The sequence below is a fragment of the Zootermopsis nevadensis genome, unplaced genomic scaffold (genome assembly GCF_977971745.1).
Source record: "Zootermopsis nevadensis isolate Lab colony 2312 unplaced genomic scaffold, Znev_1.0 Znev_ptg000058l, whole genome shotgun sequence".
NCBI classification, from domain to species: Eukaryota; Metazoa; Arthropoda; class Insecta; order Blattodea; family Termopsidae; genus Zootermopsis; species Zootermopsis nevadensis.
Genome location: NW_028259189.1, coordinates 470,945 through 593,703, shown reverse-complemented (window position 1 = coordinate 593,703; position 122,759 = coordinate 470,945). Strand labels below are relative to the sequence as shown.

Genomic DNA, 122,759 nt, shown 5'->3' with positions numbered 1-122,759 from the left:
AAAACCTATTTGCTTAATATTGGCAAAATGAAAGAAATTTCAGAGGCATAGAAGATTGGGATAAAAAGTGCATAAATACAGGTGATTGTACCTCATAGAAACAATGATAAAACGCAATGATCGAAAACTGACCTAAGACAGTCACTACCTGAATGGCAGTCCGTTGTTTTCACCATTAAGATATGAATACAACAATCTTAAAACTTTGCATTTTGATTAAATTAATTAATTTCCCTGTTGCCGCTGATGATGACCTCTTGAGGTTGAAACGTGTATAGCACTAGTGTCATTTTTATATTGTTAATAGTTTGTTTGCTTATTTTATATGAATACAACAGTATGGTACAATGTTTATATTCCATAGATCCTTCATAGTACAAGCCAAGGATGTGGAAAACATCTTAATATTAATACCAACACTTTGTACAAATATGACTGTTTAGTCGTAGCAACTATTTACTACACACACACACACATATATCATAAGTTTCAATTGAAATAAATTCTAGTGTGCAAGGAGTGACAAAAAAGATAATCTTTCAGTGCTGCCTTAAACACTGAAATTAATGTTACATTAATTTAACTTTTAATGCCAAATGGAAGAGTAATGGTTACTTAATCCTAACAAGCACAATCCTCTTAAATCCTTGCAGTGTTGAATATTTATCTAAAATAAATTGTATTCATGAATTTATATATTTTAGATAAGCACACTTCTGGTAACAACAGCTTTGCATTTGGCATATAAAAGTCATCTGTGTGCCTTATGTTTATAACTTATCCATATATTCTCATCGCCCTGATGATGGAGGCAACAGGGACCTCAGAAACGTTGGTAAACTTCTACCAGACAACGCAGCGATAAAACCTATAACAATGCCTTCTTCATATGTTCAAAACGTAAGACAGTGATGCAAGTACAAATTTACTTCCAAGGAGAAGTTTATTAAACTTCTTAAATAGTTATTAAAATTCTTTTCTTTTGAATCTTAATTTAACCTTGCCACAGAAAATACTAACACTCTATGCTGTCTGTTGGATTTTCCCAAAGGGTGTATAACTTTCGGTGAGAGCCGGGTCGAAAGACGAAGGTGTATAATGTACCCCAACCGCGAAACCTTACGGACAAAAATTTCCCCAGAGGGTAATTATATATGACGTGACCGTGACCACAGCATGGTGCCGGCTCTCGTAGCCACAACCCTTAGTCCAAATTTTCTTGCCAGTTCTCTGATGGCCCTTCTCGATATTATTAGTCTTTCTTGTATTGTGGTAATATTGTTTACAAGTGTAAGACTGTAATCATGCGAGGATTGAAGTGGGGTGAAGGAGGAAAGATAGCGTCAGCCTTTAACGCTTCGGACGTCCTGTATTCCTTGCAAGTCGAAGATTACAGTCGCGTACTATACCCAAGGTTTCCGTTGGTCACAATCGCTTTCCCGCCAAGCGTAACGCGTTCAGTGTGGCGCTACCATTAGCGCTGTGTTGGATTGAAAGTAATACAAAAAAGTATTCCTTGCTCATCTTTCATCCAGATCAGCTTGTATGAAGGTACAATAGAATAGAAATATTTTCTGTGACTCGTACACTGTGCACTGTAGACGAAAGCAGTCATTTCTAATCGACGCGATTGCCACAACTCCACAGTTGTACAATGTATTCGTGAATTACAGTTGGAGATATCAGGATAATGTGAATAAATTAATTTGGTTTTCTGTGTGTTGTTCGAAACTGAACAAGTTAATTCTACTGTTTCTAAATGTTTGATAGTTTTCATTTCAAGTACGACAGACATTCAATAAGAATACTGCGGTAACCTGACTTTTTTGTGATAATCTTAATACCATAGAATGTATTAATTACAGCATATGAATGCCCAAATTACTGTATTTGTTCTCCTGGATTCCATTTTTTACGTTTCCTAAGTTTGATAGGAGACACGCATCTTTATGCTATGCAATGTAAGTACAAGATAGAATTATAACCTTCATGTGCCAAACACTAATCTCAGTAAATATCAGCAAGAAGTTTACTGTACTGTAATTAAACTATGCAGAAATCTTCCTCCCATTATAAAAAGTCCAGATTGCAATATAAAGAAGTTTAAGCAAGCAAGCACTAAAAGATTCTCCTATCACTTGTACTCCATTGAATAATTTACCAAAAATTCTCAGCTATTATAAATATATGTAAGCATGTGTATTTTTGCTGTAAAACTGTAGTTGACTAAATCATTGTCATAACTATGTAATTTATAAATGTATTAGAAACAAATATTGTATTTGTGCTGTAACATGTTCTACATCCCCAGCTTAGGCCTATGAAGGATCTATGGGATATAAATAAATTCTGTTTGTCTTGTGTTATGACTATGATTTGGTGTAACGTTACTGTTTGTATGTTGCCATTTGTGATGGAGTTTTTATATAAATTTGCAAATATGTGTTTCGTCTGCATCATTTGTAATTTGTCATCTGATTGAGCTGGTGCATAATAACTTGTAAACTTTTGTGTTAAGTTTTAGCTTTCTACACCATAGTTAAGATTGTTAAATAATACTGATATGTGTGTAAAATCATAAGGGTTAAAGTATAAAAATACTGTTATATGTCTTGTTTTATGTGAATGTGTCTTTGAATATCACCCTAAGGGAAAAAAATTGGATTCATAGTATTGACTTGGGCTTTTAGGTTATGATGCTGTGTAGTGGCACAGGTGATTAAACACGTTCTTGATGACATTTTCACTGCTGTAAAAACCTCAAATGTCACATAGTTTCAGAGTGTTTGAGGACAAAGTCCTGAGGAATACATTGGCACATGTCAGATGGTAACAGGAGAGTGGAGCAAATTGCATAATGTAGAACTTTATATTATTCTAATATTTTATTTGGATATTATTCATTGTCTATCACCTTATTTTATTCAGTTCATCAAATGTTACTGTGATAAACATTTCAGGGTCATGTATCACAGATAGGGGAGAAAAAAAATGCACAGAATATTGTAGTTATAAAATTTGAAAGGAAGAGAGAATTAGCAAAACTAGTCACAGATATGTCCTTTAAGTTGTGTTGGGATGGGTGTTGTGAAAGTGAGTGCTGTGTGTAGGCACATTAGTTGTGGCTGCTTTGATTACTTATCTCCCAGACTAATGTTAACCATGCATCAGATTAATATAACTGTGAAAAGTGTTATTAGTGGGGTATTTTTGATCAGCAATATCCAGAAAATTAAGACATTACTTTATTAATGAATGTTTGTGATAAAGGTATGTCAGTTTTGATATCATGGACATTATTCTAGAAGGTGGAAAAAGTTAATGGCTTTTAATACTTATAATGATGTTACTGTTTTGTAATGAAGTTAGTTTTTCCTGTTTCCTCTAGATTGACAAGTTTTCAGATGATAAGAAGTCATATTGTTCATTCTTACTTTTCCACTTCTGCACGTGCATTAGCACAGCCTTCAAATAACTGAAATATCTCTTAGCTGTATCCACGTTTTGACCCAAAAATGTAAGGAGCAAGTGCCTTTAGAGTGTGTGATGTTACTAATCTTAGTATTATGCAGTTTGGTCGCCTTAGATCATATTTTCTGTCACTTCTCATTGTGATTTTGTAAACTTTTAAGAATTCCTTTTCAGGCATGATCTTTCTGATAATTATTATTATAAATATTAAATTATGTCTTTTTTTCCCGATCCATTAGACATGTCAGTCTCTGTTGTATTATTAAAGAAGTCTGATAAGTGATGGTCTAGGGTCAAGTTATTGAAGTTGCAGTATGTCTGAATGAAGGGTGAATGCCTATTAGAAATAAATCAATTTTACCATTAAACTTTGTATCTTTAAACACCTCATGTAATCAGTATGTTTCCTTTCAGAACATGGAGAGATATTCCAGGTTAACAAGAGTACCAAAAATTATACTGCAGAGAGTTGAAATATTTCCATCTCTGAAGGAGACCTTCGTGAGTGTTTATGTATGAAAATTAATGTGATCGATCAAATTATTCACTGAACTGTTTTCTGTGTTGTAGCACTGTGTAGTCTGGTAGAAGTGTACTAACATTTCGTAGGACTTGCTTCACCCATTATCAGGGCAATGGTGATATAGGCAGCAAGTATCTTTGAAACATTAGTAAACTTCTTTCAGACTGGATGGCACTACAGCCCAGAAGACAGCCGTGTAAGTACTCGTTGCTGTGAGAACTTCAAAAAATCTAACTCACTCACTGAATTTACATGACGAGAAAGCTAATTATTTTGTGAGAAGAATGTGTTATTTTTAATTTCTGTATCTTTAAGTCTACAGGAATATTTGTACATTAGAAGGGTTTAGTGTATTCATATTGTGAATTTCAAGTAATATATTTCAGTGAGATTAAGTATGCCCTTATAACTTTCTTCTCATGCATGTGTCACTCTGATGAAGTTCACATAATCATAACTTAATAAGTTTTTCTATTACAATAGGTGAAACTAACTCATAGGAACATTAAGAAATTCCATATTGTGATTATTAAGTAGAGTTTGTCACATTTCTCAATTATTCAGAACAGGAATCTCCTCCTAGTTTCTTGGCATAAATAAGCAAAGTTTCGGTTAAATTAGCATAATCCTCGAGATATAATGGAACATAGTACAGCCAAAATTTCAATTTTATTTGAAAGATTAATTAGTCTATTTATTTATTTGTACACATGTTAATTCTTCTGAATGTCTTAGTTTCCTAAATAATTTAACTGTGTATCAGTTATGTATACCAGTCCAAAACCCCTGTAACTGTTTGATTTGAAACTTGAACTGGCCAGCCGATCATGGGTGAAGATTCCCACGCTTGCAATTCATGTGTGGAGGTTCCCACGCCAGCAAGGGATCTGGGAAGTCAGGTCAAAACAGATGGCAGTACTCGAGTGGACACAGTCGACAGCGGGCGTTCAGCCTGTGTACAAAACTTTTGTACCAGTTATGGAAAATAGTGTATAAGATTATCCTTAATTTCAAAAGTAAAATTATTCGGTGTTATTAAATTTGTTGTTCCTGTGTTTATTTATATAAAAAAAAATTACCACGTCAACCCTGAGGCGATCCTTGTTCCCCACTGACTCTAGTTCGGGAAATAACTATCTCTTGCCGCAAGAACAAAGAAGGTGACAGGGAGTGAGAAAGTATAGTTATAGTTATGTATACCAGTTGGGCGTATGCTTCTCATGTGAAATCAACGGGTGGTTGCTTTTTAAGTCACTTCGGTTGCTTGTATTTCACTGTGGTTAAGCATTCTCAAATCGTCGGCCCGGATAGGTTCTGTAACCTTGCTGTAATTCACGAGGTTTATCTAAGAAAGCTTAGAAAGTTGGAAAATAAAATCAATATACAGACTTTGCACGAGAATGATGGAATTTTATAAGGCGATTAGCAAAAATAGTTTTCCACTGTAAATTGCAGTCTACTTTTGCGTGTTTCATTTGCCAACTCGAGAGTTTCTTTACACCTGGTACTGTAATTTCATTTATTTATCTCGGAAATTTCAAGACACTATTGATTATTAAAAAATCGATCCTGAAATTTTGTTTGGTAATAGATTTTCGAAAAATATGCATCTCTTATTAAGATCAGCTATTGTAGAACGTAACAAGGTGAAGTTGTAGCGACGTGAAGTCTGGTGGATGTTTACTGACGTTTCAGAGGTCCTTGCTACTTCTTAAAAACGTAACTTGACGGTCACAGGAGATTTGCGTGCAGCTTTCGGCTTTAGCAGCTTGTTGCAAAGTAACGCACAGTGATTATGTTTCAGATATTCCGATAGGGAGTCTGCAGTGGGTTCATCCCTCAAACCCGACACTATTCGAGAGGATGCGGATGTGTATTTCGACTGCCTCATACAGACTCAGCCATCGGTTTACAAAGTGGAATGGCGTCACAATGTGAGTTTTTGAAGAGCATCACAGCGAATTATTTTCACGTCTCTGCAAGGAACGCCAAATTAGGTCTCCAGGATGTAATTTGGAAGAAATTGGGTCTAACGTGAAAATAGCGTGATCGATAGAATGAAGTAACACACTTTTAAGAAAAATAATCTTCGTGAACAATTCAATATTTGCGGAGATTGGTGACTCATTATTCGAACATAATGGTGGACATTATTAACATTGTTTGAGGTATAACTGAGCATAAACGACGTTTAGGGAGTTGAGTAGAATCCAACATAATATGCAGATGTCGAGGTATTTGAAGTTGGCCTTCTGGGTTGTAACGCCGTGTGGACTTGTAGGCAGATACCAACGTTTTGATGAACATACTGACTCCATTCTCAGGAGGTACGGTCTAGCACAAAATCTTGTTAATAATGGCGTTAGTGTTTTGTTACAAACAGAAAATTCACTACTTAATTAATACATATATGTTTATATGACTACCTTATTGGGCTAGATACATTTTGGTAGATCTTACAGCGTGTGCCACTACATTCTGACCAATAAATGCGTATTTAAATAAATACGTGCGCTCTTAACGTTGCAGATATAACATAAAATATAAACACGTGTGTCATATTAATAGTAGCTTTCTGTGTACGTATCAACACGTGGTGATGACGACAACGTTCTACACTTGTAGTAGATTTGTAAGAGCGCGTTGTGTTAAACGTATTTCGTTTTATATAAACTAACCCGGGCTCATTACGGCATACGCTGTTGTGCTGCATTCTTTAAGGCAGGCGAAACGGCTAATATACGGTGATACGAGGTGCGATCGGAAAGTTTCTAGACTGCGCGTATAAAAACCCGTACACTTATCTCAGGTATTAAATTCATCCATCACCCTCGAAGTAGTTCCCCTGGGAGTGAACACAACGATCCCAGCGCCGCTGCCAAGCCTGGAAGCATCCCTGGAAATCTTTCTTTGTCAGCCTGTCAAGCACCATCTGCGATTCTGCCTGAATCTCTTCTATCGTCTCAAATCTCCTTCCCTTTAGCTGAATTTTCATCTTTGGGAAGAGGAAGAAGTCACACGGAGCTAAGGAGGGTGCGGGATGACGGCCATGGTGTTTGAGGCCAAAAACTGCGGAACTTTGAGGGCAGTGTGCGCTGGCGCGTTGTCATGATGCAGCAGCCAGTTGTGGTTGCGCCACTTTCACGGCCGCTTCCGTCCTTTAGAATCAGCTGACAGGTCCCATAGCCTATCCCAACAATGTCGCACAAGTCGTTGATGGTACGATGTCGATCTTCGTGAATGGCCTGCCGAATCTTCGTAACATTTTCGGGCGTTGTGCTCGAAGATGGTCGTCCAGAACGCTCGTCATCATCGACAGAGGTTCGGCCATTTTTAAAACGTGAATGCCACACAAAAGTTTGCGGACTCCCCAAATGCTTGCTTTAGCATTTCATAGGTTTCCGTAGTCGTTTTGGCGAGTCTTTGGCAAGAGTTTCAGGCAGAATCGCAGATGGTGCTTGACAGGCTGACAAAGAAAGATTTCCAGGGATGCTTCCAGGCTTGGCAGCGGCGCTGGGATCGTTGTGTTCACTCCCAGGGGAACTACTTCGAGGGTGATGGATGAATTTAATACCTGAGATAAGTGTACGGGTTTTTATACGCGCAGTCTTGAAACTTTCCGATCGCACATCGTAGTAGCAAAGAAACGAAGTAACCTTGAGGACCAACGTGTAGCATTTCTCTCTCCTCGTCATTAACCAAGTTCACACGCAGCGTCTGTCGCCGTGGCGACATGACACCCAATAAATTGAAGGCAGATAAATTCGCGGGACGGACGCGTTTTAGATTGGCAGTTAATTTCAAGAGGCTTTAGTTTCAAAGAATCCTTCTAACCAGGTTATTAGTCGTTCGCTCAGACATGAGCTGTGGATATGCGCGTAAGGGAGGGTACTGACGCTGTCTGCTAGTGATAGTGGGGCGAGTAGGGGAACAGATTTCTCTGTACTACTGAACACAAAAATATCAGTGCAGATTGAATTACTTACAGCGGCTGACGAACATTTTACAAAGCTTCTATTCCACTTAATTCCCCATCATCTTCTTCTGCATCTTCTTCCTCCCTCTCGTTTTCCTCACTACTGCTACAACTGTTGGTATCACTGCCATCTTGTAAATTAACTGTAATTTGTTCCGAAATGTCGTCAAGAACAGGTTCCAACCGCAAGTAATTCTGTTCGCACTGACGGGATTTGTTGCACCTCGAGGTCCATTCTTCCTTTGTGATGCTACTAAACTTTTCCTCAGCTAGTTTCATAGCATCATCTAGACGGAAACTGACATTCTTTCTGGCGACATATTCTTTGACCAATCCCCATATCAGTTCAATCGGATTCAGATCTGGATGATATGGCGGCAAGCGAAGGGCAGAGTGGCCATGTTCAGACAGTAGAGCGTCAATTTTGAATGTTTTGAATCGTGGCTTACGCAGTTTAATTAGAGAATATAATTCGGGCTTACACATTCCGTCACTGAAAGGAATGCTACGATCTGAAAGCCAGTCGATCATAGCACTTTTTCGAGATGAAGAAGTTGGAGCCGGATTAAGTTGTACGTTATGGTAAGCTGCATTGTCCACTACTAATACCGAATTTGGTGGAAGGTTTGGAATTAACTTCGTTTTGAGCCATCTTTCATAGTTGTCAAAATTCATATCATGATGATAATCTCCAGATTTTGTCCCCGATTTAAACATTAACAAAGCATTTGGAATGAAGCCATTTTCATTGCCAGCGTGTACGATGATGACTCGCTGTCCTTTGGAGACGGGTGCAAGTAGACCTGCATTTGTACCATCACCCCAGGCATGTCCTTTCGTGTGTGAGGAGTGAATGTACGTTTCGTCCATTTAGATAATAGGTCGCCCCTCATTTCTGTAACGACTTATATTTCTCAAATAAGACAGTCTTGCTGCACGAATATCATCCTTTTCGATGAGAACTTTCCTATTACTTTCCGATTTCCTCCACCTGAAGCCTAAATTTCTAATTATTTTCCAAAGAGCCCACTTCCCGCCACTGAAGTTAATCTTTTTCTTAATTACTGCCAACAACGATTTTAAAGTAGGACGCTCGCCTTGTGTAGTGTGAAATTCGTTAATCGTTCTTCGAATTACACACTTGTCAAAATCATCTACATCTGTTTTAATTTTCCTTCTTGGCCGTTTCTTGTGAGGTGTGCTGAATTCTTTTCCCACTCGTTTATTATGTTCGTACTCTTTCAGAATGCGTTTCAGAGTACTTATAGACACACCAGTAGCTTCAGAAACACGATTTTGTATTTGATTAACGTTAATCACATTGCCGCTGTCCGCTTCTTTCTTCATAAAACTGTAAACACTTATCACCATTTCTCTACTTTGGCTGTGTATTACTTTACGTCCCCCTATTTTCTTTACACCTCTGCCCACGCTTTGCATTCTGTTCGTGCTGAGTAGAAACAGCGATGAATATGAAATGCCTATTAAAAATGGGTCAATGTTTTTAAAATGGAATTTACCACACGAAGTGAACTCGGCCGCTTCTGCCTTGGAACTGAGCTCTGAGTTCACCCCATCCACTGTTCGGGGTGGAAATGCACTGCACATCTCAAGGCCATAGCTCATGTCCTAGCAAACAGCCTATAACAAGCTTTGGGAATGAACACTCTTGGTTGAGAGATTTCAATTTTCTACTACGATTGATATTATGGCAGTCCAGAGCCCAAGCAGTCAAGAGCACCCGGATCGAACCCGAGCTCCGTTAAGTTAATGTCACTGCATTAGTCCGATGGTACCCCATTTCGAATTTCGTCCAAGTGGCTGTTGATTGACTCCAGGTGGATGGCAGAGGTAGGGTCGACGTCCCACAGGGGCAATAATTTAGAAGTTTCCAGCTTTGTGGGCGGTCAGGCTACTTGACGTTTTTTTTGTCTGTCTGCACTAAAAGTTTCAGGACGAAACTCAAGAGAGTGAAACAGAGGCACGCAGGTCACGACCCTCAGTCCACGTTCCTCCATAAAAAACTATGGGCAAAATCAGGGTTTTGTATATTCTTAATTGTACAATTTTAGATAGAGAAAAGGTTCTGAACTGAAAGGAATCTACTTTTAGGTTATGTTATGGTCCAACCGTCAGTCCGCACTACCTCGGCTGGAAAGGGAACAATGATCCAAGATAGCTTCCTGCAGAATGGCCAACTTCGCAATATCAAATCACCGAAAAACCGTAAATGATTATCTACGTTGTGCCTTATGTATTAATGGCCTCATAGCAACCACCAGAGTTTGGGAGTTCCATAAAATTAATTCTAGACTCTACGGAAACACACTGACACACCTATCAATCAATTTAAGTACTACTACGACCACCACAGCTACCTGAAAGCTAAATAGATACGCCATCTGTTGAACCATTTTACAGCCTGCACGGTTTTTCGGTGATTTGATATTGCGAAGTTGGCCACTTTGCAGGAAGCCATCTTGGATCATTGTTCCGTTTTCAGCCGAGGTAGTGCGGACTGATGGTTGGACCATAACATAACCTAAAAGTAGATTCCTTTCAGTTCAGAACCTTTTCTCTATATAAAATTGTACAATTAAGAATATACAAAACCCTGATTTTGCCCATAGTTTTTTATGGAGGAACGTGGACTGAGGGTGTTTGAGAACAGTGAGATGAAATGCTAGGAGGCTGGAGAAAGTTACACAATGAGAAGAGATGGGCAGGGCATGTAGCCCCCATTTAAAAGACACACGGGGTTTTGGTAGGCAAACCAACTGGAAAGAGACAACCAGAAGATCTAGACGAGAATGGAATGGCATGTACTGGATTCATCTGGCTCAAGATTGGGGCCAGTGGCAGGCCCTTGTGAACATGGTAATGAACCTTAAGGTTCTATAAAATGTTTGGAATTTCTTGAGTGACTGGATAAATGTTGTCTTCTCAGGAAGGACTCATCTTTTTGGAAGAGGAGGGCTATGTGACATGTCCAAAGTTGCTGCCAAAAGTACCTAATGGAGAAGTCCAGGAAGATTTTAAGGAGAAATGTAAGTAAATTATTTATTGATGTATTTGGATTTATAAAAGAGAACCATGAGAGTGGCAGAACTTTTTTTTACAACATTATTGCCTCTGTAAGTGAATGATTCATAAAAACATGAAAATATTTAGTGCTTTTCACAAAAGTGAATGAAGCAGCTCTCCATCATCCAATGTTCATGTAGTGTATCAATCAGACTACAAATGTAACAGTGAATTATGTGGCACTCTTGGTTAAGGTCGATATTTAAGTTATTATACAAAAGCTGTTCCTTTTAAGGTTCATCCTCCCCCTGCTCAGGGTGCTCTGTACTCTCGAAATGTCGGTGTTTACTCCAGTAAACTACCTTACACGGCTGGTAGCCCTAGAAGAATTCATTATAGGCCATAGTCAATAAAATCATGAAAATAAGTACCTAATTTATATTCATGATATCTTTTCAATTATCTTAACTTTTAAAATTGTTTTCCTGTGATAGCATAATAGCATAGCAATTCAAGTAAAAGATTTTGTGAAATAATGTTGGCATCTATCACCACAAAAGCAAAAGCTAAACCCACACCACATTAGAAACTTCAAATAATAGATCCACTGAATTTGAAATGGCTTTGAAGACAATTTATCATTCTTGAATAACACAGTTTTAAAACTATAAGAATCAGAATATGGGAAACAGTATAAAAAACATGCCTGTTTCCAAACTTTTTTCTTTTCTGAAGAATTACAGACATCTTAAGCAACTATAATGGATATGTAAGATTTGAGGTTTTCACAGCGGTGAGTATGAAGATTTCTGTCTTCTGGGTTGTTGCACTGTATAGTCTGGTCGATGTTAACCAACGTTTCAGAGGTTATGCTGCTTCCGTCATCAGGGCGATGAATATGCCAATAGGGTGTGTGGGGCTAGGTTTATAGGTGCCGGAATGTGAATGGTGTAGCCTGCCCCGAGCCAATGGGATATAATGGATATTTTACAGGATCAAAAGTGTTTTTCATGCAGCAAGTTGAACACAAATTGCCAAGTAGACATTCATTGATGCAAGAATATTATTAGCAGAAATTGCAGAGATAAATGGAGTACAAGGTTGACTCATGCTGTCATTTTATGACTTGAAAATCAATGGACTGATTTTGATCAACTTTTGTACTGAAGGCACAAATTTGTCGAAGAATCCAAAATGTCCTAAAGATGAGTTTGAATAATAAAACCATTTTGATTAATTGCTATTTATAACAGAGGAAACATGCCAAAATCATTGCTCTTTCTAACCTGGAGAAGCAAATACAAAGGAATGTTTCCTGGTGTCACTTTCCTTGCCGCCTTCTTCCGGAATAACTAACCAGAAGGACACGTCGACTTCAGATGTAGATTCAGTTACACACGAGGTAATGGTAATGAGTAATAAAGGACCTCGACAAAGTTTTTGTATTTCAGTATTTTTCTGAATTATCTGATAAGTTATTTCCAAAAGCAACTAACATATTAGTTTTGCTGTATTTGGTGCAAGTAATAGTGCCCCAACAACAGAAATAACTAATTTTTTTCATCCATCTTGTTTTAGTTTCTTGGGAGAAATTTGGCCTACGAGATAAATAAAATTTTATGTAATAACTTATGAATCAACCTTTCTATCAGACAATGATATTTTTCTTTTTACCCAATTGGCATTGGTAACCCATTCCATTAGGTAAAGGTAAATGTAAAATTGTCTCTTTGCATAAGAATCATGGTTTGAAGGTGTCTAGAAGAAGGGATGTAACACTCAATGCACCCTATCTCAGCAGTGGATGGAAGTGAGTGATCAGCTTCATGCTCCAGCTGATTTATACTGTGAAAAGAATTCCTGCTGTTTTCATGAATGGAATCCCAGTTACCTTTCTTGCCCAGCGTAATTTTATCCAGGCTCCTACTTTGAGATATGGGGGTCGGTGTATATAGTTGCTTTACTGTATTATTCAGTAGCTTTCAAGGAGCTTTATCACAGCATCTTCACGACAATGTTGCATTGGAACATAGATCTCTTTGTCATGACCTACCCTTCTGTTCTGCAATTGTATTATAATGACGAAATTTCAGTGTTTTAATTTAATTTGCATTTAAGGTGGCTTTCCTGTTGAATACATGTTTTTTTTTAAATATACAAAGTTAGGAGTTGTGGATTCTTAACCTTAAAACTTCCTACTATTCATCAAGCATGTCTGTTTCTTCCTGATGCTTTCAATGAATCTGGACAAATCTTTACACTTTGGTGACTAATTGCATGTGGTAAGTTCAAATGGTGTGTGTTACTAGTAAGTAAATACAAGTAAAAATCCAACTTCGTGGCAGGTTAGGTGAGTTAGTTCAATTGAAATAGTTTCACAGGCTTAGTAAAAGTAAATAAACCCCCAAAAACAACAACAGGTAAATGTGGTCATCAACTGCAAGAATATTTCCGATATTTCTTTCATACCCTTTATGATATTTACAAGTTATCTTGGGCTAGGAATTCAATAGCAATGTTTGACAAAGAAAGAAAAAAATTATGGTCATTACCCATACAAGACCTTAAATTCGTGGCAAGGCTGTTTAACCGCGCTAATGAGTTGTAAAGAGAAGGACACATCTTTACATGGTCCGCGGCAATGCTCTGGTGAGTAATTCATAGTGACATAACTAATGGTCTGAAACAGAAAATGTGCTATTATGGTACAAAAATTAGGTTAAAGTTTTTTAATTTTTGTTTTTAAATATAATTTGATGTCTTGATTGTTCCGAACATTATCTGGGGATGAACCAACTTTAAACCAGCCAATCAAGCAACTAATCGTTCAAATATTAGGGGTGAGAAGGATGTTTTTTAGCATGAATTATCCTAGAAAATGTTTAATTGTTCTGGACCCAAATCATGTAGGCAGGTAACTTTAAGCTTTAGATTCTTGGTTAATATACAGACACTTTAAAATGTGAAGTCATTAACATTTTATGTGTGTCACCATATACAAAGATGTGATTTGACATACCACTGCTGTGTGCTGCATCTGTGAAATCTGAAAGACATTAAAGCCATTTAATGTTAGTTGTGTAGCATATACAGGTCATAAAACTGCAGCAAATTATCTTTGTTGGGTATGGTGACAGTTCTACAAACCTTTGAAAAACATCGTTTTTACCATTATGTGTCTAGTTTTGAAGGAACATCCAATTTCAAATTGTTGTTTTTATTCCTGTTAGTGTATACAGTGACTAGATTCTTCACCGTTTTTGTTAACCATAAAACAGGCTTTATTTGGCATGCAGAAGATTTCCATTCATTTATACACACATTGAAGACGGTTATTCCTGCCAGCATCTGTGCAAATAATCTTGCTGACCCTTGTGTCCTGCATTAAACATACTGTTCACGGTATGTGGAACACTGCGGTAATGAAGAATTAGTTATTAAGAGTTAATTTTTTCTGCATCATGCAGTTCACCAGTTGTCTTCAAATGTATTCTCTGACAGTATACAGGTAGCATCCTTAACTAGAAACAATGAACTGTGATAATTTATTGGATTAGTGTGTAAGCTTGGAGCCATTTTTGCTGGAAATCTGAGAATGAGTGGTCTCATTTTAAACATTTTTATTGAGAAAATAAACAGAACTAGGGGAGTACAGTTCTCACCACATGAAACAGCAAATTAGGAAGTTTTTTTCCACTTCACTGTACTTCAACTTTGAGCTCTCTTTGTTACTCGCACAATATAAATCTGGTATTCAAAAGACTGGAAAGTGTTGGCACAAATTTCAACATAATGGATGATGCAGTTTTTCACATCTTGCAAACAAGTGATTTGTGTGCAGTACACCTGGTCATTTGTATGCCCCTAAAGGAAGAAATCCATCGATGTTAATTCCGGCGAACTTGCAGGTCATGCACCTCTTCTATTCTATCTTGCAGGAAATGTTGTGAGTTGCTGTTTCATGCCGTGAAGACTGAATGCTCCTAGCTCTGTTTATTTTCTCAATAAAAATGTTATAATTGTGTGCACTCTTTCTTGGACAACCTATATATTGACTAACACCTCTGTTGCTGATAATTTTATCAAAAGATAGATTTCATATTATTGGTGCATTTATATATTTTGTTGACATGTCATTTGTACAGTGAAGATCCTCATCTCAAACATAAGGACCTGTTACATGACCAGACAGTTGGTCTGTGATGTGTTAAAATTATGAGAAGAAAAATATTTTATGATGCAGTCAATTAAGAGCAGTATGTGAATATTATTTCACAATCCTTCCATCAGAAATTAAATGAAGGTACATCCAGCAGACCTACTTCTGAGTAATAACACCTTTTCACTTGTCTCATATTCTGACTCCTCCCTCATTTGACATTGTCATTACTTTGTGATTGATGAGAGTGTGATGTGTTGATGTGTTGCAAAGTCTGATCTAACATGTAAACGATCTGTTTTCATTTAAGATGCCAGCATCTTAGTGTAGAATACATTCACAAAGACGTCAGAGCTCACATATTGTTAAAAACGTTTATGAAGTTAGGATGAGGGAAGCAGAAAGGGAAATTAATGAAGTGACTGTCAAAATTTTATAATTAATTACAGCAAATGCAAACAAGAGTCCAAACAATGGAGATCCATAGAAGGTCCCTTAGAAGGATTATAAAATGAGCAGAACATAAGAAACAATGAAATTCATTTGGGCTCCTATAAATAAGCATAATGTCCCAAAGATAAAGATAAACAAAAAAATGTCCATCTACAGGTTTGCAGTAGGATTTTGATAAGCTGTTTAAATGTGTTACTAATTGAGGAGATTTCAAGTTCCGTACTTTTGTTGCAGTGTGTATAGGCATCTCTATAAGAATTAAGCTTCAATAACTCTCACCTCAATAAGAGTGGGAAGTCAACAGAATCATCAGAACAGTAGTCCTTTTTCTGGTTATGAATTCAATTACTTAAATTTTTCTATGACTTTTTGTTTTGTCTTCTCAGTATTTCTGACTTCTTTGCCTGAAAACAAATATTCTGATAATATTTCTTGTTTGTCAGCTCATACCATAAATTGGAAAGTTTTATGCAAATTCAAAACCCAAGGAGAGGGGAATGTCCCTCTACCACTCATTTAATTATGAGTATAAGACAATATAGTGATGAAAACCAGCAAAGAAATGTACTTTTTGCAAATTATATGATTATAATACCTATGGCATGCATTAGTTTTTGCTTTGATGTAGTGTGTCATAGACCACATCTATCTACCGGCATCTCTATGTGTTTGAGTTATTTGGAGATGGAAGGTCTAATAGGATTAACTGAATGAATGTGTACCTCGAGGATAATGACTAAAGAAGAACGATTTGAATTCAGCGCGCTCTGTTCGCACTGACATCTCTGGTGAGCGCATACTAACCGTCCAGAGCTATTATGGCGGTCTGAGTGGAATCGTTTGTGTATGGTGAAGAAAAATTTCGTTGTAGGCGCATGTTTTCTAAGTTTTAAAGTTAGAAGATTGCACGGTAAGTGTAACTGAGTGTTCGTTATTCATAATAAAAGTGATTAGATTTAAAAGTACAAATATATATGTCTATCCTGAATCTGCTGTCTTGTAACATATATTTTGTGGTTATGTTTTGTGATTACACATTAAAATACTTAAAATTAACATACAAAATACGGTGAATAAGTAAATTCACCTGTTAAGTAAAAGCGTTAACTTGTCTTGGGTTTTGTATAAGGTGGTATTACCCCAGGCACATGGCAGAATTACTCTGTATGCCGGGGGAATTCCGTCAAATGTGTTTTCGCAAAATTCTGTCAAATAATCAAACGTATAGCAGAAATGATGCTGACCACTCACCCCCGTCTATTGCCGATATCTTCCCCTCCCCCAAACGCCTATATGGTGCATAGTGGAACTACTTTAATTCTACATTTTAGAGCAGAAATTATTACAAAATTCTCTATGTGTTGTCTTCATGATGAATTACTCTCTAAAATTAAGCGTTTACCTAATGTAAACAATGTTCATAAAGAAAGTGAATTAAATTTTCCTTTAAGGTGATGTGATTCCCCCACTCTGACTAACCTTCTGTATGTAGGTGGTAAGTACAATTAGCATTTCCAGCTTATAAAACACCTGATTTCTGAGCCGTTAAGCAGTGGCTGTTACTGAAGCAAGATGATAGCAGCCCAACACGAGTTCACTATCATTTTCTTCTTATTCTTATTCTTGACTGTATACAAACCTTAACAATTATGAATAGCTGAATCTAACTATAAATTCATAAACCCAGCCAAGTCTTTGTTGATGTTGCATAAGATTCTTTTATCAGAATTATTGGAGATCTTTTCTTTTTTTCAAGAATTCATAACAAATGGCTGAAGAAAATTATAAAAGGCACAGATTTTCTTATCCTTAAACTAAGGCAATCAAAAATGTTTTTTCCAACAGTATCGATCTTTCTGTGACGGTTCGCTGCATTCTTGAAGCCTTCTCAGAACAGTGGTCTGGCAAAAGCAAAGTGTTTCCGATTCTTAATCATTACCCTGTTATTTTATCACTAATCCTGTGCATAACGTTATGAATGATTCATGACTAATTACAGGGGGCGTAAATCAAGATCCTGAGTGACACTCTTCAGCATCATGGATGTTTTCAAGGACATAATCACTAAGACCTAGAAAGAGACAGGAATACACATTAAGCTGGATGTTAGAGAAAGAGGTTGTGAGGGTAGGTGATGGACTGAACTGGCTCTGTGCTGCTTCCGTTGACAATCTTGAGTGCTAGCAATCCTCAGTGTTCCTCTTCTAGTACCACAGCTAGTGAGTAGCATCTCTGTGTCTCAAGCCCTGTCACACGTAACTCATGTAAAATGTTATGTCAGCAGGGTAAACTAACATACTCCATCTGCGGTTTTCCACAGTACTTGGCCCCTGAAGCAATGAGGGGACAGGGCTCAGGGCAAAGCATGGTAATTATTTCATTCCACGAGGATGTAAAATTAATGATACAGTTTAATTTAACTGAACCACCAGTGGTTTCTGTATCTGGTGTAGTTGCCTGTTTGATATCTGGTGGATTGGCTAATGCATATTTGTCTGTCCGTCCAGATTGAAGAACCTGAGATCAGATTTTCATTATATTTGTTAATAATGCGGACTCATTTGCTGAGGGCATCAATGCCAAATGTAAATACAGAATGATTTTGTAATATCAATATAAGAGTAAAGTTAAGAAAGTGACTTTTAATGTACGAATAAGAAATATACAAGAAAAACCAAGGAAAACTCAGCGTAGTTTATGTCAGGCTACAATACTTGATTTACAAAGAAAGCAACTGTTTGCTCTTAGAAATGTTCAAGTTAACATCGGATGCAAGAAATAAACAACTCTGCTTGATTTTATTCTTAATTTTTCTGTTTCCGGAGGTCGTTGTGAGCGTCTGTGATGGAAGGTGTGAAGAAATGAAACTGGCTCGTTTCAGACGTCCTAATTTGGATTAGTTTGCCCCTAACGAAGACCCAGTTAATATATGTCTGTTTTAATGCCAGTGAAGTAGGTGCATTTACATGTGGAGAGTTAACTTTAGGAAAGAAAACAAAATGCAGGCGGAAAACTACCTGATAGCCAACAGGAAATGAGTAATTATGGTTATACAGGGAATAAGCAATGTGTGGGACAGGGAAGGAAATGGTTCCCAAAGTGAAAAACACTAAAAACAATATTTGCTTCTTTGGAAACCTAAATTAAAATAGCCAATTATCATGAAAGTGAGAAAACTGAGAAACTCTCTTTGGAATGTAATTTGAGATGAATCTTTCTAATGGGAGAGAAATGAATTAAGTCTTCTTTTGCAGTCAAAATCTGAAAACAGATGTGGTTGTGCTTGAACACTTTGTACTGGGAGTGGCAAATCTCGTAGTGAGTGACACCAAATTACGTTCATTTGAGGGAAAAACAAGTGCCGAGGAAAATGAAGAGGCGTCCATTCAACACTAAGTTTTTTTCCACCCACAACTGTTACCATAAAATATAGATGTTTCAGTTCTAAACTGCCTTCTTCATGGATCTAATACATTAGAGTCCTGATTATCAAATCTAAACAGGATGTAAGGATGATTATATAATTAAAAATGTCAAATAATCCAGAAGCTTGAAGAAAGAGATGAGGGTAGCGCTGCTAACGCCATATTCTTTTGAAATCCAATAATGAAGGCACTCTGAAGAAACTGATTTCACAAAATGTAGAAGGGGCTTGCTCAGGAAGTGTGATTTATTCTGCTACGTACTGAGTTGGCAGCTGGTAAAATGAAACATTCTGAGATGGTACTTGGATAAAATGGAATGTCAGGTAACCGAAGGTCAGATAATTGGGACCGTACTGTATTAATAAGTAAACCCAGTGTGCAGTTTTAAGGCTTTCAGCAATGTTTCTAGGTATTATTTTTTTGAACTTCAGTAAATAAATGAAGAGTGTGGTTTATGTTCCCAGCAGCGGGCTATCCATAGGGTGGGGTGAGTGAAGCATGATATATTTCATGCTGAATAAATTAAGCACTCTGTAGATACAAAATAAACACAGGGCATATTAGTTTAATTGTAGTTATAGGATAGAGACAAGAGTACATGTACAGTTTAAGTAAACTAAAATTTACAGATGCTGATATTATGGAATGGACTCACATAGACTGCTTTACCCAGGCTCTGTGCCCCTCTGGGAATGGCTCCTCCTAATGAAACATCTCGTGTGCAATAATTCTGGAAATACTGGCAGTTACACAGTGGAATTACATTAACAGGCTTAGGAAGAAACTGCAGTACTTGCTGGGAGGTCAGAATTTCAGAAGAAACCTCTCAATATGTGACCAGACAACTTGAAACTTCCCTCCCAGTAAATGTGACATTACAAAGCACAGTTTATATTTACACAGAAGATTTCATTTCATGGTCTTTGTACATACTCTCTTGACAATTGAAGGGTGTTTTTAACTGAGGTGTTCTCGTGTCTGCTTTTCCAGGCTTCAGTTTGCATTAAGCACGCTGTTCCATACCATTAAAGCTTGTGATTTTTACTACAGGACACCACGTGGGATGACATCAGGGCAAAGACGGTACTTCTGCCGTACTTCCTGCTTCTCGATGACAACATTGTCGATGATGATGAAGACCAGTTTGGCGTGGATCCTCACCTTCAGTTAACAGGCGCTCAGTCTCACTTTCAGTGTCAGCACAAGTATTTTGCAACATTTTAGTTTGTGTTGCATGAGAATAAAGTTTATATCTGGTCCTTCTATTACTTTTAGAAAAGGTGCTGAACCTGAGGGCCATGTTGCCTTCATGTTACATAATAATGTAAATGTTGCTGTTCTTATTAGGCCTTGGCTGATATTTGTGCACTGTAACTCTGGTATGGTGCACAAAGTGAGATTCAACATTCACACTGCCTTATTTATTAACTTGCTTAATGCATGAAGGTGGCGGGCATTAGCAAAATAATGGTCATGACTGTGAACTGTAGACTGATATCAGTAACACCTTGAAGTAGAGTCTTTTTTAGAAGCTCAGAATTTACTCAAGTAGTCCAGACATTAGCCACGTCTGACATTTTGTAACATACTAGAACTTTTCCAGTGAGATGCTTCTAGCACCCACCTGCGCTCCAATATATCTGGGCGTCATCTCATTCCCCAGTGATGGGCCACTCAACGTCTTGAAAATGTTTAAACGTACCTTTTAAGAAGGTAGCTGTCCTGTAGGTTATAATGCTGTTATATGGTAGAAGATTACAGACGTTTCAGAGGTGAATTCTACCTCCATCATCAGGGAGATTATGATGGAGGCAGCAAGCACCTCCAAAATGTGGGTAAACTTCCACCACATGATGGCATTACAACCCACAAGAAACACATCTCCATAGTCATTGCTGTGAGAACCTGAAATTATATGTTATTAAATTTATGATGATATATCGGAGTATTAGCGATGTTGATGACTGCAAACTGTTGCAGGACGACATCCATTCAGTGCAAAATTGGTGTCTTCTGAATGGGATGCAACTTAATTTAAGTAAAACGACTGTTATATCATTCACCCGGAAGACAAACAGTATTTATTTTAATTACAAATTGTGTAACAACCTGGTGGCACGCTCCCATTGTGTTAAAGATCTCGGTGTTCTACTGGACTGTAAGCTCTATTTTCACCAGCATATCAACTATATATTCTCACAGAGCTTGAAAATGCTAGGTTTGATTCGGTACATTACTTCTTCCTTCTCCACTGTTGATAGCCTTTTGGTCTTGTACAGTACCTTAGTCCGTTCCAAAATTGAGTATGCTTCCGTTGTTTGGAACTCTATTACTAATACTGATTCCTTTAAATTGGAAAGGATTCAAAGGAAATTTGTAGATCTGTGTTACGCTAGATTCTTTAATGGCGTTTGTGCCTATAATTATGATGAAATATTAGTTAGATTAAATTTCTTATCGTTACATTTAAGGAGGAGGCTTTTGGATGCTCTTTTCCTCGTGAATGTTTTGAAAGGCAAAATTAGTTGCTCATCTGTTGTTGATACAGTTAGTCTCTGCATACCTACTAGGTCTATCAGAGACTATTCTACCTTTACTGTACAACATAATTTCAAGGCCAGTCCCTCTGCCAGATGTGTTTCTGGTGCCAATGCAGTCTGCAGGAGCATCGACATCTTTAACAAAGATCGTGTTTTGCTTACTGAGGTCAGTCAGCTTTTTAAACAATAATCATGGTTTTTTATTGTTTACCTAGTATGACATTTTATTGTGTGTGTTTTTGTCCAATATTAAACTGTTTTTAGTATAATTATTATTTTACTTATCTATAACATTTAGTTTTTTGCTTATGAGTTATTTTGCAATAAATCAATATTGTACAGTTATGTTTTCAGTTCTTTGTTTGTTTGCTTTTGTATTGTAATGTCTGTATTGTTGTTAGTGCTTGGCTGTTATTGGCCTTTTTGGCTGTTGTCAAGCACTTTAATAAATGAATTGAATTGAATAATGTGGACTACGCTGAAGCGAGTGAGGTCTGATGATGGACACTGAGATAGGCTGTATTGAACATTCAGAGTCAGACTCAACACAGAGAGTTGTTTAATTTCCATGAGCTTGGTCTTTGTTTTACAGTGAAGGTACAATTTTTTCATCATGTTTTCAGAGACTTAACATTTGTCTTGTATTATAAACACTGCAGTAAGGACATTTCGGTACATATTAATTTGCCTGCTTGCATTTGACTTCTGTAATATGTATTGCAGAGTTTCTCATTTGTGTCACTGCCTCTGGACGAAATCCACAAGCAGCACCCAACCACAGTGATAACAACCTCCATTAGTTTTTAAGCTTGTATCTGATATATGCGTTGCAAATTATAAAGTTAGGGAATGGAAACTAACAAGCTACTTAGAAGATAAATGGCTACAGGCTTCAACCATATTTAACCAGTATTAGGCTCTACTAAACATTATTATGGAATGGATTATGTGTTGTCTGTCACAGTAACATACATGAATGAACAAAATTATATGATGTTAATTACATTTACAGATTAAGATTAAAGATGCACTTAGGTCATATTTGCAACCTTGAATTTATTCCCAAAAGTATAATTCCATCATGGCAGGCTGTATACATCAACTGACCTTGCACAAAGTTCACAGCTCATGTGGTTAGTTGCCGAGTTCCCAATTTGGGAGCCCGGGTTGAAACCCAAGGCAGTCCATGTAGGATTTATGGTGGGCAAAGTGACACTGGGACACACTCATCTCAGAGATCTTTGGTTCGCTTAGACACTAGATTATTATTGTCCGTTGCTCCGCATTATTTGTGGGCTGTAATATCAGGTTTCTATCGGACACATTTCCAGACAGGCAGTTGCCTTCCTTCACGATAATAACAGTAATGCAGAATGTTGCAGTATTAAAATAAAAATGTTACGCAATTGAAATCAATAATTTAAAATACAGAATGGTCTGTGGATTATATAAAATGTATTGTCATGTGAAATGTGGTTCTGATGTTTCTCCTTTATCAATGCTAAAAGAAAATTTGGGACCAGCTTTACATGGAGCATTAAACGTTTATTATTATGCGGTGACCATTTATTATCGTAATTTATCTTTAATGTTTGCTTATATAAAGTTGTTCCACTGGCCCAGTGTGTGTTGTGATCATCAGCGTTGTACCGATATCCTAGTTCTGTTTTAACTGTGGTGGTATTCTGTGATAATGGGCCAGTTCCTGGTTTCCTGACTCGTGTTCTACCTTAATCCTATAAAATTTTTGCAATAATCATTTGATAGTGCCCATAACAGCCATGTGGAGGGTCACACCCATGCACTGATATATGCAATTCTGCAAGCCCTCCCTCACTGGTAGAGCATGCAGTTTGAATGCACCAGGAAGATGTCGAGCAGTTTACCCAAAGTCTTATAAAGTATTGTCATAAACTACAGTGAATTAAGGGAGTGAATAAAAGACCAGGGAACAGCTGTGTTGCCACGTATATTTTGTTAGATTCTTGTTTTCCATTCTCTTTCTTGAAAGTAACTTCTGATTGGTGTTTAGTATCTAGGGAGTGTTCACACTGAAGCAATTGAAACTCAACCAAAACAGGTCACACCAGACTTGAAATTTCCTGGTAGTCTCACTGAACCAAATCTTCGTTGCTGAGTTCATCATTAAATTATATTCCAGATCGACTACTGAAGCAGGTGAAATGGCCACAGGTGTTGGTAGCAGTGAGTTGAAAAAGACTCTAGTTGCAAGACTTAACAGCAGGCTGCGAGAGCCTCAAATTTCACGCAGTTAAACTCTGTTCCTCTAATTTGTGTACATCATTTCAAACTAATGCGCCTTTGCAGTGTTGCATAAAAGTGCACTGCAGTATGTAATCTCACATTCAGAAACGTGAAACATCATTCCAGTCTCTTCCTTACTGTGTCAGATGTCCTTCCAAGGGCATCTTCGCTGTTTCAGAGGCCTCTCATTTGTTTAAGTTCCAATTATCTTAGAAGTTTATATGGCTTTTCATTAGTTTCATCTTCTTAAAACCTTCTGTTCTTAATATTTTTCATTCTCCGTTAATTTCAACCCCCTGTATAACTACTTACAGTTATGCCGACAAACACAGTTGCAATACGCATGGTTTCAACAGTCTCAGTATCCGTTGGTGAATGTAGTGACTCAAAACACAACGTTTGTGCCGTCATGCGCTGGTATGACAGAGAAGATTGGGCTGTTTACTTCTCAGTGCTCTGAGTTTTTACCCAGCAATGATATTTTGTGCTTTTTCAATTGGTTTGCCCCATTCAGTGCTCTGAGTTTATTTTCAACAATATCAGTAGCTCGGACTACGTTTGTTTCAAGGTTTTAATGAAGAAGAGAATGTAAGAAGTACACGGCAACTTTTTGTATATCCTGTTCAGGAAAGGCAGCCTTAAACTTATGTATCTTTAATTTCTCACTTACGTGGTAGCAGCAAAATTCATGTTTCTGTACTTTAGAGACAAGCTGATGGATGAATGATTTGGTTATCAATAATTTTGTAGAAAAGTTTTCTGTACTTCGCTTCTGCAGAATTTCCTATGTCATGTTCAATTTGCACGTGACTTTGAATTTCTCTTATTTTGTGAATAAAATCTATACCCAGACCTTCTGTCTGTAATATATGAAACAAAATACAAGAATTTGTGAACACAGAAAGAAAGGATTCTAGAAGTAAGGTCTGTTACTATCATGAATGTACATCACGACAAAATGAAAGTCAGAAGTTTCATCCAATCTTAGGTGGTTCTTGAATTTGTCTTGAAATGCCACCTAGCATCACTTCATGGAGGGCTTTTAACAAATCCTTTTGAATGGCCAGTGATGTGCCTTTGAAAACAGTGCTCATTCAGCAGAGGATCATTATGTTCTAGCGGTTTGAAAGATTCTGTCAAGGGGCAACTCAGATTATTCATGACCTCTAAATGGCAGTTCTTGATCTGGCAGCAGGGAAGTCGTGTCACCCATTTCAATATTTCTCAGTTTTTACAAACTCTAAACTTCTAAATGTAAGTTGAATCTCCAGAAGCTCGTAATTTCTTTGGAGACTTAAATAAAGAATGACCAGCGTGTACTGTAAATGTTTTACGGAAAATTCATGCTTTTCTTTTCATGAAGCATGTAAGTCATAAGTTTGTTAAAGGCCCCTGATATTAAAAACATTCAACTTTTTTTAAACATGAAGCATTGCCAGCAAATCAGTTTTTCTCAGATTTTTGTAAGCTGTAAACCATGGATAAAAATGATTTTGCAAAACAAAAGTTCCCAGTGTACGTATTGTTTTCCTTATATTCACTCTTAGGGTTGTATATAGGTTGGTAGTGTCTCCCATATTTTAAAGTTTTTAGTTTCTCCATGAATGTTCTTCTTGCCAATAGTTTTTTCTAAAAAACATTGAATTGCGTTTTTATCTAGTTTCCGCGAACTCACAAACTTCAAATGGTCTTCCACCGTTTATAAACACATAAACTTACGTCACTGCAATTGTGCTTATGAAAATTGCAGTTTGTGAGTGATTTTGTTACAGTTCACCTCTTCTTCAGTTTGTGTTGAGGTCAACCATTTTTATATTTCTTATGCATTTCTTATATTCACAATGTTTTAATATTTTTATTTGCATTTTTCTCGTGCAAGTGTTTTCTAGCCACATCAGCATCAAGAAGATATTCACCTTTTATAGCTTAAAGTCGCCTGAATAATATTTGAACATTCATTGGCAAATCAAAGAAGACAACTCAGCCATTACAAGGGTTAATATTTTTGAAGTAAATAGTCGCTGTTTACACTTGTGTCTTTAATGTTCGCACGGAATAATTAGTCTGTAGTACCATGATGATACTGTAAGTGTAAGTGAAATATTTATTAGTGTTGTGATTTTAGATCTTGTGATTCAAAGTGGCAAGCCAGATAATCATTATTTTATTACGGTTATTAAATGGGACTAATTGTTTATATTTATACACACGCAAGCCAACTCCAGTCAGAAGTTGGCAGAACACTGAGCTAGGTTTTCATACTTGTAAAAATTGCTTGCATCATCACAACCTCAAATCCTACATAGAACGAAAGATGACTGGTAATAAGACAAATGCAGAGGAGTGCGTTGTTAAACTGTGGTCCAAATTAAGCATGTTGTACATAACCAAAAAGTGATTACAATTTTGAGCCTTCTGGGTTGTTTTGGATCTCCTATTCACTGGCCGAAGTTTCAGTCATGTCGCGTAAGTAGCAGCGATCATTTGTTATCTTGAGAATGTTGAAATAAAAAATGTTTCAGCGCACATACTCGTGTATTGCGATACCAAGTTAAAATATTCTCTCTTCCTGGTCCTTTCGAAGTGTGCATTTGTCAGTAGTGAGCGACCAGCCCACTGCCTCCGCACAATTTCTACTCTGTCCTTATTTTTGTCTGCTAGAGCCATCTAGTAGGAATCAGGAGAGACTTGTGTGAGAAATGGCCGGCGAGTTTTGCTTACGAAACATCTCGTTCATTATTTTTCGTGCCGTAAATCTACGGCATGAGACCGCCGGCTTTACTTCCCCTCCGAAGGAAGTTGTGCTATGGATTTTTATCACCCCTTAAAAATCCATCGACCTCGGCCGGGTTTGAACCCACGTACCTTGGGTCCAGTGGCGACCACATTAACCACTAGTGCACTGAGGGCGACATGTTCATTAAAATATTACTTTGCCAAATTAACAAGAGGAAAGTTTGTGAACATGTTTTTTATTTAATATTCTTAAATATATAAATCATATTTAATTAGAAACTATTTAAAAATTGAAATATTTATTTTTTGTTATGTAGCTAAATTGCTTACATTTTGTTAATTAGTTAAATATAAGCAATTTAGCTACTTAACAAAAAATAAATAATTTAAATAATTTTCTAAAACAATTTGACTATTTAAGCACTTAACTATTCTAAATTGGCTTTGTCATGATATTTCACAAAGTAGATGTAAATTGAATATCGTCCATTCCTGGAATCTGGAAAAGAAATAAACATTTGGATCAGAACAAGAACTGGAATTATTGGTAACAAGTATGGAAACTGATGCAGCGAATGTCTTGCGTTAGGCGATCTCTATGGATGCAGGTTTTGAAGGAATTTGTGACGAAACTCAAGGTGAGAGACACTGGACTTATTCTATTTACGTGGACCTGATTCAGCAGTTTTTGGGGTGACCTCTGTTTGATCCTCTGTTTCATCTACGTGTCATAACCTGACCTGGTGTTGTAACTTTTATGTCATGCGATTTTGAACGCATGAAACGTACGAGTCGGATGGAAGGCTGGAAATAGTTCAAATGTTTTCACGAATCGGCGTTGGGCCCACGTAATTGTTGTAATCCAAAGGAGAGTTGACACTAACCTCATTGTTAATAAACTGCTGAATGTCGGCTTCTTCAGTGGCGTCCAGAAATACTTGTTGACAATTAGGGCCAAATTCTGCCGAACCAAAATCTTTCTCAAAAGCTGGAATAGGAACATTTGCGTCTTCTGCACCTCTGGTGACGTCACAAAAGAAATTCAGTGAGCCCGTAATTTCTGCTGTGCTCGACTGGGTCTTAGAAGGCGGTGAATTTTCCCCGATTTGGTTTTGTCCCTCAAATTCAGAAAATGTTGGATTAGTGGGCTGCAAGCAATGAAAAAAACTTCTCATAGTATTGATACGACGTGCGATATAATAGTACGATGGAAATTAACTGGTGGATATTAAGCAGATGCACGCTTTCCAATCGGGATCTGATTGAAATGTGACAGAGGATTTTGATGTAAACCCAACAGAAATGGTTAACAGGAATAAACGTTTAATTATAGGAGATTTCTGTGCTCAAGTAGGAAATGACGTAATTCTCGTAGGTCAAGAAAAATGGACAAGTGTGAATATTTAATGTCCTTATAAATATAAACTATTTGTAAAATATCTTTGCTTTCAACAGCCAGTTTATTTTTAAAGAAATTGAAGGGCAGATAAATTAATGTTTAAAACTTAGAGTAGAGTTTTAGTGATTTAAATAGTGAAATCCGCTAAATAAGTTCAACTGCAATGCGTTCTTACAAACAGAGGAAGATAAACTTCACGACCAACGCCAATAATCGAGAGTTTACTCTAGTCATCTTTCGCCACTGACTTTCCACACTTGTTTGTTTTCCATGTGCAAGCGACAGATGGCAGGCGAGTGACTTCGTCCAGAGAGTATGACGACGACTTACCTCTGACAAAGCGACAACTTGTGTGCCTCGGAATCTTCCTTCTCTTTGATGTTCTTCGGCAGGCATCGGACGGGCGCTGCTGGTCTGCGCCGTCGTGAGGCGTCTCAATTTTTTACCACGGGCCTGCTCTCGAAGGCGCTTTTGTCTGCGGACCTCTTTTGGGTTGTAGACATAATCTGAAAACGGAAAGACTGACATTCAGGTCACAGCATTCCGTAAACGGTTGTTTCTGATCGCGTGATTTGGCGTCTTTTATTACCGAAAGACAGGAACAATACAATGTCTTTGATCGTGTCTAATTGCAAAATTAAATGTTTAAGTTCCTCCCATTTTAATATTATAATATCTGCTGCATTGACTCGTAAGTAGATGAAAAGGTTTTGGAGAAAATAAATACTCGTCAAAAGTTCTCTTACTTAAAATCGCTAGCAGTCAATCCCAAATAAATCAAAATCGCTGATGTTTCTCAGAATTCTCGGGTGCATTTTTTGGAATCTTTCTGCTGCTTGTTGACATTGAAAGAGAATTAATTACTTACCGGGATATTTCTTCTTGTGCTCGGCGTCCGCCTGGCGGGCGAGGGCAAAATACTCGATCTTCTGCACTCCTTCCATTGCCTTCCACATTAAGCCAAGTCTGCAAACAGAAGAAGCATAACTTGTAAGGTTGTAGGACGAACCGGAGGAAGAACGTCCAAGGGTTGCAGGTGGGTAAAGGCAAAGACAGTGCCGTACGAGAGCGCACGAAATTTTTCACCTGTTCTCGACGATCAGAACATTTTCAGCAAATGGAAGTGAGATATCCAATTACGAACTCACCTCATGCATTCTCTGCCAATTTTGGAGCCTTTTCAATTTTACAGTGGAAGAATAGTTTTGGGCGGACTCATAAATTCTACTTCTCTACCGTGGGCTAGACTTCTGTCCTACATATCATGTGTTCAGTTTATAATTAGGTAGATATAGGTTTATAATCCAGCAATGAAAATCAAACTAGTTTTTAACTTAATGTGTTGAATTTTACAAGAGTCAACCTTTTTTTTTTCAATTATTAGGGCTCATAGTTTATAATAACCACAATCATCAGCGTCACCACGAAATATGTTGTTTGCCTTTTCCTCTCTTTGGGTTCTGAACACGGGAAATCTCACACGTAATTTTACAGGTTCGCACCGGCGCCATGTTTGTAATCGTTAACTTGCGTACAATGGTCTTGCATGTCCGCTGAACTCGAATGCCTTTGAAGACAATTTGTCGTGCACATTAAATTGTTAACAATTAATTGTCCTGAAGTACACTTTGTATTGCAACTTACCTCACGCTGATCTGTCTGTTGCTCTCTCCTTGATGTTTGATCGCCATCTTCTTCCTCCATTCATTCGAGAAGAGCATGAAGGCGTTCGGCGGTCGTCGTATTTTCGCAACAGGATGTTTGCACTTTTTCTCTCCGCCCTTAAGTTGACGGCATCTCTTCGGCCGAACTTCTAATTTCAGATCAGGTTGGTCGATGAGGCTGTTATTATTACCTGAAAGAATAATAGAATCCATTTATAACATAGTTTTCAAATTATAAGGATCAGAATATGGCCAACAGTATAAAGAAACATGGCTGTCTCCAATGTACCTCAAGAGTTACAGACATACGAAGCTTGAGTAATAAAAACGCTGTGTCGACGTTTCTGAAAATGGGTGTGCATTGAAGGGGCGAGGTTCCAGTAACATCATTGTAACAGAGAAAATACGAATTGTGAGTGACAGTCAAACAGTTTTGTGTTTCAAATTTCACTACGAATAAAAATGTCTGACACCGCGGAACAGCATTAGATGCATCAGCTTTTCTGTCAGAGTCGTGTGTACGTCATAATCGGTAATTTATTATGCCAAAGCAATCTCAACTTACTTTATTTTGAGGCCACATTAAGGAGGTGAGAGCCCCAAATATATTTTGGATATTATGTATATATGATTAGAAACAGTCTTCAGTGTAATTGTAGCTCATCCCAAGTCGTAAAGTTGTGTCAAGGTCGAAGGTGGCGATTTTGAATATTTCAGAAAAAAAATAATTTATTCCATGTACGCTCATAAAGATGTTTGTAAGGACAGATATGAAAATTCATTAATTTCAATAAGTTTTCATGTCAGTGCACCTGCAATGACCATTTCTACTGATGTCTACGAGATTTGCAACATATTTCATACACGTACAAGTCACATTCCTTGCATAAACGAAACCATTTTAATTAAATATTCTTTGAGTACTTCTGCCATTTTGTTTAGAGCAGTGTTACGCAAGCTTTCTACACTCGCGGCACACTAAATATCGTGGCAACCAAACCCATTTTGCATATCACGGGGGGACACAGTCTATGGCATTGATTGGCCGCGACAACTTCTTATAAATCGATGTTTATAATTATACCTACTTATTATTACGCCATTTATTTTAATTATATTCATTAGTTTAAATAAATTCGAATATAATATTTCCTACTGTTTGATCCAAAATGTATTAACTAAACTTAAATATACTTTTTTAATATTGTATAATGTAGATCGAAGAAAAGTACACAGACTGGCAATAAATTCTTACAATTATAAAATGAGGTGGAAATTTCGCGGCACACAGGTTGCGCATCACTGTTCTGAGCTATTGACAGCGTCGTTAAATAAGCAACAGATAAATAAAAACACCAACCATGCATGCCTGTGTACCAGCAGAAGGGAACAAGTTACGGTAATCAGACGAAGGAGAGATCTTTACGGAACACTGAAAGAAACAGCGAAGAATTTTCATACAAATACCCGGTCGAGATTCGAACACCGAACCTCCGGAGTACGTGGAAGGAATACCAACCCTCTACGAAGTAACGTTTGTTCGCTTTACTTTCGAAAAAAAATTTGTCAGACGAAAGCCTTAGTATTTTACGATAAGAATAAAATAATTTATTTCATACATAAACACGTGTTGGATCTCTTCCGTTATATATTATTAATAACTAATATTAATGCTGTTTGTCTTTGCAGAAAAATGTAATGAAGTTATGAGCTGGACCTCACGGGGTGTAATTGGAAGGCGGTAATTATTAGGCACACGTAAAACCGGGAAATGTGGGAAAATCTCATTTGCACAAAGGAGACTCAGCTCTTTAGGAAAATCTGATACAGAACGCAAGGAACAAAGGGCAGTCCACATACCAGAGGACGCGATTTCTTCCTCTTTTCCTCCTCCGCTTTTGTGGCCGTCCTCGACTTCAGCGGCGTTAGACGACGCGTCGGTTAAAAAATTCATTAGCCCCGAAAGATCATCTTCACCGAAGTCGCCGGGGTCATTTTTGTCTTGGAATTCTGCCACTGGATGCTCCGTTTGTGAAATGGATTCAGAAAAGTCTGCATTGGAATCCGTGCAACTATCAGAAAGCTGCTTTAAAATACTGTCCACATCCAGAAGAGAAATTTCAACTCCTCCATTTTCATTTCCGAGAGTACAAGCCTCGTTCAAGTCAATTTCCTGCGTTGTCGCCCAATGCAAATCGGCAGTGGCTAAAGGAACAGTTTGTCCATTTGAAGTCAAAACTTCGATTGTGGTCGGAAGGCCACAGTTTTCTGTGCCCACACAATCTTCGTTCTTCGAGTTCTTCGCGCGCGTTGAATTAATTTCTTCGAGTAATTTCCTTTTCGTCCCAGAGCCAGCCTGGTGTTCTGCCTGCGTACTGAAGGTCGACATGTCTACGGACGTTTCGGTGTTGATTACATTCTTCGTCGAAGTCCTCCGTCAAGATAGAATGAACAGAGCGAAATTTGCACAAGAAAAGTACTTGAGTTATTCCGAAAGTTTTCACTAAATACGTCAACACAAAAGTATCTCCTACAACCGGTTCACAGCAAAATTGGTTCCAGACTGACGAAAGTCGATTGTCGCCTGCTGTTTATTCGAGTACAACAATGCTGACGTAACCTATGACGCAACAATGAGTAAAGGAATGGAGTGCAATACGGTTCATTCAGGCGTGCATAAGAAATGAGAAATGAACCTTATGGCATGTCAGCCGAGATTGTAGCAGGTGTTCGTGTTTTATATGAACACCTGCGTTTTTTTATTTACACATTTTTTGTAGTTAAAGAAATACAAATTGAATTACTCCAAGTTATAATTTGGTTACATTCCATCATAAATGGAAGAAGTCAATAATTAATATTAAATATTTTCTGTGTAATAGCAAATGAATTTAAAAGCAATGAGAAGAGGCTTGAAGTAAATTCTGAATTAAATTTGCCCTTGTTTAAAAATAACTTCGTGTTTTTTTAAACTTGTTTCATTTCAAATTCGGTTTTTGAGGGGCCCGGGCAGTGTTGAGCCCATCGCTCCTGGGCGAGGGAAAATGTTTTTCCCTTCGAATCCCGAATATTCATTTTGATCAGTGAGAGAACACAGGAAAGTCATACCTCTGGGAAAAGTGTCCTGAGTTCGATTTCCTTCAAGGGCGTTTCCTTTTGCTCCGAAACTAAGCGAGACAGAAAAAGGGCCCCAGGATCAGAGATTTTTGCTTCGAAGAGGAGATTACGGAAACGAAGGCCTCGACACTGAGTTCGAGTCCCGACAAGGATGGTTTCTGTTGACTGGAACGTAACCGCGAAAACAGATCGACGCCAAGGCAAAATTCTTTCGTTTCGGAGAGGAAATTACGGGGTCTAAGGTCACAGACTCGAATACACAGTCCTCGGTTCGAGTTTCTGTTAGGATGTTGGTTTCTGGGGTAATTTTTACGGGTGTATTAAACGATACACGTTTACTGATTAGGCCGTTAAGCTACCGGGTGTCTCCAAATTAAGATGCTGATATTTTGTTATAATAAACCATGTTTCTTATTTATTCATAGTTTATTTGACGTCGCATTTTCAGTAGCACAGGAGCCTTAAATCCATTGATAAATCCTTGTACGTAAATAATTTTATTGTTTGGAAAAAACTAGCTTCATTCTGTATTACTGTCGACCAACACGGATGCCACCAGATGTCTCAAAAGTAAAGTGCTGTACAATTTGTAATGTTACCCAAATATCGGAAAAGTTTTTGTGGTAATATAATGTACCGCATTCGACCGGCGGCTGAATAAAGCGCGTAGTTTGGCAGATAGAAATAAACAGTCTCTGAAAATGTGCCCCATTGATAAGTTCTTGTGCACAGGAATGTTTCTAAAGCACTAGACTGACCACCAACTCCCGACAATTGGTTTTCCACCTCAAGCGTGACCTATAAATGCAAAATCGAGGAATTAGGCTGACAGGAGGCCTTGATCTCTGGGGTGACGTCAGAGCCCTGAAGCTGAGGCCAGCTGCTGGTCCAGGCGGAGATAAGGCCTTCAGAGGGAGGACTTCGAAGTTTTTATCCCCATGGCCTCTTTCGCTGTTTTGAGGCATTTGCGGACAATAGACACGAGGGCTGAGATACACGTAATTTGATGGGTAAACCCGTTAGAAGGCGTTCACTGTGACCTGTAAGGTAGTGTTTTGTTGTTGTTTCTACAACACTCTGTCAACTGATAATGTTGCCTATCCATTAATTAAATATGACGGGATGGTTATGAATGATAAAGTAACTGAGAAGAACCAGGAAACTGGGGTTAGCCGATGCCAACATGTTAGTCTACTGCGATTGGATGAAGCTGATATTTTGGGCGTGTTTTAAGAGGGGGCACGAATTGGATCGATTTCTTCTTTTAGATTTTGGTGCCACAGAGTTTCTTTAATCTCACAGGCGGCTTCAAATGGCGGATGCAAAGTTTGTTATGAATTGTTGATGGGACAGGGTGAATGTGTAAATGGATTTGAGGAACTGCTAAGGAATTTGCCTTCGACAAGATGGGGATTGTGTCGTTGTACAAGATTCGAACTGAATATCGCTTGGATAACCTGTCAGCTTTGTCTTGAGTACTTCGTGTTTTTACTTTCGTTAAGTTAGAGAATTTTCTGGAGTTGATTCCGATTCTGCGTCAGATAATTCGTTGATACGATAATTGTTCCTGTGCTCAGGCGTCATCTTCACGCTGCGGCCTGCTTTACCCTCGGTGGTCAGGGAATACGAGGCTAGCTGAGCCCCAGAAACAGACTGGCCGCAGAGAGGGAGGGAACTTTGCCCCGTAGTCCACACAAAACCAGGATCGCGATCGACTATGGCCGCCAGATACAGAGTTTTTCGAACAAGCATTGGCGGATAGCCGACAAGCGGTGATTCTCCGACCTGTGGATTGTCGCGGGGCTAACATTTCCTGACCGTGAGAATAATAAGTTGATCCAAAATGTTGCGCGTGGCCTCTGATTAGGACTGATTATTTGCAACGACCGAAGGGAGGGGAATTGGCTCGTGGAATGCGTGGAGTTTCTCGCTGGGATCAGTTGCGAGAGGTTTAATAAGGTGCAAGTTGTGTTTAGAGGGAATACAGGAGCTCATAGGCGATTACACTTTCTTCTGCGGAAAGAGGAATGAATGAGCATCACGAATTGTCAAAGAGGATTTTTGTGCATGAGAGAATCGTATCAGCAGTTAGGAGGGTGTAGTTTGTAATATCAAGAAGTTGCTGTTATGAATGTGCATGCACCGACGGAGCACAGAAATTATTATACAACGGAACATTTCTACGAGGAACTAGATCACGTGTTCAACCAATTTCCGAAGTAACACATGAAAAATTTGGTAGGAAATTTCAGTGCCAGAGAAGGTGGAGAAAATATTTTTAAAGCAACATTCTGGAACAGGAATTTTCGCGCAATCAGTAAAGGCAGTGGATTTAGGGTAGGAACTTTTGCCACGTCGAAGGAGAATCTCATTTTCAGGAGTACGTTGCGTAGCGTTCACAATATTGTGAACAGCCGAAAAGAATTACTTGTCTCAGCCATTAAATGATCGTAGGGTTAGTGATGTCGGACAGAGGATGCAACATTCGGCTGAGCCCTTAGTACCTGAGACTAGTGTTTTTGAGGCTGAAACGTCCGCTGCAAATTTTGAAAAGTTTAAGCCGCCTGGCACTGATTAAATTCCGACAGAAGTGATTCAAGCACGAGGTGACACATTACGTTCTGAGATTCTAAAACTCTTTAATTGCGCTTGGAATAAGCATAAATCGCTTCAGCAGTGGTAGGAGTCTACCATTGTACCAACTTACAAGAAGGGCAATGAAACTGACTGCGGTAATTTTAGAGGCCTATCATGCAAACTTCCCTGGGGGTTAAAGCCATGAGGAGACAATTATCGGGGATGATCAGTGTATGTTTTCAAGTAACGTATTGTAACGTGGGTCGGCGTTGCGACCTGGATTGTCAACCCTAATTGATTCACGTCACATTAAATCAGTTACAGTGGTCTGCACATACAGTCAACTCTCTACAACAACACACTTCGTGTCTCTGTTCTCTGCACACACACACACACACACACACACACTGTCCTCCGAGTCTATCTGGTCCCTCGAGTTCGGCGCTCTTCACACTCTTCGCTTACACATCGGCCCGTAGCACCCCACTGGACACACGCTGGCTCCTCGGCCGCCACGGTCCACGTACCCGGTGCTTGCTCACGCAGCCGACCTGTCCTTTCTCAGCGCCACACCAGACCTCTCGTTGGCTCCACTCTCTCGATTCTACCACACTTCTGTTCGCATTCTCTCACGCCCGATTCACAGCTCTGTTCTTTCCACACTCATCGCTTATCGCTTGCCACCAATGTCCGCAACAGCATATCGCTTGCAACTCACTTCTACATCCTGACTCACACCTCAGCTCTTTCCACACTCTTCCACACTCTCCCTTTCCAAACCACACTAAAGCAACCAAACCAACCAACCAACCAAAAAAGCTAACTGAGGGCGGAGTCCTGCGCAAGCGCAAGCATCGTCCCTACCTAGGTGACACCATATCTGCGCACGAGATAAACATTTGCCTGACACATTTCGTTTTAAAAGTGCTCTGAAACAAGGAGATGCTTTATCGCCGCTGCTTTTCAACTGAACTACAGAACACACAATTAGGAATGTCCAACGAAACCAGGAGGGACTGGAATTGAATGGGACACGTCAGCTTCTGTTCTTTGCTGACGAGGTAAATCTATTGGGGGCTAAGACGAATAGTATAAAGAGAAGACGAAGAAGGTCTAATTGGCGCTAGGAAGGAGGTTGGTCCGGGAGTAAACGCAGAGAGAACTGTGTTGATGTCTCACCACCAAATTCGTTTCATAAAGACAGGTAATGGTTACTTTGAAAATGTGGCAAATATAGATATTTGGGAGTGACAGAAACAAATCAAAATGTTAATCGAAAAGAAACTAGAAGCAGATTAAATCTAGATAATGCTCGCTACACTTCAGTACAGAACATTTATTCTTTTCGTTTGCTGTCTAAAAACGTAAAGATTAAAATATACAAATCTGTAGTTCTTCCTGTAGCTCTGTATGGGTGTGAAACTTAGTTTCTGTGACAGAGGGAGGAACGTAGATTGAGGGTGTATAAGAGCAGGACGCTGAGAAGAATATTCGGACCCAAGAGGGATGAAATAGTCAGAGGGTGGAGAAAGATGTATAATGAGGTACCTCATGAGTTGAAGTTACATAATTCGACTTATCAATTAAAGGAGGAAGAGATGGGCAGGGCATGTAGCCTGCATGGGAGAGAAGAGTAATACGCAGGGTTTTGGTGAGCAAACCAGAAGAAAAGAGACCACAAGGAAGAACTAAACTTACAAGGGAATGGTTAGGTTGGTCATGCCGAAACCTCACCTGAAATTTTGCTCATCTACAGAGTCCATCCAGTAATGCTTGTACACAAAATTTCAGCTACTGATGCGTTGTGCAAGGGTGCGAAAAAATTGCTCAAAGTTAGTATGTATATATTTAAAATTGGCGCCACTGCGCATGCGCGTGACAACAGCGCAGCATACACCGGTGCATTACAGAGGAGGGCGTGGGCCAGGCGCTGAGAGGGCATTGAAAGATTAGTCTCCGAGGAGCTAGAAGCTTAACTATTGTTGTTTGCGCGTAGTAGAGGAGGTGATTTAGTGACATTGTGATTACCAGATATTTCACTGCAATGTGGAAGGCTGTCAACGTTTTGCGACTTGCAATGCAGGTCTATGAAGGACGCAATATTACAGCCAAACTGAATATTTGTTTCAAACATTCCATTGATGCTTCACATTTCTGTCACAATTATAGTGCATAATTTTGTACATTATTTTTTGTACGCATTCTGCGAGCGCTGCTTGATTCCTAATGTAAAATATACTGGAGAAATACCCGTCAAAAGTAGCAATAGCAACAATCTTTTGAAATCCATTCCCATTCATTGCACATTACACCCCAGACTCAGTGAAATTTTATAAAGTTAATTCCATTAATTTTTCCTTCCCCGTCACAAAAAGAAAATCCCGTTTCTGTTAACAAAGATTGAACTCAAATGCAAGCGCAGTGCTAGTGGAGTTAAAACTGTATCTGCAATTTCGGAGTTCAGTGGAGGGTTCAAAGAAAGAATAACGAAACACCTTAATTGCATTTCAACGATGGGTTCACGTCTCTTACCCCCTAAACCAGGGGTCGTCAACCTGGTCCCTACCGCCCAGTAGTGGGCGATTCAAGCGTTCATGGTGGGCGGTGGGGTTTTTGTCCGTTGTTACAAATTTTGTTCTTCCTCCATATATCGAATACATTGCTAACAACTTTGCGAGTTTGACTTCTTAGAATATGCTTTTGCAATTTACTTTTGAATTCCATCTCTAAACTTTGAATATAAATAATAATTCACCGGACACTTCTCGAAGTATACTCGTGGACGAGGCAGCAACGAATGAGCTTCGTAGCCAAAGGCATGACGAGGGGTCTTACCACCGGCCATCACTCTGTCTTCGAGCTATACCTTTTTCATGGTGGTGGGCAGTACGTGCGGCACCTGTGGGCGGTAAGGAAATTTTACCATCAACAAAGATACAAAAGTGGGCGGTAGGTATAAAAAGGTTGACGACCCCTGCCCTAAACCATAGGCTAATCCTCCAGACAGAACACATTCATCAGTCAATAATTCAAAATAACAAATTGTGTAACTGAAAAAGTTTCCTCGAAAAGCATCGAAGTTAAGTGCACGAACCTGTCCAACTTACAACAAAAGGGGTGTTCAAGATATAGGGTATTGTGGACATATAAAATTATAGGATATTCGCCGGTTCCAATTAAAAGTGTCCAATATATAGGGTTGTCCAACTTGAGAAGTTCTTCCTTGACATCGAGAACTCTCTCTGAAATTATTCTCATAACTCCGATGGCATCTCTGGTTCCTCTTCCTCTCCTGAATCCAAATTGGTCGTCTCCCATCACTTCCTCTATCTTATTTTCTAGTCTTTTAGTCAGTATTCTAGTCATTATCTTCGCCGCATGTGAGATTAGGCTGATGGTCCTGTAATCGCCGCACTTCTTGGAATTCTTTTTCTTCTGTAATGGAATCATTGTTACTTCCAGAAAGTCCTTGGGCCACTCACCGGAGGTGTATATCTTGTTAGCGAGTCTAGTAAGAACCTGATCAGAGGCCAACAGTTCTTTGTTAGTCAACTATCTACTTCCAACCCCACCCTTGGAAATCTTTTTTTTCTCTTCTGTTTTTGTTGAATAGTTCTGATGTTTTAGTTCTTTACGTCGCTATTCAGAGGCCAACTGTTCTTGATCAGTCAACTTTCTACGTCCAGCAACACCATTGCTAATCTTCGTCTGTTTTTACTTTTTTTTTCTCTCTTCTGTTCTTGTTGTATACGTTTTTCTATGTTTATCAATGTAACTCTCCCTTCGTTTTTCTTTATTTGTTAAATAGGTCTGATGGATTAGTTCTTTACGTCGCTGTTCAGAGGTCACCTGTTCATGGTTAGTCAACTATCTACTTCCAACCCCACCCTTGCAAATCTTTGTCTGTTTTTCTACGTGTGTTGTTAATATGGTCTCGTTTAACAATGTAAGTCTTCTTTCGCTTATCCTTATTTGTTAAATAGATCTGATGTCTTAGTTCTTTACATCGATGTTCAGAGGCCAACTGTTTTTGGTCAGACAACTTTTTACGTCCAACCCCACCCTTGCAAGTCTTCGTTTGTTTTCTTCTGCTCTTCTGTTCTTGTTGAATAAGATTTTATGCGTTTATCAGTGTAGACCTCCCTTCACTTTTCTTTACTTGTTAAGTAGGTCTGATGTTTTAGCTCTTTACGTCGCTGTTTAGAGGCCAACTGTTTTTAGTCAGACAACTTTTTACGTCCAACCCCACCCTTGCAAGTCTTCGTTTGTTTTCTTCTGATCTTCTGTTCTTGTTGAATAAGATTTTATGCGTTTATCAGTGTAGATCTCCCTTCACTTTTCTTTACTTGTTAAGTAGGTCTGATGTTTTAGCTCTTTACGTCGCTGTTCAGAGGCCAACTGTTTTTGGTCAGACAACTTTTTACGTCCAACCCCACCCTTGCAAGTCTTCGTTTGTTTTCTTCTGATCTTCTGTTCTTGTTCAATACGTTTTTCGCTTTTCTTCATTTGTTAAGTATGTCTGATGTTTTAGCTCTTTACGTCGCTGTTTAGAGGCCAACTGTTTTTAGTCAGACAACTTTTTACGTCCAACCCCACCCTTGCAAGTCTTCGTTTGTTTTCTTCTGATCTTCTGTTCTTGTTGAATAAGATTTTCTGCGTTTATCAGTGTAGATCTCCCTTCACTTTTCTTTACTTGTTAAGTAGGTCTGATGTTTTAGCTCTTTACGTCGCTGTTCAGAGGCCAACTGTTTTTAGTCAGACAACTTTTTACGTCCAACCCCACCCTTGCAAGTCTTCGTTTGTTTTCTTCTGCTCTTCTGTTCTTTTTCAATAAGTTTTTCGCTTTTCTTCATTTGTTAAGTAGGTCTGATGTTTTAGTTCTTTACATCGATGTTCAGAGGCTAACTGTTTTTGGTCAGATAGCTTTCTAAGTCCAATCCCACCCTTTCAAGTCTTTGTTTGTTTTCTTCTGCTCTTCTGTTCTTGTTTAATACGTTTTTCTACGTTTATCAATGTAAATCTTCCTTCGCTTTTCTTTATTTGTTAAATATATCTGATGTTTTAGTTCTTTACGTCGCTGATCAGAGGCCAACAGTTCTTGGTTAGTCAACTATCTACTTCCAACCCCACCCTTGCAAATCTTCGTCTGTTTCTCTACATGTGTCGTTAATATGGTGTCGTTTATCAATGTAAGTCTTCTTTCGCTCTTCTTTATTTCTTAAATACGTCTGATATTTCAGTTTCTTACGTCGCTGTTCAGAGGCCAATTGTTCTAGGTCAGTCAACCTTTTACGTCCAGCCCCACCCTTGCAAATCTTCGTCTCAAAATCGATCATAAAGTCAGTTTTTATAATAGTTTTCATAATCGTAATGAGTATCAGTTTACCTTGTTGGAGTTGGTACTTCAAATACTTGATAACTTCTTCTTTCACTTTCCTGATGTTTTAGGCCAACTGTCAGTCAATATTCAAGAATGCGGTCTGCTGCTTCTGGAGCAGTGATAATGCGACTGACTTGATATTATTTAATTTCCTTGTTGTGAATCGTTATTTGTTTACTCGGCATTGTTGTGTCGACATCAACAATGCCAACAGATATTTGTTTACACGGCATTGTTGTGTCCACAACAATGCGGTGTAAACAGATATCTGTTGACATTGTTGATGACGTCATTTTTTGATGACAAATTGGTTGACGACAACGGGGAATTAGAAATTTTTATAGTAGATAGATTAATTATTGACTTCTTCCATTTATGATGGAATGTAACCAAATTATAACTTGAACTAATTCAATTTGTATTTCTTTAACTACAAAAAATGTGTTCATATAAAACACGAACACCTGCAACAATCTCGGCTGACATGCCATAAGGTTCATTTCTCATTTCTTATGCACGCCTGAATGAACCGTATTGCACTCCATTCCTTTACTCATTGTTGCGTCATAGGTTACGTCAGCATTGTTGTACTCGAATAAACAGCAGGCGACAATCGACTTTTGTCAGTCTGGAACCAATTTTGCTGTGAACCGGTTGTAGGAGATACTTTTGTGTTGACGTATTTAGTGAAAACTTTCGGAATAACTCAAGTACTTTTCTTGTGCAAATTTCGCTCTGTTCATTCTATCTTGACGGAGGACTTCGACGAAGAAAGTAATCAACACCGAAACGTCCGTAGACATGTCGACCTTCAGTACGCAGGCAGAACACCAGGCTGGCTCTGGGACGAAAAGGAAATTACTCGAAGAAATTAATTCAACGCGCGCGAAGAACTCGAAGAACGAAGATTGTGTGGGCACAGAAAACTGTGGCCTTCCGACCACAATCGAAGTTTTGACTTCAAATGGACAAACTGTTCCTTTAGCCACTGCCGATTTGCATTGGGCGACAACGCAGGAAATTGACTTGAACGAGGCTTGTACTCTCGGAAATAAAAATGGAGGAGTTGAAATTTCTCTTTTGGATGTGGACAGTATTTTAAAGCAGCTTTCTGGTAGTTGCACGGATTCCAATGCAGACTTTTCTGAATCCATTTCACAAACGGAGCATCCAGTGTCAGAATTCCAAGACAAAAATGACCCCGGCGACTTCGGTGAAGATGATCTTTCGGGGCTTATGAATTTTTTAACCGACGCGTCGTCTAACGCCGCTGAAGTCGAGGACGGCCACAAAAGCGGAGGAGGAAAAGAGGAAGAAATCGCGTTCTCTGGTATGTGGACTGCCCTTTGTTCCTTGCGTTCTGTATCAGATTTTCCTAAAGAACAGAGTCTCCTTTGTGCAAATGAGATTTTCCCACATTTCCCGGTTTTACGTGGGCCTAATAATTACCGCCTTCCAATTACTCCCCGTGAGGTCCAGCTCATAACTTTATTACATCTTTCTGCAAAGACAAACACCATTAATATTAGTTATTAATAATATATAACGGAAGAGATCCAACACGTGTTTATGTATGAAATAAATTATTTTATTCTTATCGTAAAATACTAAGGCTTTCGTCTGACAAATTTTTTTTCGAAAGTAAAGCGAACAAACGTTACTTCGTAGAGGGTTGGTATTCCTTCCACGTACTCCGGAGGTTCGGTGTTCGAATCTCGACCGGGTATTTGTATGAAAATTCTTCGCTGTTTCTTTCAGTTTTCCGTAAAGATCTCTCCTTCGTCTGATTACCGTAACTTGTTCCCTTCTGCTGGTACACAGGCATGCATGGTTGGTGTTTTTATTTATCTGTTGCTTATTTAACGACGCTGTCAGTAGCTCAGAACAGTGATGCGCAACCTGTGTGCCGCGAAATTTCCACCTCATTTTATAATTGTAAGAATTTATTGCCAGTCTGTGTACTTTTCTGCGATCTACATTATACAATATATTTAAGTTTAGTTAATACATTTTGGATCAAACAGTAGGAAATATTATATCCGAATTTATTTGAACTAATGAATATAATTAAAATAAATGGCGTAATAATAAGTAGGTATAATTATAAACATCGCTTTATAAGAAGTTGTCGTGGCCAATCGATGCCATAAACTGTGTCCCCCCCCCCCCGTGATATGCAAAATGGGTTTGGTTGCCACGATATTTAGTGTGCCGCGAGTGTAGAAAGCTTGCGTAACACTGCTCTAAACAAAATGGCAGAAGTACTCAAAGAATATTTAATTAAGATGGTTTCGTTTATGCAAGGAATGTGACTTGTACGTGTATGAAATATGTTGCAAATCTCGTAGACATCAGTAGAAATGGTCATTGCAGGTGCACTGACATGGAAACTTATTGAAATTAATGAATTTTCATATCTGTCCTTACAAACATCTTTATGAGCGTATATGTGAATAAATTATTTTTTTCTGAAATATTCAAAATCGCCACCTTCGACCTTGACACAACTTTATGACTTGGGATGAGCTACAATTACACTGAAGACTGTTTCTAATCATATATACATAATATCCAAAATATATTTGGGGCTCTCACCTCCTTAATGTGGCCTCAAAATAAAGTAAGTTGAGATTGCTTTGGCATAATAAATTACCGATTATGACGTACATACGACTCTGACAGAAAAGCTGATGCATCTAATGCTGTTCCGCGGTGTCAGACATTTTTATTCGTAGTGAAATTTGAAACACAAAACTGTTTGTCTGTCACTCAAAATTCGTATTTTCTCTGTTACAATGATGTTACTGGAACCTCGCCCCTTCAATGCACACCCATTTTCAGAAACGTCGACACAGCGTTTTTATTACTCAAGCTTCGTATGTCTGTAACTCTTGAGGTACATTGGAGACAGCCATGTTTCTTTATACCGTTGGCCATATTCTGATCCTTATAATTTGAAAACTATGTTATAAATGGATTCTATTATTTTTTCAGGTAATAATAACAGCCTCATCGACCAACCTGATCTGAAATTAGCAGTTCGGCCGAAGAGACGCCGTCAACTTAAGGGCGGAGAGAAAAATTGCAAACATCCTGTTGCGAAAATACGACGACCGCCGATCGCCTTCATGCTCTTCTCGAATGAATGGAGGAAGAAGATGGCGATCAAACATCAAGGAGAGAGCAACAGACAGATCAGCGTGAGGTAAGTTGCAATACAAAGTGTACTTCAGGACAATTAATTGTTAACAATTTAATGTGCACGACAAATTGTCTTCAAAGGCATTCGAGTTCAGCGGACATGCAAGACCATTGTACGCAAGTTAACGATTACAAACATGGCGCCGGTGCGAACCTGTAAAATTACGTGTAAGATTTCCCGTGTTCAGAACGCGCACTTAGAAATTTGTTCCTCTCAAAGACAGGAAAAGGCAAACAACATATTTCGTGGTGACGCTGATGATTGTGGTTATTATAAACTATGAGCCCTAATAATTGAAAAAAAAAAGGTTGACTCTTGTAAAATTCAGCACATTAAGTTAAAGGCTAGTTTGATTTTCATTTCTGGATTATAAATCTAAATTTACTTCATTATAAACTGAACGCATGATATGTAGGACAGAAGTCTAGCCCACGGTAGAGAAGTAGAATTTATGAGTCGGCCCGGAACTATTCTTTCACTGTAAAATTGAAAAGGCTCCAAAATTGGCAGAGAATGCATGAGGTGAATTCGTAATTGGATATCTCATTTCCATTTGCTGAAAATGTTCTGATCGTCGAGAACAGGTGAAAAATTTCGTGCGCTCTCGTACGGCACTGTCTTTGCCTTTACCCAGCTGCAACCCTTGGACGTTCGTCCTCCGGTTCGTCATACAACCTTACAAGTTTTGCTTCTTCTGTTTGCAGACTTGGCTTAATGTGGAAGGCAATGGAAGGAGTGCAGAAGATCGAGTATTTTACCCTCGCCCGTCAGGCGGACGCCGAGCACAAGAAGAAATATCCCGGTAGGTAATTAATTCTCTTTTAATGCCAACAAGCAGCAGAAAGATTCCAAAAAATGCACCCGAGAATTCTGAGAAACATCAGCGATTTTGATTTATTTGGGATTGACTGCTAGCGATTTTAATAAGAGAACTTTTGAAGAGTATTTATTTTCTCCAAAACCTTTTCATCTACTTACGAGTCAATGCAGCAGATATTATAATATTAAAATGGGAGGAACTTAAACATTTAATTTTGCAATTAGACACGATCAAAGACATTGTATTGTTCCTGTCTTTCGGTAATAAAAGACGCCAAATCACGCGATCAGAAACAACCGTTTACGGAATGCTGTGACCTGAATGTCAGTCTTTCCGTTTTCAGATTATGTCTACAACCCAAAAGAGGTCCGCAGACAAAAGCGCCTTCGAGAGCAGGCCCGTGGTAAAAAATTGAGACGCCTCACGACGGCGCAGACCAGCAGCGCCCGTCCGATGCCTGCCGAAGAACATCAAAGAGAAGGAAGATTCCGAGGCACACAAGTTGTCGCTTTGTCAGAGGTAAGTCGTCGTCATACTCTCTGGACAAAGTCACTTGCCTGCCATCTGTCGCTTGCACATGGAAAACAAACAAGTGTGGAAAGTCAGTGGCGAAAGATGACTAGAGTAAACTCTCGATTATTGGCGTTGGTCGTGAAGTTTATCTTCCTCTGTTCGTAAGAACGCATTGCAGTTGAACTTATTTAGCGGATTTCACTATTTAAATCACTAAAACTCTACTCTAAGTTTAAAAGATTAATTTATCTGCCCTCGTATTTCTTTAAAAATAAACTGGCTGTTGAAAGCAAAGATATTTTACAAATAGTTTATATTTATAAGGACATTAAATATTCACACTTGTCCATTTTTCTTGACCTACGAGAATTACGTCATTTCCTACTTGAGCACAGAAATCTCCTATAATTAAACGTTTATTCCTGTTAGCCATTTCTGTTGGGTTTACATCAAAATCCTCTGTCACATTTCAATCAGATCCCGTTTGGAAAGCGTGCATCTGCTTAATATCCACCAGTTAATTTCCATCGTACTATTATATCGCACGTCGTATCAATACTATAAGAAGTTTGTTTCATTGCTTGCAGCCCACTAATCCAACATTTTCTGAATTTGAGGGACAAAACCAAATCGGGGAAAATTCACCGCCTTCTAAGACCCAGTCGAGCACAGCAGAAATTACGGGCTCACTGAATTTCTTTTGTGACGTCACCAGAGGTGCAGAAGACGCAAATGTTCCTATTCCAGCTTTTGAGCAAGATTTTGGTTCGGCAGAATTTGGCCCTAATTGTCAACAAGTATTTCTGGACGCCACTGAAGAAGCCGACATTCAGCAGTTTATTAACAATGAGGTTAGTGTCAACTCTCCTTTGGATTACAACAATTACGTGGGCCCAACGCCGATTCGTGAAAACATTTGAACTATTTCCAGCCTTCCATCCGACTCGTACGTTTCATGCGGTTCAAAATCGCATGACATAAAAGTTACAACACCAGGTCAGGTTATGACACGTAGATGAAACAGAGGATCAAACAGAGGTCACCCCAAAAACTGCTGAATCAGGTCCACGTAAATAGAATAAGTCCAGTGTCTTTCACCTTGAGTTTCGTCACAAATTCCTTCAAAACCTGCATCCTTTGAGATCGCCTACCACGAGATATTCGCTGCATGTGTTTCCATACTTTTTACCCATAATTCTAGTTCCTAGTCTGATCCAAATGTTTATTTCTTTTCCAGATTCCAGAAATGGACGATATTCAGTTTACATTGTTCATCGAAGAAATCATGAGAATACCATTTTAGAACAGTTGAGTGCTTAAATAGTTAAATAGTTTTTAGAAAATTAGTAATGTTTTTGTTAAATAGTTAAAATATTAATTTTTTTAAATAGTTTCTAATTAAATATGATTAATATATTTAAGAATATTAAATAAAAAACATATTCACAAACATTCCTGTTGTTAATTTGGCAAAGTAATATTTGAATGAACTTGTCGCCCTCAGTGCACTAGTGGTTAATGTGGTCGCCACTGGACCCAAGGTACGTGGGTTCAAACCCGGCCGTGGTCGATGGATTTTTAAGGGGTGATAAAAATCCATAGCACAAGTTCCTTCGGAGGGGAAGTAAAGCCGGCGGTCCTATGCCGTAGATTTACGGCACGAAAAAGCATGAACGAGATGTTTCGTAAGCAAAATTCGCCGGCCATTTATCACACAATAAAAGGAGAGAGTAGAAATTGTGCGGAGACAGTGGGCTGGTCACTCACTACTGACAAATGCACACTTCGAAAAGACCAGGAAGAGAGAATATTTTAACTTGGTATCGCAATACACGAGTATGTGCGCTGAAACATTTTTTATTTCAATTCAATTCATTTATTAAAGTGCTTGACAACAGCCAAAAAGGCCAATAACAGCCAAGCACTACAACAATACAGACATTACAATACAAAAGCAAACAAACAAAGAACTGAAAACATAACTGTACAATATTGATTTATTGCAAAATAACTCATAAGTAAAAAACTAAATATTATAGATAAATAAAATAATAATTATACTAGAAACAGTTTAATATTGGACAAAAACACACACAATAAAATGTCATACTAGGTAAACAATAAAAAACCATGATTATTGTTTAAAAAGCTGACTGACCTCAGTAAGCAAAACGCAATCTTTGTTAAAGATGTCGATGCTCCTACAGACTGCATTGGCACCAGAAACACATCTGGCAGAGGGACTGGCCTTGAAATTATGTTGTACAGTAAAGGTAGAATAGTCTCTGATAGACCTAGTAGGTATGCAGAGACTAACTGTATCAACAACAGATGAGCAACTAATTTTGCCTTTCAAAATATTCACGAGGAAAAGAGCATCCAAAAGCCTCCTCCTTAAATGTAACGATAAGAAATTTAATCTAACTAATATATCGTCATAATTATAGGCACAAACGCCATTAAAGAATCTCGCGTAACATAGAGCTACAAATTTCCTTTGAATCCTTTCCAATTTAAAGGAATCAGTATTAGTAATAGAGTTCCAAACAACAGAAGCATACTCAATTTTGGAACGGACTAAGGTACTGTACAAGACCAAAAGGCTATCAACAGTGGAGAAGGAAGAAGTAATGTACCGAATCAAACCTAGCATTTTCAAGCTCTGTGAGAATATATAGTTGATATGCTGGTGAAAATAGAGCTTACAGTCCAGTAGAACACCGAGATCTTTAACACAATGGGAGCGTGCCACCAGGTTGTTACACAATTTGTAATTAAAATAAATACTGTTTGTCTTCCGGGTGAATGATATAACAGTCGTTTTACTTAAATTAAGTTGCATCCCATTCACAAGACACCAATTTTGCACTGAATGGATGTCGTCCTGCAACAGTTTGCAGTCATCAACATCGCTGATACTCCGATACATCTTTAAGTCATCAGCAAATAAAAGGCACTGTGAATTATGTATGGAGCCGCAGATGTCATTAATGAATATATTAAAAAGTAAGGGGCCTACGGTGGAACCCTGAGGCACTCCAACATTCTCAAGATAACAAATGATCGCTGCTACTTACGCTACAAGACTGAAACTTCGGCCTCTAAATAGGAGATCCAAAACAACCCAGAAGGCTAAAAATTTAATCACTTTTTGGTTATGTTCAACATGCTTAATTTGACCCACAGTTTAACAACGCACTCCTCTGCGTTTGTCTTATTACCAGTCATCTTTCGTTCTATGTAGGATTTGAGGTTGTGATGATGCAAGCAATTTTTACAAGTATGAAAACCTAGCTCAGTGTTCTGCTAACTTCTGACTGGAGTCGGATTGCGTGTGTATAAATATAAAAAAATTAGTCCTATTTAATAACCGAAATAAAACAATAATTATCTGACTTGCCACTATGAAACACCAAGATCTAAAATCACAACACTAATAAATATTTCACTTACGCTTACAGTATCATCATGTTACTACAGACTAATTATTCCGTGCGAACATCAAAGACACAAGTTGTTTGAATACGCAAAATCAAATTAACACGCACTGTCACTGCATAATTCACCTCATTTAAAAGGCTCGTACAATGTTAGATAGAGGTCTCTTTAACGTGTTTTATTCAGGGCACTCCCAGTATCGAGAACATATACTCATAGCTGAGTAGGTAACACATACAAAGCAGGTTAACTTTGTTAATTGAAGTATCATTACGCAACTCTCTAACACATAAACGGAACAGACCTAGTGACACCTACAAACACAATCTGCTTTAAAAATAAAGAATTCAGAGTTCTGCAGTGTAAACAGCGATTATTTACTTCAAAAATATTAACCCTTGTAATGGCTGAGTTGTCTTCTTTGATTTGCCAATAAATGTTAAAATATTATTTAGGCGACTTTAAGCTATAAAAGGTGAATATCTTCTTGATGCTGATGTGGCTACAAAACACTTGCACGAGAAAAATGCAAATAAAACATTAAAAAATTGTGAATATAAGAAATGTACAAGAAAAAGAAAGGTCTTTACCATTCTTTGAAATATAAAAATGGTTGACCTCAACACGAACTGAAGAAGAGGTGAATTGTGCCAAAATCACTCACAAACTGCAATTTTCATAAACACAAATCCAAATGATTAACTGTCCTCTGGAAGAAAGCTTCTAGGTCGATGACTTGTTCACCGAGGAAAATTTTTTCGAACGATAAAATTGTATTCTGTCCCTCAGAAGAGCCTGACTTGCTCGTAGAGCTATTCCAAAAGAGCGACGGCTATGATAAGGTGCTTTTAGCATAAGGCCTTTAGGAACAATGTCATGAGATTTGCACTTCATAAGAAAAGTAAGATGATTAAGAGTCTTAGCCAGTTGTATTTTTACGTGTTTAAACTTCCTGAATTTAAAAAGTACATCAGGTCCATACCTGTTACGTATATCAAATCTAAAAGGTCTTGACGATGGTGATGAGTCATTACGTGAATATATACCAACATCGTAATGCCAAATATTCAAATCATTACATCAAAATGGAGTACCACAACTGAGAACAAAATGTCTTGGAAATAAATAATAGTGTTACAAAGGTTCAGTGTAGAATTCGTCTCTTTGCCCCTTCAGCAATTATAACACCAGGACAGTTGTAAGATGGGGTTGTTAATATCATTGATATTTTTGTGAATGGGGGACACTATGCCTCTATTAGGCCCGGAAAAATCAAACAAGTCAGTGCACTTAAAAAGAAAGTGAACACATAGAGAGTAATGTTAAAGAACCACGTGTTCTCAACGTCACCACTTGGAGATGGGTTGTCAGTTTTACTCTCTGGCTTTCTCCTCTGAGGAAAAAACTCATTACACCATGAATGGAAAGGTAGATAAGATGACGACGAAAAATTAATGCCCTGGCTGGCAAGCCCATAGCTAGTCACTTTGCAGACTGAGTTATTTTGAGTCTGAAAACATGTTGATAAACAAGTTACTGAATTTAGGAATAACATATGGCAGCGAATTTCAAAATTTATAAGTTCAAAGTCCAATAAGAGAAAATATTTACATTCCTCAATTCGAAGTGTCCCTGTGTGTGCACACGCGCAAGTTAACACTTTTGTTCTTTTTGCAACAAAAGGTTCAATCACGTAATGATTTTTTTAAATGTTAACGATTATATTATGAATAGGTTGAGTCCTACTAATGTTGGTAGCGTGGCGCGGAATGGAGCAGGGCAAGTTCCCAAGGACGCTGTGGTCAGCTGATATGGCATTTCTTCCAGTGAAGCTACAGCTAGTTCCCTAAGACTATACACCATTTATTTCTAACCCTAAGTACTACAGAAATTTTACATTTCTGTTACACATTACCTTCCTAATTGAGGTTAGTTCACTTTATCTCAACCACACTCTGGTTAGGTAAATTTTGAATATTTAATAATCTACCCGTACTATACTCGGAGTCCTCGCCTCAGCGCTTACCTGTTATCAGTAGCCCGATCAGCTGTCCCTTGCCCGTGGCTTCGGTGACCTCCTTCTATCTTCAAAGTTCCGGCCGTTCTGACCGCGATCTGTCTCCCACTTCAACTTTCCCATACTTCTGCTGACTGCCTAATGGCTACGTTTCCTTTCTCATCCCCTGAGAGTAAGGTGAGCTAGCCTTGCTGCTTTACTCGATGCCAGGAAATGACATCATCACTTTCCTACATTCAAATCTCTACTATACTTAATTCTATGTAACTTCAAATCTCTACATTCCTAATTCACAATATATTAACTAAAATTAATTCACTACAATTTCCCCATTTTTAAAATGGAAAGTGTCCTCATTCCTTGACATAATTAAATTCTCTACAATTTTACTACATTTTTTTCCGTTATTTACAACAGAATAAATCTCAATTACACAGTTCATTTTTATGATACTCTTTCTTTCTTCACAAAAGTTTTGTGTTCCCTGCCATATTTTCTGAATTCACATACACGCTTTATACGTAAATTGTAATTTCTTTCTTATACATCCAGTTCTTCTGATTACTGGTATCCGTGCTGGCCTCCTGTTTCAATAGCTGGCTTCTAACTTGTAGCTTCTCTCTTAGCGGTTCATATCCGGCGTCTGCGTAGGTACCAGTTCATTTGTCGTGCAGTGTGTGTTGAAGTGTTAAATTTTTTAAAAATGTTTGATTTTTCATCTTCGTAGCTTCCCGTTTTCGACAAATTCAGGTATTTTCCGTTGTTTTGTTGTGAGATATTACGCAAGACTCTGAGATCCGTTGGTAACAAAAGCTTTACCTCTTGTTTCGATCTGAATATCTTCGGTACTTTTTGCCATTGAAAATATTTCGGCAGAAGGATTCTCGGAACTTGGATGAGGGACATTTGTTTGGATAGGATTTTTACATTTATTACGGTTCGTCCTGCGTGATAATCATATGTATAATTTAGGTTTTCCGTAACAAATTATTACGGTGGAAAGGATAATGAAAATTGAAGGGATTGCTATGTACCAGGCTGTATGACGGATGTTCTGTTCTCGTATGCGATCTTCATGTGAATGAATCATCATGTTGATGTCCCGATGAAGGCGATTTTCAGCCTCGGATGCTAAATGATCTAACTGAGTGACATCTGTGTTGGTGCTGTGATGCAGTGTCTGGACTTCCTCTGAGGTCAATGGATCGATGTGCTGCAGTACTATGTTGGTGTGATGAGGAACTGCCATGCTGGTGTGGCTTTGTTGTGCAGGATAGAGATGAAACTCGCGTCCAAATATATGGCAAACAGAGGAAATGTGCAACGCTCCATTTCCTCGTAATATTAGGCTGCTTGTTTCCCACGTGTTGTTTTCCAAACACTTGAAGTTCACTTGTTCTGGATCACCTAGGCTGTATATCCAATCTCGCTGATTTCTGATTAGGGCGGGGGAGAAGTGTGAAGACATTTCTCGACGTCGACATAGAACTCTGGCTTCGTCTTTCTGAAAGAACATGCTGGATTCACAAGTTAAAATCGTGGTACTGAGTACTGCTGAATTTGCGGGGCATATAGCGAAATTATTCCCGCAACACTGTGCAAGATCGGCTTCCGTCCAGCGTAGGAAGCGCTGTTTAGAATCGTCCAAAATTAAGTATGGGTATTCTGCGATCAATTGTACATATTTATTTAATTCCGCGATTTTAAATGGTAAAGTGATTAGCCTGTACAATGCGTAGTCCCTATCAAAAGTCTTTAAAGGAACAGAAATAATTAGCCTCAAGTTATGGTGACTAGCTACAACTGCTACTTTTTAATATTCGTAATAAAGGTACGTATTATTCTTATGTGACCCTGCAAACAAGCTGTATCCGTCTGGAAGAAAAAATGTTACATTTTTCAAAATTCTCATTAATACTTCAGGTGGGATCACATTTAAAGATAATTTTTCATAAAAGGAACTTTCCACTCCATCCAAAATTTCACGAATTTTCATTTGTAATTGTAAAATTTCAAATTCCAGCTGGCGTATATACGTATACACACTGGTTTGTTTATGAAAAGTGGAACTTAGCCAATGGATAGTAACATCTGTCTTATCCTTCCACTTCTGCCAGTCTAACATCACTGCTTTCACTTTTCCCGACAATAATTCTACGGCTTTAGTGCATCTAAAGTTTTCAGATAAGTCAGCTGATTGTTTACTGAGTGTGCCATGTTTTCGTCTCTTTCGTGTAATTCTTGTACTGTATTATGCAAACTTTCTAAGCTGTCAGCTGTCGTTGCGGTGCCAACATTCAGCAATGCTCGTCTTTTATCCAAACGGGGCAAAATTCCTCTAAACGAATTTATTTCATTCTGGAATTCATTTAGCAAATTTTATATTTGTTTTAGGTCCTGAATAGGTGCAGAATCGGTACTGGTTATGTGCGTCTGGTGAAAATTTAACTTTGTCCAAAGAGATAACTACGTGTGTTTTTCGTCAATTGTGTCGTGTCTCTGGACTAATGTTCGTTCCTCAAGTTGTTGCAGTCTAGCGCGGTTTCTCGTAAGTGGCGGTCCATGAGGTGTCGCCCCTAATTCGCGTCTCGAGCGAGGCGAACTAGAAGGTTCATAGTTTGGATCCCGCCAAGTTGAGTCAAAATTTTCCGACATTGGTGCTCTGCGTGCGACTGGGATCTCCGTCCACTGAGGCTGTGCTGGCTCACGTGAATCGTCTGTACCCTGGGGTTCGCGAGCCTCCTCACTCAACGTGGGTCGTGACTGAATGACTTTTTCTTTGTCGTCGTAGTCTACTTCCCTTAACCGAATTTGTTTTTCTTTGGAACGGGTTTGGCTCGCGGGTTCCCATAACCTTTGGTCATGCGACTTCTTGAGTCGATTCACATGCACAACACTTTCCTTCCCCTTTTTGTCGATTATTCTATAATTAAGGCTAGATAGTTTTGCTATAATTTTGTACGGGCCTTGCCAGACTCTCTTGAATTTCTGACATTTTCCAGGTTTCTTAGCTGGGCAAAACAAATACACCACATCACCAATTTGAAAGTGTCTTTCTTTAGCCTTTTTGTCACAGTTTTCTTTATTTTTCTCATGAGACTTCCGGTTATTTTCCTTCACGACTTCATATGCCTTTTTAAACTAAATTTTAAGCTCTCTAATCTCGCCGCTGCCAAGCCTAGAAGCATCCCTGGAAATCTTTCTTTGTCAGCCTGTCAAGCACCATCTGCGATTCTGCCTGAATCTCTTCTATCGTCTCAAATCTCCTTCCCTTTAGCTGAATTTTCATCTTTGGGAAGAGGAAGAAGTCACACGGAGCTAAGGAGGGTGCGGGATGACGGCCATGGTGTTTGAGGCCAAAAACTGCCGAACTTTGAGGGCGGTGTGCGCTGGCGCGTTGTCATGATGCGTCGCATGTGGAGTTCTTCCTTTAGAATCAGCTGACAGGTCCCATAGCCTATCCCAACAATGTCGCACAAGTCGTTGATGGTACGACGTCGATCTTCGTGAATGGCCTGCCGAATTTTCGTAACATTTTCGGGTGTTGTGCTCGAAGATGATCATCCAGAACGCTCGTCATCATCGACAGAGGTTCGGCCATTTTTAAAACGTTAATGCCACACAAAAGTTTGTGCACGACCCATTGTGGACTCCCCAAATGCTTGCTTTAGCATTTCATAGGTTTCCGTAGCCGATTTGGCGAGTCTGGCAAAATTTGATGCACACGCCATTCCGAAATCGCAGGAGGGTCAGTGTAATGCACTACAAAAACGCCCGTAACTAAGAAACAAATGCTAATTCGATGATGCCGGCTGGCACACTGATTCACTATGAATGTAGGCCGCACCCCCTAAAGGCAGAAGCTCGTACTACATCCGGTTCGCCCGCTATTGACACAATCTTGAAACTTTCCGATCGCACCTCGTACCTGGTGGTACTATGGGGTGTGGCTCTATATGCCATCAAGAAAAATGGTACTACTATGTCCCAATTTGTGCCTGTTGCATCTATGTAGTGTGAAAGACCATCATGGAGGGATTCCACCATTCCGTTTCCCATTGCATGATATGCTGACGTCTATACTTTTCTGACTCTCAAAATTTTACAAGTTTCCTTAAAGAAATTAGATACAAATGCACGTCCTTAATCTGTGATTAAGGTTGAACCGGTCCCGTGTCTTGTGATGATCTGAGTGGCGTTTACGCGTGCGCATGTCTCGGCGGTTTGATCAGGGATTGGGAAGGCTTCTGCATATTTCGTAATGTGGTCTATGAATGTAAGCTGATACTTGTTCTTGCGGGGTGTTAGCGGGTAAGGGCCAGTTATGTCCATACTGGTAACCTCAAATGGCTCAGTAGGTTCCTCAACATCCCCTAACGGAGCGCGAAATTCATTTCCTCCCTTCCTCCTCTGACATAAATCACACCTCATCACATAGTCCTCCATGGTTTGTCTCATCTGCGGCCACCAGTACTTAAGAGCGATTAATTCAAACGTTCCCTTTCGTCCTGGATGAGCAGCGAAGATGGAATCATGAATCATGGATATTACTCGTTCAATCATAGTTTCCGGGATTACCAACAAAGTTTGCCCACGAAATTATACAAGAACGTTAAAGCAGCATGGTCTGTCATTACCAAAAATTTTCGTCCATACAGAAAGCATCGAAAATACTTGGTGGCCCAGACAAGAACTAGCGTTTCCAACTCTGAAGCTGAATACGCTCTCTCAGCCTTATTTAACTGTCTGCTAGCGAACGAAATAGGCCTCTCTATTCCGCCCTGAACTTCCGATAACAGTGCGGCTACCGCCATCTTTGATGCATCAGTAGTCAGTGTGAAGGGCAACATTTTTAATGCTACTTTAAACTGTGAGCCTTTATTCATAAAACTCGAGAGACTAAATGGTAGACTGCTGAAAGTTTTGATGCCAGTATAGCATGCACTTTCTTGTTTCCTTTGCTGTCTTTCTTACCTAATCCTTCCTCTCCGTTTTCTATTGACCGAAGTTGGTTCCACAGATTGTACAGTGTTGGCAAACTTGAAAACCAAGTATGTTAAAACTAAAAAGACACTAAAAGCACGTTACTAATTACAACCCACAAAATTTCTTCGTAAAAACCTACTTACAAAGTTGTCACACGTTTACTGCAGGGGTGTATACAACTGTAGAAATTCCACGGAAACATATGGATTAGATCACAGAGCATAAATATCCAGCAAACATTGATGGACTACATTGAAGACTGTTAACATGCACGTTTGTGATTATTGTTTGCTCCGCTATAACTCAGGACCGTCTTACTTCTCGACACAGAGTTACAAACTGTGGTTGTAAGTAATCTCTAAAATTGGAAGTATTGTGATAGGCATAGACTGGGGTATATTGAAATTAAACAAAGGGGAAAGACTGTAATAATTTGGCTGACATTAGGGAATATTGACAAGTTCCTATGAACCCTCCTAAAATGTAACTTCTTGACAGACTGCTCTCTGAAATGTTTCTTATGGATGTGAGTAAAGCTGTCCCACTATACGCCATGCAATTTACTGATTTACATCTTACGAAGTATATGAAAAACTATATGTGTATTGTGTGAATTCACAGATCCAGCACTAAAATTTAAATGAGTACATATTTGAAATTATGACATTAATTGACAAATTTGTACATTCTCTCTTCCAGTAAAGTACTTAAGTAAATTCCTCCCAAAACATTTTGCCAACTGACAAAGCTGCCAACATTCTTATAAATTCTATGGGAGATAGGAGTTGAAGGAGACTGGATTTTGTTGGTCCAGGGCAGGGTCTGGTGGAGGGCTTTGGTTAATTCAGTGATGAAACTTCGGGTTCCATAAGCCATCTGGTTGGTTGGGTCCACTATTTGGGAAGCCTGAGGGGAAGAGACCTCTGGGGAGACCTAGACGTAGATGGGAGGATAATCTCAGGTGGGATCTATGGGAGATAGGAGTTGAAGGAGACTGGATTTTGTTGGTCCAGGGCAGGGTCTGGTGGAGGGCTTTGGTTAATTCGGTGATGAACCTTCGGGTTCCGTAAGCCATCTGGTTGGTTGGGTCCACTATTTGGGAAGCCTGAGGGGAAGAGACCTCTGGGGAGACCTAGACGTAGATGGGAGGATAATCTCAGGTGGGATCTATGGGAGATAGGAGTTGAAGGAGACTGGATTTTGTTGGTCCAGGGCAGGGTCTGGTGGAGGGCTTTGGTTAATTCGGTGATGAACCTTCGGGTTCGGTAAGCTATCTAGTTATGTATAAAAGATTAAAGAAATTGATAACAATATATTATGTTTATTTTATTTGCATAACAAGTTCATTCTAAATCATTTTTTTACACAAACACATATAACTATGACTTTATTTTATTCTATGCACCTTTCACATTCTGAATTAATGGAATTCTATCAATCTGGCATATAAAAAAATACACGAGAAACACTTTCTTCGAAATACACAGTTGATGTTCAAACGTGATACAGATCTGAAATTAAAATCAAAACATTGCAGTTAATAAAGCTTGAAAAGAATTTGAATACACATACAATTTCAAACTGATTTTCACAAGGGCATGTAGGACAGTAACGCACTTGACAGTTTCTAAACATTGGTGTTATGTACGTAGTTAGCATTCCAGCTTCATCTTTGGTTCAATTCTTAGACCAGAGTCTGGTTATCCTGAGGTCCTCTCAGTCTCTCCAGGCAAATGTTAAGATAATGTCTTAAAATAGCAGTGACTATTTCCTCCAAATCTTCATAAATTGGTTTGTCACAGTCATCCTCCCCTTCAATGCCATACAACATATAAAGCGACGTCAAACCTATGCAGTTACCTCTAACTTTAATTACAAAGAATGATGACTGTAGCAGTCCTGTGTCTGAAGTATTCACGAAGTACTTCTGACTAGTCGTGCACATCCGACATTCTCGGCAATGGTTTTCCTTAGTCCAATGCAGACAAATGGTACCCGGAAATAAGCTATGAATGGCTTCCATCCATTTCTTTCCAGTTCACCTTACACAGTCCTCTCAGTTCATTAAATGATAACCACAAAAGCGTATAAACTGTAGCTAAACCATTGTAACTGAAACAACTGAACTATCTTTAACATAATGAGAACCTTCATATTAAATCTGATGCAAATTTCCATTATGTGCCAATTATAGAAATAATGTCTTCACATGCACCGAGTTTCCACAATTTGTCCAATTACTGCCAATAATAAACACCCGAGAACAGTAGTAGGAATTAAACTAGGTCTTGGACACTTCACGATATCTCCACCAGTCTCGAGGAAGGAAAAAACCTGGGAACTTATGTGAAGAAAATCAACGACCAGAATAAAATCTTAGTTTTCAAATGTCTTTCTTACAGGAATAACTTAAATACTTTAAATCTAGATCTAGAATTTATATTACTTACCTTTCTATACAAAATACATAGGAAAGTCCTTTATAATCGCTTTCAAAACAGAACTTTCAAAGTACTTCTGCTGTTCGTTTGCAAGATTTGTCAACGTTATCTTTCTCCTGAAAAGAGAAAACAAGATGATTACTTTCATATTTTGTAGAATAAAGATAGCCTCATCTGCCACCAATATTCCAGTCCGAGGACATAACACAATGGGGAATTCCAAGGTTTAATGGTAACAGGAAAGCAGATCGGTGTTTAGGTTAATTTTTTAGGGCACATTTTCTAAATATTCTTCTGAAGGGTATCTTCACTGAGTCACATAACCAGGGCCGTGGAATCAGAGTCAATTAATCAAATGGCATAGGTCTGATATCTTGACTACTTAACTGCTGTAAACAGTGTGACTATCGTGAACTTAAGGTCCTTCAGACTGAGAGAAGCATTATGAAAATAAAGTAAATAATTCTGTTTTTGGTCACTTACATCAAAAGCCAAATGTTCTATAGAAAACAGACTATAGGTAATATAAGACCCACAGACTTAAAGTTCATAATATCATTGATGATACTAAATAACACAATGAGAGCTCAACCATTCCACTTATTTGCTCATGACTGTAATTTTAAGCAATATTTCATAAAACCATAACTCCTGAATACATCCTTATACCCAAATGATTTAAAGACTGTGCAGGAATTCCAATGGAATATTTCGTACTAATTACAAAATCACCTTCATTACTAGAATATAACTAATTTTTTCTCAGCACATACAATACATGGGTTTCTAACAGATATACTCTTCCTAATAAAATATTCTTACTGTTTCTATCAGTGTAACTAGCAGAGTCACTATTACTGTCATCATCATCGTTAGTATAGTTATTTCCACTCAGATCAGTCACTGTGTATCTTAGTATATACAAGAGTCAATAAACACAAAATTCTTGGGTTTGCAAATTGATAATCACCTAAATTGGACTAATCATATTGATAAACTGATACCTAAGTTAAGTGGCGCATGTTACGCAGTTAGATCTCTGTTGCATGTGAGAAACACCGACACACTCAGATCAGAATATTTTGCCATTTTCACTGTTTAATGAAGTATGGAATAATTTGGGGGGGGGGGGGGGAATTCATCAAACAGTAAAACAATATTCACTTTACAAAAGAAAATTATTAGATTATTGGCTGGTGTAAAACCTAGAAATTCATGTAGAAGTCTGTTTAAGAGATTTCATATTCTCGTTAATGAACTTTATTGTAAATAACCAAGAACTCTTTCAAACTAATTCTGCTGTACACAGTGCCAACACAAGGAATAAAAATCAGCTTCATAGACCAGTTGCCAACCTCTCATGTTTTCAGAAGAGTGCATATTATGCAGGGATCAAAATTTTCAACAGTCTACCATCAAATCTCACAAGTCTTGTAAATAAGAAGGAGCAATTTAAGGTAGCATTAAAAAGACACTTAATTACACACTCCTTTTACTCTCTCAATGAATTTATGTTGTTTACAAATAAGTAATAATTTTTTCTTGTGTGTAATGGGTAGATCTATTTGTAGCTTATCATTTCTTTAGGTGAATACTTTGTTGTGTATTATGTGACATTTATATAATAGTATGACTTGTACTTGTATAACATGTATTGTATTATTATCACTTATTCCACATCCTATTGTCATCTGACCGTCTTATGGATCCATGGAATGTAAATAAATTATTCATAGTAAGATTTAAATGTTCTCACAGCAGCAACTATGAAGATGGCTGTCATCTGGATTGCTACACTACGTAGTCTTTTAGAAGTTCACTAATGTTTCAGAGGTGTTTAGTGCCTCCATCATAAGGATGATGAATGATGGAGTGTTTCTTATTAACTTCCCTCATATGCAATATCATTTAATGGTCCATTTTGACTTGGTTAAACTTTAATTTTGGCATTTCCACAATTACACACCACCTACATAAAAATATCCGACCACTGAGCCTATAAGAGCTCTGTTAATAAAATTATTGGAAATCATTTCTGATAAATATTAGGACCTTGATCCTATATATGTCAATAATTTGTTAATAAAGCATCACGTGCCATTTTCATTCACTTTCCCACTTAACCTTGATAATCAAAGTGGATAATAACTATACCAAGGATGTATAGATTTTTCGAGCTACTCATTTCTTTTAATTTCATAACAGCAGTTCTATACTCACCCATCGAGGTACACACGAGCACGAGATGCAGCCAAATGTGCATTGTATGTGGGAACTGGATAGGACACACTGCGTGTGCATCGTGAGAACATATGACATAAGTAATATGTAAGCTGTTCAAGATCATCAGTTGTCATATTATTATCATCATTCCACAACAAATGATACTTGGTTGGTCGACTCACACCCTGCAAAAACACATTAACAGCAAAAGTTATATAGACTGTAATTGACAATCTATTCCAATACCAGTGAGAATATTACAAAAACATTAATTTTAATAATTTATTTCAATTATCATTAGTCCGTCTTTGTGGATGACCATATGTCTGCAATTTTCCTTTGAGCTTGGCATTAACCTTTTAAATACTTGTTGCCAGAATACTGGCCGCCGTATGTGAAAGCTTAGGCATCCCTTACTAAAACTTGGTCTAATTGAATTGTACACTGGATATTTAAAAGAATACAGTAAAGTTAATGAGTTTGACACCCAAAATCCCAATCTAGCAATTTCTTCCTGCTAATATATGTAACATAGGGAGAGGAGTATGCAACAAATAAAACACAATTTTATGTGATATACAAAAAGACTAGTTACTTTATGTCTTCATATACAGGCAAATAAAATCATTCTTAATAACTGAGTTTTTATGTGGAGGTTCTGGCTTAAAATATAATAATACAATTTATTTTATAGTATTCTGCACTTTGACACCTTTATATGGTAATTTAAACCAGTGGTAAGATAATGAACAAAGTATTTAAATTCTATGCAATAAAGGTTAATAACTTCTTAAAGCGTACAAGTCCCTAATGATCACTAAAGAATAGCCAAAACCAGTTGGCTGCTGTTTAAAATATGTTCAATTTGATGTTACTGAAGTATACTGGTAATGGAAACTAATAATAAATATATTACCTGTATGCTGGCATGGCTCACTAAGAAAAAGTCCAACTCAACAGGGTGTGTGATCTCAGAGTCAACCACAGTACCTGGGGGTACATTACGGTTCTTGCCATCTTCATCCTCCCTACGTGTGGGAAAAAATCTAGTATGATGTCTTTTCTGAACAACAAGAAATGTCACCATTGGTTTGTATCCTTGCTGCACTGAAGAACAGGCACGTCTAACAGCAGTCAGCTCACTATTCAAAACCTGTAAAATAATAATGTGAAACAGATAAGCTTTTTCAGTAAAAATTTCTTCTTGGCCAAACAACATAGACAGCAGTATTATAGAGAAAAAAGTTGTTTAACCAAACTCCATATTAAGAATAAGTCATGATAGCTCAGTAAAATGGCTGGATTCAAGCTCAATGACTGGGATTCAATTCACTGTGGCAATCAAAAACAGACCACACCAATCATACAACAATACTTATTTCATTTAATTCTACATTGTATGTTTGGTTACAATATAAAGAGAAAAGATTTAAACCTTCAAGTAAAGTAGCAACTGCAAAATTCCCTCCCGTGTTCTCTTAAACTCACATCAACCCCTCAATAGGAACAACTATACAACAGACAATATACCATATTTACCCAATTATAAGACAAAGTTTTCTTACTTTATTCTCATTAAAAATAGGGGTATATTATAACCATAAAGAAAAATGTGTAAAAGATTGATTCAGTGATATCTCGGAAAACAAGACATAATACAAAAACTCAAAAACAGAATAATTTATCAATAAGGCTATTTCAGAAAAAGAAATCATTACATTCTGGTTCCTCTTACTGCCATACAAACTAGCTAACAAGTTAATGAAGTTCTGTATTTTTTATGCCATAACTATCAGAAGACTGATAACATTATCACTCGTGTTGTCACTTATCAGAGATCACAGAAACTATTTGCGCTGTAAATTATCAGCGATCTCGCTACTCAGCATAACATCAGGTAAACACAGTATATTGTCACCAAACCTGAGGACTCATATAAATTCATTATTTAATTCCCCTCAATCCTGTAACTCTGAAATATACCTTTGCAAACTCTCCCTCACTGACACCATCTCTATAAAATATTATCCTGTTTGGCAAATAACGTGTGACGTCACGGAAGTACAACAGCTGGTCCCTAATAATAGCTTCCAAGTCTTGAATGATCTCAACTTTCGGAGGCTGCAGTCGAATCTGAATGTTGTATTTGAATAATGCTTTTGGATCATGACTGGCACACACCTGCAAAAGGTACAGAAAAGTTGATTAGATTAAAATAAAGGAATTTCTACAGATATCACAGCAAGACCCCTGATGATCTAACAAAGTATAACATCTACTGCACACTTGCTTCTTGCATCATCAAATTAAAAAGAAAAGTTTGGGTCTGAAATGAAGTTCCATCTCATAACCAAGGTTATGTTTACATCCTGGCTAGTTTGGCCTACCTCGTCAGGAATTATGAAAGGAGCAATGGTGCAATGACCATCAGCAAGAGAAAAATCAAGAACTTGGAGGAAAGCCTATCATAGTGACCTTTTGGTATCAATTTCAATTCTATTTTGGATAACCTATCTTCATTCACTATACTGCAAAACCATTTATCAGTATTTGGTTTTATATCTTCTTGTAATTTATCAATTTTACCCTGCCAACATATTCCCCGTACAGTGTACACATTCAAAACATCCATAAAGTTGCATGCAGTGCATTATCATCACAATGAGTCTACATGCGCAGCATGGCTGAATGTCAGTTTCATTTCTAATCCACTTCACTTGAATATCAAGTGTGTCACACGAGACAAGACAGCACACATTCTGTGCAACATTAAGGAATATTTATGATCATTTTTAAATAACCTAGCCTTCAAGTTCAAGTTTGCAACAAAAACAAGGAGCATATGAAAATAATCTCTGATCTTCAAACTTGTGGATCTTGTAACTTTATTTTTGGATAATACACACAAGTAAACTTCAACATTAACATAATAATAATTCATTCACCGTCCATACACAAACTTAAAATGTTGTTAAAATTACTTAAGATTACATAAAATTACAACATTTTTTAGAATTAGATCTTGATACATTTCACATTTGACGACATGTTTCGGTGTATTACACCATCATCAGGTCAATCAATTTTAAAAACTGTTTTAAAAACTGTTGTACATCCTGCTCCGCGTAATTTTCAGATATAAACATCCAAGCATTAAAAGGAAGAAAATCAAAACAGTCAAACGTATCAATATACGCGGAGCAGGATGTACAACAGTTTTTAAAACAGTTTTTAATATTGATTGACCTGATGATGGTGTAATACACCGAAACATGTCGTCAAATGTGAAATGTATCAAGATCTAATTCTAAAAAATGTTGTAATTTTATGTAATCTTAAGTAATTTTAACAACATTTTAAGTTTGTGTATGGACGGTGAATGAATTATTATATTGATTAAACACAAACATGACGCAGTTAAGATATAAATCAACATTAACATAGAAAAATAACATTACTGCAAATTAAGTGGCCAAGTAACCATTTAAATGCACAACACATGGTGTTAAAAGATAAAATGTGTAATGATAAACAGATAAATGCATATTATATTCAAATATTTTAAAATACATTAAAGCAGCATTTGATATATTTCTGTCTGGCTGATTTCTGTCCTACTTCTTTAAGAGGTTCACTAACTCTGTTTCGAAGAAGATACTCATATTTCTGCTGAACCAAGTGTTGCATATAAGAATCTGTGTAGAAGGAAAGGGAATTTTATGCTTGTCCGCTTGCTTACATTTCTTTTGCAGTGATTTCAATAACAACTTAAAAATTTTATCCACAAAAATGAGCCAGAGTTTTATTCACAGGGAAAACTCTTTATTTTTGATAACCAATCAAAAGTTAATGCCCATATAAATCTGATGAATTCAATTCAAGAAAAGAATGCAGACCGTGTATGCACATACTTACAGCAACAACAGAGGGTATATCTTTTTGATCAGGTGAAGGATGAGTCACATCAGCTCCAACTATCATTACAGGAGATTCAAAGAATGGCGGCCTGAGAACAAAGGAAAACTCTTTCATTTCTTATCAAAAAAAATACTAGTTTTAATCATAAAGCCGGCTGTAAGCTGCCACTACAGCACACTTAATTTTTGTTACATAAACAAAGGTAATCTCAATGCTATTATATGGACACATGTTAGACACACATTACTGGGGAGGCTCTGTTACTTCATGCGCTGAGTTTAAAAATACAAGACTCCAAATAAATATTATGTTGCAGATATTTAAATGCTGTTGCCACTTACACAGGTGGTTGTAAAAGGGATGGCAATTCATGGCACACTGTGTGGTAAAGGCAGCACAAAGCACAACCACCTCAAATCAGACTGTTCATCCAGAATAAATAATGAATCAAGGTTATCAAATTGGAAAGCCTAAGTTAAAATCTTGTATTTAAAAACTTCAATGTGCTACCTGTGAAAGAAGACCTGCGTCATGTATTAAGACAATAATGTTCGGCCACACACTTCTAACAGTGAAAATTATTACACTTAATGTGGCATACATGATTCTCATTTGTTTCCAAAGCTTTCAAGGGTATGACATGTATTTGGATGACGATCTTCACGTATAAGAGCAGCACTTCAGAATGTAATAAGTGGAGGCTATAAACAGGTACTTACCACTTATATAAAGTACTTGAAGGGAAGTTATGGCACTGAAAGAGGGTACTCAAAGGCAATAAAGTGGCACTGGAAAGCAGTAATGACTAACAAAGTGATGAGAGGTATTGTGCACAAATTAAATGAACAGCCCAGGGTCTGATACACACCTCAGAGACGGCAACAGAACAGATGAGCATTGATCAAATAATGAGTGGCAGAAAGAAGACAAAGTACTCAGTGCAAAATTTGTAATACTACCACATATGGACTGTCTTGGGATTGAAACTGGACTTTCATGTTAAAAAGCCTTCTGTTCACAAGGTAGAAATCATTTTAAAATTTAATTAAAATCAACTATTTATGCCCAAAAATATTACTACATCTCTCCAGAGAAGAAATAGATGAGCTCATGTCCCAGTTTCCTTAAAAAAGTTTTACTCACATTTGCAGCAGAGCAGGTGGCTCACTTTGTATTTTACCTTAAAAATAGCCTACAGAACACTTCCAAATCATTTTCCAAACCACAATCATCCCACCACTTGACACTACATAATCTATGCAGTTGCAAAAGTATCAAAAAGGGAAAGTTGACTCAAGTATTTAATTGGAAATTGGAAATAAACAGTACAATATCTTTTCCTGTGGTAAATACAGTGTAATTTCAAAACATTAGTCAGAATGTAGTTAATGTTCAGTTTCAGATATTTACTTCAGTCAGAAAGGAAAATTAACTGGACGTTTATGAGAAAGTACAACAGATAAACAAACAGAGAGGAAGAACTAAATCTTATGGTTGTAGTTATGGATCCCTTAGGTTAAATATTATGTAAATATGTAATAATATGATAAAAGTTACTTCATAAATGAGATTTACCTTGACACAGATGAAAGTGTGTGATTCACTCCATTCAGTTTTGAATTGACTTTCAGAAGAATATTGGAACATGTAGCTTCATTCATACGTTGCATTGTTATTGACTTTATACATTGAGTTAAGACTCCAACATTCAGTTCTGCAATTTGCTTCACCTTGGCTACAACACAGTTGAAAACAAATGTTAATTCATACAACAAAACAAGAAGACCACAAAAATTATAATAAAATAGAGAACACATTTCTTAATTAGAACTTCCTAGGTGAAAGTTATTTACATGGCAAGTTTTCTGCAATGTCAGTAAAGTTCTACCAGACTATACAGCACAACATCCTGTACGACAGTAATCTTTATGTTTATATGTCAACAATTCCAAACTTTGAGGTTATATCAGGCAAAATTAAAATATTCAAAATGTGTACCAACCAAAATTATATACATACATGGAACACTAAAGCGTATAATTATTAATTTAGTTCCTGCTAGCCTCACCATACAGACCAAAACATTTCAACAGACAAAAGTTAATCAAAGAACCTCTTATTTAAACAAGGGTGGAAGAGTGCTTTATTCATACAATAGACCTCTTACCATAACTGTTTTTCACATTTGGAATCACAACAACAATCAGATCAACTCTCTGTTTCATTGAAGTGAAGAATGCCTGCAATTCAGATGTATCCCTTGCTAGAAACCGCAAACTTCGTGATTGCAATGGACGTGCAATATTCATCCCAAAATTCTTCCCTGTTTTCTGCATTAATTCTCCAAAACGCCTGCAAATTTTAATTTTAAATATACAAAACCATTAATGAAATGGAAAGAATAGGATAAATGACTGTAGACTCAGTGGTAGTATTACATAAACAGAAGACAATAACTAGTTTTCCAACTGAATAGTCACTCTTTAATGATAATTATTAATCATTCTATTCTTGGAACAGTGTATTTCAAGTCATCTGATTTAACATCATCTGTGCTATTTTAGTCTACTTACCTCTCTGGAAAGATTTTCATGAAACTAAAATGAAGTGCATGCCATTAAAGGACACCCCACCTACTTTTTAATTTCCTACTATCAGTAACACTGCTGTGGTTTAACAACGTCTGAAGCTGGGGTGACACAAACATCTCATATGCAGGCACTTCAAATATTGTGTGCCATTTAATTTTTAAAAAGTATTACTTCCATTAAGGCATGTTTCTTTAATGTTCAACAATACCAGGTAAGTTTCGCAATATATATATTTGTTTTGATGGCTATCAGTTGATTAACTAATGGAGATGAGCATGAGGATGTTTTACTCATTTGTTATTTATTTAATGATGCTTTGTGCTGTGAGGAGTTCCAATTAGAAACAGATAAACATTTTACTCAATTATTTTCCTTATAAAATTAGTAGATTTGACATTGTTATTATTCACTCACTTAAAAAGTACATAAATATTACATGGTAACTATTTTATCATCATGCAGGGTGATACAATAATACCAAAAATTAATGTGTGATATATAATACATATCAGCAGGCTGCAAGCTGAGAACTATATGATTTCATTCTAATTTTTTTCAACCTATTTAGAGCAAGGGGTGGTGACTTTCTCTGGAACGAGATACAACTTATATTAGACCAACACTGATATTTTTATGTCCCATTGTTTGCAATGGGCTACTCTCCCAATTTTTAATTTACAGTAATGCTAAAATCGTGATACAGAACAAGAATTTTGAAGGAAATCAGGCTTCATAAATTCTTCCAAAAAATTCTTATTAAACAGGCTTCTACCTAATACATGTAAGTTCTGTAATAAAATAAAATATGTGAATTATAAGTTGACGGTGAGTCAGATGGATCTTCAAGTACTGTATTAAGACAAAATTTAAAAAATCATTAGATGAAAAGTATTGATTTGTCTATAAACTATTATCATCATACTCATCTACTGATATTTCAGAAGTACTTGCAGTCTTACAACAAGGCTTTCTCACCTCAATCTTATGTATCACATTATATTTCATAATTCTCTGCTAAAATCAAAGCAATAAAATTGCCATCACATTTGGTTAATACTCACCCGAGTGCATCTTCTTTTACATAACTGTCTAAGTTGAGAATTATCCAAGATTTCAAATTACCGCTGATAACAAAATTTGATGCTCTCCACACACCACTCCTTGGTATTGTAGGAGATCTCTGATTCTGAAAATAACAATTCTATTTAAGTCCATTTTATGTACTCTATGTTAAAAAACACAACTGTACAAAACTGAACTGGAAAGATGTGAAATGACATAGTCAAGGCCTAATCTAAGGTACTATCCCTGTATCTGCCTGGAGGGACTGAGGAAAACTACAACAAACCCAGTCAGGATAGGCAGTCCCCAGGCCAAGATTTTAACATGGGGCCTCCCAAATAAAAAATAGGATTGTTAACCACTTGGCAATGATTTTCATTTTAAACACTATCAATGTATGTTTTTAAATATGTAACGTATCTCATCTACGTATTTAAAAATGAAAATTTGTAATGCAGGATCCAACAAAATATTTTTAGCCTGTATATTTTTAAAATTTTATTATAACCTACTGATAGCAAACTATTCTACAATAATAATCAAAATTACACAGTGACCTTCTGTTTCACATATTTTATATTTTGTAAAATGGAAGCCTGAAGATGGTCTATTATACTGAAACATGTTGTTCAAAAACATACATCTGTGATAATAATTGAATTATTGTTGTATGTCATGAAAGACTACAAGTTACATTAAACATATTTGTGTAATAAACCCCAAAAATAAAATGCTTGAATATAATATGTCCTTGAAAAATGAACAATGTTTACAAGGACATCCACTATATGAAGTTTCAATTAATGTACTCACTTCATATTCCAACTTCGGAGCATCCAGGATCCGAGCACTTACTTCTTCAAACTTTCCTCCAACAGAGAGACCAAATTCTCTGACACATGGGTCTTCATTGAATCTCACTGACCTCAACTGAAATAAAACCAAAACACACTCAAATATGTAGTAAATGCTGCATAGCTTGAACAACAACAAATTATGCATAATTTTGAGGATGTCAAAGATACATACATTACTTAAGTATGTACTCAATCGAAGCAACCCACAATACTTTTGTATATAAAACACAACTACCACATATTTCACTACATTCAATATGTGTGTGAAACCAACAAAGTTAAGTAGCATTTGAGGTTTTCACGGCGGTGATTCTGAAAATGGCTGTCTTCTGGGTTGTTGCACCATGTAGTCTGGTAGAAGTTTACTGACATTTCAGAGGTCCTTGCTTCTTCCATCATCCAGACTTCACAGTGGAACAACCAGAAGACAGCCATCTTAAAATATAAAGTTGTTAAAATACTAATATTGTACTTCATCACATAATTCACATTCCCATTTTTATGTTAAAGCAACATCAAAATTGAAAAGTAATACTCTTTGAAAGACACAAAGGTTACAAAAGTGTACTTTACACCACACACTGCTTAACATTATCCCCTTAATCATATATAGGAATAGTAATTGATCCTTCCATTTGCTATCACTATTCTTTTCACACACTCACATATTTATCCTCTTAATCTGCAAAAGTGATACAGTTACAGATTACACCACAGAAATGCAATACTTAATTTTTAGAGAGCTCACTAATTCACTTCCATCCACAGAACATACTTTCTTCTGATGTTACTATAACAACAAAGTAACTTAATACATTATGCTGGGTTGAGTCGAAACATTCATAACGTTCGTAATATTCATTACGAGAACTTGAGATGTATGAATATGAAATGGCCTCTAATCATAATTCACTCCATGACAAATTATGATCAGCCCTTCTCAACATATATGGCAGAACATAAAAGTTCATACAATAAGAGATACATGGAACCATGATCTTTGCTGAAAAACATGCCAGACAGATGCCTACAAATTAAATTTCAAGGACAAGATTGGGTTTGAGTTAGACCATGGACTGAAGCTTGGTGAGAGAGCCCAAGGGTACCCTCAGGGGGAGTACACCCCACAGGTTCTCCACACCTTTCCACCTGATTAGATGTGTGAGCACACATAATGTCCAGATCTGGGGTACCAAAAAGCCACACGCTATTTATCCAGAACAATGGTTTATGGTCAGACATTTTTTGAAGAAAGCACAATTACAGGCATCATGTATCTCATCAAATTGCAATAGTGGTTAATGCCACAAATGTTAGAAGATTTTCCACAAGAGGATTCCTAGTTCCAGCAGGATTGTGCACTGCAACTCTGGCATTTGAAAGTCGGTGGCTACCTTTATGAAAACCTGCCTTGCACGTGGCCTCCCAGAACCCCTGACCTGACACTAATGGGGTTATGCAAAGGATGCAGTTTACTAACCTCCTCTGCCACACATACTTCATGAATTAAATACACATATCCAAATTCAGTGGAAGTTGTGACACCTTGGACAAATAGATGCAAGAACTTAAATAATTACTTTATGTTTGCCATGTGGTAAATGGCTTCCATATCGTAAACCTCTACCTTGATGCAAATTAGAAGGTTACCTTTTCATCTGTATGTCGTTTCATTGTACTGTCACTTGTAGTATTTGTTCAATAAATTTATGTAATGGTGTCCAACATTGAAATACTCCAACGTAGGTAAGAAAATACTGGCACAATGAATGTGTTTTGTGCTGCTCATTAAACAACACTTTTTTAATTGCACAGTTTATATAGAGAATATACTGCTGAATGAGAAGATATAGAATTTTGAATTGTGAAGGAATTTGAAGTAACCAGTCATGGCCTTTTCTTAAAACACTATCCCAGCACTTATCTGGAGAAGTTGAAGAGAATTACTAAAATCTCAAGCCACAATAGCTAGGCCTTGGACCAAGAACCTCCCAAATATTCAGCAGAAGTACTAATCACTCAAGTGCGTGTGTTTCACTTTATGAAATGTGTGTTCAAGTCATGTACAAAGCAAAAGTTCAGAATGCAAGACATACTTGAGGTAATTTAACAAAATAAAAAAACAATATCAGCTACAGTAAGAAAGACAACCAAGATAACATACCATGTCCATTATTTTTTGTTTTCTCTTATCAGTGCTTGTTGCAGTATGCCTTATCATTGCAGAAGTCTCTTTGTTACTCATTTTCTTATTAATCACTTGATGTTTTGAGATTGAGCACAACTGTAAAAAAGAACTGCATTTCAATGTATGATCACAGCAGATTAATAATATCATGAAATTTATCAATGCATGTTCATGTAAATTACAGGTTTCAAGCAAAGTGAAATCATTCAGGAATATGCCCAAAATGTAAATCTTAAACACATACTGCTTTCCAAGAGTATCGCAAATAAAATTCTGCTTGTATTTCTTGCTTCCCCACCTGATCTACTTTTTCAGCCCCCTGTAACCAGAGCTTTCTTTGTGGCAGCATGCACCAGTAAGGAATACCTGCAATTTTGCTTTAAAATATAAAAAATAAAGATTGTCAAAACATGTTAAAATTGTCAGACATGCCATAAAAGCTGTGCCAGTTCTTTCTAGAAATATGTCCTGGTTTTAACTAACTTAGTGATACAGAAAGTGTATAAATCATTGTTTAACTCAGTTCACAAACCACTAAATATATTTTTCTTACATCTGGTACTCTTAGAACTCTGTTTTTAAATATTTGAAATGAAGCACTGTAAATATGAGTAAAAGAACACAAACACCTTCTAGTGTTTTGAAAAACAGACTGGGAGACCAAGCATGAGGACAGACTAAGTGAAAGAAGACATACAGATACAAGAGGAGAGTGAAGAATGGAGAAGGTTTTCTTATAAGACAGTCCACACCAATGAGAGGAAATCCAAGGAAGAATCAAATACAATAAATGGAACAGCAAAATTTACCATCTGTATGGAAAGGAAAATCCCTTTCTACTACATAAAATGACAATAATGTCAGCTGTATTAAGAAACAGTCCAAATACAGTCAGAGAGTAAACAGTCCCACCCTGTTCTATAGGGGCTGATTTACAGTGCATAAAGAATCATATATCAATTCAAAACAATGTTTCTTACAGTGTAAGACTGTAATCTTGAGACTTTCGGAGTGAGGAATTGGGGTGAAGGAGGAAAGATAACATCAGCCTTTAACACTTTGGACTTCCTGCATTCCTTGCAAGTCTCAAGATTACAGTAGCGTACTATACCTCTGGTGGAAGATATATTGGCTTTTCTCTCTTAAGTGAACCAACATGAAGGCATGGAAGATGTGGAAATCTCAGTTGTATACGCTTGACATGGGCAAAATATTCTTGAACTGACATCGTTTGACCGTCATCCAACTGAAATCTTTATAATAAAAAACATTACATGTAAATCAAAATATTCCTGTAACATCATAAAATATACTCATAATGTAATCCCAGGGAAACTGAATTTTTACCATTTTAAAAAATTTTCTGTTTAACACAGATCCCTATTTCCAGGAAAAATAATTTAAGAGATTTCAACAGATGGTAGAAATTATCAAGGCAAACTTGTAGCTATCATATTTCTCATTTCATATAACTGCACATGTGAAGTCAGAAACATTCCTGTACATTCACAGCTATCTACTGATGAAAAACATGTGAACATAAAGATATGACTGTAGCTCACAAAAGATTGAACATACCGTAATTTTGCTGGACATTCAGCAATTGCGTTTACCCTGAATGTTCGCTTGCTGGTTGGGTTGTTAGGGATCATGTAATCAATCTTTAAGTCTGAAACAAATAAAATTCAATACCAACAACTTGTATACTTTTAGACTGTCACACATACAATGAAGGCACTTGACAGGACAGGACATCAAGCTGGCATATGTTCTTGACCTCTGCATTACATGGGAATGATTCGTTCAGCGGCATGCCCTATCCAAGCTTTACCCCTGCAGAAAGGCCCATCTACTACCCACGGGAAAGAAGTCTGGGTGGGCTACAGAGCTGGTCTGGATGCAGGGACTTGAAGAAAAATCCTCTGCCTCTGCTGGGAATCTAACACTAGTCATACTAAGCTAACTGGCTATATTAACTTCTAAAAGAAGTTAGTTTTAATAGAGGACTCTGACTGCAGTTTCATTAAGCTTTCAGAAATGCTATTTAAACTAGAATTCAAAACCTTCATGCAAAAAGGAGATAACTCCTATGTACCAAATAATGTTGCTGCTTAGTAGGACTTGAGATTTTCAAGGTGATGAGCATGAAGATGACTGTCTTCTGGGTTATAGTGCCATGCAGTCTGGCAGAAGTTCCCAGAAAACAGCCATCTTCATGTTATGTTATTCAAATAGCTAAACCAACAGTCAGATGTTATAGTGTGAGGACACAAATCTGTATGTAAATAAATTAACAATAGGCCTACACACATTGCTGAGTATTTAAAATAACTTTGTCCCTCCTGAGAAAAGTATATAATGTCACTTCTCCTCTTATGCCCACAATTTAAAAGACCAGCATATGGTTAGCACGGACCCTATAGTTCAAAAACCTTACTTGAAGAGGCCACATTTAAAAACCTTAAGAAGTGAATTTTAAAGGGACATAATGGTCCCTGATCAACAGAGTTTTCAACCATATTATTTTATTCATAACTTTAAGTATTTGAAGTTCAGTGTTAACTACATGTTCCACCTTTTTTAACAATCAATATCTCTTATAATTTGCATTTATGGTTTTAATAATTCTCAGAATAAACAGCAATTATTTCCTTAAACAGCATTATCCAACTGATCTCTGTAATGCTTTTGCTGTGAATAACAATGCTGACAATGAGTTTGTTGTGGTTTCCTAGCAACTTGTATTAATTGTGTTCATAACTTTTTGATCTTTGGAGAACATTATTTTAAATGTGAAAATTCAATGTTAATTTGAAAATGTATTTTGCAAAATGAACGTTTTACTTGCTTTTAACAGCTCATATATGAACACAGTTCTGTTGAATGTGTAAACTACATTTCCAAAGAAAAATATATCTCTTAACTACAGGTCTTCCTTTTCAAACAAAATTGCTTCACAGTCTTATGGCATAATGTACTGGCTTGGTACTAAAAGGGATAATGCAGTTTTTCAGTAACTATTCTCAACCTTACCACTGATATAGTTCTTGAAATCCTCCTTCTGATTGTAGTTCAACTCACTGTGATCTTGAGGTCTGCAGATTTCATAAATGGCATCCACAACATTTTGTGGTGATGGAAAACCTTTATGTGTCACTGTCAAACATAATTATCACAATTAAATCAGAAATAAATGTCACAAATAAACTTAGTGCTGCAGTATGATTACTTCAGTATTCATACTCGTCCACCGATTTTACAGTTCCACTGAAGGGTTCTACATAACAGATGGCCAATTTTTAAAAATGTACATGACTATAAATTATTTTATTTTACACAACTCTGCAAACTTTATCAAGCTTCTCAAAATAAGCATCACATACAGAAGCATTTACAAGTAATACATATATCCCATTCACATCTACAACTTTTATTTCAAATCTTTTTAATGTGATATAATTTTAATTCAATACAAGGAAAAATAATTTACAACTTTATGCAGAAAACCTGTAAGTCATTAAAAATCATGCCAAGTTTCGTATTCAGAGCTAAAAACTGGACCACCAACCCAAAGCTTTTGATAAAAAAATGCCTTATTTGTCACCACTTATGTGCTTAGCCCCTTTGGTGCCAAATTATTTTAAAGCAGTTGTACAAACTGTTGATAATGAGAATGATTTGAGATTTCCACAGTGGTGAGCATGAAGATTTCTGTCTTCTGGATAATGAATTTCATTGGAAACAATTTTATGGCCTGGATTATTTAAAAAAGAAGTGATAGACCTTTTTCACAATTAACCTTTATAAAATAAAATGTTATTCACAATAACAAACGAAAATGAAAAATGTAACAAATACCAAGAATTCATAACAATGGAAAAAATATTGCTTATTTTTCAATAAAAGCTCATATGTATTCTATGTTTTCAATGCCTGATGTATTTTGTTTCCCAAAGAATGTTCAGCAGCCTGTAGTACACATGACCCATTAATAATAAACATTACTATAAATCTTGGCACACCAGCTCAGAAAAACACCTCATCTTAGGCAAACACAAAAGTGTCTTTTTCAGTACCTGGTTATGTATTTTGGTGCACATGTGATTCTGTTTAGAGTTGACATTTAACTTGCAAATATGCTTACTGACAATATCTGCAATAAATTTTTCATGGGGTTGAGTAATGATGTCCAACTAAACAAGGTACCTAAAAATATAGAGGGTAATGCTAACACTAAGACAAGCCCCTGTATCAAGTACCAAGTATTACCAACCATTAAATATACTGACCATCAATGTTCACAAATGGCTTCCAGCCCAAAGTGGCACTTTGGAACATTCCATACCACATTTCAAGTCCATCACCGAGTTTCAAAATTGTACCGCTTGGAGGAGTATAGAATGAGCGTCCAACTTGCACAAACCTAACAAGATAAACATTAATACCATTATCTTATTAAACACAGAAAAACAGTTTCAAATTAAATTCTTCATGCACCTCAACAAAACAGCGACATGAAATACAATCATCACTGAAGCGAACTTCAGGGTTGAAGTCTCAACAGGTATGAGACTGTTAATGTCCTGCATAGTCACACACTTCACTGACAGTATGGAACACTGTTTAATCAATAACTGACAGGATACAACAAAAGAACTCAGAAAAAAACCACTTCAGTAACAGTTTATCCACCATAAATCCCCTGCAGACCAAGCCTGCATAGCGAAAAGACAGCATCCGACTGTCAAAGAAAAACACAGAATTATCTTCTTGTTAAATGCCTCATGTTATACAGCGTTCAGTGAAAGAATTAATGAAATCGGGAAGTAGTAGTTCTGACATATTTTAATGCATTATATCAGAATTTTGGTGGAGAAACTCAGGAAAACCACAAATTACTTAGTCAGAAACCAGGCTAAAGACTCATTATGAACTCACTTCAAACTCTAATAGATTTCTTTATTTCTCATGCTTCAGCACTTCATGTCTACTGCACAATTTACAGAATTATACTGCGATTACATCATGAATTCTAGTTGATATATAGGAAGCAGCAAAGCCATATTTTTAAGTATCTTGTTGGGAAAATGAGAGAAAAATATGAATGACATGCCAATAATGAGCTGATTTCTGGTACTTCATACAATTCGTGTTTCTTGTTTAACATCTGAAGAAGCAGAGCTAAATTTTAGAACGTCAATTAATTTACTGATACAGTGTTTTAAGGTAAAACTAAAATCAAACAAAATTATACTCCAAGATAAAACTGACATAAAGCTGAAGCAAGGAACAAATAAACAGAAAATTTAGCAGTTTGTAAATACACTTCAAAAAGGGAAAATCCTTTCAGAATTCTAATAATGTATAGTCATGAAAGGTTTGGAGAGATACAACACAGTTTATAATTGGTCTAGCCAATGAGTCTGCCATGGACCCCTGAGTTCAAGCACACACAACTAAGCTGTAAAACGCAGGTATCCACATGCACTCTGTACACCATAAATCTGCTACTCCTTTGAAAAACCTAAGTACTGAGCAGTTATTTTCCAGGAATCTTTCAGTAAAAAGAGGGTAGGGAAGTGGCAACTGGTAGAAACAGTCCCAAACACTTGGGAATAACGGAGTTGCATTGTGGCCTAGTTGGCAGCAATCCGAGAAATTAGAGTGGATTCATCCTCTTTGTAAAGCTGGCTGTGTTCTTTCTGATAAACATTGTGTTGTACCTATGAGAATCATCTTCATCAACATTAATAAACCATATACTATATAGTATATACCAGTGTTAACAACTGTGGCAAAACTTGACGCTCCTGCAACCTCACCACTTCACAGCAATTTTCTACAATCCAGCTGGTGATCATCCTTATTCCCCATGTTAACCCTGACAGGAAAGAGATCTCACCAGTAACCCCTTTTCACCCACACAGACGCAAACATACCTACCAAAGACCCATCCGGCCCTGCACAAACAGCACTGTTGTAAGTTAAATCATTGACAACTCAACGCTGATTGATAAAAATGTACTGATCACAGAAAAAAATACTTTGAACAGAATCAATTGGAATTTTATATCACAGACTATTATTTAAAATGCCATAGAAATTTGGGATGAAAAATTCCAGTTCTATCATCCTGCACATTGACCCTTAAACCAAAAAATCTCTCTACGAATAATAACTAAATACATGCAGAGTTTTTACAATATTCATATCCATTTTAATCAACATTCATAATTATTTTGCACGTTTTAAAATTAACTAACAATTATCATGTCACAATCCTCCTCAAGTTCATGATCAAATCTCAGCCAGGTTTTCTGGTTACCATAATTCAGTGCTTTCTAGCTCTTCCTTGGCCCTGCAGGCACTACCAGTGAGTATCTTGAGGTAGACATCTTTCAAGTCTTTACATACTTTCATTCACTTCATTTGACACTACACAATCTCTGTAACTGACACAGTATTGATGAATACCTTACAGACCAATCAGATGTTTCTGGTACACTAAGAGTCACAAAACAGCTAATTAACTACTTACCCATGCAAAGATGGTGCATTGCGCAGCACAACATCCACAGCCTGAATAGCTTTCTGTGGGATTTCCAGTGTACGCTCACTGCTCATATATGTAGAGAGGGATTCCAAATTAACTTGAGATGTGTATTTGATGGTAATCTCACACTCTTTAACCCTAACAGATTCATCATCTTGCACCGTGAAATGATCAGTTATCTGAAAAAAAAAACACTTCAGTACTTTGCTACAGAGTATCACAGTACCTCTTTCAATAGTTGTATGTACCACAATGTTCAGAACTGAAGACTTATAAATCTTACAACAAATACACAGGAAAACCAACTTTTTTAATTAACTCTGATATGGCAAAATTTGAGACTTTCATAATGATAAGTATGAAGAAGGCTGTCATCTGGGATGTCGCACTGTGTAGTCTGGTAGGAAATGATCAATGTTTCAAACGAGCGTACTGCCTCTATCATAAGGTTTATGTCTTTACATCCACATCAACATTACCAGCAGCAACAGCTTATTGTTGTTAAATTAAACCAAACATACCTCTGGCAGCTCTCGAGTACTGTACAAGTTTTTCCTCCCATCAAAAGCTGGATATCGATCAGGAAAGTTTCTCCGCCTGAATTCTTCCATTGCACGTCTGAAATAAGAGATTATGTATAATTACACAAAATGTTATACAGTTTCAACAGTAATTCTAACAAAACTAGAAACATACAGAAACATGATATATTTATAAGCATAAAAATTCAATACAACATACACAATCTGCATAACATACATGTTTATAATAGAAGCAACGTAGTCTTCTACACTGTGCAATAACATTTTAAGACCTTTAATCTATCAAGTTTCTACTGAGGCATAATAAAACAGCAAGATTTTTTTACATTACAGACCTAACTACTTTGGTCTTAACAATGCTAGTACCTGGAAATGTCATGAACTTCAAGAAAGCTAGATGCTACATACTATAAGTTTATATATCAACTTATATAATTTGAATCTTTATTGTTATACAAAACAATGTACATAACCTCAAATCAAAATATCTCTTATGACAAATAAACATAGTTTATATAAAGCGCATGCAATGGACCCACACCTGAAGAATTTCATGAAAGTCTGACTGAATAAAGCTGTGCAAACAGTTTATCATTAATAGTTTTATTAAATAATGGAACTGTTCTTATCAGATCACTACAGTTCATACACTAACCAAAGATCCTCATTGTATCCTCCAAGTGTGGTTACAAATGCAACAATCAGTGAGGAAAGGGTTAAGCTTGTCACCCTTTCAAGGCACCCTCACAATTCATTCTGACCCACAAGTTCAAAACCACTGGACTAGAGTATGTATTGTTACAAAAACAAAAATTTAGGACTTTTTTAACATGCATCTACAAATAATGCTATAATGGAGACAGCAGTCATTAATTCAAAATCACAATGAGAAAGGACCTGCTTGCAATGTACTGTTAAATGAAGCAACACCTGGCAAACCACATTACGTTTAGTCCCTAAAGTTTTGGCTAGCTCCTAAACTTGTAATGAATTTTACCAACACTGACAATGTTGACAATAACAAACTGTAAGTATATAAGCAATGCATTGATTCTACCAAATTGCATAAATACAAAACATAACATTCAGCCTCCTACTTATTAACAACAACACACAAATTACTGTGAGAAAATTAACATCATAGTATTCTGAGTTATCAGAGAAGCAAGTCATTAAAAGTTTTAATATTGTTCAAACTGACCTAAACAAGATAGACAACAGGTAAGAAATTCATTTTTGCTGCTAGCTACACAAATATCCATGGATGTACAAAGTCTTTGAAGGCAGAAAAGTTCAGTATTTGTTAGATTTAAATGTATTGGTATTATAGCAAACACATTTTCACACGCAACATATCTTCAAAACATCGTAAAAACTGATTTACTTCCTAGATTTGTGGGTAAGATAATTTAAAAAAAAAACAACAGTGCATTGAAATATGTACAATTAAAATCTTACCAGTTACCAAATAATGCAAATCAGAGTGAATTATTGTAAAACTAAATATAACCATTTTGAATCTAACGTTAACATAATTATTATTCATTATCCCATAAAAATCATACAAAGTTTACCTGTACATATCATATGCAAACTATAATGGGGCTATACACACCTCAAAAGTCTTTTTGGAAATGGTGACGGTTTAAATTCCACATCATAATGAATTGCAATTTTGTTCCGAAGCTTTGACAAGTCCAGTGATAAATAGTTGGTTTCTACAACAGTTTTTCTTCCTTTCGTCCCACAACCTGTCCTATTTGGGATCTTTAATGTCTGCATTCCTTTAGTTATAGCTGCAACATCAGCATCTCCAGTCTGTTGCTTTACAGTGCCTGCAAGTTCATCAATGAACAACAAAATATATTTAAAATTTATAAATATTCTTTATTCAAGAATATAAAACTGAGATCAGTTCAACACAAGGATGGAGTTCCAGGCTGAACTCATAAAGGTTATTTTAGTAGTTTACAGAATTAATAAAGATCAGTCTATGCTTGTGTCAGCATTATAAAGGAAAGAGACTAATGTTACGTTCGTCAAACATAACCTTGAAGATTAATACTATTACTACATTTGCACTTGTTGATATGCAAACATTTTGCACAAATTTGTAGGTACTTTCACACTAATACTATTATTCCTAGTCCCAATGCTTCAGCTGCTATCACTGCAAAACTGAAAGCCAAAATAAAATGTTCACACACTCACTACATTGTTTTACATTCTATAAAGAATATCCATACATGTATTTCAGGAATCTCCAAAAAGTGATACTAGTGTTGCTCCTACCACATAACTTTTTGTTTATGCCCTAATGTTGTTACTGATTACATAAAAATAAAATTACAAGGTTGTAGTTATCTCATACAGCATAACTTAAAGATCAAAATTCATTAAAAGAGATAAAGTGGCTCAAAACATGAAAATAATGACAAACAGGTACACACACAGACAGCATGGTAATCTAATGAGATTAATTTTGTATTCCATATGGAATGAAAATAGGCCAAAAATCAAACTATTTTGTGACTTATTATTTGAGCTGAAAAAGTATAGTTAAGTTAAAAATTATTTTAAAATTAAATTTCCAACACAAAACTTTAATTTTAAAATTATCAATCAAACACCTTCCTGAGCACAATATCAGCAGTTTCGTAATGAAAATAAAAATGTGCATATGGATACAAAGTAAAATATACTTCAGGCCACCGACATTTTTGGATTTTGTAATAAGAAGTGTCTTAGAGTGTGGGTAAACAATTATTTTTACTCACACTCCAGAGGCAGAAGAGCCTCACTAGAAAAATTCTTCATTCTAATAATAGTTAAACACTTATTAATTATCTGCATTGATAGAACATACAATATGCAAGAATTAGGCCATGACCACTTCTTTCCACATCCTTTCCAATTCATTATTTACCATCATCCTCTCATTTGATGCTATATAGTCTGAATACGAGCAACTGAAAAAGTGTTGTTAAATAAACACAGCTGTATCATCAAATACTGCACAATCTTTGACAAATTGTGGGCCATCATAGAAGAAGATAATTGAGAACGGTATGAACATATGACAAATATCTGAGTTAATAGAAATTAAGAAAAAATTGTTTACATTTCAGTAACAACTTTGAAGTGGTTTTGTATGACTTATGAAAGGCAGAACACAGGAAGACGTAATGGGGTGATACTGTTGACAAGATTAAGATAGTATTCAATAAAAAATGCAGACAAACATTACATATTCAGAAGGCATTCTCCATCAGCCAAATACAGAATGTATTAACGTTTTAAGTACCTGCTCGGGGGTTTCCTTGTCCTCTTCCTCTGCCAGCATCGTAAGTAGGAGGTTTCATTGGCTGTTGATTCTGAGGTTGTGAACAATATTGTGGACCTTGAAACCTTTGTCCCTGTGATTGCTGTGATGGTCCAGCTACGCAACCACCTGACAACACTGGGGGTGCCTCGTTTTGCTTTTGTGATGATCCCACTTGCTGCCTAACAGTTTTCATCAGAGGCTGACCTCCTGCTGCCTGCTCCTCTCTCTGTCCACTAGATTTCTTCCCTGAATAAAAATTTTACATTAAAATAAGATTTAGCTTAACTAAATCCATGGAACACAGTCCTTCTTGAGAATTTTATGTCACTCGACCTATCAAGGAATTCAATGCCATTTACGGAACCTCAAGGTTATGTTCACAAGAGCCTGTACTAATCCATGCCCTGGGTCTAATAATTCAGGAAAAAGTAAAACAATTAGAATATTTATGCTACAACAATGGTTGACAGGATGCCAATGGCAAAATTAAACACCATGTTACTTATGAAGATATCTCTCAATTAACAAAACAAGTTTAAAGAAGTAAATGGTAAAACAGTCTGAACTAATAAAGATTAAAATAGATAAACGCATATGGACAGGCAGGCAGACAAGCATGATTTTAATAGGTGCTTCAATGGATTGCATGCTCCTGAAAAGTTAATGTCTTCCTCCAAAATTTCTGGGCTAGCTCCTAATACAAACAAACATTTTCAAGACCTACAATAACATATTCCTCCCACTGCTCTGATAATTCTTTCTGCTTCAGAATAAAACTAATAAGTCTGCAGATCTCAAAACATATCAACTGTAGCTGTAACTACTGCATAAATCAACTGTGCCAGAATCTGATCAGTAGATGGTGAGTTAAGCCTTTTAAACTTTTAAATAAAAATCTCAACCTCTCACAAACTATTCCTAAGTTATAATTCAGCTGTATGCATCTCATTTTGCCTAGCATCATTAACTTCATGCACATTCTCTAAGATATTTGAAAAAAGTTATGTATAAGAGAGTAAGTGATTTCTTAAACTCGAACAACATCCTTGCAGGTGAAGAATTTGGATTTTGAAAAAAATCTCTCAACTGATAAAGCCCTGTTCAACATACAGAATAAATTTTAAGAGCACTAAATAATAAAGTGCATGTTGGTGGAATACCTTGTGATCTTCCTAAAGCATTCAATTGTGTAAATCATGAATTATTACTATCAAAACTAAATTTTTACAGAATTAAATATAAAGCTGGTCAGTGGTTTAAATCATACCTTCATGACAGAAAGCAACAGCTAGAAATAAAATCATCAGATTCAAATGATAGCGCCTACACAAATTGGGGTGTTGTAAAACATGAAGTGCCTCAAAGTTCAATATTTGATCCTCTGATTTTTCTTGTATTTATCAATGATCAGCCCCAACCATAAACTCTCAGTCTAAACCTATACTCTTTGCTGATGATACTAATATTATTATTTCACATCCAGAAATTGCCTGTTTTCAAAATTACATAAATGATGTCCTTGTTAGATTAAACAAATAAATTGAAGCCAGTAAACTCACATTAAATTGTGACAAAACAATTTTCATGAAATTTTGTACTAACAGCAGAACTTGTGTAAGTCAAAATATATGGTATGACGAGTAGATAAAATAATGGAGGAAATTGATTCAAATAAAATTTCTTGGTCTACAAATTAATAACAATTTAGACTGGAAAACACATATTCAATACATCATCCTTAAACTAAGCTCGGCATGTTTTGCTATAAGGGCATTTGCAGCACTCATAAAAACAGAAACTTTAAAATTAGTTTATTTAACCTACAATCTGAGGTAGCAGTCCACCTCATAGGGCCATATCTCAGAAATGGCCACCTTCACTATTGCAACGGTAGGCAGTGTAATTAACAAGAACAGAAACTGTTTTCTACCCACTAATGGATAGGCTGTAACAAGATATACAGCTACTTGTGAAAGTTCTCAAAAAGTAAAAGGTCACAGAGAACTGGGTCTACTTAATATTATATCAAACAAGACACAAAGTGGCCATAGCTTACCTTTCTTCCTCACCATGTCAGGACCAGAATATCTACAACAAAATATAAAAACATTACAACATAAATATATATTAATTAACTCTAAACTTGTTTCAAACGTTAATTTTTATCATGAAAGAGATTATTAATCACAAGTAAATAAATGTTGTCACATAAATTTTACAATTTCACCCAAAACCATTTCTTCGGTGATCTTACTTTCTGAGCAGGCAAGATTACTGGATTTCACAAATCTGTATTTAAATGCTTTTATGTAGGTTAGATTTAAGGTTCCTACTCAACTGCGTACTATTAAGTGCCAAGAATAAAACAATCTCTCAATGACATGGATTTTAGATCCAACTTTTTTCACAATTTTCTGCAGCAAATTTTACATTGCTAAAATAAATATGTTAATGTGGAAACCTTTCAACAATATTAATAAAGTACCACTTAACCAGGAAGTGAGTACAGACAGATTGATATTTGATACTCTTGCCACGAAGATGTCAACTGTGCCCCTCAAGCGTAATGACAGCACCAGAACCCAGAAAACAACAACATTCAATACATTCACCAACCAAATGTGGCGAAGTCCTTATCACCCCGCCTTTATATTTTGAGTTTCTGGTTCAAATTTTTACCAGGTTAATTGTTGTAACATCTTTTGTGGGTTTCCTAAGGGCCTTAAGCAAATGGTAGGTTAGTCATACATAAATCTTCTAAAAATTGGAAATATTAGTTACATGTAAAATATAATTATCTGCAAGTGTTTGTTGTATTTAAAAATGGGCAACTAATAAGCACATACTTGATACTATCAAAATTCGCAATTCCAAATCTGAAACATTTATATTTGACTAACTAGATGGCTTACGGAACCCGAAGGTTCATCACCGAATTAACCAAACCCCTCCACCGGACCCTGTCCCGGGCCAACAAAATCCAGTCTCCTTCAACTCCTATCTCCCATAGATCCCGCCTGACATTATCCTCCCATCTACGTCTAGGTCTCCCCAGAGGTCTCTTCCCCTCAGGCTTCCCAAATAGTGGACCCAACCAACCAGATGGCTTACCGAACAAGAAGGTTCATCACCGAATTAACCAAATCCCTCCACCGGACCCTGTCCCGGGCCAACAAAATCCAGTCTCCTTCAACTCCTATCTCCCATAGATCCCGCCTGACATTATCCTCCCATCTACGTCTAGGTTTCTCCAGTGGTCTCTTCCCCTCAGGCTTCCCAACCAATAACCGGTGCACACCTCTTGTCCCATCCATGCGTGCTACATGCCCAGCCCATCTCATTCTTCTCGACTTAATCACCCTGACAATATTAGGGGAGGAGTACAGATTTTTAAGCTCATCATTATGCAGTTTTCTCCATGTCCCATCATCTTCTCTCCTAGGCCCAAATATCCTCCTCAACACCCGATTCTCAAACACCTGCAATCTGTGCTCCTCCCTCTGAGTGAGAGACCATGTTTCGCACCCATACAAGACAACGGGAAAAATTATTGTTTTGTGTACTTTAATCTTCAGCTTCTTAGAAATCAGACTTTTATATAAGAGATTAGAGCAAAGCGCTCTTTTCTCTTCTCTAGAGTCCTTGTCTTTCCTTCTCGATAATTTCGCGTTTTTCGTCTATCGGTTTCTGTTGATATTTAATATTTCGTTTATCAATGTAAGTCTTCCTTCGCTTTTCTTTATTTGTTAAATAGGTCTGATGTTTTAGTTCTTTACTTCGCTGTTCAGAGGCCAACTGTTCTTGGTCAGTCAACTTTCTACGTTGCAAATCTTCGTCTTAAAATCGATCATAAAGTCAGTTTTCATAAGAGTTATCGTAATCGTAATATATCGAATGAGTAGTTTACCTTGTTGCTGTTGGTACTTCAAGTAGTTGATACCGTTTTCTTTCACCTTTCTTCATTTCTTAAACAGTTCTGATGTTTTAGACAATGAAAGGAAGGTAGCTGAATGTAATGTAATATAACGAAATGAAATGTAATGTAATGAAACACAATGTCAAAATTATTTAGTCTACGACGCACTTTTTCTACAACCGATTCACAGCTCAACTCTTTCCGCAATGACGAATGCGGATTGTTGACGACAATATATACTAATGCAACAATGCCGAGTAAACAGATGACGTAACAATTAGTTTCTTAGCTAACATAACCATTGTTGTCAATCCATATCAACAATGTGTAAACATGGACCGGCAACAATGGTCAGTTTACTCGGCATTGTTGTGTTACATTATTGCCGTCAACAATCCACTTTCGTAACAAGATGGATGACATTGAAGATAACATTACATTACATTACTTCCATTTATGCAAATTGGGAGGTTAAGACATCAATTGGGTGCATTTCGGATACTGGGACAAGTTATCAATGTTCCAGTAGATGTTAATAATATGGCAACGCTACTACCTAGAGAATTGGACGATGATTACAGTTTCAACGTCCATATAAAGAGAAACTTGATTCAATCTACGTATCTGGTAGGAATAAAGTATAAAGGAATTATTTAGAATAAAGTCAATATATAAACTTCCTTTCCGTATAGACGTATTTACGTCAAAAAGGATTTAGGAGCCATCACCCTCAAAGTTACTCCCATATTAAACTTAAGTTACTCGCACCGACGTTGCTGAAATGGCTTGCGGTAAATGTTACATTTCTCAACAGAACAAATTGTAAGATTTGAGGTTTTCACAGCGGTGAGTATGAAGACTTCTGTCTTCTGGGTTTTTATCCGAAGTTTCAGAGGTCATACTGCCTCCATCATCTGGGCGATGAATGCCTCGCAAGTTGGTGGTAAGAAATGTAAGGCATTTGTGGGAGCCGTGAAGGAAGGAATCAATGGAGCGAACTGAGTTTTGTGAACATGAATCTTTTTGTTTTGAGTTTTACAACTTTTTGTGATTGGTGAGAAATAATTGAGTGTTTATTTGAAGTAAAGACATTTTCTCTTTTGCCCTGTTCAATTTGCATTGGCCGTCCTTGTGAAAAGAACATGGTAGGTGCAAAACCTACAAGACCAAGATGGATGCTGGAATGTGGTTTCCTAAATGCCTGATTCTATGGAGGTTCTGAGGAAGAAGGGTTTTTCCTCATCCGCCCCCTTCCTATTTCAGGTGCAGTTAACTAACTTGCAGAGTAGTGTCCTTTGTAAGGACCTAGTAATCACTCAGCTGTTCAAGAACTTCTGTTCCTGTTTTGGAAGCTGAACCACAAGAGCCCATTTGTGGACCTGAAGTCGAGCCAGATTATTATGATTAGGTCTACAAAGTCTTCTCTTCAAGTTTCTGACTAAAATTTTATATGAATTTTACATCTTCCCTGTACAAGTTATTTGCCCTACTCATAATATATAATGGTAAGAAAAGAAGTTACCAGTGTCGAACAGAATTGTATTGAAATAAAATATTCAAATATAATAGACAAAATCATAAGAACGTGAATATTTTGAGGGAAGTCGGTGATTCAGAGAGTGCAGCAGCAGATGTGCCATCTACAGGAGGTGTGTATTTTGTTCCAGCATTTTCTGGCCTCTATGCCCCATACTGGCGTAAGGATGCACGAGGGTAAGAATGCATAGAATGAGAGATTGTTGTGAAGAAATGATATGAAGGAATTCATAGAAAAGGGTCTTTTTGCTCAGCTGGTGCACAAATAACCAACTGTTCATGGAACATGTCACAGTATTGTGTTCTGAACCAGTTGCGTTCAGGCCACACCCTCACACTCCATTCTCTGGCCTTTGCCTAGCCTTCTATATGGTCTCTTCCAGTAAGATATTCTAAAATTCTGTTCTGATTCTCTTTGATTATCCTGATAATATTTGCTGCTTCTTATTACGTAACTTTTGTTTTCAGCTTATTAGCTCCAAATATGTTTCTCAGCACTGTGTTCTTAAATTCCCTTATCCTTGCTTCCTTTTAGAGAGACAAGTGTTCATCCATTCAAAACAGAAATTTTAGATACAAAACAAAGTTTTATACGTTTCTTGTTAATTTTGTTGAGATAAATAATATTATAATTTCTTTAAGTTATTCATATTGAACCCCATGTTTAGTATCAGACAAGTAATTTAATCTTAATTTTGTATTATATTTTGGAGCGGCAGTTTTATGTATTCATTTGGTGTGCATCAAGATCATCTTCATGAACTGCAGAATTTAAACTTTTCAATGTTTTTAATTTATAACCGTTTTATGTTTGTAGCATTATCTGTGGTCTGAGTCAGTTTATATATATCTTCATGATGTGGTGCTTAAAGAACACAAGAGTCAAGTTTTCCTTAGAAAATTACTTACTGATTGGCAAACAATTAATTTAGCTGAAGTTAGAAGTTTTTAAGACAGTTTTGTGTTGTAGCAAGATTGAAAGAAACAATTATTGGAGTATACTGACATTCCAGAGGTGTTCTTTATTCCACGTCAAGTAGATTGTTCTTGCACAAATGCCATCTAAGGTCTTTGCACCTTAAACCATTCTTGCACTAATATTATCACAGGCTGTTGTGGTTTATAACATTCTTGTATTAATTTGACCTGATGCTGTTGTTGCACAACAGTTGAACTTGACCCAAGACCTGCTCTCCACATGGTTGGGGAAATGTAACCAACCAAACAAGTTTTATTGAGCATGAACCTTATTAAATTTATTTTATGTACATAATGTACACAAATGAAAATTTTACTTTCGAAACTTTTTTCAGTAATTTCGAAAAAAAATTATTTTGTGCGCTTTTAAGGCAATTTCCAGAATTTTTTTATTTTTAAAATACTTTTAAAAATTTGATTTTTTTTTAATTTTTACTGCTAGATTCATACAAGAACTGGTCTCTGCCAAACCCGATCTAACAGAGGACACTCTGTCTCACCCGATCTGTGCTTCAACCTGTATCCGTCAGATACGATCTCTGTTTTACACGGTCTCTGCCAGACTCCGCATGTCTCAGAGGTTAGGTTGGGTTACGTTAGGTAAAGGTAGGCCCGAGACTGTCATAAGGATATCGGACCTTACTGAGACAGGGTCTTTCAGAGAATTTGCGACAGTGCCCCGCGTGATCCGATCTGAGGACACTGTCAGGCGGGGAGTTTGACTGGGGCGGTACATCTGTCAAAGGATAACGCAGGTGTCCTAAGGCCAGCTCAGCGAGGACAGAAACCTCGCGTGGAGCAAAAGGGCAAAAGCTGGCTTGATCCCGATGTTCAGTACGCATAGGGACTGCGAAAGCACGGCCTATCGATCCTTTTAGCTTGGAGAGTTTCCAGCAAGAGGTGTCGTCGGTTACGTCGAAGACCGGATGATGCAGATCACTATACTGACAGTGATCGTGTGGGGAGAATTTTTGAATTTTTTTTTTGATATTTTTCCAAATTTTCAAAAATTCAAAAAACCTGGAAGTTTTCTAAAAAGCGCACAAAACCAAAAAAAATTTAATATTTTGTATTCTAAGTTTTTTAAAAATTTCAAATTGTTTGCTTTTGTTAGCATTTCAGACAATTTCCAGCATTTTTTATTTTTAAAATTTTTGGAAAATTTTACATTCAAATTTTTTCCGAATTTTTTTTGATTTGTGCGCTTTTCAGATAATTTCCAGCATTTTACATTTTTCAAAAATTTTGAAAAATTTAAATTTTTTTAAAAAAAATTCACTGCTAGATCCATACAAGAACCGGTCACTGCCAAATCCGATCAAACAGAGGCACGCTCTGTCTCACCCAGTCTGTGCTTCAACCGGTCTCCATCAGATACAATCTCTGTTTTACACGGTCTCTGCCAGACTCCACATGTCTCAGAGGTTAGGTTAGGTTGGGTTAGGTTAGATTAGGTTGGGTTAGGTTAGGTTAGGTCAAGTTAGGCGAGTGACTGTCATACAGAGATCGGAACTTACTGAGACAGGTTCCTTCATAGGTTACGTCAAAGACCGGATGATGCAGAGCACTATACTGGCAGCGATCAGGTGGGGAGAAGTTTTGAAAAAAAAATTGAAATTTTTCCAAATTTTCAAAACTTAAAAAAATGCTGGAAATTGTCCAAAAACCTCACAAAAATTTTTTGGTTTCGTGCGCTTTTCAGACAATTTCCAGAGTTTTTTGATTTTTCAAAAAATTTTGAAAACTTGAAATTTTTTTAAAATTTTACTGCTATCCACACAACAACCGATCACTGTCAAACTCGATCTAACATTGGCATGCTGTCTCACGCGATCTGTTCTTCAACCTGTCTCCGTCAGATGAGTTCTCTGCCTCACACGGTCTCTGCCAGACTCCTCATGTCTCAGAGGTTAGGTTAGTTTGGGTTAGGTTACGACAGGTAAAGTTAGGCCCGAGACGGTCATACAGAGACCGAACCTTACTAAGACAGGGTCCTTCAGAGAAGGTTACGTCAAAGACCGAATCATGCAGAGCAAAATGCCTACAGCGATCGTGTATTTTGTCAAGTCTTGTCAATTAAGTTCTGGAAGTACCTGTGGTCCAGGCACTCTCCTCCTCTTGTATTAGATCCGGAACCAAGGTAAGTCTGAAATTTCGATTAGAAAATTCTGAATCACAAGAACTGAGAATAAAACTGTTCAGAATAGAAAGGTTCAGAAAGTAAAAGAATAATTTTTTATTCCATTTCCATTTTGTCCACTGTTTTTTCACTGTTTACCATGCAGTCACTCTTGTCTGCATACCCCATGCATCTATTAGTCTTGTACAATGGATGGTTTCAGTGAATTTCCATGCTCATCACAGAAATTACCTTCTGCTGGAGGATGACGCATATATGTCAGTATGATTATGTTTTGTCTTTCTATTCTGTGGCTGTCAAGTCAACCTTGACCCCAGTCTTTATGTCACCCCATTTCAGTATGAGTTTCCTTCCAGAGCCACTAGGCATTTCTTTTAAATTTGGTCCGACAGTATGACAGCAATTTATGGCCTTTGTATGAAAATTGTCAAATAAATCAGAAGAGAAATCATCGTCAATGTAGAGTTCATGTCCCAAAACAGAAATGGTATAAACATTTATTAGTAATTATTAACAATTTTACTAGCAAAAAAATGTAACAGGCCACATGGCCTAATAAATGTTGGGGTGGTGGTGATTATAACAGCAAATAAAATATGTTTATTTGTTGCTGAATAAGAGCAGAATTGGAAGGAAAATTAAGTGAAAGTGAAGGCGAAAGCGTTGAAGAGGAATGGAGGAATGTCAAGAAGTGCCTAACAGTGGCATTAGAAGAAAAGGTTGGTAGGATGAAGAGAATACCAAGGAAGGCATGGATTACACAGGCTATGCTCGATAAGATGGATGAGAGGAGGAGATGGAACAGTGAAGAGGGAAGACAGAAATATCGAAGACTGAACAACGAACTGAGAAGAGAAACAGACAAGGCGAGAGAAGATTACATCAACGAAGTATGTGATGAGATAATGACACTCCAGAGAATTGGAAGATACGATTTGATGTATGCAAAGGCGAAACAACTAGGATGGAAAGAGAACAAAGGAATTCGAACACAGGAAATAGAAGACCCATCAGGAAAGATAGTCAGTGACCAGAATGAAGTTAAAGCTGTGTGGGAAAATTATATTGAAGAGCTCTATGACAAGGCCATTCGACAGGATGAGACGGAGATGGAATTGGAGCCAGAAGAAGAAGTAGAGGAGGACGACAAAGGTCCAGAGATACTGAAGAGCGAGTTAGAGAGGGCCATAAAGAATATGAGAAGAAGAAAAGCTATGGGAGATGATGAAATCCCATCGGACTTATTGAAAGAACTTGGAGAGAAAGGAGTGAAGGTTCTTACTAGACTCGCTAACAAGATATACACCTCCGGTGAGTGGCCCAAGGACTTTCTGGAAGTAACAATGATTCCATTACAGAAGAAAAAGAATTCCAAGAAGTGCGGCGATTACAGGACCATCAGCCTAATCTCACATGCGGCGAAGATAATGACTAGAATACTGACTAAAAGACTAGAAAAGAAGATAGAGGAAGTGATGGGAGACGACCAATTTGGATTCAGGAGAGGAAGAGGAAGCAGAGATGCCATCGGAGTTATGAGAATAATTTCAGAGAGAGTTCTCGATGTCAAGGAAGAATTATGTGCCTGCTTCATCGACTGGAAGAAGGCTTTCGATCGAGTAAAATGGAAGAAATTAATGAGGATCCTACAGAGAATTGGAATTGATTGGAGAGATAGAAGACTAATCGAAAACCTATACATGCAGCAAAAAGTCAAAGTGAGACTGGACTCAGGAGACACCAACAGCGTTGAGATAGGTAGAGGTGTAAGACAGGGATGCTGCTTATCACCAATTCTTTTTAACCTGTACAGGGAATGGCTTGCCAAGGAAGCTCTGGAGGGAACAGGAGACTTCAAAATTGGAGGAAGAGTGATAAAGACTGTAAAGTATGCAGACGACTTAGTAATATTGGCGAAGGAAGAGGAGGAATTACAGAACATGATGGACAAGTTAGTGGAAACAGGTAGAGAGTATGGAATGGAAATCAACATTGAAAAATCAAAGGTAATGAGGATAGCACCGAGAGCAGAACCATTGAACGTTGTAGTTGGAAACCAACAGATGGAGAATGTGGAGCACGACGGACGCTCTATGCACCAAGGAGGTAAAAGCAAGGATAGCCATGGCCAAGGCAGCTTTTGTCAAGAAGAGGATACTTCTCACTAGCAAGTTGGGCTTGGAGATGAAGAAGAAACTAGTGAAGTGTTACGTATGGAGTGTCGCGCTGTATGGAGCAGAGACTTGGACACTCAGGAAGAAGGAACAGAAATACCTGGAGAGTTTTGAAATGTGATGTTGGAGAAGAATAGAGAAGATCAGGTGGACGGATCGAGTGACCAACGAAGAAGTATTGAGGAGAGTCAACGAGCAAAGAAACATTCTGCAGGCGATTACACGAAGGAAAGCTAACTGGCTGGGACATATTATGAGAAGGAATGGATTACTGAGTGATATCATCGAAGGCCAGGTTGAAGGAAAGAGAGGACTAGGAAGAAGACGGATACAGCTAACCGACGACCTTAAACAAGGAAAGAAGATGACGTTCCAGGAATTAAAGCGAGAAGCCGAGAATAGGGACAACTGGAGAGCTCTGTTTGGGCAGAGCAATGGACCTGTCGTAAGACAGAACACTTAATAATAACGCCGATTGTGAACGCTGGTCTAGATGTCAATGTGACGCAACTGAACTGGACACTTTTATTATTAGAACGATATATTATTTCTCGTATCGATTGGTATGAAATGTATCGATTCACCAGCAAATTTCTTATACCATAGCGGAAACGCTTATACATTTTGACTCGTGTGTATACGAATGGTGTTTCAGGGGTAAACGATGTTTTTTGAAAGAGTCCAGGGCCCACCCCACTCCCAGTAGATTTTTTGTGGTGAGCGGACAGTACTTATCGCGACAACCTGGGTCCAAACCCAGCTTGGAATCGGGCGATTCATACAGGTTAAAGGGAACACAGAACGAGCAATGTACCTCCCTTTTCTCACGTTAACCTACATAACTAAGCCGTTGACCAACTATGTTCTTATAATTTTGAAATCTCCGGGCACTACCTCAAAACATGGCTACAATTCAAAAAAGTTCTATCCTTCATGTTTTGTCTGAGACACGCGATTTTAGAAGATACGGTTCTTATCCGAATTCCTCTTAAGCGCCCCGTGTTTAATAATATAAATTTTATTACTCCGTATTTTAATGGAGAAGTCACATAAAGGTGGATATTTTACTTGCTTTCCATTTACTCTGCGATTTAGAATTTCTAAGACGTATATTTTACGCATTCTGTGAATAATTTAATATATTCGACATGTTCCTTCCTTGTTTAACAGGCATGTGGAATTACTTTTATCCGACTTAAAGATTTAAACATTTAACATAAATTATTTTAGAAACATCAGCTGGCTAATGTTACAAATTTGAACCACTTCATTAATTTATGGTACAGGATATTAAGAAAAACCTGTTCTTTCTCTTACATTTTTACGAATTCAACACGAGAGACCTGTTCAAAGAATTAAAATCGCTAACTATGGAGTACTAAATTAAGCTATTTTAAGCTTTATGGCACGCGAGGCCTAAGTGGATTAGTTATCGAGATAATCGTTATCTCGTGAGATATGAGATTTTTATTGTCAATGTTATGGGCTGTAACGCAACGGTTTCTTCTACCTACAAGTCTATACGGCGTTACAACTAAATATCAACATCGATAATCGATACCTCATTCAATAAGACTTATAACCAATCAGAAGATTTTGTATTTTAACAAATTAGAAAGCAGGATGTGATGTCAGCTGCCAGTTGCGTGTTGTAATTACTTCTCAGTTTTCTGTTCATCCTCTCTTCGATTTCTAAAGTTGCCTATTTAGTCCTCTGGTCAACCACTGACGACATTGACGGACTTGAGGGGTTCCTTATGATGAATATCCTCCACATGTTACAACATTTGACAATCGCTCGGTAGGCCATAGTGGTCACGTCGATCAACAGACTTTTAATTTTCTGGTTTTCTATCTGGGGAGGGCCACCCTCAGAACTGCTGTGGAGGACGCCGGAATGAGTCATTGGCCCAAAGTTTGATAGGGATGATGATTATGATGATTAAGTGATTTGTGTTCATCGAGTTGTAACAATAAGCCGCCATTATTCTTTCGAGTGGTCCCTTTTTCCTTCAGACCATCGAACCATAAATTTTACGCAACTTTTTGCCTCTCTCATGCGTGCTCATAACCCAAAGAAAAGTAGCTGATTTATAATTCATAATGTTTATTACTGAAGATACCTACAATCTGAATTTATAGACCTGCTGATTTTACTAATTAACGAAACCTAAAAAGATACACTAAAGATGAAGAACTGATGTCTTCAGTACAGACAATACCCAAACTGTAAATCACTTGCCGAATAAGTTGTGACGCCTTTTCCGAAAATTTTGCCAGCCTCAAGAGAACCGTAGTCAGATGTCTCGCGGACCCTTCGGTATGCGCTGGGGAGGGGGCGGGGCAAGGCTACAGGTCGAAGTGTGTCTAATCCAACTGTCGAGAACAATGGCGCTTTACAAAGAGTCAAGTGTAAAGCTACGTTCCGACGTCAGAAGACTTAGACGCTGCATCCAGCACGTCCAGACCGTTAACAAACTGTTTCTTATCGCAAACTCAAATCTGACACTAAATACGTATTTTTCCGAGAATGTCATGAAGTAAAGACAAGTTTATCTTTAAGGTGATAATTCATTTGAGTGATAATCGTATGATCCGGGGCTAAGTTTTAGAGATTCAAAAAAAGACAAACGAGTATTGACAAATCATGGCCAGGATAATCGAACAATCAGGAACGGTAAAAATGTATTTTAAATAAACAACGACCATGAGGTTAAAGAACGGCTGAAGACCCTACAGTAGATATCAGAGGCGGTACTATGTATTTCTGTGCCGTAGATAAGATTGGATTACTACGCCCCTAGTGAAGTGCAATCATTACGTCTCGATCAAAACCTGAGTTTATTTACAATGTAGAGATAAACATAAATACAACTGTTTAACATTTTTCATTAAAAATTTTGAATTTACAATGTAAATTTCCTTTCTTTAACAGCTGCAAATTCATCAATAACATCATTATAATTATTTGTTCCAATATCGTCCCCACTGCTAGAAGGAAAAGATTTAGCAATCACTTTTAGCCCTACAATTTCATGTATCACAAAAATATATTACAGAGAGTAAGGAATTTACTGATATTAAAATAATGTTATTAATAGCTAACTCCGTTTCTCCGTAGGCAGAAGCCATGCTTCCTGCCCCTCGTTCTGACTCTGGAAAACTTTAGTCTTACGGAATCAGGAAACTTCTATGCAGCTAAAGCATCTCGAAAAACAGTAAGACCACTACTTTATCTGGTAGAGCATTCTTCATTACATGCCATTAAACACTCGGCCATCGAAAAAGATTCCCTATTTTTAAAAGCGAACTTGATTAACGTGTCCATAAAACCATTATACTGGACAACGGAACCATTTCGACGTCAAGACAAAGCGCTCTGAGATCAATTTTAATATATTTGTCAGACCTTTCATAGTTCATATCAGTCGTCTTGGTTCCGTTTTATCCTATGCTAAAAATATTAAACCCTCCCCTGTGTCTAAGCACCACTCAATGAAGGCATAACGGAGTAATGGAGATAAATTTTCATTCATTCTATAACTCAACACTAGATTAATGCAAGCTATCAGTTTCATGGTCTCATAGGGTAAATACCCCACCATACGCAAAACCAAAGGTTCAATAACCCCAAGGAGGGCGATCCTTACATAATTCAAAATGAGTAGAATCACAATAATGGGCAGAATTTTTGAAACAAATATCTCTATAAATACGAGGTGCGATCGGAAAGTTTCAAGACTGTGTCAATAGAGGGCGAACCGGATGTAGTACGAGCTTCTGCCGCTAGGGGGTGCGGCCTACATTCATAGTGAATCAGTGTGCCAGCCGGCATCATCGAATTAGCATTTCTTTCTTAGTTACGGGCGTTTTGGTAGTGCATTACACCGACTCTCCTGCGATTTCGGAATGGCGTGTGCATCAAATTTTGCCAAAGACTCGCCAAAACGGCTACGGAAACCTATTAAATGCTAAAGCAAGCATTTGGGGAGTCCGCAAACTTTTGTGTGGCATTCACGTTTTAAAAATGGCCGAACCTCTGTCGATGATGACGAGCGTTCTGGACGACCATCTTCGAGCAGAACGCCCGAAAATGTTACGAAGATCGACGTCGTACCATCAACGACTTGTGCGACATTGTTGGGATAGGCTATGGGACCTGTCAGCTGATTCTAAAGGAAGAACTCCACATGCGACGCATCCTGTCTGAGGACCAGAAGCAGAATCGACTTCTCGTTTGTCAAGAGCTCAAAGATCTTGCAAGAACCGACTCCAACTTCCTTTCTAAGCTCCGTGTGACTTCTTCCTCTTCCCAAAGATGAAAATTCAGCTAAAGGGAAGGAGATTTGAGACGATAGAAGAGATTCAGGCAGAATCGCAGATGGTGATTGATAGGCTGACAAAGAAATATTTCCAGGGACGCTTCCAGGCTTGGCAGCGGCGCTGGGATCGTTGTGTTCACTCCCAGGGGAACTACTTCGAGGGTGATGGATGAATTTAATACCTGAGATAAGTGTACGGGTTTTTATAGGCGCAGCCTGGAAACTTTCCGATCGCACCTCGTATGCTGACGTCTGTACTTTTCTGACTCTCAAAATTTTACAAGTTTCCTTAAAGAAATTAGATCCAAATGCACGTCCTTGATCTGTGATTAAGGTTGAACCGGTCCCGTGTCTTGTGATGATCTGAGTGGCGTATACGCGTGCGCATGTCTCGGCGGTTTGATCAGGGATCGGGAAGGCTTCTGCATATTTCGTAAAGTGGTCTATGAATGTAAGCAGATACTTGTTCTTGCGGGGTGTTGGCGGGTAAGGGCCAGTTATGTCCATACTGGTAACCTCAAATGGCTCAGTAGGTTCCTCAACATCCCCTAACGGAGCGCGAAATTCATTTCCTCCCTTCCTCCTCTGACATAAATCACACCTCATCACATAGTCCTCCATGGGTTGTCTCATCTTCGGCCACCAGTACTTAAGAGCGATTAATTCAAACGTTCTCTTTCGTTCTGGATGAGCAGCGAAGATGGAATCATGAATCATGGATATTACTCGTTCAATCATAGTTTCTGGGATTACCAACAAAGTTTGGCCACGAAATTATACAAGAACGTTAAAGCAGCATGGTCTGTCATTACCAAAAATTTTCGTCCATACAGAAAGCATCGAAAATACTTGGTGGCCCAGACAAGAACTAGCGTTTCCAACTCTGAAGCTGAATACGCTCTCTCAGCCTTATTTAACTGTCTGCTAGCGAACGAAATAGGCCTCTCTATTCCGCCCTGAACTTCCGATAACAGTGCGGCTACCGCCATCTTTGATTCATCAGTAGTCAGTGTGAAGGGCAACATTTTTAATGCTACTTTAAACTGTGAGCCTTTATTCATAAAACTCGAGAGACTAAATGGTAGACTGCTGAAAGTTTTGATGCCAGTATAGCATGCACTTTCTTGTTTCCTTTGCTGTCTTTCTTACCTAATCCTTCCTCTCCGTTTTCTATTGACCGAAGTTGGTTCCACAGATTGTACAGTGTTGGCAAACTTGAAAACCAAGTATGTTAAAACTAAAAAGACACTAAAAGCACGTTACTAATTACAACCCACAAAATTTCTTCGTAAAAACCTACTTACAAAGTTGTCACACGTCACACGTCACACGTTTACTGCAGGGATGTATACAACTGTAGACATTCCACGGAAACATATGGAATAGATCACAGAGAATAAATAGCCAGCAAACATTGATGGACTACTTTGAAGACTGTTAACATGCACGTTTGTGATTATTGTTTGCTCCGCTATAACCCAGGACCGTCTTACTTTTCGACACAGGGTTACAAACTGTGGTTGTAAGTAATCTCTAAAATTGGAAGTATTGTGATAGGCATAGACTGGGGTATATTGAAATTAAACAAAGGGGAAAGACTGTAATAATTTGGCTGACATTAGGGAATATTGACAAGTTCCTATGAACCCTCCTAAAATGTAATGTCTTGACAGGCTGCTCTCTGAAATGTTTCTTATGGATGTGAGTAAAGCTGTCCCACTATACGCCATGCAATTTACTGATGATTTACATCTTACAAAGTATATGAAAAACTATATATGTATTGTGTGAATTCACAAATCCAGCACTAAAATTTCAATGAGTACATATTAGAAATTATGACATTAATTGACAAATTTGTACATTCTCTCTTCCAGTAAAGTACTTAAGTAAATTCCTCCCAAAACATTTTGCCAACAGACAAAGCTGCCAACATTCTTATAAAATCTATGGGAGATAGGAGTTGAAGGAGACTGGATTTTGTTGGCCCGGTGGAGGGCTTTGGGTAATTCGGTGATGAACCTTCGGGTTTTATAACCCATCTAGTTAGTTATGTATAAAAGATTAAAGAAATTGATAACAATATATTATGTTTATTTTATTTGCATAACGAGTTCATTCTACATCATTTTTTACACAAACACACATAACTATGACTTTATTTTATTCTATGCACCTTTCACATTCTGAATTAATGGAATTCTATCAATCTGGCATATAACAAAATACAACAGAAACACTTTCTTCGAAATACACAGTTGATGTTCAAACGTGATACAGATCTGAAACTAAAATCAAAACATTGCGGTTAAAAAAGCTTGAAAATAATTTGAATACACATACAATTTCAAACTGATTTTCACAATAAGGGCATGTAGGACAGTAATGCACTTGACAGTTTCTAAACATTGGTGTTATGTACGTAGTTAGCATTCCAGCTTCATCTTTGTTTCAATTCTTAGACCAGAGTCTGGCTATCCTGAGGTCTATTCATGGGTCCTCTCAGTCTCTCCAGGCAAATGTTAAGATAATGTCTTAAAATAGCAGTGACTATTTCCTCCAAATCTTCATAGATTGGTTTGTCACAGTCATCCTCCCCTTCAATGCCATACAACATATAAAGCGACTTCAAACCTATGCAGTTACCTCCAACTTTAATTACAAAGACTGATGACTGTAGCAGTCCTGTGTCTGAAGTATTCACGAAGTACTTCTGACTAGTCGTGCACATCCGACATTCTCGGCAATAATTTTCCTTAGTCCAATGCAGACAAATGGTACCCGGAAATAAGCTATGAATGGCTTCCATCCATTTCTTTCCAGTTCACCTCACACAGTCCTCTCAGTTCATTAAATGATAACCACAAAAGCGTATAAACTGTAGCTAAACCATTGTAACTGAAACAACTGAACTATCTTTAACATAATGAGAACCTTCATATTAAATCTGATGCAAATTTCCATTATGTGCCAATTATAGAAATAATGTCTTCACATGCACCAAGTTTCCACAATTTGTTCAATTACTGCCAATAATAAACACCCGAGAACAGTAGTAGGAATTGAACTAGGTCTTGGACACTTCACGATATCTCCACCAGTCTCGAGGAAGGAAAAAACCTGGGAACTTATGTGAAGAAAATCAATGACCAGAATAAAATCTTAGTTTTCAAATGTCTTTCTTACAGGAATAACTTAAATACTTTAAATCTAGATCTAGAATTTATATTACTTACCTTTCTATACAAAATACATAGGAAAGTCCTTTATAATCGCTTTCAAAACAGAACTTTCAAAGTACTTCCTCTGCTCGTTTGCAAGATTTGTCAATGTTATCTTTCTCCTGAAAAGAGAAAACAAGATGATTACTTTCATATTCTGTAGAATAAAGATAGCCTGATCTGCCACCAATATTCCAGTCCGAGGACATAACACATTGGGGAATTCCAAGGTTTAATGGTAACAGGAAAGCAGATCGGTGTTTAGGTTAATTTTTTAGGGCACATTTTCTAAATATTCTTCTGAAGGGATCCTCACTGAGTCACATATCCAGGGCCGTGGAGTCAGAGTCAATTAATCAAATGGCATAGGTCTGATATCTTGACTACTTAACTGCTGTAAACAGTGTGACTATCGTGAACTCAAGGTCCTTCAGACTGAGAGAAGCATTATGAAAATAAAGTAAATAATTCTGTTTTTGGTCACTTATATCAAAAGCCAAGTGTTCTATAGAAAACAGACTATAGGTAATATAAGACCCACAGTCTTAAAGTTCATAATATCATTGATGATACTAAATAACACAATGAGAGCTCAGCCATTCCACTTGTTTGCTCATGACTGTAATTTTAAGCAATATTTTATAAAACCATAACTCCTGAATACATCCTTATACCCAAATGATTTAAAGACTGTGCAGGAATTCCAATGGAGTATTTAGTACTAATTACAAAATCACCTTCATTACTAGAATATAACTAATTTTTTCTCAGCACATACAATACATGGGTTTCTAACAGATATACTCTTCCTAATAAAATATTCTTACTGTTTCTATCAGTGTAACTAGCAGAGTCACTATTACTGTCATCATCATCATCGTTAGTATAGTTATTTCCACTCAGATCAGTCACTGTGTATCTTAGTATATACAAGAGTCAATAAACACAAAATTCTTGGGTTTGCAAATTGATAATCACCTAAATTGGACTAATCATATTGATAAACTGATACCTAAGTTAAGTGGCGCATGTTACGCAGTTAGATCTCTGTTGCATGTGAGAAACACAGACACACTCAGATCAGTATATTTTGCCTATTTTCACGCTATAATGAAGTATGGAATAATTTTTGTGGGTAATTCATCAAACATCAAAAAGATATTCACTTTACAAAAGAAAAGTATTAGATTATTGGCTGGTGTAAAACCTAGAAATTCATGTAGAAGTCTGTTTAAGAAATTAGAGATCTTAGCTCTCGTTAATGAACTTTATTGTAAATAACCAAGAACTCTTTCAAACTAATTCTGCTATACACCATGTCAACACAAGGAATAAAAATCAGCTTCATAGACCAGTTGCCAACCTCTCATGTTTTCAGAAGAGTGCATATGCAGGGATCAAAATTTTCAACAGTCTACCATCAAATCACACAAATCTTGTAAATAAAAAGGCACAATTTAAGGTAGCATTAAAAAGACACTTAATTACACACTCCTTTTACTCTGTCGATGAATTTATGTTGTTTACAAATAAGTGATAAATTTTTCTTGTGTATAATGGGTAGATCTATTTGTAGCTTATCATTTCTCTAGGTGAATACTTTGTTTTGTATTATGTGACATTTATATAATAGTATGACTTGTACTTGTATAACATGTATTGTATTATTATCACTTATTCTACATCCTATTGTCATCTGACTGTCTTATGGACCCATGGAATGTAAATAAATTATTCATAGTAAGATTTAAATGTTCTCACAGCAGCAAATATGAAGATGGCTGTCATCTGGATTGCTACACCACGTAGTCTTTTAGAAGTTCACTAATGTTTCAGAGGTGTTTGGTGCCTCCATCATAAGGATGATGAATGATGGAGAGTTTCTTATTAACTTCCCTCATATGCAATATCATTTAATGGTCCATTTTGATTTAGTTAAACTTAAATTTTGACATTTCCACAATTACACACCACCTACATGAAAATATCAGACCACTGAGCCTATAAGAGCTCTGTTAATAAAATTATTGGAAATCATTTCTGATAAATATTAGGACCTTGATCCTATATATGTCAATAATTTGTTAATAAAGCATCACGTGCCATTTTCATTCACTTTCCCACTTAACCTTGATAATCAAAGTGGATAATAACTATACCAAGGATGTATAGATTTTTCAAGCTACTCATTTCTTTTAATTTCATAACAGCAGTTCTATACTCACCCATCGAGGTACACACGAGCACGAGATGCAGCCAAATGTGCATTGTATGTGGGAACTGGATAGGACACACTGCGTGTGCTTCTTGAGAACATATGACATAAGTAATATGTAAGCTGTTCAAGATCATCAGTTGTCATATTATTATCATCATTCCACAACAAATGATACTTGGTTGGTCGACTCACATCCTGTAAAAACACATTAACAGCAAAAGTTATATAGACTGTAATTGACAATCTATTCCAATACCAGTGAGAATATTATAAAAACATTAATTTTAATAATTTATTTCAATTATCATTAGTCCGTCTTTGTGGATGACCAATTTTCCTTTGAGCTTGGCATTAACCTTTTAAATACTTGTTGCCAGAATACTGGCCGCCGTATGTGAAAGCTTAGGCATCGCTTACTAAAACTTGGTCTAATTCAATTGTACACTGGATATTTAAAAGAATACAGTAAAGTTAATGAGTTTGACACCCAAAATCCCAATCTAGCAATTTCTTCCTGCTAATATATGTAACATAGGGAGAGGAGTATGCAACAAATAAAACACAATTTTATGTGATATACAAAAAGACTAGTTACTTTATATCTTCATATACAGGCAAATAAAATCATTCTTAATAACTGAGTTTTTATGTGGAGGTTCTGGCTTAAAATATAATAATACAATTTATTTTATAGTATTCTGCACTTTGACACCTTTATATGGTAATTTAAACCAGTGGTAAGATTATGAACAAAGTATTTAAATTCTATGCAATAAAGGTTAATAACTTCTTAAAGCGTACAAGTCCCTAATGATCACTAAAGAATAGCCAAAACCAGTTGGCTGCTGTTTAAAATATGTTCAATTTGATGTTACTGAAGTAATTAATAATTATACTGAAGTATACTGGTAATGGAAACTAATAATAAATATATTACCTGTATGCTGGCATGGCTCACTAAGAAAAAGTCCAACTCAACAGGGTGTGTGATCTCAGAGTCAACCACAGTACCTGGGGGTACGTTACGGTTCTTCCCATCTTCATCCTCCCTACGTGTGGGAAAAAATCTAGTATGATGTCGTTTCTGAACAACAAGAAATGTCACCATTGGTTTGTATCCTTGCTGCACTGAAGAACAGGCACGTCTAACAGCAGTCAGCTCACTATTCAAAACCTGTAAAATAATAATGTGAAACAGATAAGCTTTTTCAGTAAAAATTTCTTCTTGGCCAAACAACATAGACAGCAGTATTATAGAGAAAAAAGTTGTTTAACCAAACTCCATATTAAGAATAAGACAGGATAGCTCAGTAAAATGGCTGGATTCAAGCTCAATGACTGCGATTCAATTCACGGTGGCAATCAAAAACAGACCACACCAATCATACAACAATACTTATTTCATTTAATTCTACATTGTATGTTTGGTTACAATATAAAGAGAAAAGATTTAAAACTACTAAAGTACAGTAGCAACTGCAAAATTCCCTCCCGTGTTCTCTCAAAATCACATCAACCCCTCAATAGGAACAACTATACAACAGACAATATACCATATTTACCCAATTATAAGACAAAGTTTTCTTACTTTATTCTCATTAAAAATAGGGGTATATTATAACCATAAAGAAAAATGTGTAAAAGATTGCTTCAGTGATATCTCGGAAAACAAGACATAATACAAAAACTCAAAAACAGAATAATTTATCAATAAGGCTATTTCAGAAACAGAAATCATTACATTCTGGTTCCTCTTACTGCCATACAAACTAGCTAACAAGTTAATGAACTTCTGTATTTTTTATGCCATAACTATCAGAAGACTGATAACATTATCACTCGTGTTGTCACTTATCAGAGATCACAGAAACCATTTGCGCTGTAAATTATCAGCGATCTCGCTACTCAGCATAACATCAGGTAAACACAGTATATTGTCACCAAACCTGAGGACTCATATAAATTCATTATTTAATTCCCCTCAATCCTGTAACTCTGAAATATACCTTTGCAAACTCTCCCTCACTGACACCATCTCTATAAAATATTATCCTGTTTGGCAAATAACGTGTGACGTCACGGAAGTACAACAGCTGGTCCCTAATAATAGCTTCCAAGTCTTGAATGATCTCAACTTTCGGAGGCTGCAGTCGAATCTGAATGTTGTATTTGAATAATGCTTTTGGATCATGACTGGCACACACCTGCAAAAGGTACAGAAAAGTTGATTAGATTAAAATAAGGGAATTTCTACAGATATCACAGCAAGACCCCTGATGATCTAACAAAGTATAACATCTACTGCACACTTGCTTCTTGCATCATCAAATTAAAAAGAAAAGTTTGGGTCTGAAATGAAGTTCCATCTCATAACCAAGGTTATGTTTACATCCTGGCTAGTTTGGCCTACCTCGTCAGGAATTATGAAAGGAGCAATGGTGCAATGACCATCAGCAAGAGAAAAATCAAGAACTTGGAGGAAAGCCTATCATAGTGACCTTTTGGTATCAATTTCAATTCCATTTTGGATAACCTATCTTCATTCACTATACTGCAAAACCATTTATCAGTATTTGGTTTTAAATCTTCTTGTAATTTATCAATTTTACCCTGCCAACATATTCCCCGTATAGTGTACACATTCAAAACATCCATAAAGTTGCATGCAGTGCATTACCATCACAATGAGTCTACATGCGCAGCATGGCTGAATGTCAGTTTCATTTTTAATCCACTTCACTTGAATATCAAGTGTGTCACACGAGACAAGACAGCACACATTCTGTGCAACATTAAGGAATATTTATGATCATTTTTAAATAACCTAGCCTTCAAGTTCAAGTTTGCACCAACAAGGAGCATATGAAAATAATCTCTGATCTTCAAACTTGTGGATCTTGTAACTTTATTTTTGGATAAAATACACAAGTAAACATCAACATTAACATAGAAAAATAACATTACTGCAAATTAAGTGGCCAAGTAATCATTTAAATACCAACACATGGCGTTAAAAGATAAAATGTGTAATGATAAACAGATAAATGCATATTATATTCAAATATTTTAAAATGCATTGAAGCAGCATTTGATATATTTCTGTCTGGCTGATTTCTGTCCTAGTTCTTTAAGAGGTTCACCAACTCTGTTTCCAAGAAGATACTCATATTTCTGCTGAACCAAGTGTTGCATATAAGAATCTGTGTAGAAGGAAAGGGAATTTTATGCTTGTCCGCTTGCTTACATTTCTTTCGCAGTGACTTCCCTAACAACTTAAAAATTTTATCCACAAAAATGAGCCAGAGTTTTATTCACAGGGGAAACTCTTTATTTTTGATAACCAATCAAAAGGTTAATGCCCATATAAATCTGATGAATTTGATTCAAGAAAAGAATGCAGACCGTGTATGCACATACTTACAGCAACAACAGAGGGTATATCTTTTTGATCAGGTGAAGGATGAGTCACATCAGCTCCAACTATCATTACAGGAGATTCAAAGAATGGCGGCCTGAGAACAAAGGAAAACTCTTTCATTTCTTATCAAAAAAAAATATTAGTTTTAATCATAAAGCCAGCTGTAAGCTGAAACTACAGCACACTTAATTTTTGTTACATAAACAAAGGTAATCTCAATGCTATTATATGGACACATGTTAGACACACATTACTGGGGAGGCTCTGTTACTTCATGCGCTGAGTTTAAAAATACAAGACTCCAAATAAATATTATGTTGCAGATATTTAAATGCTGTTGCCACTTACACAGGTGGTTGTAAAAGGGATGGCAATTCATGGCACACTGTGTGGTAAAGGCAGCACAAAGCACAACCACCTCAAATCAGACTGTTCATCCAGAATAAATAATGAATTAAGGTTATCAAATTGGAAGGCCTAAGTTAAAATCTTGTATTTAAAAACTTCAATGTGCTACCTGCGGAAGAAGACCTGCGTCATGTATTAAGACAATAATGTTCGGCCACACACTTCTAACAGTGAAAATTATTACACTTAATGTGGCACTACATGATTCTCATTTGTTTCCAAAGCTTTCAAGGGTATGACATGTATTTGGATGACGATCTTCACGTATAAGAGCAGCACTTCAGAATGTAATAAGTGGAGGCTATAAACAGGTACTTACCACTTATATAAAGTACTTGAAGGGAAGTTATGGCACTGAAAGAGGGTACTCAAAGGCAATAAAGTGGCACTGGAAAGCAGTAATGACTAACAAAGTGATGAGAGGTATTGTGCACAAATTAAATGAACAGCCCAGGGTCTGATACACACCTCAGAGATGGCAATAGAACAGATGAGCATTGATCAAATAATGAGTGGCAGAAAGAAGACAAAGTACTCAGTGCAAAATTTGTAATACTACCACATATGGACTGTCTTGGGATTGAAACTGGACTTTCATGTTAAAAAGCCTTCTGTTCACAAGGTAGAAATCACTTTAAAATTTAATTAAAATCAACTATTTATGCCCAAAAATATTACTACATCTCTCCAGAGAAGAAATACATGAGCTCATGTCCCAGTTTCCTTAAAAAAGTTTTACTCACATTTGCAGCAGAGCAGGTGGCTCACTTTGTATTTTACCTTAAAAATAGCCTACAGAACACTTCCAAATCATTTTCCAACCCACAATCATCCCACCACTTGACACTACATGATCTATGCAGTTGCAAAAGTATCAAAAACGGAAAGTTGACTCAAGCATTTAATTGGAAATTGGAAATAAACAGTACAATATCTTTTCCTGTGGTAAATACAGTGTAATTTAAAAACATTACTCAGAATGTAGTTAATGTTCAGTTTCAGATATTTACTTCAGTCAGAAAGGAAAATTAACTGGACGTTTATGAGAAAGTACAACAGATAAACAAACAGAGAGGAAGAACTAAATCTTATGGTTGTAGTTATGGATCCCTTAGGTTAAATATTATGTAAATATGTAATAATATGCTAAAAGTTACTTCATAAATGAGACTTACCTTGACACAGATGAAAGTGTGTGATTCACTCCATTCAGTTTTGAATTGACTTTCAGAAGAATATTGGAACATGTAGCTTCATTCATACGTTGCATTGTTATTGACTTTATACATTGAGTTAAGACTCCAACATACAGTTCTGCAATTTGCTTCACCTTGGCTACAACACAGTTGAAAACAAATGTTAATTCATACAACAAAACAAGAAGACCACAAAAATTATAATAAAATAGAGAACACATTTCTTAATTAGAACTTCCTAGGTGAAAGTTATTTACATGGCAAGATTTCTGCAATGTCAGTAAAGTTCTACCAGACTATACAGCACAACATCCTGTACGACAGTAATCTTTATGTTTATATGTCAACAATTCCAAACTTTGAGGTTATATCAGGCAAAATTAAAATATTCAAAATGTGTATCAGCCAAAATTATATACATACATGGAACACTAAAGCGTAAAATTATTAATTTAGTTCCTGCTAGCCTCACCATACAGACCAAAACATTTGAACAGACAAAAGTTAATCAAAGAACCTCTTATTTAAACAAGGGTGGATGAGTGCTTTATTCATATAATAGACCTCTTACCATAACTGTTTTTCACATTTGGAATCACAACAACAATCAGATCAACTCTCTGTTTCATTGAAGTGAAGAATGCCTGCAATTCAGATGTATCCCTTGCTAGAAACCGCAAACTTCGTGATTGCAATGGACGTGCAATATTCATCCCAAAATTCTTCCCTGTTTTCTGCATTAATTCTCCAAAACGCCTGCAAATTTTAATTTTAAATATACAAAACCATTAATGAAATGGAAAGAATAGGATAAATGACTGTAGACTCAGTGGTAGTATTACATAAACAGAAGACAATAACTAGTTTTCCAACTGAATAGTCACTCTTTAATGATAATTATTAATCATTCTATTCTTGGAACAGTGTATTTCAAGTCATCTGATTTAACATCATCTGTGCTATTTTAGTCTACTTCCCTCTCTGGAAAGATTTTCATGAAACTAAAATGAAGTGCATGCCATTAAAGGACACCCCACCTACTTTTTAATTTCCTACTATCAGTAACACTGCTGTGGTTTAACAACGTCTGAAGCTGGGGTGACACAAACATCTCATATGCAGGCACTTCAAATATTGTGTGCCATTTAATTTTTAAAAAGTATTACTTCCATTAAGGCATGTTTCTTTAATGTTCAACAATACCAGGTAAGTTTCGCAATATATATATTTGTTTTGAGGCTATCAGTTGATTAACTAATGGAGATGAGCATGAGGATGTTTTACTCATTTGTTATTTATTTAATGATGCTTTGTGCTGTGAGGAGTTCCAATTAGAAACAGATAAACATTTTACTCAATTTTTTTCCTTATAAAATTAGTTGATTTGACATTGTTATTATCCACTCACTTAAAAAGTACATAAATATTACATGGTAACTATTTTATCATCATGCAGGGTGATACAATAATACCAAAAATTAATGTGTGATATATAATACATATCAGCAGGCTGCAAGCTGAGAACTATATGATTTCATTCTAATTTTTTTCAACCTATTTAGAGCAAGAGGTGGTGACTTTCTCTGGAATGAGATACAACTTATATTAGACCAACACTGATATTTTTATGTCCCATTGTTTGCAATGGGCTACTCTCCCAATTTTTAATTTACACTAATGCTAAAATCGTGATACAGAACAAGAATTTTGAAGGAAATCAGGCTTCATAAATTCTTCCAAAAAATTCTTATTAAACAGGCTTCTACCTAATACATGTAAGTTCTGTAATAAAATAAAATATGTGAATTATAAGTTGACGGTGAGTCAGATGGCTCTTCAAGTACTGTATTAAGACAAAATTTAAAAAATCATTAGATGAAAAGTATTGATTTGTCTATAAACTATTATCATCATACTCATCTACTGATATTTCAGAAGTACTTGCAGTCTTACAACAAAGCTTTCTCACCTCAATCTTATGTATCACATTTTATTTCATAATTCTCTGCTAAAATCAAAGCAATAAAATTGCCATCACATTTGGTTAATACTCACCCGAGTGCATCTTCTTTTACATAACTGTCTAAGTTGAGAATTATCCAAGATTTCAAATTACCGCTGATAACAAAATTTGATGCTCTCCACACACCACTCCTTGGTATTGTAGGAGATCTCTGATTCTGAAAATAACAATTCTATTTAAGTCCATTTTATGTACTCTATGTTAAAAAACACAACTGTACAAAACTGAACTGGAAAGATGTGAAATGACATAGTCAAGGCCTAATCTAAGGTACTATCCCTGTATCTGCCTGGAGGGACTGAGGAAAACTACAAAAAACCCAGTCAGGATAGGCAGTCTCCAGGCCAAGATTTTAACATGGGGCCTCCCAAATAAAAAATAGGATTGTTAACCACTTGGCAATGATTTTCATTTTAAACACTATCAATGTATGTTTTTAAATATGTAACGTATCTCATCTACGTATTTAAAAATAAAAATTTGTAATGCAGGATCCAACAAAATATTTTTAGCCTGTATATTTTTAAAATTTTATTATAACCTACTGATAGCAAACTATTCTACAATACTAATCAAAATTACACAGTGACCTTCTGTTTCACATATTTTATATTTTGTAAAATGGAAGCCTGAAGATGGTATATTATACTGAAACATGTTGTTCAAAAACATACATCTGTGATAATAACTGAATTATTGTTGTATGTGATGAAAGACTACAAGTTACATTAAACATATTTGTGTAATAAACCCCAAAAATAAAATGCTTGAATATAATATGTCCTTGAAAAATGAACAATGTTTACAAGGAGACTCACTATATGAAGTTTCAATTAATGTACTCACTTCATATTCCAACTTCGGAGCATCCAGGATCCGAGCACTTACTTCTTCAAACTTTCCTCCAACAGAGAGACCAAATTCTCTGACACATGGGTCTTCATTGAATCTCACTGACCTCAACTGAAATAAAACCAAAACACACTCAAATATGTAGTAAATGCTGCATAGCTTGAACAACAACAAATTATGCATAATTTTGAGGATGTCAAAGATACATACATTACTTAAGTATGTACTCAATCGAAGCAACCCACAATACTTTTGTATATAAAACACAACAACCACATATTTCACTACATTCAATATGTGTGTGAAACCAACAAAGTTAAGTAGCATTTGAGGTTTTCACGGCGGTGATTCTGAAAATGGCTGTCTTCTGGGTTGTTGCACCATGTAGTCTGGTAGAAGTTTACTGACATTTCAGAGGTCCTTGCTTCTTCCATCATCCAGACTACACAGTGGAACAACCAGAAGACAGCCATCTTAAAATATAAAGTTGTTAAAATACTAATATTGTACTTCATCACATAATTCACATTCCCATTTTTATGTTAAAGCAACATCAAAATTGAAAAGTAATACTCTTTGAAAGACACAAAGGTTACAAAAGTGTACTTTACACCACACACTGCTTAACATTATCCCCTTAATCATATATAGGAATAGTAATTGATCCTTCCATTTGCTATCACTATTCTTTTCACACACTCACATATTTATCCTCTTAATCTGCAAAAGTGATACAGTTACAGATTACACCACAGAAATGCAATACTTAATTTTTAGAGAGCTCACTAATTCACTTCCATCCACAGAACATACTTTCTTCTGATGTTACTATAACAACAAAGTAACTTAATACATTATGCTGGGTTGAGTCCAAACATTCATAACGTTCGTAATATTCATTACGAGAACTTGAGATGTATGAATATGAAATGGCCTCTAATCATAATTCACTCCATGACAAATTATGATCAGCCCTTCTCAACATATATGGCAGAACATAAAAGTTCATACAATAAGAGATACACGGAACCATGATCTTTGCTGAAAAACATGCCAGACGGATGCCTACAAATTAAATTTCAAGGACAAGATTGGGTTTGAGTTAGACCATGGACTGAAGCTTGATGAGAGAGCCCAAGGGTGCCCTCAGGGGGAGTACACCCCACAGGTTCTCCACACCTTTCCTGCTGATTAGATGTGTGAGCACACATAATGTCCAGATCTGGGGTACCAAAAAGCCACACGCTATTTATCCAGATCAATGATTTATGGTCAGACCTTTTTTGAAGAAAGCACAATTACAGGCATCATGTATCTCATCAAATTGCAATAGTGGTTAATGCCACAAATGTTAGAAGATTTTCCACAAGAGGATTCCTAGTTCCAGCAGGATTGTGCACTGCAACTCTGGCATTTGGAAGTCGGTGACTACCTTTATGAAAACCTGCCTTGCACGTGGCCTCCCAGAACCCCTGACCTGACACTAATGGGGTTATGCAAAGGATGCAGTTTACTAACCTCCTCTGCCACACATACTTCATGAATTAAATACACATATCCAAATTCAGTGGAAGTTGTGACACCTTGGACAAAGTGATGCAAGAACTTAAATAATTCCTTTATGTTTGCCATGTGGTAAATGGCTTCCATATCGTAAACCTCTACCTTGATGCAAATTAAAAGGTTACCTTTTTCATCTGTATGTCGTTTCATTGTACTGTCACTTGTAGTATTTGTTCAATAAATTTATGTAATGGTGTCCAACATTGAAATAGTCCAACGTAGGTAAGAAAGTACTGGCACAATGAATGTGTTTTGTGCTGCTCATTAAACAACACTTTTTTAATTGCACAGTTTATATAGAGAATATAGTGCTGAATGAGAAGATATAGAATTTTGAATTGTGAAGGAAGTTGAAGTAACCAGTCATGGCCTTGTCTTAAAACACTATCCCAGCACTTACCTGGAGAAGTTGAAGAGAATTACTAAAATCTCAAGCCACAATAGCTAGGCCTTGGACCAAGAACCTCCCAAATATTCAGCAGAAGTACTAATCACTCAAGTGTGTGTGTTTCACTTTATGAAATGTGTGTTCAAGTCATGTACAAAGCAAAAGTTCAGAATGCAAGACATACTTGAGGTAATTTAACAAAATAAAAAAACAATATCAGCTACAGTAAGAAAGACAACCAAGATAACATACCATGTCCATTATTTTTTGTTTTCTCTTATCAGTGCTTGTTGCAGTATGCCTTATCATTGCAGAAGTCTCTTTGTTACTCATTTTCTTATTAATCACTTGATGTTTTGAGATTGAGCACAACTGTAAAAAAGAACTGCATTTCAATGTATGATCACAGCAGATTAATAATATCATGAAATTTATCAATGCATGTTCATGTAAATTACAGGTTTCAAGCAAAGTGAAATCATTCAGGAATATGCCCAAAATGTAAATCTTAAACACATACTGCTTTCCAAGAGTATCGCAAATAAAATTCTGCTTGTATTTCTTGCTTCCCCACCTGATCTACTTTTTCAGCCCCCTGTAACCAGAGCTTTCTTTGTGGCAGCATGCACCAGTAAGGAATACCTGCAATTTTGCTTTAAAATATAAAAAATAAAGATTGTCAAAACATGTTAAAATTGTCAGACATGCCATAAAAGCTGTGCCAGTTCTTTCTAGAAATATGTCCTGGTTTTAACTAACTTAGTGATACAGAAAGTGTATAAATCATTGTTTAACTCAGTTCACAAACCACTAAATATATTTTTCTTACATCTGGTACTCTTAGAACTCTGTTTTTAAATATTTGAAATGAAGCACTGTAAATATGAGTAAAAGAACACAAACACCTTCTAGTGTTTTGAAAAACAGACTGGGAGACCAAGCATGAGGACAGACTAAGTGAAAGAAGACATACAGATACAAGAGGAGAGTGAAGAATGGAGAAGGTTTTCTTATAAGACAGTCCACACCAATGAGAGGAAATCCAAGGAAGAATCAAATACAATAAATGGAAAAGCAAAATTTACCATCTGTATGGAAAGGAAAATTCCCTTCTACTACATAAAATGACAATAATGTCAGCTGTATTAAGAAACAGTCCAAATACAATCAGGGAGTAAACAGTCCCACTCTGTTCTATAGGGGCTGATTTACAGTGCATAAAGAATCATATATCAATTCAAAATAAGGTTTCTTACAGTGTAAGACTGTAATCTTGAGACTTTCGGGGTGAGGAATTGGGGTGAAGGAGGAAAGATAACATCAGCCTTTAACACTTCGGACTTCCTGCATTCCTTGCAAGTCTCAAGATTACAGTCACGTACTATACCTCTGGTGGAAGATATATTGGCTTTTCTCTCTTAAGTGAACCAACATGAAGGCATGGAAGATGTGGAAATCTCAGTTGTATACGCTTGACATGGGCAAAATATTCTTGAACTGACATCCTTTGACCGTCATCCAACTGAAATCTTTATAATAAAAAAACATTACATGTAAATCAAAATATTCCTGTAACATCATAAAATATACTCATAATGCAATCCCAGGGAAACTGAATTTTTACCATTTTAAAAAAATTTCTGTTTAACACAGATCCCTATTTCCAGGAAAAATAATTTAAGAGATTTCAGCAGATGGTAGAAATTATCAAGGCAAACTTGTAGCTATCATATTTCTCATTTCATATAACTGCACATGTGAAGTCAGAAACATTCCTGTACATTCACAGCTATCTATTGATGAAAAACATGTGAACATAAAGATATGACTGTAGCTCACAAAAGATTGAACATACCGTAATTTTGCTGGACATTCAGCAATTGCGTTTACCCTGAATGTTCGCTTGCTGGTTGGGTTGTTAGGGATCATGTAATCAACCTTTAAGTCTGAAACAAATAAAATTCAATACCAACAACTTGTATACTTTTAGACTGTCACACATACAATGAAGGCACTTGACAGGACAGGACATAAAGCTGGCATATGTTCTTGACCTCTGCATTACATGGGAATGATTTGTTCAGCGGCATGCCCTATCCAAGCTTTACCCCTGCAGAAAGGCCCATCTACTACCCGCGGGAAAGAAGTCTGGGTGGGCTACAGAGCTGGTCTGCATGCAGGGACTTGAAGAAAAATCCTCCGCCTCTGCTGGGAATCTAACACTAGTCATACTAAGCTAACTGGCTATATTAACTTCTAAAAGAAGTTTGTTTTAATAGAAGACTCTGACTGCAGTTTCATTAAGCTTTCAGAAATGCTATTTAAACTAGAATTCAAAAACTTCATGCAAAAAGGAGATAACTCCTATGTACCAAATAATGTTGCTGCTTAGTAGGACTTGAGATTTTCAAGGTGATGAGCATGAAGATGACTGTCTTCTGGGTTATAGTGCCATGCAGTCTGGCAGAAGTTCCCAGAAAACAGCCATCTTCATGTTATGTTATTCAAATAGCTAAACCAACAGTCAGATGTTATAGTGTGAGGACACAAATCTGTATGTAAATAAATTAACAATAGGCCTACACACATTGCTGAATATTTAAAATAACTTTGTCCCTCCTGAGAAAAGTATATAATGTCACTTCTCCTCTTATGCCCACAATTTAAAAGACCAGCATATGGTTAGCACGGACCCTACAGTTCAAACACCTTACTTGAAAAGGCCACATTTGAAAACCTTAAGAAGTGAATTTTAAAGGGACATAATAGTCCCTGATCAACAGAGTTTTCAACCATATTATTTTATTCATAACTTTAAGTATTTGAAGTTAAGTGTTAACTACATGTTCCACCTTTTTTAACAATCAATATCTCTTATAATTTGCATTTATGGTTTTCATGATTCTCAGAATAAACAGCAATTATTTCCTTAAACAGCATTATCCAACTGATCTCTGTAATGGTTTTGCTGTGAATAACAATGCTGACAATGAGTTTGTTGTGGTTTCCTAGCAACTTGTATTAATTGTGTTCATAACTTTTTGATCTTTGGAGAACATTATTTTAAATGTGAAAATTCAATGTTAATTTGAAAATGTATTTTGCAAAATAAACGTTTTACTTGCTTTTAACAGCTCATATATGAACACAGTTCTGTTGAATGTGTAAACTACATTTCCAAAGAAAAATATATCTCTTAACTACAGGTCTTCCTTTTCAAACAAAATTGCTTCGCAGTCTTATGGCATAATGTACTGGCTTGGTACTAAAAGGGATAATGCAGTTTTTCAGTAACTATTCTCACCCTTACCACTGATATAGTTCTTGAAATCCTCCTTCTGATTGTAGTTCAACTCACTGTGATCTTGAGGTCTGCAGATTTCATAAATGGCATCCACAACATTTTGTGGTGATGGAAAACCTTTATGTGTCACTGTCAAACATAATTATCACAATTAAATCAGAAATAAATGTCACAAATAAACTTAGTGCTGCAGTATGATTACTTCAGTATTCATACTCGTCCACCGATTTTACAGTTCCACTGAAGGGTTCTACATAACAGATGGCCAATTTTTAAAAATGTACATGACTATAAATTATTTTATTTTACACAACTCTGCAAACTTTATCAAGCTTCTCAAAATAAGCATCACATACAAAAACATTTACAAGTAATACATATATCCCATTCACATCTACAACTTTTATTTCAAATCTTTTTAATGTGATATAATTTTAATTCAATACAAGGAAAAATAATTTACAACTTTATGCAGAAAACCTGTAAGTCATTAAAAATCATGCCAAGTTTCGTGTTCAGAGCTAAAAACTGGACCACCAACCCAAAGCTTTTGATAAAAAAATGCCTTATTTGTCACCACTTATGTGCTTAGCCCCTTTGGTGCCAAATTATTTTAAAGCAGTTGTACAAACTAATGATAATGAGAATGATTTGAGGTTTTCACAGTGGTGAGCATGAAGATTTCTGTCTTCTGGATAATGAATTTCATTGGAAACAATTTTATGGCCTGGATTATTTAAAAAAGAAGTGATAGACCTTTTTCACAATTAACCTTTATAAAATAAAATGTTATTCACAATAACAAACGAAAATGAAAAATGTAACAAATACCAAGAATTCATAACAATGGAAAAAATATTGCTTATTTTTCAATAAAAGCTCATATGTATTCTATGTTTTCAATGCCTGATGTATTTTGTTTCCCAAAGAATGTTCAGCAGCCTGTAGTACACATGACCCATTAATAATAAACATTACCATAAATCTTGGCACACCAGCTCAGATAAACACCTCATCTTAGGCAAACAGAAAAGTGTCGTTTTCAGTACCTGGTTATGTATTTTGGTGCACATGTGATTCTGTTTAGAGTTGACATTTAACTTTCAAATATGCCTACTGACAATATCTGCAATAAATTTTTCAGGGGGTTGAGGAATGTTGTCCAACTAAACAAGGTACCTAAAAATATAGAGGGTAATGCTAACACTAAGACAAGCCCCTGTATCAAGTACCAAGTATTACCAACCATTAAATATACTGACCATCAATATTCACAAATGGCTTCCAGCCCAAAGTGGCACTTTGGAACATTCCATACCACATTTCAAGTCCATCACCGAGTTTCAAAATTGTACCGCTTGGAGGAGTATAGAATGAGCGTCCAACTTGCACAAACCTAACAAGATAAACATTAATACCATTATCTTATTAAACACAGAAAAACAGTTTCAAATTAAATTCTTCATGCACCTCAACAAAACAGCGACATGAAATACAATCATCACTGAAGCGAACTTCAGGGTTGAAGTCTCAACAGGTATGAGACTGTTAATGTCCTGCATAGTCACACACTGCACTGACAGTATGGAACACTTTTTAATCAATAACTGACAGGATACAAAAAAAGAACTCAGAAAAAACCCACTCCAGTAACACTTTATCCACCATAAATCCCATGCAGACCAAGCCTCCATAGCGAAAAGACAGCATCCGACTGTCAAAGAAAAACACAGAATTATCTTCTTGTTAAATGCCTCATGTTATACAGCGTTCAGTGAAAGAATTAATGAAATTGGGAAGTAGTAGTTCTGACATATTTTAATGCATTATATCAGAATTTTGGTGGAGAAACTCAGGAAAACCACAAATTACTTAGTCAGAAACCAGGCTAAAGACTCATTATGAACTCACTTCAAACTCTAATAGATTTCTTTATTTCTCATGCTTCAGCACTTCATGTCTACTGCACAATTTACAGAATTATACTGCGATTACATCATGAATTCTAGTTGATATATAGGAAGCAGCAAAGCCATATTTTTAAGTATCTTGTTGGGAAAATGAGAGAAAAATATGAATGACATGCCAATAATGAGCTGATTTCTGGTACTTCATACAATTCGTGTTTCTTGTTTAACATCTGAAGAAGCAGAGCTAAATTTTAGAACGTCAATTTATTTACTGATACAGTGTTTTAAGGTAAAACTAAAATCAAACAAAATTATACTCCAAGATAAAACTGACATAAAGCTGAAGCAAGGAACAAATAAACAGAAAATTTAGCAGTTTGTAAATACACTTCAAAAAGGGAAAATCCTTTCAGAATTCTAATAATGTATAGTCATGAAAGGTTTGGAGAGATACAACACAGTTTATAATTGGTCTAGCCAATGAGTCTGCCATGGACCCCTGAGTTCAAGCACACACAACTAAGCTGTAAAACGCAGGTATCCACATGCACTCTGTACACCATAAATCTGCTACTCCTTTGAAAAACCTAAGTACTGAGCAGTTATTTTCCAGGAATCTTTCAGTAAAAAGAGGGTAGGGAAGTGGCAACTGGTAGAAACAGTCCCAAACACTTGGGAATAACAGAGTTGCATTGTGGCCTAGTTGGCAGCAATCCAAGAAATTAGAGTGGATTCATCCTCTTTGTAAAGCTGGCTGTGTTCTTTCTGATAAACATTGTGTTGTACGTACGAGAATCATCTTCATCAACATTAATAAACCATATACTATATAGTATATACCAGTGTTAACAACTGTGGCAAAACTTGACGCTCCTGCAACCTCACCACTTCACAGCAATTTTCTACAATCCAGCTGGTGATCATCCTTATTCCCCATGTTAACCCTGACAGGAAAGAGATCTCACCAGTAACCCCTTTTCACCCACACAGACGCAAACATACCTACCAAAGACCCATCCGGCCCTGCACAAACAGCACTGTTGTAAGTTAAATCATTGACAACTCAACGCTGATTGATAAATATGTACTGATCACAGAAAAAAATACTTTGAACAGAATCAATTGGAATTTTATATCACAGACTATTATTTAAAATGACATACAAATTTGGGATGAAACATTCCAGTTCTATCATCCTGCAGATTGACCCTTAAACCAAAAAATCTCTCTACAAATAATAACTAAATACATGCAGAGTTTTACAATACTCATATCCATTTTAATCAACATTCATAATTATTTTGCAAGTTTTAAAATTAACTAACAATTATCATGTCACAATCCTCCTCAAGATCATGATCAAATCTCAGCCAGGTTTTCTGGTTACCATGATTCAGTGCTTTCTAGCTCTTCCTTGGCCCTGCAGGCAATACCAGTGAGTATCTTGAAGTAGACATCTTTCAAGTCTTTACATACTTTCATTCACTTCATTTGACACTACACAATCTCTGTAACTGACACAGTATTGATAAATACCTTACAGACCAATCAGATGTTTCTGGTACACCAAGAGTCACAAAACAGCTAATTAACTACTTACCCATGCAAAGGTGGTGCATTGCGCAGCACAACATCCACAGCCTGAATAGCTTTCTGTGGGATTTCCAGTGTACGCTCACTGCTCATATATGTAGAGAGGGATTCCAAATTAACTTGAGATGTGTATTTGATGGTAATCTCACACTCTTTAACCCTAACAGATTCATCATCTTGCACCATGAAATGATCAGTTATCTGAAAAACAAAAAAAACACTTCAGTACTTTGCTACACAGTATCACAGTACCTATTTCAATAGTTGTATGTACCACAATGTTCAGAACTGAAGACTTATAAATCTTACAACAAATACACAGGAAAACAAATTTACAGTGGTACAAGGGAAAAACCAACTTTTTTAATTAACTCTGATATGGCAAAATTTGAGACTTTCATAATGATAAGTATGAAGATGGCTGTCATCTGGGATGTCGCACTGTGTAGTCTGGTAGGAAATGATCAATGTTTCAAACGAGCGTACTGCCTCTATCATAAGGTTTATGTCTTTACATCCACATCAACATTACCAGCAGCAACAGCTTATTGTTGTTAAATTAAACCAAACATACCTCTGGCAGCTCTCGAGTACTGTACAAGTTTTTCCTCCCATCAAAAGCTGGATATTGATCAGGAAAGTTTCTCCGTCTGAATTCTTCCATTGCACGCCTGAAATAAGAGATTATGTATAATTACACAAAATGTTATACAGTTTCAACAGTAATTGTAACAAAACTAGAAACATACAGAAACATGATATATTTATAAGCATAAAAATTCAATACAACATACACAATCTGCATAACATACATGTTTATAATAGAAGCAATGTAGTCTTCTACACTGTGCAATAACATTTTAACACCTTTAATCTACCAAGATTCTACTGAGGCATAATAAAACAGCAAGATTTTTTTACATTACAGACCAAACTACTTGGGTCTTAACAATGCTAGAACCTGGAAATGTCATTAACTTAAAGCAAGCTAGATGCTACATACTATAAGTTTATATATCAACTTATATAATTTGAATCTTTATTGTTATACAAAACAATGTACATAACCTCAAATCAAAATATCTCTTATGACAAATCAGATCACTACAGTTCATACACTAACCAAAGATCCTCATTGTATCCTCCAAGTGTGGTTACAAATGCAACAATCAGTGAGGAAAAGGTTAAGCTTGTCACCCTTTCAAGGCACCCTCACAATTCATTCTGACCCACAAGTTCAAAACCACTGGACTAGAGTATGTATTGTTACAAAAACAAAAATTTAGGACTTTTTTAACATGCATCTACAAATAATGCTATAATGGAGCCAGCAGTCATTAATTCAAAATCACAATGAGAAAGAACCTGCTTGCAATGTACTGTTAAATGAAGCAACACCTCGCAAACCACATTACGTTTGGTCCCTAAAGTTTTGGCTAGCTCCTAAACTTGTAATAAATTTTACCAACACTGACAATGTTGACAATAACAAACTGTAAGTATATAAGCAATGCATTGATTCTACCAAATTGTATAAATACAAAACATAACATTTAGCCTCCTACTTATTAACAACAACACACAAATTACTGTGAGAAAATTAACATCATAGTATTCTGAGTTATCAGAGAAGCAAGTCATTAAAAGTTTTAATATTGTTCAAACTGACCTAAACAAGATAGACAACAGGTAAGAAATTCATTTTTGCTGCTAGCTACACAAATATCCATGGATGTCAAAAGTCTTTGAAGGCAGAAAATTTCAGTATTTGTTAGATTTAAATGTATTGGTATTATAGCAAACACATTTTCACACGCAACATATCTTCAAAACATCGTAAAAACTGATTTACTTCCTAGATTTGTGGGTAAGATAATTTAAAAAAAAAACAACAGTGCATTGAAATATGTACAATTAAAATCTTACCAGTTACCAAATAATGCAAATCAGAGTGAATTATTGTAAAACTAAATATAACCATTTTGAATCTAACGTTAACATAATTATTATTCATTATCCCATAAAAATCATACAAAGTTTACCTGTACATATCATATGCAAACTATAATGGGGCTATACACACCTCAAAAGTCTTTTTGGAAATGGTGACGGTTTAAATTCCACATCATAATGAATTGCAATTTTGTTCTGAAGCTTTGACAAGTCCAATGATAAATAGTTGGTTTCTACAACAGTTTTTCTTCCTTTCGTCCCACAACCTGTCCTATTTGGGATCTTTAATGTCTGCATTCCTTTAGCTATAGCTGCAACATCAGCATCTCCAGTCTGTTGCTTTACAGTGCCCGCAAGTTCATCAATCAACAACAAAATATATTTAAAATTTATAAATATTCTTTATTCAAGAATATAAAACTGAGATCAGTTCAACACCAGGATGGAGTTCCAGGCTGAACTCATAAAGGTTATTTTAGTAGTTTACAGATGATACTAATATTATTATTTCACATCCAGAAATTGCCTGTTTTCAAAATTACATAAATGATGTCCTTGTTAGATTAAACAAATAAATTTAAGCCAGTAAACTCACATTAAATTGTGACAAAACAAATTTCATGAAATTTTGTACTAACAGCAGAACTTGTGTAGGTCTAAATATATGGTATGACGAGTAGATAAAATAATGGAATAAAATTGATTCAAATAAAATTTCTTGGTCTACAAATTAATAACAATTTAGACTAGAAAACACATATTCAATACATCATCCTTAAACTAAGCTCGGCATGTTTTGCTATAAGGGCATTTGCAGCACTCATAAAAACAGAAACTTTAAAATTAGTTTATTTAACCTACAATCTGAGGTAGCAGTCCACCTCATAGGGTCATATCTCAGAAATGGCCACCTTCACTATTGCAACGGTACACAGTGTAATTAAACTAAATATATTAACAAGAACAGAAACTGTTTTCTACCCACTAATGGATAGGCTGTAACAAGATATACAGCTACTTGTGAAAGTTCTCAAAAAGTAAAAGGTCACAGAGAACTGGGTCTCCTTAATATTATATCAAACAAGACACAAAGTGGCCACAGCTTACCGTTCTTCCTCACCATGTCAGGACCAGAATATCTACAACAAAATATAAAAAAATTACAACATAAATATATATTAATTAACTCTAAATTTTTATCATGAAAGAGATTATTAATCACAAGCAAATAATGGTAGTCACATAAATTTTACAATTTCACCCAAAACCATTTCTTCAGTGATCTTACTTTCTGAGCAGGCAAGATTACTGGATTTCACAAATCTGAATTTAAATGCTTTTATGTAGGTTAGACTTAAGGTTCCTACTCAACTGCGTACTATTAAGTGCCAAGAATAAAACGATCTCTCAATGACATGGCTCTTAGATCTAACTTTTTTCACAATTTTCTGCAGCAAATTTTACATTGCTAAAAATAAATATGTTAACGTGGAAACCTTTTACCAATATTAATAAAGTACCACTTAACCAGGAAGTGAGTACAGACCGATTGATATTTAATACTCTTGCCACGAAGATGTCAACTGTGCCCCTCAAGCGTAATGACAGCACCAGAACCCAGAAAACAACAACATTCAATACATTCACCAACCAAATGTGGCGAAGTCCTTATCACCCCGCCTTTATATTTTGAGTTTCTGGTTCAAATTTTTACCAGGTTAACTGTTGTAACATCTTTTGTGGGTTTCCTCAGGGCCTTAAGCAAATGGTAGGTTAGTCATACATAAATCTTCTAAAAATTGGAAATATTAGTTACATGTAAAATATAATTTTCCTGCAAGTGTTTGTAGTATTTAAAAATGGGCAACTAATAAGCCCATACTTGATACTATCAAAATTCGCAATTCCAAATCTGAAACATTTATACATAACTAACTAGATGGATTACCGAACCCGAAGGTTCATCACCGAATTAACCAAAGCCCTCCCATAGATCCCGCCTGAGATTATCCTCCCATCTACGTCTCCCCAGAGGTCTCTTCCCCTCAGGCTTCCCAACCAATAACCGGTGCAAACCTCTTGTCCCATCCATGCGCGCTACATGCCCCGCCAATCTCATTCTTCTCGACTTAATCACCCTGACAATGTTGGGGGAGGAGTACAGATTTTTAAGCTCATCATCATGCAGTTTTCTCCATGCCCCATCGTCTTCTCTCCTAGGCCCAAATATCCTCCTCAACACTCGATTCTCAAACACCTGC

General features: G+C 36.8%; 4 protein-coding genes and 1 long non-coding RNA gene across 10 annotated transcripts; 2 read left to right on the top strand and 3 right to left on the bottom strand.

Annotated features, from left to right (window-relative positions):
• The first annotated feature begins 10,442 nt into the window (after positions 1–10,442).
• Positions 10,443–23,125, top strand: LOC147871349 (uncharacterized). 2 transcript variants are annotated; one of them, XR_015532450.1, is made up of 3 exons: positions 11,047–16,516; positions 17,606–17,733; positions 20,082–23,125. It is a non-coding gene; the product is annotated as an uncharacterized LOC147871349 (long non-coding RNA). The 2 variants fall into 2 exon arrangements; XR_015532449.1 differs by lacking the exons at positions 11,047–16,516; positions 17,606–17,733 and adding an exon at positions 10,443–11,017.
• A 3,839-nt stretch (positions 23,126–26,964) lies between these two features.
• LOC147871348 (uncharacterized) lies at positions 26,965–32,216 on the bottom strand. Of its 2 annotated transcripts, none has more exons than XM_087339917.1 (6): positions 31,496–32,216; positions 29,616–29,826; positions 28,840–28,937; positions 28,302–28,477; positions 27,457–27,690; positions 26,965–27,071 (listed from the first exon to the last, which is right to left on the bottom strand). In XM_087339917.1, the coding sequence occupies exons 1-6, from the start codon at positions 32,022–32,024 to the stop codon at positions 27,030–27,032; spliced, it is 1,290 nt and encodes a 429-aa protein (XP_087196043.1). In that variant the 5' UTR covers positions 32,025–32,216; the 3' UTR covers positions 26,965–27,029. The 2 variants fall into 2 exon arrangements, with proteins under 2 accessions (XP_087196043.1, XP_087196042.1); XM_087339916.1 differs by having other exon boundaries at positions 26,966–27,071; positions 27,457–27,720.
• Positions 32,217–41,346: 9,130 nt separating this feature from the next.
• Positions 41,347–46,594, top strand: LOC147871347 (uncharacterized). 2 transcript variants are annotated; one of them, XM_087339911.1, is made up of 6 exons: positions 41,347–42,039; positions 43,704–43,914; positions 44,616–44,713; positions 45,075–45,250; positions 45,862–46,095; positions 46,482–46,594. In XM_087339911.1, exons 1-6 carry the CDS (start codon positions 41,511–41,513, stop codon positions 46,545–46,547), a joined length of 1,314 nt encoding a protein of 437 aa, XP_087196037.1. In that variant the 5' UTR covers positions 41,347–41,510; the 3' UTR covers positions 46,548–46,594. The 2 variants fall into 2 exon arrangements, with proteins under 2 accessions (XP_087196037.1, XP_087196036.1); XM_087339910.1 differs by having other exon boundaries at positions 45,832–46,095.
• Positions 46,595–56,990: 10,396 nt separating this feature from the next.
• On the bottom strand, positions 56,991–97,853 carry LOC110836110 (protein argonaute-2). Of its 3 annotated transcripts, none has more exons than XM_087339913.1 (21): positions 97,756–97,853; positions 83,442–83,473; positions 81,365–81,631; positions 79,676–79,895; positions 78,040–78,136; positions 77,504–77,697; positions 75,255–75,388; positions 73,999–74,121; positions 72,544–72,634; positions 72,077–72,218; positions 70,942–71,061; positions 68,734–68,850; positions 67,920–68,044; positions 66,435–66,619; positions 65,843–66,002; positions 64,265–64,355; positions 62,333–62,530; positions 61,266–61,502; positions 60,347–60,534; positions 58,136–58,242; positions 56,991–57,196 (listed from the first exon to the last, which is right to left on the bottom strand). In XM_087339913.1, the coding sequence occupies exons 2-20, from the start codon at positions 83,455–83,457 to the stop codon at positions 58,140–58,142; spliced, it is 2,808 nt and encodes a 935-aa protein (XP_087196039.1). In that variant the 5' UTR covers positions 83,458–83,473; positions 97,756–97,853; the 3' UTR covers positions 56,991–57,196; positions 58,136–58,139. The 3 variants fall into 3 exon arrangements, with proteins under 3 accessions (XP_087196039.1, XP_087196040.1, XP_087196038.1); XM_087339914.1 differs by lacking the exon at positions 97,756–97,853 and adding an exon at positions 97,601–97,749; XM_087339912.1 differs by lacking the exon at positions 97,756–97,853 and adding an exon at positions 85,293–85,507.
• Positions 97,854–98,528: 675 nt separating this feature from the next.
• LOC147871346 (protein argonaute-2-like) lies at positions 98,529–120,858 on the bottom strand. Its single transcript, XM_087339915.1, has 18 exons — positions 120,629–120,858; positions 119,120–119,216; positions 118,553–118,746; positions 116,305–116,438; positions 115,049–115,171; positions 113,594–113,684; positions 113,126–113,267; positions 111,991–112,110; positions 109,782–109,898; positions 108,968–109,092; positions 107,484–107,668; positions 106,892–107,051; positions 105,312–105,402; positions 103,897–104,094; positions 102,828–103,064; positions 101,898–102,085; positions 99,688–99,794; positions 98,529–98,739 (listed from the first exon to the last, which is right to left on the bottom strand). The coding sequence occupies exons 1-17, from the start codon at positions 120,793–120,795 to the stop codon at positions 99,692–99,694; spliced, it is 2,472 nt and encodes an 823-aa protein (XP_087196041.1). The 5' UTR covers positions 120,796–120,858; the 3' UTR covers positions 98,529–98,739; positions 99,688–99,691.
• Positions 120,859–122,759: the final 1,901 nt, after the last annotated feature.

Excerpts from the sequence above, each read along its gene's own strand:
- LOC147871348 (XM_087339916.1), bottom strand. The coding sequence starts at position 32,024 with ATGTCGACCTTCAGTACGCAGGCAGAACACCAGGCTGGCTCTGGGACG. Across the intron at positions 28,938-29,615 it reads AACAGACAGATCAGCGTGAG|ACTTGGCTTAATGTGGAAGG; the intron begins GTAAGTTGCAAT and ends TTCTGTTTGCAG. Across the intron at positions 28,478-28,839 it reads GCACAAGAAGAAATATCCCG|ATTATGTCTACAACCCAAAA; the intron begins GTAAGTAATTAA and ends TTCCGTTTTCAG.
- LOC147871346 (XM_087339915.1), bottom strand. The coding sequence starts at position 120,795 with ATGCAGACATTAAAGATCCCAAATAGGACAGGTTGTGGGACGAAAGGA. Across the intron at positions 115,172-116,304 it reads GCCATTTGTGAATATTGATG|TGACACATAAAGGTTTTCCA; the intron begins GTCAGTATATTT and ends TATGTTTGACAG. Across the intron at positions 109,899-111,990 it reads AACAAAAAATAATGGACATG|TTGAGGTCAGTGAGATTCAA; the intron begins GTATGTTATCTT and ends GTTTTATTTCAG.
- LOC147871347 (XM_087339910.1), top strand. The coding sequence starts at position 41,511 with ATGTCGACCTTCAGTACGCAGGCAGAACACCAGGCTGGCTCTGGGACG. Across the intron at positions 43,915-44,615 it reads AACAGACAGATCAGCGTGAG|ACTTGGCTTAATGTGGAAGG; the intron begins GTAAGTTGCAAT and ends TTCTGTTTGCAG. Across the intron at positions 45,251-45,831 it reads AAGTTGTCGCTTTGTCAGAG|CCCACTAATCCAACATTTTC; the intron begins GTAAGTCGTCGT and ends CATTGCTTGCAG.
- LOC110836110 (XM_087339912.1), bottom strand. The coding sequence starts at position 85,348 with ATGAAGAAAGGTGAAAGAAAACGGTATCAACTACTTGAAGTACCAACA. Across the intron at positions 66,620-67,919 it reads GTAAAAGAAGATGCACTCGG|GCGTTTTGGAGAATTAATGC; the intron begins GTGAGTATTAAC and ends TAAAATTTGCAG. Across the intron at positions 58,243-60,346 it reads GCTCGTGTGTACCTCGATGG|GAGAAAGATAACGTTGACAA; the intron begins GTGAGTATAGAA and ends TTCTCTTTTCAG.